The following is a 121,896-nucleotide window of genomic DNA, read 5'->3' as shown; positions in this document are numbered from 1 at the left end:
ATGATTTACAAAGAACTGGAAAAGTTAGCACCTGCTGTTGTGTATATAGCAAAATTCTTTAGACCTTAGCACGCGTTTTTACCTATTATTGAACCACTCTGGCTTTTTTGGGGAAGGAAAGTAATAGTACAGTTTTTTTTGATAATGTGTGTAAAACATTCATTTGAAATATTTTAGTAAAAATGAAGTAAGAGATTGATTGTGATAGTGTATACTTCTAGCTGAATAAAATAAAATACATTCTTTTTAAATAAACTGATGAGTAAGATTTGGGAGACCACTGCTGAAATACCTTGGAGTAAGTATCTTGGAGTAACCATATTTATGACCTCTGAACTAATATGAAAAACCTGGAAATCCACTAAATTCAGAACCAATTTTATTTGGGTAGAGTGAACAAAGTAGTCCCATTTATAACTATGATGTACATCACAGTAGGTTGTTACATTCAGACTTTCACACTTAGAAAATATATATATTATGTACAGGAATTTGCAAATAGGTGTAAACATACAATATTTTAAGATACCAGTACATTCCAAACCAAAACTATCAGCAAGGCAAACACCTCAAAATTATTCCAGTCAGCTAGCATTCAGAATCTCTCTTAAATAAAGCAGCTTTTATGCTTGACATCGTGTTGTTTTACTTACTATTAAAAATGAAGTTTTTTACTATAGATCAAATATCATAGTATCTGGCTATTTTGATACTTAAAAATAGGCACTGATTTCTAGAAGGAAATTTTCTTCTTACTGATATAATTGAGCCAATATGGCTGGTTTTGCTAGTACAAAGTAATCCAGTGCTGGAATAAGTCAAGACAATTTAAACTTAAGTCAAATGTATAAAGTTAGAATAGATACTGCAAAGCTGATTAAAATCTAGAAGCCTATATAACTCACCATAAACCATACTGCAAACAGATCAGCTAAATTTTCATTTAATCTCATTTCTTCATCTAAATTATACAGATTACCCTCCTCTTCATCTTTACAATGTAGGTTTTGGCTATCTACTCCTGCCTAATCAACAGAAAGGTCTATCGTGCAAATTACCTCATGCTATCTCATCCATGTAGCACGTCCAAGTCCTGCTACAGGTGGCATACCAGGTGGTGGAATTGGAGGTGGTACAGGTGGCTGTCCACCCGGAGGAACAGTAGGAGGGGGGTAACTAGCTGGTGGCATTCCCAGCCCGGGAGGTGGATGAGGTGGTACTGCATGAGTTGGAGGCAGTCTTGGAGGTGGGAAATTAGGGTTGTATGTAGGCGGAGGAGGATATCCAGGAGTAGGAGGTGGAATATTGGGTGGGGGGAAAGAGGCAGGGGGTGGAGGTGGAACTGGTGGTGGAGGGTTGGGAGGGTAGACATGAGGATGATATGGTAGATGAGCTGGTGGTCCATAGGCTGGTGGTAAAGCTCCGTATGTTGGTCCTTCTGTTTTCATCATTGACTGGAGACTTTGATAACCCTCCCCTGACATGTAAGAATTTGTAGTAGACATCCCTGTAATATAACTGGTGGGGGGTGGGGGTGGGGGACGATGTGGCAGAGGAGGAGGTTGATGTACTGGGGCAGGATGAGCAGGTGGAGGAATCTGGACCTTTGGCATATCTACTGAGTCCACAGTAGTAGATTGCTCTGGTTCTCCCATTGAAACTGCTGTTGTCAAAGGAGGCTTGCGCTCTGCAAAAGAAAATTTGATTTATTTTTTTGAAGGATAGTGGCAAGAACAGCTTCTGAATACTTCATATTTTTTCCTCCAGTTAAATTAGCAAAATGATACCAAAAATCTTTAGTTCACCCTTCCATTTTCTTTAGTCTAGGCCTCCTTTCTACCTCTTTGGTAGCCCAGGAGGTGGCCTGGGATTAGCCTCTGCACTTCACCTGCCTCCCGTATTGGGAAACATTATTTGAGAACACAGGCCAAAGTCTCAAGCTTTTAACAGTCAGTTCTAAACTTGTTTCCAAAGAAAGAGAAAAAGAAAACCGAAGGGTAACTAAGAAGGACATGATATCTGATCAGCTTTGTCCCACTGATTAATTTCAGTGAACTCCATACCTGACACTCTGGAAAAGTTCATAAAAAGGTCAGCATTTTACAGAATTATACTTAGCAGCTTCTGCAAAGAACATGCTTTAAGCTGTCTTCTCTTTAAATAAGAATTGCTTGTTTTCCCCTCTTAATGAAGATATTATAAAGTAAGTAATACCACTAGGATGACTAAGCTAATAGCAACCTCTCTGTATGGTCAGAGAGATTATTAAAATGACCAACAAAAGAGTTTGGGACATCTTGACGTTCATCTTGCTTGTATATATAAGCATCTCCAACACTGTTCAGTGAGAAAAGCTATCTAGAAACACATATAGGGCAGTCATGTCTAGTGGCATACTACACTGTCACTGTTAAACAGAATTTGAGATAAATCCTCCTCCTAGTTCACTTGGTCAAGATGCATTCTTGGTTTCCACCTGACTTTTCCACAGTGCTGTCCTTTATTTTGATAACGTTTCAGTGCTTGTACAATTATATCCTTGTACAAATAAAGAGGAAAATTTCAGGTAACAAGGGAAATAAAACCATTACCTGCCTAAGCAGGATTTCAACAGCAAAATTTCCCCCTAGAAGAGCCACATCATTTAATCAAAAAAGGTGGGTATGCTAGCTGTGGTACTCAAGATGTCAGTAACTTCTAGCTCCTAAACTGTAGCAGGCAATAATTTCCTCATCTGCTCATTTTCAGAACCGTTCTGGATACAAGATGTGTATTAAAGATTTAACAACTGAAGGAATAATGAGCATGGTATTTAGAAAAACTTCATTCTTAATTAGATTTTACCAAATGAGAAAAATTGTCCTACAATATTTCAGGACACTGCTTTTCTCTCTTCTAGTTCCTTTTAGATACTGTCATCTTACAGTTACATTACAGACCATGGTCTGTGAAATATTTATGTCATATTTAAGGGTCACTGGAAGACAGCTAATGCATCAAGGCGCTGGAAACACATTTTTACAACTGTACAGTTTATTTTGCAAACAAAAATGTTCTCTGGCAGAAAAGAAGTCCTCTTTTGAGGTACAGCAAAGAAAGCATCCCCCTTATTGTTTGGAAGTTGCAGTATTCCTGTACGACAGATATAACATGGAAAACTTCTATAGGACAGCTGAAAGCTGCTTTAATAATCTAATATGGCATTTACCATCCTTTTGAGGTTAAGAAGTCCCTTTCAGCCTGTTATTAACAATTAGTTTAAGTGTGCTAGGTCTTTAACTGTTGCAGCTTTGTTCTGCCTTTATCCACCTATTACAGTCTTGTTTCCATTTTAAGTTTTTTACTTCTGTCTGGAAAAGCCTGTGCTACTACGATTTAATTCCCTCTAGAGCTTATCAACCTTGTATTTTTACTTGCCAAGCTTAATCAAGGCAACAAACCCCTGCTCCCACACCATTACCTACCACCACCCAAATGAAAAGTAAAGAAGTTAACAACAAGGATAAATGTGTTTAATAAAATGAAAGCTTACCTGGAGGTGGATGTGCAGGAGGTATTGGTGGATGTGGAGTTTCAATTTTAGGAATTTTAGATGGTGGCGGTGGTTCTAAAAAACATTTGACAGTTTGTGATTGGTTGTTGCTCTACCATATTTTCCAAATTCCAACTCTGGTCTCATGCTAATGATTATCACATCACATTACACAATGCAAAAGTACAATTTACTAGGTATGTTTAATAAAGAAACCTAAAATTAACACCTTTGTACAAATAAAGTGGCATCAAGTATCACATACAAGTCTTCCAAAAGAACATATGCCTACAAGTTCAAGTGACTTTGTAACTAGAGACAAACTGTCCCAACAACAGTATGCAAATGAAGATGAGCAAGTATATGTTTTATAGCCCAAAACTTTAACTCGTAAATAGTTGGAACAGCTCTCAGAAGTTGACCTATGCTCTGCTAGGGAAACTTGTGTCAGAAACCAAACAAAATAGCAATTGGACAGGAGAGAGGAGGGAGAAGAGACAGCTGTCTGGAATCTATCTGCAGACAGGGGAATAAGTGCCAGACTTCCTAAGGAAGTACACCCTAGCTATTCTGAACTGCTTTGTTCCAAACCAGCAAAATGAAGAAAAATTCCTAAACAAACAAAAGAACCAGGTAGGATCACTACAGTGAGCCTACATTTCTTTTGCTACACTATTGACACAAAATGCTGTTTAGTGGCAGCCATGCCAACAGCTAATTACAAACATTGCTGATTACCAGCCACTTACTGGTAGTGCAGCTATTTAATGACATGGTACCTTCAGTCACTTTAAGGCCTCACAGCTTGCTGAGGAACTACTCCCAAATGATGCATGGAGTTAGCCACCGAAAGCTGACTACTTTAGCAAGACTTCTACTGAACAGACTCTATTAAGGGACTCTTTGAGCACAGTTATACTCAATTTATTTCAAGTTCTGTAGTTAGGAACATTTTAAAAACAGTTATAGTATATATTTAAGGTACATTATCAAGATCAAAAGAGTTTAGAACTGCCAAGCCTGTAAGCAAACAAACTAAGTGTGTGTCAGCAAATTACTTATTCTGGTTTAAGCAGTAAAATGGAAGCAACATGAACAGAATATTAATATTTACCTACTGCCTTTGTTTCTTCTTTTGGAGATACAGCCTGTTTGAAAAAAAGAGATAAAAATAAAACCATTGCAGTCAGTCTCTTCTCCCAGGTAACAAGTGACAGGACAAGAGGAATCGGCCTCAAGTTGTGCCAAGGAAGGTTTAGATTGGATATGAGATAATATTTCTTCATGGAAAGAGTGGTCAGGCACTGGAACAGGCTGCCCACAGAAGTGGCTCAATCACCATCCCTGTAGGTATTCAAAAGATTTGTAGATGTGGCACTTGGGGACATGGTTTAGTGGTGGACTTGACAGTGCTGCATTAATGATTGGAGTTGATGATCTTAAAGATCTTTTCCAACCTAAATGCGTCTATAGCTTCTTACAACAAACGCAAGACAAACACTGAACCAAAGTCAAATCACACTGGGGAAGCCCAGCTTAACTAGCAGAACGAAAAGACTGGAAAAATAGCAGGTATTTTATATGTAGCATTTCCTGCTGTTCCCACTATTGAGTATTATCTCATTTAATGTATTTATCATCCACTGCACGTATGTCATGGGCCAGTTCACTGCTCACTGAGCTGAAAACAAGAGGCTTGGTCTCTGTTCCCGATTCTGCTTTGACCTGTCACTCAACCTTTGCCAAAATCACTTCAGGCTCTTTTGCTTTATTTACCAGGACAGGAGGGCAGTGAAAGTGTTGCACAGTGTAAAACATTTCAGAAGCCTTCAGATGGAAAGCATTGTATAAAATCCAAATGGTATGCCAGGAAAAAAATGTATGCACACTGAACCCACAAACCCTCATACCATCCTTCCAATCACAAGTATTTGGTTGGTTTTTTTCTTGTTTCTCTGTTGGTTCTTGTTTTGTTGCCGTTTTTCTAAACAACCACAGATAAGGGAATAAAAAAATCTTCCCAGATTACACAGTCCCACTGAGATGACTACCTGATGGTTTCTGAGAAAAGCAGAGAACTTCAATGAAATTTTAAGTACAACTATATTTAGAATGAATGATGAAGGTCAGAGGGGTACAATACATAGCTTCTCTGTCTTTTCAGTGAAAACATTTTTAAAGGGACTGTTTATCTCTAGTAGCTTTACCTGCATAAACTGTTCCTCTGTTTCCTTCATTTCACTTTCCACAGCAAGAATGGACACACGCTTCGATCCAACTTGAATAGTACTTTTTCTTAATTCTGATGGGTATTCTCAAAATTTTTCCTGTCTAATTTTTGCCTGCTTGAGGTAACCTCATTCTTATATTCCTTTGATAGTCATTTCAAATTTCCAGACACCTTCCAGCTGCTTTCCTGCTTTTTAAGGACAATCTTTATCTTACCATTTCAAACAAACATACTTTTTTTCTTAGTGACTCCCATGGACTCATCTGCTGCCTTCATTTAACTTGGATGGTCTTTTCTTGACTTTCTAGCAGTAAATTCCATGCCTGTAAAACTGTATCAGTTCTTCCTGCACTTTCAAATAGAAGCAAATCACTACTTGTTGGATCTTTTCCAAAAACCACTAATTTTGTGAAATCAGTTGATCACTTCAGGTGACAAGCAATTCAATTACTGTGCATTGGTTAATACGGAGCAATATTCAAAGAACAACATCAAGGTACACCATTACAGTAGGACAAGAAATTGGAGCAAAATAACTCATGACAGAAAAAACAAACATCAATTTCAACTGCATTTAGGATAAAGAAAAAAAAAGAATCAAAGAGCAACAATTCTCTAATAATGGCAGCTGCTAAAATAGAGATGAGCATTTATTTGGTCATTCCACTGCACTGCAGTTTGTCCAGCAAGTACACCTGAGGGTCATAATAAATAATAATAAATTATCAACATTGTCTACTGTCACAGTGATGGCTATTTAATACCTTCAGCTGATTCTATACAATGGAACTATTCCTTTACTGTTATTTCTATGAGCAATAAAATTGTTCTCCCTAACAATTTCTAGTTTAATCCAAATGAAAATACTATTTCCATCTAATGATTCACCAGTATATTTTTAGTGAAATCAACTGCAAATTTGAGTGCTCTTCACCACTAGAGATATAGAGGATGTGCAGATGCTTTAGACATCCGATATGGGTCTGTAAGTCATGGGCCAATGCCTCAGCTGCTTGAAAGCATCTTGGCTCAGTAGAAAGTAATGGGAGTTATAAGAGTTCATGTAAATTGAAAATTTAGCCTCCAGGAACAAAGTGTATTTCTGTTCTGCAGAAGCCAAAGGAGAAGTCATGCAAAGCCCTATTTATAGAAGCAGACAAAGATTTTAAGTAAGGTTTATGGTACACCTAACTCAAAAACATTTTAGAAGCACCAAGTAAATCTTTCAAACATCACACATCTTGTTCTAAGACTGCCTTCTGGATAAAGAACAATTTTGGATCACCACATTTACTTTTCTCGAATTCATGCTGCTTGTGCTGTATTCCTACAAAACTCCTTTGAGTCACCCTTTGCTTTTTATTTGCTGTGGCTGCTTATAATCTATCCACTATTCTTTTTCCTTAATTATTAGGTGCTGGACCCCAAACTAATTTCAGGAAAAGGTAAGTTTCACTGACGGCTTGGCCAGAGGCAACTGCTCAAGAACAACAGATATTATTCATGCAAAAGCATCACTTTTTTCCACAAGATACTTCATTAACATATGGCATGGGACAAAATCAGTAGTACTGTAATGGTAGATCCTTTACAGGAATGAACAAGCATTCCTAACAACTTCCATGGTGCACACAGGAAAAACAAAAATTGTTATTAACAGTTTCTGATGTGCCAAACTGTCCCAGGCATTTTTGCTGAAGAAAAATAGTAAGAGATCCTACAGGTCTGATAACTCGATGAAAACTTGTGCTGATGGCATAAAAAGTATGAGAAGAAATACATAATACCTGTGAAGAACTCTCACACTTTTCAAGCTAATTATTATCACCTTCCTGTCCTGAACAATGCTAAAGTTCAGTGCAACAACAAAAAATTCCAGTGTAGTTCTTTTCCTCTAGTAAGCTCAATCTTGCATTTATAAGACCAAGGTTTTACAGAGTTACATTTTTGTCTTTTTTGGGAGTCTGCCATCAGGAAGATGGTGCACTCTTCCAATTCCATTTCATTCCAATATCTGCTGCTTACCCCTAGTTTTTGGTTTGTTGTTTTTAGTTTGTTTTGGTTTTTTTCCCCCCGATGTCTGTTCTCTAGTTGGGGTATGTATTAATTACAAGTTAGAACAAAAGTTAGAACAAAATTTACATCCTAAATGGACTTGTTCCAAAGACTGTACTTCTGAAAACACTCCTCTTGCTAAGTACACATGAAAGAAGACTTGAGTAACATTTTTTTTTTAACTTACACATGAAAAAAAACCCCAAAAGTATAGATTAAAATCTGAAAGCTTCATTGGAACTTGATGGTTGTTGAAAAGTGGTCACAGTATTTGTGACACTATCCAACTGCTAATGTAGCTTTTTGTTTTCAATTATGATTTGATATTTATTATGGGCAAAGTGAGGCTATAAAGTATGATGATTTATAGGCTGCTACTATTAAAGGATTATTTTAAAAGACTTTTTTCCAAGAATTTTGACGTAACTTTAGAAGTCACTATTCTGTTAATATTAGTAATCAAAGAGTCAAATAATGTCCTCATCAGCATTGTGCACATCTCTACATTCAGCACAAGAAACCCTCCCTAAATTAAACCTGCTTAATAGAGAAAATAACGAAGTTTGATAGCCCAGAACCACAAACACTGAGAACTTGAATAGCTCATGTTAACTTAAAAGTCTCTCCATAGCTTTTGGCTCAAATGGAGTAAGAATGTCATAGGCCAGAAGTGTAAAGGCTGTTCTGCATTAACAAAGTTGCCACATAACCAAGGAAAATCAACTACACAGAATTAATTACAGGGCCCATTCTTAAAGCAAACACAAGTCTGTTGCACATTGTGGCCTTTAAATCAAATGGGCATAAGATCAGCCTGAAAACAAATTCCAAGTTAAAGTTCAACTTACTGCTGGTCTTTTAATCTGTCTAGGAGGACTTGACTGGGGAGAGGGCTTTTTAGGTTGCTGTGCTTGTGTTTGCTGCTGCTGCTGTTGTTGCTGTGCTGACTGCTGCGACTCTTTCTGCTGCTGTGTCTGGGATTGCTCTGAACTTTGGGATTGCTGGGACTGCTGTACTGTAGGTGCCTGGGGTGTAGACTGAAGAGATGGTGGCTGCTGCAACTGATGAGGAGTATGATGAGGCATTTGCTGTTTTCCCTGTGAGTATAGATCCAGGATCTGATGACAGATATCTTAATAATAAAGAAAGAAAATTCCAAAGTATTACAACCTTATAATGTACAAGTGTATATTTAACACAATCATCAACTCTGATTTTTACTTTTTACATCAACTTTGGAAAAATCCATTGCAAATATTATTCATCATTATAATGAATAAAATAACTGTTTAAAAGCTGATCAATTTTCAATTTATACTTGCATTTCTGAGTTTCTTCCGCCTATCCTAAGCAATATGGATATGCACACCTTTCAGAAGAAGAATACAGTTTCTTGGTAATAATTCACTGTATGTGATTACTGTGTGCTGGAAGAGCCAGGTAACCACACTCGAAGGACAGTAACACAGCAAGAAAGCAAGTGGAAGATGATTATATGTTAAAATATACATGCCCAGTTAGGCCAGTCAGAAAGGTTTCAGGAAACTAAGCAAAGGACTAGTACTAAATTCTTCTTCCAACACTGTACAAGCTAAAGGTCCCCCATAATCTGTTCATTATTCATGGTATATAACAAAAACCCTCTATCCTAGTATAATTTGGTCAAATAGATCAATTATCAATGGGAAAACCACTGGAAATCAGGCTCCATTAGTTCCAAAGTTTGTAGAATCACTTATTTAAAATGGGGAGTAGATAATCATTAAAAGAATAGAAAACACATCATGATAATTCAGGCTAATTAGATGTGCAATAAACTATACAAATTGTAAAGCCAATATTGAACAAAAGACTAATCATGATGATTAAATATGCTTCTAAGCTAAGCCAGTTCAATTTAAAACCTGATTAAGGCATAGCACATTCGACCTGAGTTACATACTCGACTCAAGATTATTTTGACTGAAATATAGATAAAAAGCTATTTGCATTTATTTGACCTAGACCACATAGTTACAAAAAATGCTGTGGGAAACAGTTTTCATACCTTCCAAAACATCAACAGGAACATCTTGGACAAACTGCTCCCACCATCGTCTGTACATTGGTTTTGATGTCCATTCCTGTATTTCAAACTTACACAAACGGCCTGCTAAGTACATAACTGCAACAGCTATGATCTCAGGCTCCCACTGCAGGGACAGCGTAGTGCAGAGACTGCAACAGAAAATAAACCAAAACAAAATACAACCCTGGAGATTACCTGATTGTCCAAATGCACTTTAATGTACAGCAGCTATAATTAACAGAGTATAAAATCCAATCACAATTCTAACTTCTCAGGCAATTTTAATTAAGAGCCTTGTTGAACAATAGAGTTTACAAAACTAAAATATTTCTGGACTACTACTGTTATGAAATAAGGTCCCAAATCAGATTTTACAGCTTCCAAATGTTTGTCAATAAAATGTAAACAAATAAAAAAAACCCCAAATCCCACAGAACAGCCAACATGAATGTTGTATCATATGTATTTATGTATGAACGAAGTAAAGGAACTTATCAAGAATAACACAAGCTTTAGAACAACATATAAAAGGTTATTTCTTGAATAGCCTTTGTTAAAGCTAATGCTAAAATAATCGATGTCATTGGTATTATTGATACTGAGTTTCTGTCATAATCAGTTACTATTTCCTGATATCAATTTTAAATTATGAAATTTTTTTCTCTTTTGTCCATAAATTCTGTAACGTATAACCTGCTTACAGAATTTAAATCCAGCCAGCCAAATGAATTAACTGTGGCTGTATAAGAACAGAACCCCCTGTCCTAAAGGCCTGTAGTGCAAAGTACAGAATTATTTTCCCAGGATCCTACAGAGTAAACTTCTAATATGGTAATATAGTGCTTATTAAGTAAGCACAATATAGTCTCTTCACAACAGAGATAATTATTACACATGATTTGAAACAACCTCTCCAACTTCATGCAAGTGTTTTCCTGAAGTGCATTTTAATTGTTAGTTTTTTTTTAATATTAAACACTATCTATTTCCAAGTATAATGGTGTCCAAACTTTGATAGATAAATTACAGTAGTTTGATGTATTTAAGAGTGGCAGTCATGCAAAAATTTTGTTCTACCTGTAAGATCATCATCTGCAAGACTGACAGCAGCTGAAGTAAACGTCTCTTGAGATCCACATTAATTTTGGTCAAATTCATTTGGAGAGTTTAGGTGGTATCTACAGAATCTGAACTCACACAGGGCTAATTCAAATGAGGCATACGATTAAAAATGCACCTCTTTTTTTATGATGTTCTACTGCTGTAGGCATGACTGAATGCCATGTAGTCACAACTTCTGGACAGTCAGACCACTTACAAATTTTCTTAAGGGTTTGCTATGGAAAGAAAAAGTAATATTTAAGTCCTTAAGTTAATGAATTAACTTGCCCAGCTGTGTAGAATCCTCCTGAACAGGACTAAAGTGTGTCAAGTTGTTTGATTTTTTTCAATACCATGAGAAGTGGTTTTACACGTGCTCCCATTAATTGATGTGATTCTTACAAGTTCATTATTCAAGAAATTGTAAATGCAGTGCTAAAAGTTATATTCCTCAGTGAATTTGATGGCTACTTCACTATTACCAAAATATCACATTAAAAATAAATTGATGAACGTGATGGAATTAAGATATTACTTCTTTTTCTCAGAATGTACCATATATCATAGATTTGGCAAAAAGCCAATTTGTATCCAGGAGGTTTTAATGCAGCACGAAATTAGTACCACAACACTGCAGAGGTCTTACTGGCCTACTTCATACTCATTCCAGATTCTGTGCTCAATGGAACTATCATGGTAATGATGGAAAGAAAAACTGAGGAACATGACCAAGAACACATGTAACAAGCAGAAAAAAAATCAAATATTTGTCAAAAAATATCCAATACCAGAACAAAGTAAGCAACAGTAACTATTTCACTTTTAGAATGTTTCCTAGGTGTATCTTACCTGTCATTGACAAATGTCCATGCCATTTGAACCAGTTTTTGAATTTTATTTTTGTCTCCTGAAAAATGATCGGAAAAATATTAGGACATAAAATTAGGAGGGACAAACAGCTGGAAGTAGAATATTCTTGTAGCGTTAATATATTAAGTTTTGGAAATCAGTAACAGGCATTAATTGCTCACCCTGCAATATTTTACCTTTGAGTTGTTTAGCATACTTGAGAAGAAATTGGTATGGATGTTCCACTTGCAAATCAAACTTTATTGTTTGTAGTAAGATTCTTTCAAGTACCATCACTTCTTCCTATAGAGTTACAAAGTAACCACAGTATTATTCCTTCTTTCACTCAAAAATACTTCATGCTAGTAAAGAGCATGACTACACAGCACCTCCAGGCAGCCATGTTTGTCCCCAAGGAGAGTAGAAAGCTCTCCAACTTATAATATTATATTTTAAACTCATAAGATACCTTTTCTTCACATTTATTTGAGTGAGGACAGGGGATGTGGTGCTTAAAATCCCTGTTCCTCTGCAGAGGAATGAACTGAACAAGACACAGCATGAAATTACCAGATACAAAATCACAACAAAAATATAAGCTCTTCACACACACACATTTCCCTCAAAAGTTTCAAGTCCTTCTGCTATTTAAAATAAGCAAATTTTAAGAAAAGCATAGTTTTGCTAAGTCAATACTGTAAACAAGAAACTTCTCAGTACTTTTGAGATCCAGTTCGCTTATTTAAGATTCACAATTAATTACTTCCTAAAATCCCATTCAGATCATTTATGATTTACGTCCTGGTAACATTTCTTGCTCTGACTGAAATGACTCAAATTTACTTTAATTTGCAAAACAGTATCAGAATTTACATGAAATAAAATGCAAACTTTTAATGAAAACAATTATTCCAGTAAGCTCCCAAAGCTACTTGTATTATGAAGAATTACTTTCATAGTTACCAATCACATTACCCAGAAGAGCCATAAATGCATGCTGAATATCTAATTCAATTTAGAACAACTGAAAATCACTCAATGCTCTATTGAATGTGTGCACCTTACTACAGTACAACAGGATGAAATCAATTTCAACATGAGTATTTTTACCTTTGGGTCATCTCCAAACTGCCCAAACTGTACGTCATTTAGCAAGCTACGAGCTGTTTTAATTATGTCTTTACATTTCTTGGGTGTTTCTTCAACCTTTCCTGCTAGGAAGAGACAGCAGGCTCCTGTCACCTAAAAAAAGGAAAGTACTTTCAAAAAGTGGCCTGCATGTAGATATGCAATACAGTGTAGCATTAGAAAGGCACTGTCAGTTTCCATTAACGGTTTTGTAGAAGTCTCCAAGACTTAATCAGCATAATAATTTCTAATTGCAATATAGTGTTAAACTTCTATTTTCTCAGAAGAAAAATATAGAATTTGGAGGACTGTCTATTTTATACAACTTCATTTCAAGGTCAGAAACCCAAAGCACAATTTGTCCTGGTTCAATGTTGTTTGTAAAGCAGTATTACACTTCTTTTTTTCTTTCAGCTAATATAGAAGTGCCAGCACTACAGGTGCCACTCCTAAAGAACAATATCAGCAAGTCATAACTGCAGTGTCAATGCATTTCTGAGCATAAACAGAAATGTGTAAACAGGGAAGAACAACAAATTTTAAGCTGTAATAATTAAAAGACAAAATGCTAATTTTCCATCTTTCTGTAGTGAACAGCAGTAGTAGTATCCAAGTGACTACTCACAATTTCACATAGTCCCTGCCTGGTGCAATCACTAAATTAAGTCATCAATATTCTAAATACTTACATATCTTGGGAACTGTTTGAAGGAATGAAACATATAAAACCGATGGAAATAAATTATTCCGGTTGCTAGAGTGTCATAATGTCTGTGGTGCAGATTAAGGACCTTCAAACAGCACATAAAACAAGTTCAATACCAAACATGCACTAGGGATTTTGCTTTATCAAGTATTTAAAGTAACTGGCTGTTCAGTGACCAGTTAGAAAACACTGCAAGTAAAACAAGAGCTCTAGGAAAAAAAAAAAGGCACAAAAGTCGTTAAAGCTGTGTAAATACTATGATCAGGCCCAGATGCAGCTGATATCTAAAGCATTTGTTGTAAGTGTGCAAAGTCCTGATTGTACTTACAAGAGGATACACATAAGGTCATCCCTGTGTTGCACCATACCTGCTTCAGAGAAGGTCAAATCTAGCAGTAGGCACACAAAGGAACAGAACAATTATCACTTCACATTCAAGTGCTGGTGTGGAGGAAAGTTACTATTCATACCTACAAATGCAAATAAAATCTGACTGTGCTCCCTATTCTTCACTTTCAGAAAAGAAAACATTTTGTCTTCACCATGCTTTATTAAAGAAAGAACTAAGGAGATTAAAGAAACCATAGAAATATAGGAAGCAGAAAATTTAAGTGGCCATCTATGAGAGAGTGGGACAGTTGTGAGACCTTACACATAAACCTGTAAATCCCAAACCAATGACACAAAAAGCAGCCACCAAAGACTAAGACTGGGGAGACAGAGGTTAGAAGCCTCAAAGGCACACTCTAGAAACTGAGGGGAAAAAAAAATTGAGATGTCATGTAGATTCATATAGTGAAACACTGAGTTTCACAACTCACAGAAGTTACTCTTAATTGGAAAGTTTGTATCATCTTACTTCCCTATGGCCAAATTGAAACCTTGTCTATCCAATGAATAGACAGAAATTGTGTAGGAACACATTACATCAAAAGGCAGATAAACACAAATATATTTTTAATTAACAATTAAACACCTGAACACTGAGCATGCCACATTTCCTGTACATTTTATTGTGAAAACTCACTATTCCTAAAGACATTTCATACCAACATGAGTTTAAAGGATACAGCCCTAAACGTGTTCCCACATCAAATATGAATCTGGCCCCTTCCCTGCGGTATCGTGCTTCTGTAGCTGGATCAAGCCCTTCAAGCTGTGATGGTGTGTGTGCCAAATCTTTCTTATCCCAGTACCAGCATGGCTTTGTATGGTCCAGGTTTGCCAAGTTTACAGAAGGGCTGGAATTTTCTTTATTCTCCTTCATTTATTAAAACAGAATTGTTTTTGCTTTTTAAATATTCAAAAATGAAGTCTTCAGAGATTCACTTCAGGACCTTGAAGAAAATAAAAAGGGAATTCTTTAAAAATTGAGAGAACTGACCCCTCCGGTTCCTGCTCAAAGGGGAATAAAAAGGAATAGTGCTTAGCCTTGCTGGTTGGAAAGAACTTTTTCCTATGCTCAAAAACAAGTAATAAAGAACTTTGCCTTTATCCTCACCATATATTGCAAATACAATCAAAGAAAAAGCCATAGGTTATCCTTGCTATTACCTGTTTAATAAGGAAACTTCAAGAATACATCTCTAACAATATCTGCTATTTCTTAGTAGAACAACTTCCATCTACTTTGTCCATAAAAGTAGGGGGGAAAAAATCATTGATGGCTGCAGAAAGAATTGAAAAGTTAGGGGGATTAGCTGACTATCGGTAAGTAGGAAAGGCACGGTGAGGTGAGCCTGAACAGCCATTTAAATACCTGCCTGCTCCCAGGGACACCCTGAGCAGCAACCACTTGGCAGAAGTTTTGTAAAGTGATCTGTACTTGTATTACTTAAAGAAAAAAAGGTATCAGTGTTCTTTCACATATCAAGATTAAGACAACCCAAACAAGGCAATGGAATACACTCTAAAAGTCTCCTACTTGCCTGTGTTTACCAGCACTGCTCTGCAGAAACCTTTTTAGTGTTTGAATTATGACAGATGTTCAGCCATGCCTCAGTTTACAGAATGAATACCTGCTGCCTTATTTCTTTCAGGCACAAAACTGCTCTTACTAAAATTCAACTAACCACAGATACTATGCACAGATTACTGCAGTCACCTGCAGAGGTTTGCATAACAGACAGTGATTAACATATGATGCAATATATTCGCTCTAAGCAATAGTCACAGAAAGACCCAAACTTAAAACTCTTAAAATCAGCTACTATTTTTCGAGACGTTTCCCTGCGGAAAACGGAAGGAGGATCACATGAACGGCCACAGAACGATGCCTACAATCAGCACCTCGCTCACCTTCAAAAAGTTTCTCTTTTTCAGAATAAAGGAAACTGTCTTTGTCTCACGGTGGTTTTGGAATCACCTTCACAATTCGCGGTATCAGTCACAGACAGATCTAAATTCTGTCACAAGAAAAAGTAAATGGCTACTAAAAACTATTTCCAGAGACAACAAAAGCGCGCCAGGCCACAACCACGCACTCCCATAATATTTAACAGAAAGATACTATTTTTTGTAACTGTAATGATTCTTCCTCCTTACAAAATACTCCTAACTCCTAAAGCTCTTAAAACCCAATTAACACTAAAAGCGCCTGAAGCGACAAGCTCTGCTTCTATAAAGGAGCAAAAGCATTTCCGAATACAGAACCAGGAACGAAAATTATCACCCGCAAACATCTTAAATGAACCATCTCAAACGTCCCAATTCAGACCGCAACGCCCGGAAATAAGAACTTTTCTCTGCCTTTTCACGCACCCCATTAAACTGGAGGAGAGTTTCAGAGCTCGATCGCGGCTTTTTTATACCTTACCTGAGACGAACCCGCCGACCACGGCTCCGCCCCTGCAGCCCCAAACCCGGCCGAGGATGCTCAACTCTTCTAAGACCCGCCCGCCTATCCGCCCGCCCGCCCGCCCGCCCGCCGTAGACGGGGCTGCCGGTGCCCGAGGAGGCGCTCGCTCCCCACCCCGGCCTCTCCGCTCCCTTCCCCCCTTCCCCATTCGGCGGCTGTCGCCGGTGAGCAGCCCGTGCGGGTCCCGCGCACTCACAGGGCTCGCGGGGAGCGGGAGCCGCACCGGAGCGCGGGGCCTCTCAGCGACAGCGCAGCCTCCGCGCCCTGCGCGCCGCCATCTTGGGAGCCAGGCCAGGCCGCGCGCTGCGTCATCACGTTGCAAAGGCGTAGCGCGCGAGGACGGAGGCCTCGCCAATGGGAAGCGGCGGCGCCCCCCCCGCCTCCCACCCAATCCCGCTGCGTCAGCGGCTGCCGACCGCGGCAGGAGGCCGACGTGCTGCCGTGTCCTAGGAGCGGACCAATCGGAACGCTAAAGGGCAAGATCGCGAGCCTCAGAAACCAATAGAGACCTGAAGGCGGGCCAACAGGGACTGAATGGCAGCCAATGGGAGCTCTGCCGTGCCCCTTCTGAGGCTGGCCGCGAAGGATTGGCCGCCCCGGGCGCGGGTGGGGCGGGGCCTTCCGGCGGGCTGCAGCTCGGCCAATGGCGGCGGGGGGCGCAGAATGGGCGGGGCCGGGTGGAGCCACCGCCTCCCCACCGCGGGCAGCGGCGTCCGGCGCGGGCTCGGGTACGCCGCTCCCTTGGGCCAGGCAGTGAGCGGCCGCTGGCGGGAGGTAAGGCGGGGCCTGCCTGGGCTTCCTCCCCTGGCTCCCTCCCCTGCCTCAGCCCCTCGCCCCGGCGAGCACGGGCCCTTCTTCTCAACCCTCCGGGCGGCGTGGGCTCGCCCCGCTCCGCCGCCTCCTTCCCCGCAGGAGGGGCCGCTCTTTCCGGACACCCCCTCCCGCCGCCCTGGGGCGCGCTCCGCGGGCCTTACCGCCCCTGCCTTCCCCCGCATGCCCGGTGCGGGGCTGGTCCGGGCCTCCTTCCCCTGGGAGCCGCCGCCTCCGTCGCGGCTCGCCCCGGCCTTTCCCTCTCCCGCTTCCCGGCCGGAGGGGCCGGCGCTGCCCCGGATCCGCCGTGGACGGGCCGAGTTCTAACCCGGCCTGCGCGGGTTTCTAATGAGCGAGGCGGCGGCACTGGCGTTTTCACTTGCCCCATTCCCCATCGAGAGGCTGATAGAAACGAAAGTAAAGTGAATGGCTTAAAACTGCTTTCCCCGTGATGTAATTCCTTTTTTTTTTTTCCTTCTTTTTTTATATGTGGTACGGTTTGAATACTCTCTGCTCCTACTTCAGCTTCCCTTAGAGCCCCCCATACCCCCGGCTCTCGGGGTCTGGCTCAGGGGCGGTTCTGCGGGTGTGTGGCTCCTCAGAGCCCTCCTCTGGCTGGAGAAGAGTGCTCTGGTTTCTTTCTCACCCGTCTGCAGATTGCTTTAGTAAAGGCATTAAATTTTTTGAGCAAAAAAGAGGAGGGTGGTTAAAATTAGAATAAATCCTAAACTAACTATTGACAGAGGTGCTACTCCTGAAACAGCCTCGGTGTTTCAGCCTTCCCCTATTGCTGCAACAGCTGCCCGTCCCATGAACCCTTCCTCCTCTTCCTTAACCCGCAACACTTGATTAGAGTTGCTTGAGCTGAGGCTGTGCTTTGCCTTCAGTTCTTAGCAAATTTCTAAATTTTGAATTTGGCATGCAGTTTTTTTACCCCTACATTCAGCTATTAGAACAAGCTCAGTTCTTCCGTTTAGAAGTTGTCCCTCACAGTTCAAAGCTACTCTTGCCCCAGATTTGATATCTGCTCTTCTGGATGGACTTGTCCTTGGAACCTAAGCTTGCTCCTGAGATCAAGCTGAAAGTGGATTGTCTTTGTCCGTTTTAAGAGCATGTAACGTAGGCGCCTGTCTAGTCAAGTGACAGCTTTGTTCTCTGAAAATTGCTACAATGTTAGCTTAATGTCTCGCAAGTGTTTCTGTTTTCAGTTGTAATCTCAAAACGGTCAAGTGAAACATAAGTATTTTGTCGGTGAGTAAACAACTGTGGCATTCTGGATGTCCACTATCAAGTTCCCGGTATAAAATAGTAAGCCAGTGTACAAGTTGTTGGAGGGAAAGGCATGATGGGCTCAAAGCCTTCCTGACGTTTTTGCTCAATTAAGTAACTTAATATGGTAGAGATTCAAGCATGCTGGCTTGTGCCTTAATAAAGTTTTTCGTTATGTTTAGCAGAGATTGAAGTATATATTTACACTACAGTTGAAAACACATTCTTGATGTGTGCTGAGAAATAGATTTAGGCTGTTGGCGGAAGAAATGCCACAAACCCCCAAATCATTTGTAATCTGTATATCACTATTTCCAGAGATGGCCTGATCTATTGCTGAAGTCAGATGTGCCTTGAAATAGAATTCTCATTTCAGTATGGTACAGAAATTTAGAATAGACCGTATTATGCCTCTGTATGGAAAAGTGTACATCTTGATGATGTTTTCATTGTAATAAATCTATTTAGATGTGTCTACTGTATCTATGTAATACTTCATCATAGTGGTACTGGTTATGTAGTTAATTTGATAAATTGTGTATTTTTCAGAAAGTATTTCAGTGATTGCTCTTTGGAAAAGGATAAAAAAGGCACTTTAAGGGTACTGGAGGTCTTAATGGATCTGTACCTTTTCTAGTAGGCTGCATGAGACCTCATGATGCCTGTGGCTTAAGCTTTTGGAAGCCTGGATAGTTCTGTTAAGTCTGCCCATACTGATGGCTGAATTCAGGGTGGTTTGCTTTATTCTCATTTAGGAGTTATATTGTGTAAAGTGAAGTTAATATTTTCTAAATTAAGAACATTATTTAGGAACATGCAGATAAAGACAGTACATAAGGGTTTTTAATTAATTCTGCTCTGAAGGAATTAGGAAAAGAAGGTTTGTGGGAGTCTTCAGGAGAAGAAAAATTCCAGCAAAGAAATAAAATTACAAAAGTGAGTTGGCAAATTGGTAGAGTTTATCAGCAGCTTTTCTTCAAAGAGTAAGTACTTCTTCTTTTCTGGTCAAATAGCTGTCTGAGGATCTGATTCAAGAGAGAGGCAAGGGAGTTAAGAGCTCATTTCCTGTGGATAGTTAGTAAACTATCTTCCCTAGAAAGATCAGTCAGGTGTTGATAGTAAGAAGCACTCCATCTGCTTAAGAAAGCTTTAATGGGAGGTCAAGGGGTATAGGGACAAACCTATAGTAAATAATAGTTCCAAATTAGCAAGATGATAAAAGTGAATTAAGAAATATATACTTTCTTTTGAGCTGTTCTATTGGATATGTACTTTTTTTTTGCCCTTCAGCATTTTGTACTATCTTCAAATTAATAATTTCTTACCAGAAGTTTATGTTTAATGCATGAGGCAGTCTTGTGCTTAGTATCTAGCTAGGTTCAACTGAGTGGGGAGGGAGATAATGTCAAAATGACAGGACTTCCTTTTTTTAGTAGATTAGTAGTAACTCAAGCATCTGAAATCAGAATACTGTCAAGACTTGTTTTCTTTGATTCCAATTATAAGAATAAATGTCTTTTGGAATTTGATTCCCAACAATTAGCTAAATTTTTTGTAGTTGGTGTTTTTTGTAAGTGTATCAAACAAATATTTAGCTAATTTTAGTAGCTTATTTTGATATTATTCTGCAGACTGGCTTCTTCCCAATATCACAGCAATATTTTATATATCATCATTCTTTCCTTAACCTTAAACTGTAATAGGATTAGCAGTTCTTTGCAGAGTAGATGTATGCAGTGCATAAAGCAGTGATTCAGTCTTTCCTCTTTTCCAGATGCTTTAGGCTTGTGCTCATGGTTGACAAACCTGTGGTGGTGCAGCTTTTTATAGTAAAGGGAATTATTTGCTTCTGACCATCCTTTGCCAGATAACTTTTTAAAGGCACTTCAGCTTCCTAGGTTTGGCTTTAGTTGACTAATAAAGTTTTTAACTTTGACTGTTATGTAAAATATGAGAAAGAAACTCTCAAAACTAAAAGTACAGCAGGAGTTCTTCATTGTTCCATAAAAATGGCCCATTAGTGTTGTCTGGCCTTAGTCTTGTGTATTTGGAGCTAGACTTGCCTTTGTAGCAATTAAGAGGTGACTTCATGCCCAAGTGCATTTTAACATTGCTTTGCATTTTTGGTCTTGCCCTTCTTCTGCTTTAACCTTCTTTGCTCCCTTTTTCTGTTTTTAGCTGCTCTGCCCTACATAGCCTCTTGCTTGCATCTCTTCTAACAAATGACTATTCAGTTGCTCCTTCTATCCCTGCCCTTCCTTTACCACTTCTCATGCTGTTCAGGTAGTCTGTTAATCCTTTTTCGTTCTGTGAAATAAGGAAGAATTAGAGTAATATTCTTTCATTTCAGTTTTGGGTTCTGTGACCAGGCCAGAGCAGCAGACCTGCAGGAGGATTCCACCTGTATGTCTGACCTGGGCTGAATCATGTAGAGATGTGAATGACTGTGCTTGAGATCAGTTTTACCTCCATTACTTGTTTTTACAGGCTCTGAAGTTGGCCAGATGTAGGTAATAGATAAAGCAGTAATAAAGGAAAAGACATTTTTCTGAGAATGTAGCTGCTAATGTCCTATTAGGGATCAAAATACAATATAACTTCTAACTTGAGAGGTATTGTTTTACTTTTCAGAAGGATTTTCTGAGACTGATGTTAAAGTCTGTTATGTACTGGAGGATGACAGATTAGTTGGCTTATTTTATTCTTGGGTATATTCCCAATATCTCTGAAGGAATTGGCTAACCTGTCCTGGAAGTGCCTACAGCAGTGTTTGAACACATGGTTTTCAACTAGTGTTTTAATGTAGACCAAAATAGTTTCTGTAATTGAAGATGGACTGTAAAGTCTGTCAGTTCTATTCAGTTGCTTTTTTATTGATTCTGTTAAGATACTGATAACCTGCACTGAAAGGAGAGGAGTCAGTCTCTGGGGCTCTTATGTTAGCTGTCTGAGTCTAGCCTCTTGCGTGCAGATCAGTCTGTAGGTTGTCCTTTTCATATGTTTGTATGTATTTTAGAATATGATAAATAGTGATGGCATAATCTCAATAAAACAAAGTCTCTTACATTACAAATCCCACCTGTATTTCTTAGTTAATCTTGCTTTGTCTTTAATGCTTTATAGCACTACTGCCCAAAGTTTTCAAGTAGTGTTTCAGAAGAGTAGGAAGAGGATGTGGTGTGTGGATTTCTGCTTCCATGTATTGCAAGGGAAGTCCAGAACTTCCCTTGGGTCTTGCCTGGTGTGCCCATTCTCATGCTAAGCTAAGGAAAGATGAGTTACTTTGTGGGAAGGGGTTGGTGTCAACCTACCAGCAGCCTGCCAGGCAGACTGTTTCCTGCTCTTGACAGGTCCTGTGAGGGTTGTCATTGTGGCTACTGTTAGAGGTGCTTGGTTGTCTTTATTTGACGACAGTTTATAGATGTAGCCCATAATAACTTCAAGAACTGAGAGAAGGAGATTTTGCATTTAAGAACTTTTGTATTGAAATATTTCTGACAAGGCCTTCTAAAAGATCTCTCTTTACAGGTTTGCCTCTGGGTAATTCAAATAAACAGTATCTTGACGTCTACAATTATATAATTTGTGGAACTGTATGTCTACTTTGTCCCACTGCTCAAGTCATCAGTGAGGATGATTATCAGTGATACAGATTATCCCAGTATTAATCCCTGGGGTATGCTCATGGGACTGGCCTCCATTCACTACAACCTCTTCAATCCAGCAGTGCAGCCACTTTTCAGTCCACCTCACTGTCCACTACTTTAGTTGACAGCTCATCAGCTTGTCTGTGTCTGCAATGGTAGATGTTGTTAACAGCCTTACCAATGTAGACATGAACAGCATCCACTGTTGCTTTCTTCAACAGCTTCCCTCCACCCAGCACTGGTGAAGCCACATCTGGAGTGTAGTGTCCAGTTCTGAGCCCTCCAGTGTGAGAGGTGGAGTTACAGGAGAGAGGCCAGTGGAGGGGCCACTAAGATGATTAAGGGACTTTCCTCATATGAAGAAGGGCTGGGAGAGCTGACACTGTTTGGCCTAGAGAAAACAAGGCTCAGCAGGATCTTCTCAGTGTGTATAAATACCTGAAGGGAAAGTGTAAAGAAGGCAGAGCCAGGTTTTTCGGGGGTGCCCAGTGACAAGAAGTAATTGGCACAAACTGCAACAGAGGATGTTCTCTCTGAGCATCAGGGAATACTTCTTTATTGTGAAGGTGACTGAACACTGTTTGGAGACGGTCTCTATTCTTTGAGATTTTTAAAAGTTGTCTGGACATCGTCCTGGGCAGCTGGCTCTAGGTGGCACTGCCTGAGCAGGGGGGGTTGAAGAAGTCAGTCTCCAGTGGTCCCTTTCAGCGTGAGGGTTTTTTTTTTTTTTTAACCTTGTTTAAATATCTGTATTCCTGATCCTATTTCACCAAAGATAAGTTCTTCCTTGCATCAGATCTCAGGGCCTGGGATCCCTGAAGGAAATTCTTGTCACTGAAGAAGACATGCAGTACCAGTTGTCTTTTCTGTGTCCTTTGTCATCAGGTTCCCTGGCCCCATTCATCACCAGGCTCACACCTTGCCTTCTCTCCTCTTCCTTTAGCTCCTGATGCACCTGTAGAAGCCATTCTTACTGTCCTTCTTGTACTTTGTCCCTTGCCGTATTCAACTCAAATGGGGTTTAGCTTTCCTGTCCCCACCCTTGCATGCTCAAACAGTACCTTGATTTCTCCTGAGTAGACTGGCTGTGCTTCCACCTCTTCTGTTTCTTTGAGTTTTGTCAGGAGTGTCTTGTCCATTGATGCAGACCTGCCACCTTCACTTAACATCCTGCACATAGGAATGGAGCATTCCTAAGCTTGGAAGAAGTGATCATTAAAAGTCTCACCTCTTAAGATCTTAAAAATGGTAGAGTAGTAGCAAAACAGCTTTTTTTCCATCCTTCAGTTTTCAATTGTATACTCTTAGAAGAAGTGAAGTAGTAGGCCGCTAGAGCTTATTTTGTGAAACCATGAACAGATGCCTGAGTTAACAAACACCAGATTACCCTTGTACATCAAATCTCTAGTTCCAGGCAGCTATGTAAAAAAAAAAAATAGTACTTTTACTTCCCCCCTAAATACAGCAGTATATAATTTATCATTTTCAAAAGGAGAAAGTGTTAGGCATATAGATGCTTTTGTTATGCTTTTGATACCTGTAGAGACAGCATTTCAGGGTTTGTTAAAATGGTTCTGTTTTACTGCATTGCTAATCACTACTCCTTATTCTGGTTTTAACATTTGTTTTTTCAGACTTTCACTGGGATACAACGAGTTGTCACCAATATGCTCTTCCATTCTTTTGATAGAATGGGACAGAGGTTGATATCAATGTTCATATAGTTGGTTTTCTTACTTCTTCAAAGCCAGTGATAAAATGCTCAGATCTTCCAATCTTCGCTGGTTCTCTGCACGTATCTACAGGTTTAATCAGTTTTGTCAGTAGAACTCTTAATACAAAAGCATTTCTTTAATGTATCTGCATAGTTTCTTTCTTGTTGAATATGCTGCTCAGAAATAGCTGCTGGCCTGTATCTAAACGTCTGTGACTCATTTGTCCAGGGTTTAGTTTTTTACGTAAACAAAACTGACTTTTCAAAATAGGACTTACAACCTTCTGGGTCAGTCTCCACTGCCTTGTACAGTCTGTGGCATCTGGATGGTCTGTGAGCTTCCAGGTAGCATGGTTAGAGGTGCTGGGAATTCAGGAAACTGGTGATTGACACATTTCAACAGTCTTGTTGTGGAATTCTAACCTCTGTAAGCCAGCAGCCATTCTACAACTGCTACTGCTCACTTTGGAGGGTAACTGCCTGTGTTTGGATATTCCTGGTATGTCTTGATGTTTGGAGGCTGTCATTGATGTGTGTATATATATATAGATATAGATATAGATATATATGTGTGTGTATGGATCTATGATCTTGCAACTGGATAATCTTTTCTTTGGAAACTGCTTTTTTCAAATGAAGTGGATCTTAGATGGAAGCTGAGCTGTGTATGGATGAATTTCTTTGCTTAACAAACATTGCATGGGATAGTATTTTTGGACTTGTAGAAAGTAATAAGGGTTGGCTGGTGAAGAAAGAAATGCCTGGTTACTTTGGATGACCACCTACAATGTGTAATCTTCCCCTTTGCTAAGCAGAGTTGTATTGATAGCATATTAATATATTAACTCTACTTGAAATAGAGAAGCATCCATTTCCTCTGGAGTATGCTGCACCTGATTCTGTCAGTCAAGAGCAAGTAAAATGGATATTGTCAGACCAATTTGAGAAGCTCTGTGTGCTGATACAGTGAGTACACTGATAGAACTGTAAAATTTAGAGTTGCAGAAAATGATTGTTTGGTTTTCATGTGGTTATCAGATTAAGATTGTATCTGTTCTCTGCCCCATTTCCAAAAGTCAGCATTCAAGCAGTCATTTGTTCCCAGCTGATGGTTGGGAACAGTGAGCTCTGTTAAGGGCTCATGCAATTACAATTTTTGCATTTGTCAATGCCCTATTTGAAAATAGAATTCCTGTTTTCAAGACAATGACAGATAATATTATGATTTCCTTCTGTCACTATAGGATGCCTGGCTTCTACAACCTGTTTCTCTGGCTTACTAAGTTTTTGAATCCATGCCTGAATATAAAAAAACTGGCCTATTGCACTTTGAATTTGGGCAATTAAAGGAAAAAAATGAATAGACTAATAGAAAAGTTGCTTGCTCGGTTCTGTGATGTCTGAGAGTTGGTCTCTGTGTGGTTTGGAGGTATAGTGTAGAGTTTCATATAATGATATAAACAGCCAAAAGCTTTGCAAACTCTAGTAAGCAGTGATTGTAGTCTTAAAGGCATGGTGTATGCCTAGTTTGGGAAGTTAGTGTAATGATACCCGTTTTATTTGTCATACTGGGGTTTTGCTGTAGCACTCCAAGACAGCAAAATTCTGTGCAACTTTGAGGAATGTTTCACCTTCTGTAAGGATAAAGTTGTATCTTTTCCAGAAAACTCTCAAATGGCAGTTCAGGTTAATAACAATAAGCTGGTTTGAGCACATTTCTGCAGCCTTCTGTCCTGACCGTATATGACATGTTGGCCTAAGGCCTAGGACAAGAGTGGTCTAGTTTTGGAAAGTACTGCTGCTCCCAGAATGCATTTTTCTCTGGTGGATAGAGATTCACCAGTGTCACCTGCAGCAGATATCAGGTGCAGCTTTGCTACAATAGCCACGGTGTTGGCATTCAGTTCTGTCCTTTGTGTCTCTCAGGAAGAATTACTCGGTCTGAGTTGCAGACATCTCTATCTATTTACAAATTTGCCAGACTTGTAGATAATGGTTCTATTTGTGGTAGCAGGAAACTCAGCTACAAGAATTGGGAGTCATAATACCAACAGCCAGTCTTGCCTGGCATCATGCTGTTGTTTTTTCCCTTGTTTGAGATTATATTCAGTAGGAACAAATTCTCTTTTTGGGCTGGTGGATGTAAATATCATCTTGCAAGTGTTGTGGGTGTGACTTGTTGGTTAATGCAATGTGTGTTCGTGGTCCTTTATGGCCGAAGGAGACCTGGCTGTGTTGCTGGTGAGGGACACAGGCTGTGGCTGTGGCAGCAGGCCTTGAGGCTGCTGCTTGAGCTGGATTCTTGCTGCAGCACAGGAAGCCATGCAGGTCTCAGATGAGATGGAAGGTGCAGGGTCTACAGGGGCCTGGGACTATTGAAAGTCCAAGCTGGATTATCTTTGCTGTGCAGGAATGAAATAGGCCCAGGAAACTAGGAAGGACAGTATTTAGAAATAAAAACATTGAATTCTCAGTTTGGAGGGGTCAGAGGTAAGATAAGCTCAGGCTTCCTAGAGGTTTGTAGGAAGACTATGGAAATCTTTTCAGCTCTTTGTCTGAACATTTTGAAATACTGCTTGTAGGGTCTGGTCAGCCCCACTCTGTAATTCAGTGCATAGCTGGGGGTCAAAGGGATTGGTTGGTGAAATGATTAGGGGTGCGCACCAAATTAAGACAGGGCAGGAAAACAGATCCTCAGCAGACATGTTAACAGTTTATTAGTATACTAGAGGCAGTTACCTTGTGAAAACATGCTGGTCAATCTTTCTGCCTTAATACAGAGAGGAGGGTGTTGTTCAGAAAGTTATATGGCCTTCTTAGATATTTTAGAACTGGAGTGGGCAATGTGCTTACTCTGTAATGTGTTAGCTAAAATGAATGTTTAAAATATTTCTGCTTTGGCTTGTGTTGTCACCTGTGAGCATACAAAAAAAAGTGCTGCCTAGCAGTTCTCCTATCATTCTTCTAAATTGTGAGGATTAACATTCTGAGAAGATGATGACAGTTTACAGTACCTTATAATCTGTATACATTTTGTTTGTTACTTCATGAAACATCTGAAAGCTCAGGGATGAAGCTAAGTAACAGTTAATGCTGCTGTGTCTTTCTTGTTCCTTAGAGCCCAGTAAATGTGTATGTAAAAAGCTTTATTTCAAACCGCTGCAGAGTTTGAGTAAACATGGAGGAGACTGTAAGGTCTCAAGTTGCCAACTATGAATTCCAGAAGGTATGAAGGGGCTTGAAAGAATATGCTGCTTCATTATCAAGGTCTAGAATAAAAAGATCAGAAAACTGAGAGTCTTTCACTGACACTTCTAGACACCTTCTGGAATAATCACCATTTTTACCACTAGCCGGGGAGTGGGCTTAAGGCAAATAGGTTTGGAAGACTTTTTGACAGTCGTTAAGCCCTCTATTACATCACTTATCAGGCATTCATAGCAGAAACTTACTACATTTTTTTTCAACGTGCATAGCTCTTAAATGTTGTCAGAAGTTCCTCACCCAACTGTCAAATAGAACTCTTTTGGGATTTAGAAATGTGGAGTGCTTGGTCTGCCCCGGGTGGTTTGAGGACACTAAAATTGCAGTGAATTGAAGTAATTGTAACTGGGCTTGAGGGCTGTGATCTCTTCTGTAAGGGTTTGCCAGCAAAAGAAGCAGCTCTGTAATAAATGTATTGATAAAAATGTTTCTTTCAAGCTATTAAGGAGAGTCCCCAGAGTATTTCTTATCAATTGCATTGCAGTAAATCTGTGCACTGATACAACTTATACATTGGCAACCATTGTACAACCTTGCTATATAACACTCAACTTTCCTTGAACTTCACATGGAATGAATGACAGTAATGCTCATTAATTATTTCCACAAAGGAGCAGTGATAGATTTTTGTATATATGTGTACAATGAGCTGATGTTGCTCTGCACCCAGAGCAGGAAGGCAGGCCAAGTGTACTGTCTGTGTGGGTAAAAGAGCAGTGCATTCTCATGGAGGTGGAGTGCCACTCTGAAGTTTTTGCCTCTATGCAACCATGATCCTATATCAACATGATCTGTCAGGTGTCTTTCAGAAGTGTACAAGACACGCAGTATAATTTAACAGCAAACCCATTAACTGGCATAGCTATTCCCACATCTTGGAAAGGTTAAGAATAGGTACACAAATACACAATGGAATTCTCCAAACTTGTCTTTTCATTGTTCACACTAGTTTATGCTGTGGTTCCTGGCTTCAGCCTGGAAGCCCTGAGAATTCAAAACACTTCTGGACCATGTTTTGTTTGTTGTGGTCTTACAGTGATCCTAAACTCTTCTGGTCAGGATGAAGTGCCACCAGTACCACCTCTGACTACATGTTTAAGGAGTTCAAATGCTGTAGAAGATTGATTGAACAGCTGTGCTTCATACTGTTAGCTAGGAAAAAATACAGCAGTTACTTTAAAACTGCTTAGAATCCCTTCTTTAAGTACAGGGTATTCCAGGAAGCAACATGAAACTGTAGCTGAATCAGATATTTATAATTTCAAGCACAGTTTAATTGTGCACTCTGGGTAGTGTCAATTCAGTGTCCAAATATAGATACTTAAGTGGTTTTTTGTTTCCAGCAGTGGTATTGAAACATTCAGCCAATTTAAGTCTGTACAAGACATGAATGTGTAATGAAACTCATTTTGAGGGCAAGAATTGCATATGTTGCCACATTGCCTAGAACAAGTCTTAAAGCTTGTGAAACTTATTTTCTGCTCTAGATATCATCTTTCCTTTCCTGCCTTTCATTAGAGTTATTTGCAAGAGGTTTTTCGTAACTTTGTGTACATGTGGCAAGGACTCTGTGGGTAGTAAGTTCTTTTAAGTACAATGTAGGTGATGTATCTGATGTATGGTTACATCTGCAACTCCTGGCTGCTTGGAGGAGTGACTTCAAGATGAGAGCTGGTAACATGAGAAGGGCACAGGAACAGTGGCCGTCCCTTTATAGGATGTGCTGCCTATGCTGACTGGAGACGTGGTTTGTCAGTATGATGGCCCTACGTAATTATCTAATTAGAAGGGAGCAGTGTAGGAGGCAATAGTAAATCATATTGGAGTTGCAGTATGTGAAGAAAGCAGAGGGTAGGCAAAGGTGTTAAAGCGAAAACTAAGCTGAACTGAGAGGAGAATTTTTCAGTGCATAGCAATAATTGTGGGCCCAATTGCTACTAGGTTGCTTGAGGGCATTCCACTTACGTGGAATTATTGTTGCAATTTAACAGTAGTCCTTGGCATTAAGTGTCTTCAGCTTTAAATCTCTTCCTTTGAGACAATCCAGTTAATTGGAATATATGTTATCGCCTAGTTATGTGTTATTTATGCTATTCACTATAATGCAATTAAAAAAGGACTTTAAAAAAATTTACACAGTGCTACCCAGATTTTTTTTTTTGCTATCCAGCCAAGCTCTGTTCCTTCTGCTCTAGCTGTTACGTGAAGCAGGTCACAGTAAATATGTAGTGATATGTATCAATATGCATCAATCTTTTCTATTCGTTCTAGAGAATCTGAAAAAAGTGGATGGTATGCACGCACACTACTTTTTTTTTTTTCTCAGTAATACAGATGAGGGAATGGGTTACATGTTTTTAGTAGTTCTTTCCCCATTTAAAGAGGTGCTGCCTGTTGGGTTTTTTTTTGGTTTTTTTTTTGGTGGTTGAAATTGCTATGATTCTTAGTGACCATGACAGAGCTATGTGAAATGTTATTTTGGGTTAAAAAACAATTGCCATGGAGATATATGCTTGGATAGTATCATCCTAAAGTCCTAATTGCATGCAAGGCCTTGCTGAAATTTCAAAGTGCATTAGCCATCTTGAGCAGGGACAGAACATCTGTTCACTCTGGAGCAATGTAGAATGTTACAGTGTTTTTGTTGCACCTCTATTAACATAATATTGCTTAATTTTAACTCGTGTCTTCATAGTCATGAGTGTGACTAATTTTTTTACTTTTAAAGTAGTCTGACTAAGCAAAATACAGGAAATGTTGGCAGTTCCTAGCTTTTGATCTCATTAGTCATCATTAATATTGAGATTTCCATGAAGACACTTGGTAAAAGTACCAGCATGGCCAAGGAGTTGCTATCTGAAATGACATGATGAAGTGATTTGGAGCCTTGTTGGCACATTGCAATGGCAAGTAGAACATGTTGTGTTAAGCCATCACAGGACCTATTTTTTAAAGTTGTGGAATATTTAGATCTTTATAAAGCCATTTAAGTACAGCACAGGTAGCACATAATTACTAGTTCATGTCTTAGCATATGAACACTTTTACTTAAGCATTGTGTAGTACATATGTGCACAGGATAACAGGTAAAATCAAAGTAACTTTATGAGTCTTGTGTAGCTATGACATACTGGCTAATATTTTGATCCATATTAACATTTCTGTATTTATGGCTTTAGCCTTTGGGAGGTTTTCTTACATGAGCTAGAGGGGGCTACAAGTGGGAGTAGATCTAAACAATTATGGAGAGGCTAGATCTAGACAACAGCTAATCTTGTTTTGTAGACTAAACTTTTTCAAAGTTTCTTTTAAATGCTGAGGGTGTTTCTTCTGGGATTATACCACCTTAGCAAACAGCTCTTCCAGGACAAAACATCTAAGTAGTCTTCTAATAAACAATCAATATGTATTTTACATATGGGTTTATTGAAGCATATGTCAATCATGTGACTGTCTTATGCCTTGGTAAACAGCCTATATGAAGAATTAAGAAAAAAGATGGTCTAGCTGAAAAACAGATGCTTTGCAAGAACTGGATTTTTCTGAATAAGTACAAAAGCAAAAATATTATCTAACAATATGTTTTTATTTTCTTAGTTGATGTTAACTGTTTTTAAAGCAATGGCATACATATGCTCTAATTGTACTCAAACCCATCCTGTAGGAAGAGAAAGCATTCACTTGGAAGCATTAAGAACATGGGCATACATTTCTAATGATTTTTTTGCCAGTAAGTTCTTTTCATTAGTGAAGGCTAGAGAGACATTTTCTGTGTCACTCTTTATTTTTTCCCCATTGGGGGGAAAAATTATTCTTAATCAGTTACATTTATTTAGATGATCGTACTTTTCATATGGTAGTGTGTCTACTTTAGAGAACAGAAAAGAAGATGCTTGTGAGAAAGAAAGAAAGAAAAGAGATGCTTGTGAGAAGCAAGTATCCCAGAGAGGGGAGACAGAAGTAAATGGTACCTACCTCCTGAAGGGAATAAAATCCATCTGCTAAGTCAGAAAGATGAGAAAAGGTATGGGAAGGAAATAACTGAATCAAAAGACATGAGGCTTTCAAAGACTTTTTCTCAGGAAGACTGTTCTTGTTAGGAAGTGATGGTGACAACCTATTTAATTTGCTTTACCTGAGCGACAAAATGTTCAGAGTCCTATTGCAAATACTACAAATAGATCATGTGCTTAAATCCGGTCTTTGATAAGAAAATAAAAGTGAGTTTATGTATGTAGTACAGGAAGCTGCCCTGGATAATTTCACGGGCCTCCTGAAGAAGAGAATCTTACTACATTGCAGCTTGGGCTGCAAGAAGTAGCGTGAACATATTGGAGAAAATCCCTCTGTCTTGTTTTTCCTATAGTTCTCTAAGTAGTCTGCTCTTGGTTGCTGTCATTTACTTTTCTTTCCTGTGGTAAAAGACAGGGTGAAGGAAGAAGAAAAATGAAGGGGACTATGGTAAGGATGAAAACTGTATACTTTACAAAGAAACAGAGCACAGCAACTTCTCACTATTCCTCCAGGAGATGGTGAATGCTGTTCAGTGCAGTTCTTTAAATGGGAAAATATGAGGGAATGTAGTAAGAATTTTTTAATCAAGAAGACTGTGGAGGAAGACCTGTGACTTTGGGGGGGTCTTGAATCCAGGAAGCAGACATCAGAAAGGGAGGGTGCAAGGGTAAGCAGAACTTCCTAAGATGAATTGGAAAAAAAGTGCAGCATGTAACCATATGTGTGTTCCAGGATCTCTCTCTTCCTGCAGAAAATGCATATCTGGAGCTGTGGGTTGCTGCTGGAGGTGGCTTTCTCGACCTGATGTTCAAATGAAAAGCCTAAGCAGCTAGCCTATATTTTATATTAAATAAGATGTTCAGATTAACTGGCAAGAAGGGACTGCGTTTGAGAGGTGCAAGTTGTTTTGGGAGAGCAGAAGATCCTAGGGCACTCTGTGTTAGTTATGTTGTGCATTGGACTGATTCTAAGTACAGTATCTTGCCACGAGGAGCACGTGTATCAAAGATAGCTCTTCAAGGAAATTGTGTGGGTTATGGCTAAGGGAAACATAAATTCACATTGTATTTAAAGTGGAGTGTAGTCATAAGTGAAAAAATATGGGTTTTTCTATTATGAATCTTATTAATGCTTTCTTTAGGTCATTTTTGTCATCATTGTCATCAGTGTTACAGAAATACTTCAGATTGTGTTTTAAAAATAGGCTGCCTTGTTATTATTCCTCTATATAGTCACAGAAGGTCCGACTTCCAAAAGAGCTTGCAACTTAAACAGAAGAACAGGAATGCTGGAGAAAGAAAATACACAGACAGTGAACTACGATTATATTTGTGTTTTGGGACAAGCTTGTAGAGGAATTGGAAGAAAATGGAAAAGGCAGTCATAGGAGAGGAGAATTAATAGCGAGAAGGGGTGGAGTACATCAGAGGTGAAAGAGCTGGGGGGAAAGGAATTGAATCAGTAACTAATTAGTCATTTATTTAGTAGGAACATTTAGATTAATACCTTAGGAGTGATGAGAATGTTAATGTGGTTTCCAAGTGACATGATGTAGGTGGTTTTCAGAAGAAAATATAGCGTTCATTGTAAATGTATAAGCTGAATTTTTCTTAAAGATCACAGATCCCTTCCTCCACCCACACTGTACTTACACTTCTTGATTTCATCTATTTGCTATGAAATGTATTTACCTTTTTAGCCACAGTCATAAGATTCAAGTTTAGGAGAAAAAACCAAACTTGATCAGTGGAAGCAAAAGATCACATTCTGCGTAAAACTGGTTATATCAAGTGTAAAATTGTGTTCTCCTACCTACAGATTGGATAACTCCTGTCAGTTGCCTATAAGCATTAAGCTTGTCCTTTAAGACCCTGACTTCTTAACATATGTTGATATAAGAGATGATACACTTCCCTCTATGAAGTAGAGGTGAAAAGGACTTTGGCTAGGCAGTCAAACTAGAAAAAGAAATTGCAGACCTCATTTGTGTGCATCCCACTCATCTGTCCTCCCTTTTGATGCAGCCAAAGAACATATCCCACAGCCACCTACAATACTCACCTCTCCTTGCTCTTTGCATGGCTTGAGAATTCCCTTGTCTTCTCCTTGTCTGCCCTTGTTTACCCATATGTATCCTTCTAATACAGATTCTAGATCTGCACCCTTCTGCCATCTGTGCCCATATGTGCCAAGTAGATGCATGGAGTGGTAACTATTATGTAATAATGAGAACATAATGTAATTAGCATCTACAAGAATCTGAATTAAAGAAAATGCAATGTTAAGATGCTGATCTGAAATGTTCTGAGTCCTTGAAGCAAAGTTTAACTTGGAGAGGTAATTCTTGCTGTGGGAATTCCTAACTTGGTTGGTATTGTAAAAGTCTGGCAAATTTTTGGGTAGTTGATTTACAGCTCTGCAAAGTAAAAAGTTATAGCTGAAGCAAATAAGGCTTGTCAGCTCTCTCTGGTGCTCAGTTTGTCCTGCTTCACCCGTCAATTTGGTGGATGTTTTCAATCAACTTTGGTTGAAGTGGTAAAAGACAGGGTACTTGACTTGACCTGCTTGCTAGAGGAAAAGCTGTGTTGAGAAAAGTTCACCTGCTTGGCCTGTTTGTCAGTTAGTGACCATGTGCACAGTTATATTGAAACCTGCAGAAGGAGATGCTGCCTGGCTCGTGTGGTCATGGGGGGAGGGAACAGAAAGCACAGTGCTTTCCATGGCATGTTTGCTGTGTGTTTTTTGAACATCAGTAGTAGCTGAGGCATATCTTCTATTAGGCTTGAATTTCTTACTTGTGTAGATCATATTTCAGCTAGATTTTTGGTTTTGGCCTCTGAAACAATATTTAACGAGTGCATAGAGAGCACTGCAGGGATTCTGACACCGCTTGAAAAGAAAGCGAGATAGAAGTCCAGAAGAAATCAGACTCCAGGCATCATGTAGGATAAATGTTTTAAAAATAGCACAGTTAAAAATTAACGTAGTGTTTACTTAGCACAGTGATCATATTCACAGTTTTGTAACAACAGTTGCAAACTTGTATTTTGTACCCAGTTAGAGAGAGGGAGAGGTAGGTGTCTTTACAGTGCTTAATGATCTTTCAATTTTTTTCCTATCAAACCTGCCTGCAGCTCGATGTAGTGCTGCAGTGAACTTCTTGGTTGTCATGTGTATGTGAAGAGCTAGGGGACTTGCTAATGATTAAATGGAATTTTTTTTCTGACCTATTATTTGGAAAGATCTGTATTTTATCATGCAAGCTTGGCATTACTTCCATAAGGAAATGTGGTCCTGTGATGAAGTCAAATTCTCTAATGCCATAAGTATTAGGTTTCCTAAATAAAATGCTAAAGTAATAATTTAATTTTTTTTAATAAAGCAACAAAAAATACATTCACTTGTTGGCAGTTCTTTAGTACTTCTGGGATTTTGTGTGGACTTCTCATGGTTACCTTCTAAAGCTGTTAGGTGAACATGCTCATTTTTTAAAGCTGTAAGTCAAGAGGAGGCATATTTTACAGCTCATTAAAATATTATTTTTGTGTGTGATATGGAAAACAGTTCAAAGTCTGAACCCAACAGAACTACTCTTTGGTAGCAGTATTAGAGAGAGAGAGATGGATCATTTACACCCCTTGCTGCCAGTTTTGGCAAGATTCTTCTTGTCAGGCCAGCTGATACACTATATTTGGAAATGTGGCTGTGTTCTGTATTACTAAGCTTATTCATCATTGCTGTCAGTGCACTTGCTCTTTGGAGAATGCTTTCAGGAATTTTCAACAATGTTCATTTGAAAGAAAGCATGGCATAGTACTTAAAGCTATATACCAGAATACAACCAGAATGCTAAACTCAAAAAGAAAAAAAACAAACCCGAATCGCTTTTCCACGGAAATGTGTGCTGCTTCTTCAGGCATTCATAAAGTTTGTGGTTCATCTGAAGGATTTTTTGTTTTGTTTCTCCCCACGTAGTGCAGCTGTATTATATATATATATATAATATTTATTTATTGCTTCTTCTGTATTTATTGCTTCATGCAGGTACTGGCAAACACTCCTTTTCATGGCTGTGTAAAAAAGAGGGTTCATTTTTTTTTTTTTCTAAACAATAGTTTTAGTATTGCAAAGAAAGATACTTTTTGTCTGGAATTTTATTTGAAATGAAAAATATATTGTTTTTTTTCCTGAAGTTACAAATATTTCTTAGATTTCTGTTTTTTTTTTTTTTTAAATTGAAATTTAACTCTAAAATCAGTTTCATGAACTGAATTACAAAAAGTAGCTTCACAAAGGAAGCACACTTACCTTCTCCATATTGAGTCTCCTGCTATCATTATAACCCATCATTTGCTGGTTAAATACAGCAGAGCACTCCTTAACTAAACTTTTTTCCCAAAAAAAGAAAATTTCCATGAAATTGGATGAAGTATTCTGTTAGATTTCAGAAGTTTTGAAAAAACTTTCATAATCTTATTTTAGATTATATATTTTATAAGATATAATGTGTGACTTTTTAATGGTTCATAGACTTCACTGTGCTGGTATTTGGAATACATTTTCTAGACAGCTATGTATAGCAGCAAATCCTTTCAAATTATGGCTCTTACTAAACAATACAGCTGTCAAATGCATTAGGTTTAAATAGTTATTTCTGTTTCATGTAACTGAACAGTGAATGAAGATAAGTATGTAGGAAGTAGAAACCTGTTTCTTGATTGGGAATTGGATCAAAAAGTACAGTTTTGATCAAGGTAGATGATTCCTTAAAAGGAAATACTTCCTTAACCCGATATCTCAGTATATCAGTCTGATGGTTTTGCTTCTTTTTTTGTGTGAGAGAGACTTGCTGATTTAATCATGCATGCAGAATAGTTTCTCTGTAGAAATTCTGATGACTAAGAAGCAATAGTTAGACAGGATGCATGTATCAAAGGAGAGAGCAGAGAAACTTACAGAGCTTATTTCATATTCATATACTGGTAGCAGTGTACTGAAAAAATGCATTTCTGATTATGGTGCCATCAATCTTGTGAGCTGTGTTCAATGAACTTGTTTTTTTCCATGGCATGTTTGCTGTGAACATCAGTAGTAGCTCAGACAAATCTTGCATGAGGCTTGAATTTCTTGCTTGTGTAGACTATATTTCAGCTAGGTGTTTAGTTTTGGGCTCTGAAAAAATATTCAGCTAGGATGGTAATACGAATACAAATACAAAGCATTCTTCAAATTTTCCTTTTCATCATGTTTGGGAAGCTGAAGTTCACATCCTCTGAAATCAGCTTTATCTTTAGACATAATTCTTGGCAATACTTTCATTGGAATAATGGATTCTTGCTACTAACGTGTTTCATACAAGGAAAAATTCAAAAATTAATGCTGTGTACCATATTTGAACAGCTTCAAGAATGTTCTGAATGTTGTTCTGAACCCATGGTGTCACTTTTCATATCTCCATGTAAAATATGTGCACAGTTTTATTTTCTTTTTCTCCTCATAATTTTACTGATGGATGTTTATATTTCAAGCAGATTATTCTTCTCAATACAACTTTTGAAAAAGTAATGGGAAGCAAAACGCCTGCAGTATATTGGTAGTTGTGTATACAGAACATTTGCTAAGATTGTTTTTCCCCAATTTACTGATCAATTAACTTGCTTTATTCTTGGAAACGAGAAAACAAAATCCTTCAAATGAATTTCATTTTTTAAACCTACATATCTTAATACTTATGAATATGTTGATATAAACTATAATTTATCATTTTTGTCATGAAATAAAGTATGTGAATGCTTTAATTTTCTGATTATTCTAAAAATGCGAGGAGTTGTGCTTAGAGGGAATGTAGAAAACATTTGTATGAATTAACACAGAACTGCATTGTTCTTGCTCTTAAGATTTTGGACTCCATCTCCAATCCTGCTGTTGGATCCATTACAGACCCATCTGACTTGATTTTTCTTAAGAGCGGAAGAGTCTAAAATAAATATATCAGGATGGTATATAGGAGAGGTGAACACTCAAGTGAATAGATGATGTACAAATAAAGTCTTTGTGAAGGATGTACCATGAGAAAACTGCTGGGAGGGTGAGGAAAAAAAAAAACAAACCAGAAAGAAAGTCTGTATAATGGGAAGACCATGAAAATAAACTCTTAAGTTCATTTTTTGTTGATATTGTTATTCTTTATCTTTGTCTCACACTGCAGTATGGCTGGTGGACCTTTTATATCGATCCTATTTCCAATGAGTACTGTTATAAATTCAACATGGATTGCATAATGAGTGTTATTGCCCCCTTCATCTGAGCTGAAAAATGTTAAGGAATCTCATATCAAATGTAACTAACTGTTTGTGGTAGAGCAACACCTTTCAAGAGGATGTCCAGTGTTCATTCACAAACATCAAGAGATGTGATCACTGTGGTTCTCACATTGAATCTGTGGGATCTCTCCTTACCAGCTACATATGTGGGCTTTTCATGGTAGAAACTGTATTGGGAAAGTAAGTTATGCAACTCAAGGTGGACTGATAAAATTAAACAGCACAGGTGGGTTGTTTGAGCCCCTGACCTCTATCTGTCAGAGAGTGCTAAAATCAGGGGACCTGGATATGCCTCAGGACTTCACAGTTTCTGTTACTCAGAGCTAGTCTTGTTCTTGTTATATGTTTAATGTCAGAAAATGAAAGATGCAGTTTCTTTGCCTTCACTTTGGAAAACACCTTATAGTTTTGCCTGACTTTTTTTCTCCGTTTTTTCAGGTGTTGCTTTTCAGTCAGTTTTGAGCTCCTTTAATTTTGGGTTAATAAGTTAACAATGTTAACTTAGCTTGCTTCCTGATCATTTAAAGTTACTATTTAAAATAAACCTTGGGCTTGGTAGTTTCTTGTTCTCTCTATTTTAATGAAAAGGGAAAGCAGCCAGATTATATACTTCTCCTAGTAGAATTTTCAGCTGCTGGTCAATATATTGCATTGCTAATATCAGTTGCCAAAGAGCAAAACTTTTTGGTAGCATATGAGAGGAAATATGTAATTTTGGGTCAGCTAACTACACTGACCAAGGATAAAATTATTCTTTTTATATATAACGAATTCTCAGAACACCTGGAACCCAAAGTACTGCTTCTGTACAGTGATTTTTGGATTTTATGAATTTTACTGTACAATGTGTTGTAACTTAAAGCTGCTGTGGCTGTGGTGATCTTGATGAGTTAGGGAGATGTTTGACATCTTTGAGATGTTTAAAGTTGTGGACATGACTGTCTCTCTCCCATCTCACTGCAAAGTAACTGGACATAGACTCTTCTATGCTGTATAGGAAGATATTTACTGTATAGACTAATTATAGACGTGAGGATTTCAGTTGCATATAACATGTGAAATTGTAGGGAAAAAAGTAGATCTGGAGATTGAGAGGCTCCATTTTCTACTTTAGTTTCAAAGTTAAATCAGGTTGCTTAGGGCCTTGCCAAGTCAAATTTTAAAATTCTCCAAAGTTGCTTGGAGATGCTATTAAATCTCCATCCTGTTCAGTGCTCAAGTATCCTCAGGGTGAAGATATTTCCTTATGTCTATGTGGAATTTCCTTTGAGGCATTGTGTGTCTGTTGCCTGTTGAGTTTTTTCTGTGGAAGAATCTGCCTTCACCTGTTGTATAATTCCCTGTCATAGGTGAAGGCAGTAGTGGACTCCTTTTTATCTCCAGAGTGAACAAATGACATCTTTCATCTTATGTGGTAGTCCTTTTAGTGGCCTTTCTCTGCATGTGCTCCAGTTTACCAATACGTCCTGCTCTGTGTGGCCCAAAGCTGCAGTGCTGGACATGTGGCCTCACCAGTGCAAGCAGAGGGCAATGATTGCTTCCCTTGACCTGCTGTTTATGCTCTTGCTTATACTGCTCAAAATGCAGTTAGTTTTCACTGGTTTATGGGTGCTGGCTTTTGTTGAACTTGCTGTCTCCTAGAGTCTCCAAATCTTTTTCTGCAGAGCTGCAGCTGGTCCAGTCTGCAGCTATGATGCTGTATATGATCGTTTCCTTCCCAAATGCAGGATACTTTATTTTTGTATAAATTAACAAAGTCGCTTCTGGCTTCTTCCTCCAGTTAGCTGAGATCTTTCTGAATCCTGGTCCTGCCCTTCAATGTCTTGGCTGCTTTTCCCATTTTATATTGTCTGTAAATGTGCTGAGGATCCTTTCTGTCCTAGCATCCAAGCCTGGTGATGCTGGCCAGTATTGTCTACTGCACCTCATCAGTTGACATAAAGGATTATTGAGCAAAACTCTTTGAACTTCATGATTCAAGGAATTTTTTGCCTGCCTATTCAGTACGTGTCTCCTCAATTTGACAACTGGGGTGCTGTGGAAGGTAGTGTTAAAAGCCTTGCAATAAGTCAAAGCACTAGCAACCATCAGTTCTCTCTGGTCTGTGAAGCCACTTATTCTTCTGCTTAAGGCAGTGCAGGGTTTGCCTTTAGAAGTTTGTTTTCTGATCCCAGTCACATTTATGTCCGTCATGCCTGGAAATTACTTCATTTTAGAACTCATTCTACATTTTGTACAGTAAATGAGGTGAGACTCACTACTTTCTAGTTCTCTGGATCCTTTACTCTCTCCTGCCTCTACCTTGCTTTTCAGCTGGATTTTGTTTGTTTGATTTTAAGTTACAAGTTTCCTGTCATGAGCAAGTACCATGACTTTTCAAAGATGGTAGCCAGCAGCCTTCCAGAGACATCAACTAGCTTTTTCAATACTTTGGATGTTTCCCATCTGATCCTGCATAGATTCAGGTTACCTAGATAGTTTTTTGACTCAGTAGCTCCTTTTCCTCAAACTTTGCTACTAGATACAAAAATATGGTAAACCTGATAGCAGTCCTTGCTGGTAAAGACCATGCCCAAAGTGCTGGGTGTCTCAACTTTTTCTGTACCTTTCATCGCTAGGTAGCTTCCTGATTTAGAAGCTGCATTACACCTTTCCCAGTGTGTCTTCTGCTCATGGTAAAAGTTTTTCTTCTTGCCCTTCCCATTCATCTTCAATATCAGCTCCAAACAAGCTTTGGCCTCCCTCCTTCATTGTCTGCTTGCCTGGACAGTGCATCTATATTCTCCTCCAGTTGCCTGTCCCCAGTCCCACTTTACCTATGTTTCTGTTTCATTTGAGCTCTCTCAGTGAGGAGTCCTGTGTACAGTCAGCTGGTCTCCTGCTGTGCCTCTTGATTTTCTTTCATATTAGAAAGGCTTGTTTTGTGCTCAGAGAAAAGAGTCTGGGAAGATGACTGGCTGTCGTGGACTTATTTGTAGCCTCCCAGGTCATTCTGCTTACCATTTCCTGAGTGTGTCCCAGCTCTGTCTATTGCAGTGAGTCCAGAGTCTTCTTTTTCCTTTCCTTTCTTTTCTCAAGACTTACACTACAATTTCACAATTACTGCATCCAAAGCAGTTGGCTGTCTTATGCGTGAGCAGTTCTTCCTTATTCATGAGTACCAGATCCTGCACAACCCCTCCCCTAGAAGCTTGTTCAGTGCCAGCATCAGAAATTGCTCCCAGTGCATGTGAGAAATTCCCTGGATATTTCACACCTTACTGCACTGCTGTTCCAGGAGGTGTTGTGTGATCTAAGTTCTGCATGAGAACAAGGGGCACTTAATATTGGAATACCAGCCTAAGATGGTGTTCCGTTTACTTTGGGAACTGAAAATAAGTTTTCTTTAACTAGTTGCCTTGAATCACAAGAAGCTGCAGCAAAGATATACAGATGGTATTTTGATTTTATGTTGAAATGGACTTCTTAATTTTCAATTCATTTTGTCAAAATACTAATTCAGCTGCTGTTGGCCATGCAGCTGATGAGATAAAATAACCTGGTTTTCTATAGCCTCAATACTTTAGAATCCATAATATTTGTTCACAACTAATGAATTTGCATGTGATTAGATTAATTTTTCTTTTTGTCTCTAAGATTTCTAGTTTCTAATTACCCTGAAGTAATTAATATGCAACTACATGAAATATTGCTTCAGATTGCACTGTATGGCTCTTGCAGTCAGGCCATGCAAATAATACTTGCACATATACATGTGCGAGAAATTATTTCTCATTCTTTTCTTTTTTACATGACTAGTGAAAGATGATGTTGTTCATTCATACTTATATTTTGTTTCATTGTAATTAGTGACAGTGTGCTTCTTAATCTGTTTTAGTTGGAAGATGGGGAAGAAGAGCCGAGTAAAAACTCAGAAGTCAGGTACAGGAGCCACAGCGACAGTATCTCCAAAGGAAATGTTGAATCTAATTAATGAGTTATTGCAAAGTAAGTTTTGTTTTTATGCCTCTCTGGGAAAAGGGATGGTGTGCAAACCACTCACAGACATTTTCTTGCTGAAGCCAGTGAGTTGTATTTTTTCCGTAAGTGGCCAAGCTTGCTATGTCAGTGTGTTTAAGATAGTTTAGTATGCATCTCAGAATATCTATCTCTGTTAATATATGCCACCCTTGGCTTATTTAAATGGGTATTTATTGGACAGACCGTATTTGTGGCAGCATTTGGCTTTTCACTGGAATGCAAGCATAAATGCTGGGTGAGATTAGACTTTTAAACAACTAGATAACTTGGCATTGAAGCTTTGTCAAAAATGTTTTTCTCTTGTAAACTTGAAGAATTGCACTGTTTTCATTTATCACTTGAGCAGTAAGTAATTCAAACTGATACTACGGTAGGGAAGTTAACTGTGGGAAGCAGTAATACAACTCAGGTCAACTGCACAGATATTTTTGTTGCTTAGATAAATTTTCTGCTGTTGTTGCTGTTTGGAAGCTTTTCATGGTGCGTAGATCTCCTGTATAGACCAAAGATTGTTTCACTTGTTGTGGAACTTGGAACTCGTCCATTATTTCTAGTAAATATGAAAAGAAGAGCATAATTTCATACAATGATGCTAAAATACTATTGACTCTACTGTCATTAATAACTGTGCTGTGATACAGTTCTTTTTGAAACACAAGTCCAGATTTTCATATTCTGGATGCATCTAAATGTTGCCCTAGAAAAATTAAAATTTTTGTTAGCATTGCTCTTGAAGAGGAGACAAGGAGTTGGCAAAGCAGTTTGATGCTTATGCTACAATTGGCCTCTGCTTTGCTACTAAAAATAAAATGTAGATCTAATTTGCTAAGCAAAGGCAAGTATCAGCTGTTCTTTTTGTCAAGCTTCCATATTTTTTTCAATGCTAAGATTTTTCAAATCAGTTGAGCAAGGTAATCTTCAGCTGTCCACTTGGATTTACGTGGCTTAAGTCAAGAAATCCACACACTGACATTTAGAATATTGACAGAGACACTGTGGATGTAATCTAAAGCTAAGGCATGGCTTTGTGGTTTTTTGCTCATCCCTCCTGTACTTGTGCATCTATGAAAACAGTATTGACTAGGCAGGTGAAATGTATATACCAGCAAATTTCTCAATTAATTAAGGTATGCTCTGTACTATTATCATCTGCTTTCATTACAGCAAGAGTGATGGCAAGCAGGCTAATGTAAACAGAGTGCTCTGCTTGAATTATTGTAAACAGACACTTTTATTGTTGTTTGTCTTATATGGGATATTATTTACTTAATGGCCTTGTTGTTTACCTTTTTTCTTCCAAGCTTTTTTGACATTTGCCGTTTCTTACATCTGAAAGAATATTAAAGATAAGTTATACTGTGAAGATTTCAAAAGTAAATTAATTACCTGTCATATAATGGGATGTTTATAACAGTGGAGATTTTAATTTGCCATGTAAACATATTTGAAGGACAAATAGTACTGGAGTTCTGATAAGTTACTGTGAAATCATAATTCTGAAGTTAAAATATATATGTGTGTGTGCATATATATGTATATTATGTACTTCATTAAAGAAAACATTTTTATTTCCAGAGTGCAGCAGTCCTCCCCCAGGTCCTGGTAAGGAATGGGAAGAATATGTACAGATCCGTTCGCTCGTGGAGAAAATCCGCAAAAAGCAAAAAGGTAAATGTGAAACACTTGCAAGTGTTTCTGAAATGTTCAGGTAGGCTTCAGCACTGGCATTAACCATTTTAATACTCAGAATTCTGAATGATTATCACAGACAGAGGATCCTGTGAGAATTGTCTGATGAGTAAAAAAAGAAACTTGAAATTGTTTTCTCATCACAATTGGAAGGACTAGAAATAAAAATCCTCAGAGAATAATAGGCCGGGTTGGTTCCTGATTGCATGGTCTGCTGCTCTGCCTCTATAAATATGAGCATTCTGAATTCAAATTTGTAACTGTTTTCATCAAGACTTTATTGAATGTTGAAACAGTTTCAGCAATGCAACATCAGAACATCAAGTAATGACAAAAATATGTAAATGCACAAGATAAATACATCAGCTAATAAGTCTATCTGCTCTAAATGAAGCACATAATCAAAATAAAGAAATTATTATTATGTCATAGTAAATGAGAAATTTTATTGCCAGTTTTCCAAAGTGTAAGGTTTATTTTTCATACTAGACCAGTTTTCTTCTATTATGGTCTGTCACATCTTGCTGTTGATGGCACTTTTTTAATATTAATTTTATATTTGGAGGCATGCTCTAAAAGTGCTTTTCATATAATTTTTAGTAAAATTAACCTCTTTTATGACTGATATATTTTAATGCTTGAAAAATAACTTTTTGAACTTAAAATGAGTAGATTTGGGCTGGACATACCTGGAAAAGTCCTAAACAATTCTTTCTTTGGTATTTATACAGTAACAGCAAAAAAGCCAGATTACATATAAATGGAGCTCGACTAGTTCATGGTGTTCCTTAATAACACAAATACTTCAGAGACTTGACATTTCCCTTTCATACCTGTTTTTAATATATTTTGACTGATGCATAAAAGTCTTACTCCATGAAAAGACTTAACAAACCTCTGAACATCAGTTTTTGGCAGAGGGTGTACAGAAGAGTAAATGATGCTGTTTGAATGACTGCATTCTGTACTGATGCAAACATGAACGTGGTTTATTTTTAACTGTGCCATAACTTCTATAAACTTATCATACATGTCCATGTTTTTATGATGTGATATATGTGTAAAAGTAAGTCATAATTCAGGTTAATAAGAGCAGAGTTAGAATAGGGGTTGGCCTCTTTGCTGTATCTTTCTTTGCACCAGAAAGATTAAACTATCCATGGGAAAGATGCAGCTGGCAGAGATGGTAGAATTAGTGTAAGAGTATCATGTTAACAGAGCATATTTTTTTCTTTGGGAGTTAAAACCCTGCTAACCACACTGCTGTTGACATGCAATTGTCTTTCCATGTAACATTTTTTCATACATAATGAGTAGCAGTGGTATGGCATCTTTCAAGACTATTTTTAGCAGAACACATTAGTTAATACTGCACAGTTTGCTAACTTAATAAAGGCTTTAGCCAGTTAGCAGAAGAAGTTCTTATTGGGAGCTCTGAGATGTACAACTTAATATATATTGCCAAGACTATTATACTTTGTGCTTTTCTAGACTAGAACATGGGGTTGTAGAATGTGAACAATAATCTTTGGTATAGAAAACTCCTAATTTGAAAACTGAGTATTTTTAATTTCTAAAATTTTCCTTCTTTGTTTCATTAGCAAAATCTTAAGTAAAACTACTTTTCAATTTAGATTTTCATCAGTACAGCTGTATTTTGTTCCATATAGAAACAATTTATGGTGCTTATAATTTAAAGGAGCTGGTCTTCTCTTTAATTTGGAAAAATTTGGGAAGTATTGGTCACATTGTATATAAGGAAGAGAAGTACAATTTCAGAGATGCTTAAAGAATGGTCCCAAGTACAAGCTGGATATTAAAAGTTTCCAGTAGTCTTATATAGTAGCAAAAGTTGGAAATCAAAAGAGCAAAGTCTTGGACAGTATAAACACCTACCAAGTGTGTAGAAACTGTGCAGCTAGTTTTACCAGGTTTGTGAGGTCATTATATTCCAAAAAGTATTTTGTAAATACTTAATAAATTTTTATACTGCATCATCAAAGATGAAAGTTTGAAATTATACTTGCACTTTTAAGTTAACTACAGATTTGATTGGTTATGGGCCTTGAAATGTAAAATTTGGAGGCAGGAAGGGGGTGTTTTAAATACACTAATGCTACTTTCCTAAAATAATTTTAATCTCAAAATGTATTTTGTTCCCTGTGCTTAGCCAAAATATCTTTGGATGTAAAGTATCTTGCTGATGACATTTTGTCACTCATAAAATGGCCTAAGCATTTTGGGGGCCATTGGACACTTTTAATGTCATCTGACTCTAGAGTTTGGGTTGAAGAGAACACACAGAGGCAAAGAGGTACAAAAGGAGATGGCTGAGTATAGCCAGGAGCTATTAAAGAGAGATTCAAATGAATTCACAGTCAAGAGGAAAGCTGAGGAAATGAATTAAGCTTGTGATTTCACTGGTGGACCACATGCAGTTGGAGAAGGAAAGTGTAAAAATTTGGATGAAGTCTGTGATGTCAGGAGGATGATCCCTAGATATTTTAGTAGATCCATATGCTACAGGAAAAGGTTAACTGCCTTGTATATGAAAGAAGGATCTAAAAATCTGCTTATCATCTGTTGCAGTGCTGAATTAATGAAATTACAACTTACCTCTCAAATTCTTCTTTGTCTGTATCAACATGTCGTGGTGATTGCGTTTATCATTGATATTAAGATTAGAAATATTTTGGCTTTTATTAAAGGGAAAGAAGAGGAGAGTTTCATATTTCTTTATTGCTCGGTTTGGGCAGTTGCATTTTTAAGATGACTGGTAAGCCAATTTGGCACAATATCGAATTTGATGAAAATTGGGTATGACATTTATATAGTATTGACTAACACTTAACAGAGACCAGTTCTGACTCAGCTACTTCAAAGTAGCACTGCTGTGCTATAGCAGATAGCTTTTTACATGGGCTTCTATATTGAGCTTTTTTTATCTTTCTGGATCCTCTTATTTCTGCATTTGTTTTTTAATAACTTGTGTGTATAGGTTTGTCTGTTGTCTTTGATGGAAAAAGAGATGACTATTTCCCTGAATTGCTAAAGTGGGCAACTGAAAATGGAGCATCCACAGAGGGTTTTGAAATAGCTAACTTTCAAGAGGAGGGATTTGGTTTGAAAGCAACAAGAGAGATAAAGGTGAGCCTGTGAACATTTGACTTAGATTAGAAAATCATGTTTGAAATATATCTGCAGAGATCTGAAATGCTCACCCTTTTCCCCCTTTTAACTGCTTATGCTATTCTGAAACATTACCAACTCTGTGTTCTTGAGAATAACATTATTGATAAAATTGAGTATTATTTTTGATGACTACTGATAGTACTGTGAATTTTTAATAAATCTTTTTTTTTCCTCTGTGTTGCCTATACTCCTTACTAATCACTAGAGTACTCTACCACACTGATATATCCCTTTATTCCATGTTTTCTAACTATTTGGTCTCTTCTCTTCTTTAATGCTCCTTTTTGAGAACTGATAAAGTTTTTGCCTGAAAAAGAGGTTTTTGCAATACCTATTTAGTCTCTTCTCTTCTTCATTCATGTCCCTTCTTTTAAAGAATTGGTCTTTTTGTCTCAGAAAAAGGTGTTTGCAATACCCATTTTCCAGTGAAAATGAAAAAAATCCCCTAATTATGATAATTGTAAAGGATTTTTTTAATCATCAGATAAGGACTATAGACACACACAGAGTTAGCTAACTGTTAAAAGGTAAGCATTTAAAAATGTGTCTTTCTATTCCCATTTTGTAGGTGGGAAAGCTTTGAAGACCAATCAGCCATTGTAAAAAGACTATTAGAAAACGAGCATAGTACAATTATTTAAGAGCTTCATTAGCACACAGTTAATACATTGATGGAAATCCTGAACAGTTCTTCTAGAATAAAAGGAGCCAATATGAAAAAACTCTACTGTGAGAAAATGCAATCATGCAATTATTAGCAATATAATGTATCTGGTAGCTTTAAGGTTGTGTTGTACATATTAGCAGTTCCAAAATGGAAGGGCTTTATTTTTTATTTGAGTGTCTGCATTTAAAACTTTGTGTAATGCAGATTGAAACATTTGGTTACCACAATATGAAACACAAGTTGTTTGTTGAATTTGCAGTGGAAGAGAAGGAAGAATTTTGATTCAGAATAATTTTGATTTAAAAAAATAATGCAAACAACTTGTAATTTAAAGCTGATGTATATTTGAGACACTTGGCATATCATGTAAGTGACCCTTTTTTGCATTTCTTTTCTTTCTGTAGGCTGAAGAATTGTTTCTGTGGGTTCCCAGAAAACTGTTGATGACGGTTGAGTCAGCTAAAAATTCAGTCTTGGGTAAGAGCTCAAGGAAGTTCTTAAGAAAGAAATTAATATTTATGGGATCTTTCAGTGGGAGACTTTCTTTTTTTAGCTGATCTTCTTTATTACAAGGCTTGCTTATCATGCCAGCCATCAGGTTTGGAATACTTAGAAACTTGAAGTGGCAGTGGAAAGAATTTAATTTCCCGGTTAGTTTCTGGCAGAGTGCACTGGATATCTTCCACAAGTGTGTGTTATTTTGAACACGTATCATGTAGCTTGTGTAATACTTGGAGATAAAATGTTCTGAGATATTGAGAATATTGTTCTAGTTTTGTCATGCAATTGCACACGAGACATTTGCTGTGTCAAAAAACTTGCAGTTTTAGTAGGCAGCTAAATATTTTAGAAACCTGAAAAGCTTTTGTTTTTTTTATTAAGTGCTTACCTCTTATTTAACCATGTTAATTTAAAATAAATCTAGGATGTTCTTTTCCATGGAGAATCAATTTAGTTCTTCACCTTTCTTGGTTAATTCAGGATCTCTGTATTCTCAAGATCGAATTCTTCAAGCCATGGGCAATATAACATTGGCATTCCATCTCCTTTGTGAGCGAGCCAACCCCAACTCTTTCTGGCTGCCCTACATCCAGACTCTCCCCAGTGAATATGATACTCCTCTCTATTTTGAAGAAGATGAAGTACAGTATCTGCAATCAACTCAGGCCATACATGATGTTTTTAGCCAATATAAAAATACAGCTCGACAGTATGCCTACTTCTACAAAATTATTCAGGTAAGAATCTTCAATATAGTATATACATGTTGTTCTCATGATCGTTATTGTGGATAGTGTGAAAACAATGATGCTGAATAGTAATACAAGTATATTGCCCTTAAAAGTCTGAATCATTAGAGCAATGTCCTGATGTTTTTTTGAATTGCTATTAAAATTTTGCAGTTCATAGGCTTATGGATATATGAAAATGTATGTATTTGGTTGAGAGAAATGATTACTGCCCTTTGTTTAGAAATGGGTGAGGCTTTGGCTAGAATACTGTACATTTTTGGGCTCACCAGTGCAAAAGACACGTTGACAAACTGGAAACTTGTTGACAAATTGGAATGAGACCATAGGAGGGCTATTAAGATGTAATTTGCTTCAGCCCTTTATCCATATGGGAGGCTAAGGGAGCTGGATTTGTTTGTTCTGGGGAAAAGGAGATAAGGATTGATCCAATCACTGCTTTAATCTTGCCAGTCTCTAGAAGTCTGTGGGTTGGAAGCTTTTATACGTGATCTGCAGAGATCTACAATCTATGCCTCTATGATTCCTTGAAAAATATGTAGTTTGCACTTAACGAAGTAAAATTATAATTGTTAATTGACAGAATAAAACCACTGCATATGTTGTATTTCCAATGAACATGGATTAACTGTTGTTTTCTCTTCTATTTAGCATAATTATTGTGATTGCTTTCAAATACAAAGATAAACCCATCTGGTAACGTTTAGGGTATGGAGAGGCTTGAGATGGGTGAACTTTTCATTGTATTCTGAAGTAATGATTTAAACCTAGTTTCTAATAGAACTCTGTTATTCTCACTGATATCTAGATATAATGTTGTAATGAATGTTGATGTGTTATTCTCAAGGTAGTGCTCAAGGTCCAAACATGCAAAGCTTTTTGTGGCACAATCTGTTTAAAAATGTATGGCTCTATGTACTGAGTATCCCCAAATGTGTGATCTAGAGAAATTTTGTTTGGCCATGGGAGAGGTCAGAAGACATAAGGCAATTCTACTCTCCTTTAGTGTTACCAGAACTCCAAAGCTTTTCTATCAACTGTTCTAATTCAACAAAAGTTAAATTATTTTGTGTAATTGTTAGGTGTTTCAAGAACTGAATATGTTTCAAACACAAATTCCATTTACGGAGTTTAAGGAGCAGAGGGATACATTTTGAAAATTGAAGTAATTGAAAATGATGGGTGGAAGCCAAATCAAATGCACAAAGAATAAGCTAGAAACAGTGGCTTTGATATCAGAAGGGAACTGAATTCTTCCTTCCAGGTGTCACAATTCAGGAAATGATAGTTCAGCCAACTCTTTTTTCTTTCTGTGTCATATCCTAGACTGCCAATCCACACGTGGCCTTGCAGCGTTCACTCAGTTTCTCAGAATATGCTGCCTGATCAAACAGAGCTTCTAAATGTTGTGCCTTAGAAATTTTGTTTCACCCTAAAAAAGTCTGTTGTTTTTAACAAGTTATTAGCAGAATATTGGGGAACATTATCCAATTCTTCTAGCTGCTATTCTTGCTCTTGCAGTTCTTTTCAGAACTGAATCATCTGAATTAGTGGAACTGTCACTATGACCAGTCCTATCATTTTCACTGACTAATCCTGCACTAGTACTATTATGTGAGAGGTTATGTGACTGCAATATTAATTAAAAAAAAAAACTCTTAAATGCAGAATGATCAGAAAACTAGATCAATTTTTTTCTTGTTCTCCTGATAAATGCTTTAATTGCTTGTCTTGTGTTCTTGTTATATATCTTGTTCTATAACAGTTGTTTCACGTTGTTGAACCATGAGCATGAAGGTAGATCAGGTAGGATTCATTTGCTTTATTTACTTTCCTCTGTAGAATGAGAGGTAATAAATATTAGTTAAATTTTAAGTGGGTTCTGGTTGTTTGGTGCCTTACTTCAGCACTGCCATGTAACCACAATTTCAGCTGAATGTTTCTTTACTACTATTCAGCAAATACTACTATTCACATTAGAAAGTCAAATTCAGTTGGCGCCAGGAATGTCAATTGTATGTATTGGGTAGCTATTATTAATGTTTTTGATGAAAACTTATGGAAAAGTTTAAAATTTTAATTTCTATTTCTGCTCTCAAAAATAAGAGGATGTAATTTATGAAATGGTGGAGGAAAAAAGTTCATAGAGAAAAAATAGAAGTCTCTTTCTTCCCTAAAACAAAGTACCATTTTTCCTTATTCATAAAAGCTGAAATTAATTTTAGTATCAGCTTGCATGTACTCATATGATTTTGTGAACAAAATTGACCCACAAAATACTAATACTAAGGGTAATTTATGAGCAGATGGAAAAGGGAAGAAGCAGCAAAAGAGATATTTGTCATAAAAATGAAAAAAACAAAGCAAACCCACTTATCTATGTAAGGCAGTGTACTCTACAAGCTTGATGAAATTAAATTTTTTTAGATTTTTGTATACCATCATTTCATTTGGTACTACTACTGCTTTAGTAAAAGTGTTTTAATGAAAGCTGTCTGGTGTGACCAGGATTTTCATATTGCTTTCAGTACACAGACTAATATTTTTTAAAGTATAAATACAGTTTTTGTAATACAAAAATCTTAAAATTGTGTTTACTTTATTGATAGTTGTTTTACTGCAGGAACTAATTCTAGTAGCATCTGGAAATAAAAGATGGGGGGGTTTTGCCATTTGAAGATACTAAAAAAGGGACTACTTTGTGCGGGCAAAATATTTTAATTGCAACATTTTTAGTCTAGAAAACATTTCTAATGGTGGGGGGAATAAACAGGTTAATGGGTCCTGTCTTCAAATGTTTCTTTTTCTTTCCAAGTAGGATTGCTAGACTGCTTTTAAAATAATTTGGCTTCTGATATGTGCAGTTTCAAACATGGTTTGAGAAGTGCTGCTTTGTTTTATTTTCTTAGCTTCTCCATAAGGGTGACTGCTGCAGTTCTGACTCTTTCTCCAAGTGCTTAGCCTGGCTACACATGAAGAATGGGCAGATTTATGAATTTCACAGCTGTTGCAAGCTAAACTGTAGTCTGGTTCGATAAGCAGAAACAGGTGGGATGTTGAGCAGACAAAAATAAACTCCTGAACATGTTAGCCGGGCTCTGTAAACCACACTGACACCTCTCTAAACATATGTAATTTGATAACTAAAAAATAGTTAAAAGTTGTTGCAGATGTACTTTAACCGTACATTTGGCCTCTGCATGGTATCAAAATACAGGGAGGGAATGGTGAAAAGACTACTTTCATTGCTGCAGACTTGTAGTTTGCAAGATTTTTTATATACTTTGTTCCAAAGAGAAATTCTGTAAGCTGCAGGGTTTTCTCAGGGGAAGAGAAAAGAAGGTATGTCTGTGACTTCCTTAACATTTATAAGCACTGCTTGCCTGCAGAAGGGTGAACAAAGCCCAAATATGGCTTAATGTTAAAAATTTTTTGTCCACTGAAATGTGGTATAATAGACACAAGAGGGAGCCATGTAGTTTACAGACCATCACAATGAGATAATATTCCTAAAGAAAATACAGCCAAGTTTGAAGCTTGTAAAAAGAATATGCAGTGGACTTTGTGTTTGATTTTCAGGTGCATCTCTATCCCTGTTTGTAGTCAGCTGCAGAGAAGTTTTTGTAAATCAAAACAAGTTATGAAGACAAGGAATGCACTTAGAGAAGGTGGAAGTGTCCAAGCAATTTACATTTTGAACATGACAGGTTTGAAGCAGTGTTGTATCTTTTCCCCAGCTTTTAGTAAAGGCTGTTACTACCTGCCTAAATAAAAGACAATTTTAGAACTTTAGTTGACTTTTGAAAACTTTGAAGTGGTAAGTCCAAAACTAACAGAGCCCATTAGCTAACCATAGCTTTTGCAATGCATTCAGTGGCACTCTGAGTAAGTAGTACCTGTATGTAGCTGCCTCTCATTTGCTGGAAAAAACACCAGTTTTGTGAGACTGTCCAGGATGGCAGTTTGGCATTGATTTACACAGTGTTTTCAGCGTGTAGTCTTTGGACCACTGAGGGACCACACTTTTTTCTGAAGAGCACTAGCAAGTTATTTGTCTGGAAAAAAAAACCAAACAAATAAAAAAACTGAACCTCAACCAATATGGTTTGACATTGTAGTGGGCCTCTGCTGTAAGGTTGCCTGATCAGGAGGAAGGAAGAAGTGAATAAGGCCTTCTACAGATAGCTAAAAATAGCCTCACATTTGCAAGGTCTGGTCCTCATGGGAGACTTCACTCCAGTGTCTGTTAAAGTAACAACACAGAAAGGCATAAGCAGTGAAGGAGGTTTGTGGAGAGCATCCTCACTCAAGCAATGGAGGGGCCAATGAGGAGAGGTGCTACTTGCATTCATGGACCTCATACTTACAAACAAGGAAGGGTTTATTGGAGTTGCAAAGGTTGAAGACAGCCTTAGCTGTAGGGACCTTGAGGTGGTGGATTTCAGGATCCTGAGAGGAGGAAGCAGAGCAAACAGCAAGGTCACAGTATTGGACTTCAGGAGAGCAATATTGGCTACTTCATGAATCTGCTTGGAAAAGTCCTATGGGATAAGGCTTTGGAGCGAAGAAGGATCCAAGAAAGAAAACATGGTTGATATTGATAGATCACCTCCTCTTAAGTTCGGGAACAGTTCATCCCAAAAGCAGGAATTCAGGCAAAAGTGCCAGTAGGCCTTCATGGATCAACAAGGAACTCCTGGCAAAAACTCAGACGTTAAAAGGAAGCGTAGAGAAGGTGAAAGCAGAGACAGATAACCTGGAAGGAATATGGAGACCATATGTCCAATCATCCAGGGATGTGGTTAGGAAAGCTAAAGCCCAGTAGTAATTGCATCTTTCAAGGGATATCAAAGGTGATCAAAAGGGTTCTTTGTGTACATAGATGACCAAAGGAGGACCAGGGGAATTGTGGACCTGCTGCTGGATGGAGTGGGGGAACATGTAAAAATCTGGGGCACCAAATGCCTTCCTTTACTGGTAAGACTGACCTTTAGGAGTCCCAAGTACCAAGGTGCCATCCAGAGGTGCCTGGACAAGTTTGAGAAGTGGGCTCTTGGGAACCTCATGAGGTTCAACAGGGAAAAGTGCAAGGTGCTGCACCTGTGTTGGGGCAACCCCTGCTATCAATACAGCTGTGGGTTGAAGGGATTGAGAACAGCCCTGCAGAGATGGACTTGGGGAGTGCTAGGAGCCAGCAATGTGTGCTTGCAGCTCAGAAAGCCAGTTTTACCCTGGGCTGCATCAAAAGCAGTGTGGCCAGCAGGTTGAGAGAGGGGATTCAATCCCTCTGCTCTGGTGAGACCCCACCTGGAGTACTACACCCAGCTCTGGGGTCCCCAGCACAGGAAGGACATGGAGAGATTCCAGAGGATGACCACAGAAATAATCAGAGGGCTGAAGCACCTCTCCTGTGAGGAAATGCTGAGAGAGCTGGCCTTGTTCATCCTGGGGAAGACTCCAGGGAGATGTTAAAGCAGCCTTTCCCTAGTTAAAAGGGGGTGAGAAAGACAGGAACCAGCTTTTTAACAGGGCTTGTTGCCAGAGGAGCAGGGGTAATGGTTTTAAACTAAGAGAGGGTTGATTTCGACTAGATCTAAGGAAGGCATTTTTTTACAATAAGAGTGGTGAAACACTGGCAAGTTTACCGGAGAGGTTGTAGGTGCCCTATTCCTGGAAATATTCCGGGTCAGGTTGGATGGGGCTCTGAGCAACCATGATCTAGTTGAAGATGTTCCTGTTCATCACAGTGAGGGGTTGGACTCGATGATCCTTAAAGGTCCTTTCCAATGCAAACTTGATGACTCTCAGTGATCTTTGAGTGATCATGATTACTGGGAGACGTTCCTGAGGCCTGGAAGAAGGCAAATGTCACTCCTATCCTCAGGATAGAAAGATGATCCAGGAACTATACAAGCCTGTCAGCCTCACTTCGGTTTCTGGTAAGGTGCCATCCAGTGGGACTTTTGACAGGCTGGAGAAATGGACTGCCAATTGATGTTTAGCAAGAAGTGCAAAGTCCTGCACTTGGAGTGAAATAGTCCCATTATTATTTTGGGGGACAAGCCGAGCATGAGCCAGCAGTGTGTCCTTTCAGGAAAAAAAGGCTAATGGCATCCTGGCTGCATTAAGATTGTTGGCAGCATGTTGAGAGAGGTGATCCTTCTTTTCTACTCAGCCACATCCAGAGTACTGCATCCAGTGCTAAGCTCCCCAGTGCAAGAGGGATCAGTTTAATTGTATAACTCTAACTGAATGGAGAAAGTCACCTATTTAAGTAACATTTTAGCAAGTAAACTTATTTTCTTTGACTCAGTTTTATGTTTCTTTGCAAAGTTAATGAGCAAATACTTGCTAGTGCTTTATTTTCCTTCTGTCAAGCTACTCTTACTCAAGAAGGCAGAAGCTGCCCCATGAGTCTCACTCTTTTTAATATATTTTTTTAAATAGAATCTCTTTGGTAGAAGTTATTAATAATTTTTAGGTATTATCTGTATTGCTTCCAGCATTTCACAGGAACACTGTCAAACAGTTTTCTGACTAGGGTATATTGACATCTGGATACTGTTTGTGAAAGTGTTGTTCTAGTCCCATTGTGAATACAAGCTTTGCAGTAGTCTATCCAAAGATGTTTTGATCTGTTTGTGTACAGTACTGGACAGAGAAATTAATTTCCTGGAGGCTGTAATCCCTTTTGATCAGATACTAAATTTCATATATTATTCATATAAAGTTTGACTAATTGATTTAATGTGAATGAAATTCTAAAATCCAGTCATTAGCTGTTGGGAACTGGAATATCATTTTAGTTAGGATGTTTAATACATCAAGTTCTAGATTTCAAAATAATGTTATAGCATCTTTAAAATCTGATATCTGTGACTCTGGTATGTGTGACTCTTCAATATTGTGTATATTAGGTGAGATTTCACATCTCTAGCATAATTTTTACACCAATTTTTGAAGCTGTGGTGATGATTTCAGTATGACTTACGCAGCTCTTACATTATTTTTCTGTGTTGTTTTTAATCTATCCTATTCCAATAAGCATATGATTTTCCAGGTCAGTGCGAAGTAGAACATCTGGTGTCTTTCTGTACTTGGCTTGAAGACACCACCATTTAACTTTTGTGTGCTAAATGATATTTGAGTTGAATGCAGACAAGTATACTGTCTTTTAAAACACCCTATCGAAGTAATCAGAAGGTATTTATTATTTTTAAGTTGATGTAATAGAGAGTATTTTAATGCTTCCAAAGAGTTCAACCAATATACAGTCAAAGCAAATGTATTTGAAACAGAATTCAGTTTTGTTTCTTTACCAGGTAGGTCTTTAGGATTCTCAGTTTTCCTCCCTGCTTGATTTATGCTCATTGGCATACCAGTCAAATATCTTTTTTTCAGAAATTATGTCAGCAACACTGTGAAAAATGGGTGGAAGAAAGATGGCACAGTTGTAAACCCTGTAAAATCTTTTCCTTTTGTTTACTTGTCTACTATGAATGTCACCTTAAGGAGAGATTTAAAATTACATTGAGTGGGCAGTTGCAAAGGTAAAAATAGTGTTGCTATCTAATTTGCTTTGTCTGGATTTCAATGCCCAAGTTGTTCTTCTTGATCAATAATAAATAATAGGCAGTTAATAATGAAATATATTTATGATTTTCTGTGTTTTTCTTCTCTGTGAAGGCCACAATATTGTATTAATCTGTTTTGCTGGCAGCAGATTGAAGATTGACAGTATGCGTGTACTGTACTACTTAATGTATCTTCTGTAAGGTGGTTTAGACTTGGCAAAGATGTGTCAAATTCCTGATTTTTGTGTGACTTCTGGTATATCCCACCCTTGCCTATGATGGCAGTAACAGCAGATCCTGGGGCTTCATTGGGCCGTTCCTGTGGCTGCCCCTCTCCACGGCAGAAGCAGCTGCAGGCTTTGCTGGGTTCTGTCTGTCCGAGTCAGGCAGATGAAGAGCTCGAGTCCTTGCGTGGGTGGAAGGTTCTGCTGCCTTCTTCCCCCCGTTCCTTCCTTGCCTTCCACAGGAACACGGCGACAGCTCTGGGCTTTGAGCCAGCCGGACACAGGAGGAGGTGTTTGGCTGTTCAGGCAGCGTTTGCTCCTTAAACAGCTGTTCCCTATCTCCTCCAAGGAAAAGGTGGCAGGCCATATGGAGGCATCCTGTGGTCCAGATTCAGATGATGGGCACCAGTTGGACCATCCTGGCCTAGATGGAAATAGAGGCATGTCCTGCTTGGTGTCTGCTATTTCTTACAGTCAAAATAATTCAAAGTTGGAGGGACAGACATGATAAAACATGTCTTCCATTTTGAATATAGATGTTATATTTCATCATACAGACATTGTTAAGATCTCCTAATCAGCAGGTTTTAATTTATTTTATATTCTGAATGGGTTCTGCTATAGTGGCCTAAAAGCCTGCTTTCCTCTAGAGAAGCAGAGACGTACTTCAAAGCGTATGTGGCAGCGCTAAACAAAATTTGTTTCTGCATAGTTTAAACCACATTTGGGAGGAATAATACATTCTCTTGTTAGTAGTATGGGCTTTTAAGGCATTTTTTTGAAGATGGGGTTGTCAACCACTCTCCTGGTTGAGAATGCAGATAAGCATCTCTTTTTACAGCCAATAGAGTGGAGACAGTTTTTTGTTTGCTTTTCTGTTAGTAGCCTTTTTTTTAACTGAGTTGCACTTTGTGGGACATTTGAGGCTATCCCCAAGGATACTGTCTGTGTCTTTTGTGGAAGTGAGTGCCTCAGCAGACATCAGGAGATCATGATGCACTTACAAGTATACTTTCTCATATAAAGTTTGTACTTATTGTGCAGATTTAATATTTTTTCCTGATATAACAGCAGTTACAAATGTTCCATAAATTTAAAATATTATAATAAGCTGATGTTTCTTAGAGTGGAATACTCAAAGGATGTATTCTTTAAGCACTGCAAAATTATGCAGGGTACTTATCTTTGTTAAAATTAGTAATTTAACTAAATTACAAAGTGGATTATCCTCTTCAGTCAGACTCAATGCTAATACTCTACACAGTAGGACATTGATATGTTGCTAAGTAAACCAAAGTTTATTTTCTTGTACTATTATTTGAATGCAGGTTGAAGAGGGAATGGTATGTTTGGATGTGTGTGCCATTGTAGCCCCAGTACTTCTAGTTCCAGGACTTAGCATGGCCTGTGGAAACTTGGTTATGAGGTGATTGTGATCCAATCTTCCACCTAAGTGACTCCTGGTAGGATTTATTGGGGAAACTTGAGTACTGGATTCACAGGTAGCAAAACTTTGGCTATATTGCATAATGTTAATGCTTGTTAGCAAACTCTTTAGTTGAGTGATTGTGGATTGGAAATACCATTTCTGTCCTTTCAAAGCAGTTCACTTCAGGGTTTCCATTACAGCATTTTATTTGTGGCTTGTGATTCACCTAATAGTGGAGTTCACTAATAGTAGAGTTGTGGGATGAATTTGTGTGTGAATATAGTGGCTGTGTGTTGCACTAAACAGAATTATAAAGTATTCAGAACTGGAAGGGACCCACAAGGGTGATCAAAGCCCAGCTCCTGAAATTAACAAGGTAAAATGTTTCCTGAGATGAAAAATGCTCAAGGTAAACTTTGTACCTGAGGAAGAGCCTATAGAGTAAATGATGTGTCATGGTATGCAAACATAAACTCTTGCAAGGAAGCTGGGTTTTGTAGCTTACTGTACTGTGTGAATGAAACACTGCAGAATGAACCTATAAATCTAAGGCTCAACATGAACAGTAAACTCATATTTTGCAAGGAGATTTACCACAAGAGATAATGGAGTTCATGTGTCCTTCTGCTGTATGAACTGCTTCGGGAAGGACTCAGGAGGCTGTCTCATTGCAAAACACATCTGATCTCAGCCCAACTTCTCCCACTTCAACCCTTGAGGGGGTTGCACTCAGCTCTAAGTGATTTGTGAAAGGACAAAAAAAGGTATAGAAAACTTGGTCACTTATTTAAATGCTGTATATGAGCATCTTCTGTTTTGGGAAAGATTACTATTTCAGGATTGTGTATGTATACATACATACAGAATAAGTAGTGTTCTGAAATGGAGTAATCAAAAAGTGAATGTTAAGGAATCCATGGCTGTCTATGCCTCTATTTAGAAAAGGTGATGGCACAGGATTGGAGGTGGGGTACTTGGTTGCAGTCCGTTCAGAGTTGTTTCTGTGTACTCTGTCTACCAAACAGTAATGTCCACGTTGCATATGAAGTGGTTTGTCGGTCCTTCAGACCCTTGAGTTAATAGTTAATGGTTTGAGTTATCTGTTGTGCCACTGCTGTCTCATTAACAAAGAACAATTTTTGCAGGTAGAAGGTACAGAAAAAGGGACTGCGCAGTTAAATTCCATTGCACCAGAAGGAGTCATTCCACTTTGCTTCCGCTGCATGAATCCCCTAATAGTCTGGAACAGTGCTTTCTTGTGAATATTGGCAGAAAGTAAATAAAAATTACTGACATAAAGAATTAAGCGAGAATATTATTTAGATTTTATAAGTTTCAATCCTATGACACCTTTTTTTTTTTAATTTTTAATTTTTTTAAATATTAAGATTCATGCTATTAGGTTTTCCAAAGTAGAATTATCTTTTTTGTATAACGGCTCAAGCTTGTGAACATTATTCCTAGTACTTCATGAATTGGGCTGTTTGAAAATTCCAGAGCATGCCTCTGAAGTTATAAACTGTTGTTACAAAGTAAAATAATCTTTGGCTTTTTCTCCTGTCCTGTACAGTGAACTGGCTTCCCTCATTAGGTTAGGCAGCATATGTCCAATGGAAAAAGTGAATTCTTGGTTCCCTGTAGATCACTAGGATCCTCCATTCTGAATTCTTTATTTTACTTAGCTTTAGGGCAGTTAAAGCCTCAGCAGCTCCACAGAGAGGAGTTTCTCTTCAAGGCTGCTGCTTCAAAGGATTTCCAGAGCTGGGAAAGGGACAGTAACCAGCAAATGCTGACAGATCTTCCTGCTTCTGGCCCTGAATGTGTGTGTGTTTGTGTTTTTGTACACCTACACATTGGCCTGAAACCATCAAGTAGCATCCACTAAGGCTCATAACGAAGTCTCCCCATGTTAATGAGTACAGTGGAAAGAGGGAAGAATCTGCAAAGAAGAGGAAAAAATTGTTTGGTCAAAAGCAACTAACCCTTGGGGTTTATGTTCAAAGGAATGAAAGTTAACAAGGTGGAAGCTTAAAGTGGTTTTGGCTTTAACTGTTTCAAGCACCCTTAGTGTTTTGGGGGCTGTGAAGGGAGTGCAGTGGTGGCCTCAGTCTACTCTTTAACACTAGCTACGATCATTTCCTGAGGTAGAAGTGGAGCTGTCTCCACTTGAATGGGGATACAAGAGGTTTCTGAGATATTGAAGTCAGATTTAGTGATATCAATGCAATGATTTTCCACAACTTTGTCTTGGACTTGTGAGTACTTGAAATTATTGTCACAGGAGTCCAACCATCTCTTTGTCTACAAACTCAGGAAACCAACAAAACCAAAGATTTTTAAAAACCTTTTTTTGGCTATGTATTATAGTGGAGTAATAGATGGGTCCGATGGTCAGTTTATCTCAGCTTAGAGGTGGTGTCTTTTTTAAAAAACCTAACTTTGATCACATCTCGTGATTAAAATAATTTTTTCTTGCTTGGATTATACAAGGGTTAATAGCACAAACGAATACACTGGGCAATATGACTTTGCATAAAAATACATCAGCTCTTTTCAAGGCATCTAGTAGTGTAGATGTGAACACAAATTTAACACTAAGTAAACTTTAATTTTTCCTTCTACTCAGACATTATATTATGTGTTACAGTAATTGGACTTTTTCTTTGCATCACTTGGTAAACAAGCAAATGTTAAGCCAATTTTAATGGAAATTCCCCATTAAGATTAGGAGCTCTGATAAATGAGCTTTAGCATTTTGTGATTGAATAGGGAAAAGGGTTACTGTCTTCAGAGGTCTGGCCACTGTGACAGGAAGCGAATGCCCTAGGCTGCAAAACAGAGTGAAGGTTGTGATGGCTTCGTAGCTGGGCACCCACCTATTCTACACTGCAGCCTTCATGCCATTCAAATGAAACAGACCCTCAGAGTGGGAGTCCTTTAGCATCTACTTTCTGGAACTTGAGAATCATTACCTTGTGATGTCCATCTAAAAGTGTGATGGGGAAATTATTAACTCAGAGCCCCTATGGCATATCAGGAGTGTTGCTTGTTTGTGAGGCATTAAACATGAGATGTGAACCCCTGGATATTACTGCTTCACAGAAAGAGAAAAGATGTTTGGAAATGTCCTTTTTTTCTCTTTTTTTTCCCCCCCTTCTCTCCCCCACCCCCCCCTTCCTCTGATTGCCATACTGAGTAACTGGCTTCTAGTCTGATAGTGTTTTAGGTGACTAGAATAACAGTCTGTCTCTTTCCACAGTGGCTGCAGACAATCTGGCAGCAATCACTGTTACTTTTTAATATTTCTGGTTATTTTGAGATATCCTCCAAATGTCTCAAAGAAGGCTTGAAACACTGAAGGGGAAAAAGTTTTTTTTATTCATTTTTTTTTTTTAGGAATAGCAGCATCAGGAGGAAAATGAAATTCAGCATGCCACTATTTGTTTTTGCAGTGGTCATCACCCTGATTGCCAGCTCTGACAATATTTTCACAGAAAGGGTAACGAAATAAATGGTATTTGTTCTTTATAATAACTCTTTCAGTAGAATGTCAGGACCTGCATCTAAATGAATATATTCACATTTTCATGTTCCCATTTTTTATTTAAAGCTTCCCCTCCCAACTTTCTGAAACTACTTCATACAGACTTAGTAACTTAAAATTAGGGTTCACGTAGTGGATAATGTCACATTTGAAAGCTAATCTTTAGAGACCTAGCTGCATGAACCTGTGAAAGCTAGATCTGACTTTTTTTTTTACGTATTAAGTGTTTGTTTAGTTTAAATATGTCTATATCTTTTTTGAGCAGTCTGAGCAATTTGCATGCTATGCAGCAGTCATCTTCTATACTTTATTAAATATCTGTCAATTATAAATATCAAGGTTTTACATTAATGTCAAGATAGTACATCAAAAATTCATGGAATATGTGACTTTTTTCAAGGGTATTTAATACTTAATGCATTTGTGTCATTTTTCTTTCTAGATATATTGACAGGTTTTATTAAGTGTTTGTTAGGGAGATTTCATTTTTACCAAGGGACTATAAAGAGAAGCTGCATACTAAATCAAATTCTTAATCAGAATATTGTTCTTTTTTTGTGTGTCTTTAAATTCTTGTAATCTATAGGGTTTTTAAGTTACATAGTAAAATAGACTAAATCAGAAATCTAACATGATCAAATATGCTGACGTAACTTAAAAAGAGCTACTAGACTATTGTGCCACGGAATGTTATAAATACGGTAATTACATATGCTGGGATTTTATTCTGCCATGTGTCTTTTAAGACCTTATATTTTGTCCTTTATTGTAATTTACTAGTGGTTTTATGTGAATTACATCTGGATGGTGTCCTCGTAGGGGCACTCCCGAAGTTTCACAGATTTACAAATGGGGAGGGTGACAGAGCATTTGGTGGCTTTGCCAAATCCAGGATCTTTGCCCCATGGGTTGGATGTTCAGGTTGGCTGTTGCAGGGGGATGCTTGTGTGAAATGGACAATTGATCTCCCTGCAAAATCCACTGATCTAATAGCCGTTTCCTACAGAGAGTACAATGACAACATATATAGATCTTGCATCTTATGGTTTTTTGCTCCAAGTGCAGGTTGAGGCTGTCGGCTGGTGCCCCCGGCATGGGGTGTGGGCTGGAACTGGACACAGGGGCTGGTAGCAGTCGCTTTTTGCTGTTGAGCCCCTGCAGTGTCTGCGATGCCTTTTCACTTCCAGTGCATTATGACCGTAGTCATTCTTATCCTGGGAAAAACAGCATGTTCCGCTAAATGCTGCTGTTTCAGGGGCAGCAGGAAAGCAGGAGAGAACAGAAGGGACAGACAGGGGTGCTTGCGTTCCCAGGATCTTTCTCCTGGGATGAGCAGTCGGACCCCGCTCCGCCGGGGGCGTTTGCTGAGGCTGCAGGTGCGCTGTGCGGTGCGGGGTTTGCGGGTGCCGGAGGCGCCCCGAGGGTTCGGTGCCCGTGCCCCGCGGGCCGGGCGGCATCAGCGGAGCGGAGCGGGGCGGCGCCGGCAGGGGGCACTGCCGGCCCGCGCGGCCAGCGGCGTGAGGGCCCGGCCCGGGCCGCGGGGGCGGCGGCGCTGGAGCTGGAGCTGGAGCGGGGCTGAGCGCCCGGGCCGGGCATGGGCCGCGGGGAGCGGCGCCCACGGGGCTCCGGGGCATAAATTACAGCGAAATGCCAGCTGTTAGCTTGAGGTGCACGGTGACACCCGACTCCTCACACCGATCGCCGCGGGCCGCAGGGAAACGCGGTCGTGCTGTAAAGGGAAACTGAGGGGCTGATACGCGCAATGTTGGTGCTGTCTTTCCCTGCTTAATTTATCAAGCTGCTGCAAAATACATTAATAACACTAGCAATACGAGTTGAAATTAGATGGTTATAAATGAAAACTATAGGGAGGTTTTTGATTGTAATAATTAATTCCAGCTGAAGGTTGAGTTTTGATTTCTGAGGTTGATTTCTGGACTCGGGTCTGGACTGGCCGGCAGCGAAGGTGCCTCCTGAAATGTCTCTGTTTGGGTCTCCGTCCTGCGTTTATACGGAATGTTTTTGTGAGAAGAAACAACTGTACAATGTGTTGCTACAATTAAATTTGAAGGGATTTGTTATACAATGACCGTGCCATCGATGTGAATGAAAATCATATGGAGTACTATAAAAAGAAAAAAAAAAAATCAAAAAGTGAGAGGAGGGACAGGAGCCATTGGAATTAACTTCAGTCGTATTCCGGAGAAAGCCCATCGGAAGGGTTAACGGAGGGGCTGAGGGAGAGCAGCCACCTGGGACCTCACACCCAATTGGCAGCCTTTTGTAATATATAATTTGCCTAAAATTGCGCGCTGAGCACAAGCTTTTGTTTTCTAATTGATTTACGGTTTGAGCCACTTTTACCTCATCCCCTACTGTCCTGCACACAGTGCCAGCAAGTACATTACAGTGAGAAATGATAAATTACCACGCACTTGTGATGCTAATGCATCAAGAGTAAAAAACTGCGTACTACATGGAGCTTCATGCATTAAAAGCGTAGCAAAGATAGAGCTATGCAAAAAATCATTTGTATCTTCTGAAATAACCGTTTGATCATTTGCTTCAATTCGTCTCAGAGACCTAATTGAACCTGAAGATTAAAATTTATGCTACTGTGGCTTTCCATTTGTGAATTGGAACAAAGTTCTAAAGAAAATGTGTGAATGCGGGCTTAAAGCTACCTGTATTTTCAAGACTGTAAATAAGTTAATTAGTCAGAAAAATAACGGGTATCAGAGCTTCTTAAAGCTTTTAGAAATTAAATGTTTGCTTAATGAGAACTGCGGTATGCATTCACAAATGACACGGCTCCACTTTGAGATAGGAGCGTGTGTAGATGGGTTAATGTAGATACTGCCTAATCAGTGTTTGTCACCAAAGCTATTTAAATATTTTAATCTGCTTTTGTTTCAGAGATGTAGTGCAACTTTTACTGAATAACACTCTTACAGGTATCAAGGAAGAATTGAAAATCTTGTGTAATATTTCTTGCATTTGTGAAATACCTCACTGATATCACAGAGGAGAGGAAAATGTGGAAGTTGATGAAAGCTAATGTACACTTATTGTCTGATTTCTTTCCCCCACTGTGCATCAAGGGCTGGATTGTGTTTTACCTTCATGTACTCAGTCCACCTTAAATTTTTTTTTTTTTATTTTTGTACAATGTCTGTGGGTTCCAGCCTTGAAATATGAAGAAACAGATTTATGGCGGCTGCTGGGCACAACAAATTAAGTTGACAGTGATGTATGAGAGCATAATAGCATGATGATCCCTCTGTAGCGCGGCTGGACGCCTCCTGCTTCATTTGGCTCTTGTTAGGATCTGTTAGGCAGCTAAATAATGAAATTCTGCTGACTGATTTCTGATTCCTCTTTTCTTCCTCTTTTCACCTTTTTATGCAACTTACATTTTGCAGACCCATCCTAATGCCAGCAAACTGCCCTTAAAGGATTCTTTCACTTATGATGACTACAGGTTGGTCTGTCTTTTAATTTTTTTTCTTTGTTTCTTTTCTGTTTTTACTATGGTAAACTATGGGGCCCTGGAATTCTTCATTGGTGGGAAAGCCCTATTGTTACTGAAATGTTTATGGTAGGACTTGATACTAATACACTTTCTTAATGAAGAAGAAAGTGAAATAAATATGCATATTTTAATTGTTACAAAGGAATAGTCATTCATCACAAGCAGTTAGTTTAGCCAACTGGCACACATAGTCAGATTACTAAGGTAATTCCATGTTTCTTAAGAAAATAATTCAGTTGACGTGGCAGGAGTTTTAGGGATTGGGAAAATTTTTTTAATTTCTTTTTTTTTCATAAAGGCTCTACCAGCACATACGAGCGAAAGTTAATATCTAGAGCTGCTGCTGTTGAACAGGAGAGCTGGAAAATGGAAGTTGTACACATGAAGCTTGAGTATCACTTGGAGGTGCTATAAGGGGTGACAGAACTAAGATAAAAAGAATAATAATTAAGATAATGAGAGCTCTAATTCTGTTAAATGATTAAAATAGCATGAGTAAAAGGCATTCATGAGGGATTTTCTAGCCTAGTTGTACTTGTGGGTAAGGCTATGAAAGTGGGATTTCCAAAGCATGCCTCCTTCACTTAGAGTCACTGAAGAACACACCAACTTACAAGTGAAGTGGTCTAAAATTTTACAGACAAATTACAACAATTAACAAGAAGCATATTTTTACTGTATTTCAAGTAATGTTTGTACATCACAATTGTCCACAATTTAACTTTAACTTTCTTTTAAGAATTAGGTAGATTTCAGTTTGCCACTCTCTTTCTTAGAGGTCTAGTTCTTCTGATGAAATCCTTCAGGAAGTCTAGTATATTAACTACATGTTTGTAGTGGAGTCTGTAGGAATTAAAATTATTTTGACCTTCTCCTGGTGACATCTTTTTTCTCCTCAAAAAACCGCACAGCACATACATGTATTAAGGCCAGAACGTGGTGAAACTAAGATTCTTTTTTCCACTGGTGTTTAATATTAATTTTTGTCAGGTATAAAATAAAAGATGAAATTCTAGAAAATACTGAAATTCTAAGCTTTTCTAAAGATTTTTATGTTTGAAAAGGTAGCTTGCATTTTGTTTATTTACCCTGACTTAGAAGGGTTTTGAATGATGTCCATATGCTAAAGAGCTATGTAATACTCTCTTCATGGTGTTTGCCTGGGTATCTGTTTGGAATGCTGTGGCTTTTTTTCCTCTCAATTCTATTAAGCAGAAAATTTAGCAACTGACCTAAGCCAAAACCTTGCAAATTGAAGAGAAACACTTACCAAAAGATCAAACATGTGTCAGGTGGTTGCACTAGTTTGCAGTTCATGCAGTACGTAGGCTTTTTAGAGAGTGAGAGGTAAAATATATCCTGGCTCTTACAAGAGTTTGCATGTAATGACAGTTCCTGCTGCCCAGCAGGAAAACCTACAGGAGCAGGTGACCCTGGGTTTGGGAAGGGTAGTGTGAGGTACAGATGTGGTGAAGGGCTGGGAAGCACAAGCTGACATAGGGATGGGATGCTGGTTGAGGGTTGCAGCCAATGCAAGATGTGAAGGTTCTCTTGCGAAGAGAAGAGCAGTCACGATCCTGGTTTGGTATTTGTTCTGTGTGCATGTCTTGGAAACATGGGAGCTGCTGCTTCTCTGGCAAGTGATATTGCCTTCTACTATTCCTGTAGTCAGTGTGATCTTTAAAGAAACTAAGTTTGGAAACTCCCAGTCTAAATGTTTGTTTCATGTGGGACTATGGCCAATTGTATTTTAATGCTTTGAACATTGACCATCTCATGTTTTTAACTTTTGCAGATGGGCAGTTTCCTCTGTTATGACACGGCAGAACCAGATTCCAACAGAAGATGGTTCCAGAGTTACACTAGCTCTAATACCTTTATGGGACATGTGTAATCATACTAATGGACTGGTAAGGATTTCTTCAGTGTTGCTGAAAGACTTTAGGGCTTAAGTATTAAGGCTTTCAACTGCTATACAACAGTTTAGTAACGCTTTCTGTTATGCTTCTTAATACAGGTATGTTGTCTTCCCAAGAGACCCTAAAAAACTAATATCTGAAGGAAAGGTTTGTCAGTTTCTCAAATATCTTATGGTAGCTTTTCAGGGAGAGCTTTCTTCATCTAGAGAAAACTTTGCAAGTGATTTGATATTCATGTGAAGTTATGTCTTATGTACATATAATGTACTTTTAAAAGTTTTCATTTGCATGATACAGTTTGTCCAGACAAGTCTGAATAGCCTCCTGACATGGAGTTTTGTTTCTGGTGGGCTGAAAAAGATGCACAGTACTGGACAGATTTGTTCTGAGAACGGAAAGCAGGCACTGATGGAGCTACCACTAGGGAAAGTGGTTAGAGATTTGCAACTAAGAAATACTGCCTGCTCTCCTAACCATGCCCAAAGAGCCTTGTTATAGAGACAGCAGCAACAAGAACAAAGCCTAGTTCAACAAAAACAGTACATCTGTTACTACATCAAAGAAACAAAATGCAAAAATACTACTTCAGGGCATATTAAACATTTAAAAGGTGACATATGTATATAGAAAGTCAGACCTGCTGACATTTTGGCTTACGTGCACTAGTTCAGGGGATGATTCCTGATTTCATTAACAGACTAGTTAATGCTGAGGTGAGGAAATGGAAACCCAGAGAGGCTGGTTTATCAATGTTATTTAGTCATGCTCATGTACACTTCAAAAGTCATACCCCCTGCTTGTGTTTCCAGTAGATATTATTTTTTCTAAGCACTGGATATGACCGTACTATTCAAGTGATCTAGTTCTTTTGTGGGAGGGTTGACCTGAGTGTTAGGACAGCAGTATGTGTTAGTGCTGTTGGTATAAAAAAAGTCTGTTTTAAATGAACAAACTGTAAAGCAAGTTGGTTTTCACTTGACATTTAGCTAATTTAGTGTTACTGTGACTGTATCAATTACAGCAGGGCAGGCTGGGCTACGAAGTTGCAAGTGTTTGGGGTTCATTATTTATTTATTTTTTCTTATTGCAAGGTGATTACATGTTGTTCTTTAACAGTGATTCTTGCCTTTGCCTATTTATTATGCAATCTCACAGCTTTGATTTAGCAATAAAGTTCATATGAGAGTCTTCAGTATAAAGAAAATTGCTTAAAATTCAGAAATGTGTATTTTTGTAATATAAGTTGTAGCTGCAAGCATCAGTACTTCCTGTACCCTTTTCCTGCTGGGCATCTCTTTCAGATGCTTTTGCAGAGACTTGTCTGTATTCATTAGACAACTCTTAATGAATGCCTTCAAAGTTGGGATTAGAGTAAAGAGGAAGAGAATCAAGGTTCTGTGAGGGAAAGTTTAAGTAGCATATATTAAAATAGCAGCTATTTATGTTGTTTTACTTATTCAAACTTCTATTTAAATTGATAAAGTAATTTTTATTTTTATTATGCTGTTTAACAATGGGTTTGATATGGAGCCAGCCTCTGGAGCCAAACCTCCTAATGCAGTAGTATATCAGGATTGGAAACCTTTTTTTATGCTGAAGTATATCCTAAAGGGCAAAGGGGGTTATGCTGAACTTATATATTTTGTATATATGTAAAGATTTCAGCATTTATTTCATATTTCTACAGAAAATAATTTAAATGGATATAAATTCAGGAAGGATAGAAAACTGTAATATTGTAATAGGTAAGAAAAGCTACTGAAGCCATTTCTGTTGTGTGCCAATTGCCTTGTACTATTAGAAATGGGGGGGGGTGTCCTGCGAAGATAACTGTAAGCTGCCTGTATTGTAATTTATATCATTGTAGAGTGAGGTGAAGGTGGGCTCTGCTGTAGTCATAGCACAGTCCCTTTTAAATACATGAAGGGAACTGTTATTCATTGCAGGAAAATAAGAAACAAAAGATGACATTGAATGCACCCCTGTCTAGTTTATTCCAAATAGTGCTGAAATACCTCCCAAGTCAATCAGCCACCATATGTATCCCTGTTCTTGCTTTATTCCGCAGGACCCCTTTCCATGAGCTAGATAATAAAATGCTTTTTTGGATTTTAACTGGAGCCTAGGTCCATCTAGCTTTTTCTTGCTTCTGACACTATTAATTAGATCAACCTGCCTCTAAGAACTATTTCAAAATGGTTGTCTTCATGCATTTCTCATTGTTATTCTTTAGTGGGATTGTATTTTGACAGTCAGAGGTTGATTACTAGTTCTGACAGAGCTTTGAATAAGCTACATTCTGGCTGTTGGGCTGGGTCCATCCTTAATCACTGACCAAGAGACTATTGCATGCTTTATACACAACTTGAAATTCATGTATCAGTCTGCTTCAGAAATAAAACTGAAGGGATGCAATTTGTCAGCTATCATGTGGGAAGAGAAGTAAACACCCTGTTAATTCTCTTACGTGATTGCTATTAAAAGAAAGAGGAAATAGGAGTCTAGCACTCCGTTATGCTTTATAGAAAAGTCTTTCAGAAGTGCTGCTGCGTTTTGTTTGTTGTTTTATTTTTTTAAAGCAAAAATAAAAATTTAAAAGAAGAATCAGTACTCCAGTGAGACATGCTTAAACTGACAGAATCCTCCTCTTAAAATATTGGAATTTCCCCAGTCTGTGAAAGCCTCTTGTTCCACCAGAATTTCAAGGGATTGGAGTGGACTTTTCACATTCAGAACGATTTCACTGAGTTTACACACTAAGAAAATTTCAGGACAGGTCCAGAATTTTTTTTTTTTTGGATGAAAGGTACAGTTTTTCAGAAGATGACTGCATTTGAACTGGGAAGGTTGATTTGTCATCCCCTAGCATTTGTAACCTGCAATTCAGGGTAGGATAACTTTCTAAACTGAAGATCTTAATTAAAATTGTGCGGTCCAAATTAAAGAATGCACAGGAATTTCTGTGTTCAAGAACTGCAGCCTGTGTTTCTCAGTAGGCTGTATTGCATGACTCTCTTTCACTGATCTCCACATGCCACAAACCCATTAAGTAGACCTGCAGTGAGGCATCTGCACAGGGAGGTTTCTGCAAGTGTCTGCAGGACCAGGCTGCCCGTGCTTGGGGCTGACATTTTGGATTTGCTCCATTTGAAAGCACTGTTTCGGCTGACAAATGCACATTTAATGATGCAAGCAGTGCAAAAATATTAATGTGTAAGCCATCAACCAAGCTTTTGAAATAATATGAAGAGTTCTGTCTTTGGACAAGCTGCATCCAATATGGGAATCAGGATATACCACAGCTCATGTCAGTCAGCTTACAAAAAAGTATGTTTTCATTTTCAAAGGCTGAGAGGGAATCTTTGGCTTCTTCTAGATTTTTCCCCAGGCTTAGAGCGTATTTTTCCATAAGTTACCTCTGTCAGTACAAAAGTTACTTTCTGATCTTCAGCAGCTTATGTTCCGTCCTGTGGCTGCACCTCTGGTCGTACTATTCAAGAACATGCTGTTTGTCACTTAATAAAAATATTACATTTTTAGGAAGCTTTACTTGTTAGTGTGACCCCTTTACAGTTTAGTAATTGTTTCTGGGGAAGCACAGGTTTGTCAAGAGAGTTTATGCGCTTCCATTGCCAGCTACCATCACAAAAATCCTTTTAGCATTTTAAGAGTATTACTTAACTTTCAGATAAAGGGATTATTTTCAAGTAAATTATAATTCTCTGAAGATTGTATCCCCCAAAGATCCACAGTTATCTAATCCTTTTTCATTGAGAGATCAAAAATGTGTTGGCAGTTGAAGGATAAAGCACAGCACATAGAGCTGTCAGTGCCTTGCTCCCTTGGGCCTCATGGGAGTGACTGAAAGCTCCAGAACTTTATAACAAGCTGCCGGCTTTAGCATGGTACTTTGTGTGGGCTCTATGGAGGGTACTTTCCTCAGAGCCTTCTGTTCACTTCAGGTAGGTTATTTCCTCCATTAGATTTCTTTAATGCAGAGATTTTTAAAAAAGGAGATTGCTTTATGATTCCTGAGCAATCACTATCAGCTATATTCTGTTGTGCTGAGAAGAAATGTGTGCAATTGCTATTGTTAATATTTATTTCCAATAGGAAAATTTGTCAGTGGTGAGAGAGAGAAATATAAAATGGTGAAGGTCATTAAAAAGGTCTTTTGTCACTCTTTTCTTGGATAGATCACTACAGGCTACAACTTGGAAGATGACCGGTGTGAATGTGTAGCGCTTCAAGATTTCAAGGCTGGAGAGCAGGTAGTGTGAAGAATTGTCTGCATTATTGTTGTTTCATTAAATTCTGTGGACACTTGGTGACTCCCTAGAAAATTTTAATAGTGTAGTGGTGTGGATTTTGGTGCTACATTTGAATTTTATTATGCTGAGCTAATTTTGAGTGAAAATGCTACCAAACAAAATACATGTACATTTTTCAGAATATTTTCTATCACTTGGTAGACTTTGACTGTGGGAGAGTTTGATTCCTCATATTTTATAGAACTAGTTGAAATCTTTAATCTTTGGTGAGTGAACATATGCAGCCACTAAGTTTGGTATTCTGGAAGAACTCAGTAAAAGGCCATATCCAAAGGACCAAAGAGCAATATTTTTTAGATTTTTCTGCAATAGTGGATTGTAGAGTCTTTTTTAACAATGATGTGTGTTGGCTTGTGTTTCTTGTTAGTCTTCATTCATTCAAAGAGGTGAAATGCAGTACAGTTGCCAGTCGTTTTATCCCATGCTGCTGTCATTGCAATGCTTAGTGGAAATGAGAAAGTACCTAAAAGCACACTGTGTCCCTTTAACACAGGCATGCATGTTTACCTCTTCATCCTGAGATAGCAGGAGAGTCTTGCAAAGATGCCTGGAACAGTTCAGAAATCAGTGGTTTGATCAGAACTGCTCAAAACCAAAACTGAGTGTCCAAACTAGTGAAGCATTGAAGACAGTGGTTCCAGGAGTGTAGGAATCCCCTGTGCTGTGTCAGCAGCTAGCCTAAACCCTCAAGTGGAGCAGCACTCCTTTTCTGACTACTGCCTTTGCAGTCAGCATGGCCAGACAAAGCCTTTGTCTATGAAACATCTTGAAATGTTTTGTAACTCAGCCTCTGAGTTATTACTTTTACTGTATTATTTTGCCAATCTTACAATTGATGATATTTTGAGTTTAATTTTTCTTATGTATTGGTATTTTTTTTTTAACAAAGAAGTGTCTGGAATGTTGTCTCTTTTAAATGCATCTTTCCAGAAGTGTATTTATCCTCATTGCTATGCTGGGGTTTACAGTGATTGTATATTTTTGCTCTCAGAATTTGTTATGGTAGTCAAATATTTTCTGTTTTTTCCAGTTGTGGTGTGATGAGTTAAAAGGGGTCCACAGTTTTTCCAGAAGGGATCCAATTTATAATTTTCCACAGCTGGCAATGGATGTGTCATATAGTTGTTCTGGTTGCTCTCTCCATTTCAATTATATAGGGTTCCTATATTTCGATTTTATTTTAGTAGTTTCACTTTGTCTGCTATTTATCAGAATTTCTGTGCAAACTTTAACTGTTAGTGACATCTTTAAAGTACTAATTATATAATGCTTCAGTCCTTTAATATACCATGCAGATGTTATTAATTAGAGTTTCAGCAAGAAAAGGGTATGATCCATGCTTTTACTACTAAAAAATGTTAGGCAGCAGAAGTCCACAGAATCTATCAAACACTGGCCTGAAATAAAGCAATTCTCACTGTTTTTAATTGGATTTTTTGTAAAGCAGTCTTGGAGTGTAAGAGCGTACTGTGTAATGTATGCATTATATGTGACTTCTGGTTTAATATGAGATGTACCAGAGTAGTTTTAAAACTTGAGAAGGTGAGCAACTCTCTCCTTACCCACTGCCTTGCTATACCTAGGCAGGTTATGTGCTCATCATATGAGTGTGTTACAGTATAATGTTTACTATAATTCAATATCAAGCTTAAGCATTTAGTGCTTAGGATAAATAGTTCTAATACAGAATTGAAAACAAATAAAGTAAATGGCGTCACTGCTGTTACTGAGCCCTTTAGAGAGCACTAGAGTGTCTTTCTCTGTCAGCTAGAGAGGAATGGAAGCTTGAAGGCATCCAGAGCACTGCTGTTCCCTGAGGCTCTGAAGGGAATTCTGTAACTGCTGGAACTTTTTCTTCTGATTGACAATTTTGTTATCAAACACAAATGGGAAAAATATCCTCTTCATGTGGGAGAATACAATTGCTACTCTGACCTCTAGTCCCATGAATTTCATACTGCCTAGCCCTGAGTTAAATACATTCTGCAGGTTATATTTAGAAATATCTTTTAAAATGTGAATTAAAGTAACTATATCCTTTATAGAAAAGCGTTCAGAGTAAAACAAAAATAAATACTGGCTGAACACAGCTCAGGTCTCTCTGTATGATGTACTGTGGTATATCCATATCTCAAGGTAACATTTAAATGAAAGCAAAGTTGATCTCTCAGCAGTATAATTCTGAATGGACATGGTTGTGGAAAATTACTCCAGATACACCATTTCTTTTAATGGGCTCTCCTTGTCTCTGATTTTTTTAGTCTTTAATAAGCCTTTGAAAGCTTATTTCCATATGCTGGTATTTTATGACAGTGTGAGAAACTAGAATATTTTTACTTTAAAATACAGAATAAGAATTTCTTCTTGCCTTTCAAAGTCTCTGTTACATAGATATGTTTACATCTACCTCTAAAGTGTAATTGCCACATTATATACAGCATTTGAGAAAACACCAGAAAACAAAGCATGTTCATATAACTAAATACACCTTGTATTCAGAATAGTAACTCTCAGAAAATAACTTTCAAATTGTCAGTTTTGTGAGCTGATCTTAAGCTTTTTTCCTGTCCCTTCACTTCTTTTTTCATCCTTCTAGATTTACATTTTTTATGGCACTCGGTCAAACGCTGAATTTGTGATCCACAGTGGTTTTTTCTTTGATAATAATTCACATGACAGAGTGAAAATAAAGCTTGGCGTGAGTAAAAGTGACAGGCTGTATGCTATGAAGGCAGAGGTCTTAGCTCGTGCTGGTATCCCAACGTAAGTAAAACACAATGCCATGGGTTTTTAAAAACATTTCCAATGTGTATAGTGTCCAGTAGAGCATATATGAAGCTCTGTTGTGATAATTTTCTTAGGTGTAATATTTCTTATGTTTGTATAGCAAATTAAAGTTATTGTAATAATATTTACAGGAGTTCTCTGAGCCATATTATCATCTAATTTGAACCATATATAAGGAAAAAAGCCTTTGCTTTAATAACCATTTGAACAAAAGCAGAGTAAGGATTAATTTGAAGCTGTGGTTTTACTTTCTTTCCTATTGCTTGCAGCTGTACTACGATGCTCAATGTGTGAATCACAGCATTTTCCTCGTCATTTCAGTCCAGAGGGACTATTAGGAGCAGCAGACATGAAACATTGTATTTCATTAATTTATTATGAAAGGTGTATCAAATAATTTTAAGTGTAAAACTGTAGAGATAATAATTCTTTTCAGATACAGGTTAGGGACGCTTTTCAGTTTGAGCTAATATTACCTAATTTTTTTAAAGTTATTTTTGTAGCAGTAAATTTGTTGTATACTTTATGGTCTTTTATGTTGAAATAAGTTCAAAGATATGACAATTGAACTTGTATTTACTGTTGTTTGATTGTTTCTTTTATTAGTTCAAGTGTTTTTGCCTTGCACTCCACTGAGCCTGCAATCTCTGCCCAGCTTTTGGCTTTCCTTCGAGTGTTTTGTATGAATGAAGGTAGGATATTTTATGAAGGTAACCTAATTTATATTTATCTTTTTGTGGGGGTTTTTGATTGGATTTTTTGTTAATGTAGGAATGTGATGGACATTTATATAAAACACTAAGATAGTAGATCAGAAAAGTAGAGGAGTTTATGTTAAAAAGGAATCTGTAAGCTACTAAGAACCCTGATCTTTGACCATGTCATCTGAGGGAATATTTCAGTAATTCTGAAAGCATGAGATGATACTATTTTTTGTTTCTTTTAATCTCCCAGACTCTTGTGAATGAGTGAGCTTTGGAGTTTGATCTCTAGTTCTTAGGTTTCAAAATAGTTTGCAGAACCAGATCATGCAAGACCTAGGGGTTTACATGCTTAAAATCACAGCATTTTAGCCATCATCACTGGAATCATTTAAGTATGAAATTGGAATATTCTGTACAGTAGAGGAAATATGGAAGAGACATTTCAAAGTTGAGTATTTTCAATATTTTAGTAATTTGTAATCTATGTATTCAATATTTTGGTAATTGGTAATCTAAAACAAATTTCTGTATTTGCAGACTGTCTTTCTAGTGTTTCTCTTCTGTTGCTTTTATTTGTGGGGCAAATTTGTGTGTGTACATTTAATAAATATTCGCCTTATCTGTGCATTCTCATTGTGAAACTTTTCATTAAATGCTCATAATAGCTCCTTGCTGGCTAGATGCAGTTTTGAAGGTTATGGATGTGACAGTTTGTCATGACAGTGAGAGAACTCTCTTGCAGTTAGGAATACTGTGCAGGTTATGTGGAAGCAGTTGAGTTTTTGCATGTGGTCTATTTGCTTTCTTTCATAAAAACAATGTAACTCAGTGTCATGCCTTCACTTCCTTCTGTCATCCATCTTTTACAATTTACTAAGAAATTAGAATATACCAGAACAATTCATTTGGAAGGGATCTACAACATCCATCTATTTCAATTGCCTGATACTTCTGGGAAGTAAATTCAAGGGAAGAAAATTTTAGGATGCTGATGAGGTAGTGAATTTTGGCTTGGAGAGGAAAATATAGCTAGTGAAAGCTTTAATTGCATTTCTCTGGTATATGATTGTGCTCAGTTTATTTATATGTCTTAAATACTATTTTAAAAAACTTTATTGAGAGACTATATGCAAGCTCTTGGTGAAGTTTGTGATAACTGCTTTGCAGTAGGAAAATTTATTAATTAAAAGTTGAATGAAATTTGTGTAATGTCAAGGAACTGATTAAATGTTTTCTGCTCTTGAGTTTTGATGGATGTGTTTTCTGACCTGTAGGTAGTTTCTGCTACTGAAAAAGATTGCTAAGACAATAGTAAAAATAATTCCATTGCTATTTGCACACTCTCTGGCCTGTTCCTTTTATTCTCAAAAAGTTCATTGAACTCTTTACAAATTTACTCCCATTTTTGAATGATTTTACAAAACATTCTGTTTCACTGACACAGATTTACACTGTGTATGAGAGGCTGTGATATCTAAAGTATCTTTATTTCCTACTGGGGAGAAGGCCTATTTTCTGCTGACCTCAAGACTTCCAGTTGTCTCCTTGAGGCAAATCCTAGAAAAAAGCAACATATCTGATAATTCCTATTTGAGGAGAGGGTTATTTTTTGTTAGCTACTCAAAGATGCGTGATTGAAAATAAATCTTTATGCAGTTTGTCGACTGACAAAGTGAATGATGAGATTGTTTTTTAACAGATTGGTTTTATACTTATTGCAGAAGAGCTGAAGGAGCACTTGATAGGTGAGCACGCGATTGGCAAAATCTTCACTCTGGGGAACTCTGACTTTCCTGTTAGCTGGGACAATGAAGTTAAGCTTTGGACATTCCTGGAAGCCAGAGCATCCCTTCTTTTGAAAACCTATAAAACAACTGTGGAGGTAAAATTATCATTATGTGTAATTTAAATGTCTGAATTCTTCTGCATGTTGTGATTGTAGGAAAAGATATATTTTCCTCCATCTTGTCTTTGCAAACTTCAATCTGAATGTTAGTAACATAATTTATTCTGTACTTTTTAAGTGCAGAGACAGTTTTGCATTATCTAAGGAAAATCAAATAAGATTGCAAAACAGAAAATTTTGTTAATGTAATTTTGTTAATGTATTTTTCCTTTGATTTTCCAAGTAGAGACTATCTGCTTTTTTCTCTGCGAATAAGATGGGGAATCAGTTTCAACTTGTTGTCTATTAGTTGCGTTCTCCAGACTGCAAAGAAATGTGCTCCTATTGCAAATATATAAGTGAACCTACGTGCTGCATGTATTTGTGAAGTAACCTGACTTTCCTTGTCATGTAGACTGATTTATATGGAGAAATTTTTGGCTTTTTTATGATTTCATAACAAATGTCACTGGGACTCCTTGCAGACCCTCCTCATGTCCATTTGGCTCTGCCTGGGGAGCCTGGTGTCACTCAGAGGGAGATGAAGTGGGGGCTGTTTTATTGTGGTGGGGTGTTAGTAACAGACTTGCTCTTTAATTTCTGACAGGTCGATAAGTCCTTCCTGGAGACTCACGAGCTCACTCCCCATGCGATAATGGCCATCAAATTGCGCCTGGGTGAAAAAGAGATCCTGGAGAAGGCAGTGAAGAGCGCGGCTGCCAACAGAGAGTATTATAGCAAACAAATGGCAGATGGAGCTCCGCTTCCCAAGTATGACAAGGGCCATATTGCCTTGTTGGAGAACACTGTGGCAGACTCTAGACTCCCTATTGTCTTGAGAAACCTAGAAGATGTGGAAGAGCAAGGGGATTTAAAGATTGATGAAGCCATTGATGCAGAAGTCACAGAGAATGGGTTTGTAAATGGTGAAAACTCTTTATTTAATGGGACCAAATCAGAAAGCAAAAATCTTAGTAAAGAGAAAAGCAACAGAGGGACTGAAGATGCCAAAGAATCTTCTTCAGAAAGTACTGATGAGGTTAAAGAAAAGTCCTAAAATTTTACTTTCTTGTGAAATTAAACTAGCTGAAGTTTATCAACAGTGCATTTATGTTGGTGTGTTTCTTTGTTAAGATTTCTCTTTCTGCAGAGAAAAATGGTTTTGCTGCTTTATATAAAAATGAATTTTTAAGTTATTTAAAAGATTTAGCATCCCTTTTCAATTAAGATTGCCATCTTGCTTTCAGGCAAAAACTGCGGAAAGAGGTGCCTTTGGAAGATTTTGCAGCCCTTTGTTGAACCAAATGTATTTTCTTCCTGGGGAAGAATTAAGCTCTTCTATCTGCTGTGTGTTTGTTGTTCTGTCACTCTGACTACCGAAATTAAAAGCTTGCTCTGCCTCCTGCCAAGAAAAGCAGAAGGCAGGACTGACTCGGTATTCAGCATGAAGGTAGGGGAGCAGTACAGCAGAAAACTGAATGAGAGGATCAGAAACTTGGGAGACTGGAGGAAAACCTGTTTAAAATCAGGTGTGCCAGTCCAGAAAAAGGTAAGGTGGCAACCTTATGATTGGTAGTTTTAAATGTCAATGAGAATCCAAATTGTATACACTTAAAGTGATCTCTTGATTTCAGTTTACTTTGTCTTTTGTTTACTGTATAAAATATCTTCTTCAGTCAGAGTTAGGCTGCTACAACACAACATTCACAAACTTTTAAAGGCTGACTACTTTTTATTTCCAGGCAGTAGTTTTTATTTACAAGGTTGGAAGAGCTACTGGAGATTTTGAAAGCAGATAGGCCAAGCCACAGCTTTAAACTGATCAAAGTGAGGTTGCTTCCCAGCTTCTTCAGGTCTTCACAATGAGCTAGAGATTTCAAAGCTACAGTTTTGACTAAACCATTATTAAAAGAAAAATAATGTTCTTGTCTGCTACTCCTTCATTTCTGTGTTGTTGAATGTAACATTGAATGTCACATGATTACCTGATCTGACTCAACTTTGTCTTTTGGTTAAGATAGTAATTGATCCTGCTTCCTCAAAGGAAATGGCAAGCAGGTTTATGTATTTTTGGCACAAGTCCAAACCACAACCAAGTCCACAGTGGTTTTTGCCATTTAGATTGTGTCTTCATCTGATGCACGCTTCTTGGGATACTTCCACAACTTAAGCAGGTCTACTGTCATCAGCAGTTTTGGTCACCGTCATAGTGCGTGTTTGAACTTCTAGGTTTAAAACAATACAATCCTAGCACTGTGCAATATCAGAACAAGGGTAATTCCATGGCTTGACTTTGAAATTGCCAGGGTATTAGGAGGAGAGGAGGGCAGAATATTTTTATTTTGTGGATCAATTCAGAGGAGTATAAAGTGGTTTAATTCTGTTCTCAATGTTAAGGACTTTGTCTTTTACTTTTGTATCCTTAAGTTCATGATAATGGATGGAATGGAAAGCTTGGACAGTTGTTTAAAGCTCAATAGAGGTTGCAAACTGCTCATCTAAGATCAGTTGCAGTAAAATGTCTTTTGGCACATTCATAGTTTTATTAGATTTTGCTTCTTTTATACTGCAATCTGGAAAATGTGTTTTTGCATCAATCTTTGGTGCAATACACATTTAAGTAGTGACTTTCTTTCAGGTTGTCATAGAAGTTCTGGTGTTCAGCTAATATCAGTGTGGGGAAAATAGAAAAAATAGTTTTTTAAAAAATATTTCACTAAGAATGGCATGTTGCCATTGCACCTTGGATATTGCTTCATCACTAACAAGATGCTGGACCAGTATTTTTGTAACTATATGCTGCCTTTGGTAGAATGTTATGGAATTGTTGTCTTGACAATTTAAATGTCATACAAGAGTCATTACATTTTGGTTTTTATTAGGACCAATACTCCATTTCTGTTTCTGCCACCTACATTGCACAACATTGTACTAGATACTATGATGCAATTCTGAAACTAGCCATCCCTGAAAATTATAACTGTAATTCAGAATTTAAATGCTGTGATTCAATCTGATACACTGTATTTTGTTCCAGTATTTGCTAATATCTATGGCTTAGCAAAGCCTGTGGTCACCACAGGACAGAATGTGTGGGTTTTCTTGAATAAAATATAGTTCTACCATGTCTTCACTAGTGAGTGTATTATACAAACAAAACCTCTACCTGCTTCTGACTGCTGTATCTTTTGGGGTCTGTGGGGAGAGGAGTATCTGTCCAGGTGTACAGATAAAGATTAGAGGACAAATAGCTGGGGAAAAAACAAAAAAGGATTCTAGTAAAAAAAAAAAAAAAAAAAAGAGAAAGTGTTCTACTGAGTGCATGGTCAAATTCTTACTCTTCATCTGTTAGTGTTATTTAGAAAAATATGTTACACACAATAAAAATAGTGAGTAATCTAATTTTGTAATTTGCATTTTTCATCTATATATGTAATGGTTCCTTCAGAAGCACTAACCTAAAACTTAAGCTTTTGGAAACTGAGGTGAAAACAAAAAAAATTGGCACTGATGAGCCCTTATTACCATCTGTCATGAAAACAGACCTTTCAAAGCATTTTAAAGTTAACTTTCTTCATAATGTTTGGTTAAGAGGCTGTTCACACTAATCCCAGGCTAAATGCCAAATCTTGCTTCTGTTTAGCTATCTAAAGTATTCCTGTAAGAAAGACATCACTTGCATTTCTCGGACTGTTCTCCAAAAGCAAAACAGGGGGAAAAAAAAGCCTTTTGAATTTTACATGAACCTACCTACTGATGAATCATTTCCCTAACAACCTGTAACTAGTTTGGGTCTGTGCCATGAGGTGATGTCCATATTTTCTCTCTTGATAAAGTCAAATATACAAAATTGAGCAACAACTACCAGCCTTAAAAATGTTTTTAAAGTGTAAATGCTACTTTAGCTTAAGTGCTGTCATGAGTGAAGGAGAAATGAGAGCCTTCTGGCTGGGGAGGTGGGATGGTTTTTGTTCTTGGCTAGAATAAATATTCTTTGCCTCAGACGTCGTTATAAGGTGGTATGTACAGAAAATCTGTGCAACCCAACAGTAGCTGCCTTCTTGAGGCTGATTTGCCTTTAGGGAGGAATGATCATCATGGAGTCATGAATCTCGCATAATTCAAAGGTGTCCTGGAAGATTTAGGTTACAAAATCTCTAGTTCACGTGTTTAAAACCATTATGTAGTATCTACTGCTGCCCCTTCTCTCTCCCTCATTTTATAGAAAGGATGTGAAGTAATTATGAAACATCATTTGAAGTATTTCAATCAGACAAAAGAAAGGTGCTCCCAAAATCCGGTCTTCTTTCCTATTTTTATAGACTGAAACTCAGTCCAGCTATTTCTTATATTCTGTTCCAAACAGCAGTTTTCTTTAAAAGCATTGCCCTGCCAAATTTATCTGATGAAGCAATACCCATCCCTTTTCCTCTAGAAGATTTTTAACTGATCCTTGTTGAAGTCAGATATGACCACATGATTTTCATGTAATTACCATCTATATTTAATAGTTTCTATTGAGTTTCCTTCTTTGCATGCACTGCATGCTGTGCAAAGTACAGCACATAAATTGGTGACTCACGGTTAGAAGAGCTTTCTTAGCATTTCGCAGGTTCTACATCTATTTCCTAACAAATGCCACAAGTTTGGAAACCATGTGGAGGATTTTTTCAGTTAAAATTTAAAAAAAACAACTCTTAGTTCATAATTAAGAAAAAAGAAAATCACAAGTAGTCTTGGTTTCTGGACCTGGTGTGATTTTTAATTATGGAAGATTAAGCTAGACAGGGAACAAAACTGAGGAGATGTCCTTTCCTAAGTGGAAAACAGGAGCTGGACGAGTGAGTGACAGACAGCTAGTTCGTCTGGGAGGCAGGGATTGCTGTTCTGAAGAACAGGAAGTTCAGGAATTATTTCAGTGAGTGTTCAAATTCATCTAAAATTAATTCTGTAATTACTGTGAAATTTCATAGTTAGGCAAGGGCTTCACTATCCCTAGGAGAAGATGAGCACATATGGATCACAAATTTGCATTGAACTGGCAGTGAAGAGCAGATAGTGGCAGTAAGTGGCTGCTGCCTTGTTGTCAGTGCAGTGCTGGGGTAACCTCAGGAGTCTGGGTTGGAGTTACTGTTGTCCATTAACTGCTCCTCTATCACTTTGGGACAAAGGCTCAGTACTAGAGGCTAAGGAAAGACTTTGCAAATCCAGCATGGAAGGACAAAGCCACAGAGAGCAGTATGGAAATAGAAAATAGTGTTGTATTCGGGTCGGTCACCTGAAACAATGTGTCTAGAATTAGGGACCTGAATCTATGTGGTTTTTTGTGTATAGCACTATTCTATTATTTAAAGTTGATCAAGCACGGAAGAAGCTTCTGAACCTGAGTCTTCTGTCTTCCCAATCTGGAGAAATCAGACAGTCATTCAGTTAAATCCAGTTCAGACATGGCAAAATAGTTTTTGCTGACCGCCACATCTTGTGTCTTTGAGCACCTTGATGTGAATTGGAAACAGATCTGTAGTCCTTTAAGACTTGACTTTGTTTCTTCAGAAAGGTGCTTAAAATCTGCATGAGTGTAGGGAATAGAATCTTGCATGTGACTAATGTTGGTTTCACAACTGAGTCACCGTTACTTAAGCACAGATTCAAACACCATTGGAACTAGATAATTGAACTTAAACAGTGGTATTTTATTTAAGTTTACTGTTTTAAAAAATGGGCTAATTTACCAGCCCTGAATGCATAAATCAATTGTCCTTTGAACAGGATTAACAGGGGCAAAAAGCAAGTTTCCTTGTAACATCCCATGCAAGGCAAACACCAAGAGTAGCTTCATTCCAGCTTGCAGCCTTGTTTCACTTACACGCGTTACTGACCAGGTACCCTCTTGCTTTGTGTTCAGCCGGAGCAACCTGCCTGTTCCCTCAATGCATTTCTTCTATCCATGGAGAAGTGTGGGCTGTTCTCTTGGCCAATTCATCACTGTTTGACATGGTGCTGTGGAAGTCAGTAGATTTCACATTGCACTGCTACCTTGGACCATGCAAATGGAGTATTTATTGCTTTCTTTTAGCTTTCTTTTTGCAAGTGCTGTTGGGTTTAAATATGCTGTGGTTTGTTGTCCTATTCACAGAAGTTGCCTGTTCCTCCTATGTAAGGCTGAAATTTGGAACTGTGTAGGTGTCCTGCATCCAGCAACTGCTTTATGATATGGGTTTAAGGGAAATTCCATTCCCCTAGCTTTATTCCACACTGGTTCACTGCTTTCAGTAATGTTAATACCCCAGCCAAGGCTCCTAATTTCAGCACTAGTAAGTGGGCTTGTATACAGTTTTGTGGTCCAAAGGTAATGAATAACGTGCTTTAAAACTGAATATCCATACTGAAACAGGCATGCACAAACAGCCTCCTATGAACTGCAAAGGAATTTTTAGATTGCCTTGAATATCTGTAAGTCCCACTGCCTTGCAGCAATTAATTCAAGTGATTGGATGCTAGGAATGGTTTATTATAATTGCACACAGGTAGTAATTTATTAGGGTGGCTGTTTCTTTTGGCATATGTCAAGAAGGTCAGAGTTTAGGCTTTTTTGGACATTAACCTAGTCTTCTGAAACTCTGAAGTTCCACTTTTTGGTCATTAATTTTGTACATGCTGAGATTGTGACAATTAACCCACTTAATAAAGGTCAAGTTTCAATTTTTTCCAATTTCTGGAACACTTAACTTTATTCCTTCTTGAAAATGGGCAGATACAGAATGATAAATAGTTATTAAATGAGAACGAAGATGTAGTTCTGCTGTCAAGATACTATTGAATGGTTAGTAACAAAAGGACCAGAACTGCTATGGATTTGAAATAAAAAGAGTAGCACAGATCAAACTACAGGTAAATGAAATAGAAAAGCGTACATCACAGTGAGCTGCTTAAAGTAATTTCTACACACATCCCTGTTAACTTACTCTGCCTGAGCTTCTAAATTATGCAAATCCATAATTTGTCTCTTTAATTTATTTTCACGTACACGTGATTTTTCCCACAGCTGTAAAGCAGCATCAAACCACAGCTAAAAAGCATAAACAAGCAAAGTGAGTAAGGAAATGGTGGTGGTGGTGTTTTCAGGTGACCAAAACCTAGTTATACTGCATTTCTCAGTAGTACCTAGATTTAAGGAGCCACAAGATTAAGTAAAAATAAACCCTTGATTCTGTATAGTGGCATCAATTCCTAACGGCTACATTGGCATGCTGTGTTTCTTAAGCTATCGCTTAAAAATTACATCTGAAAAGTATGTATCAAAAAGCATATTTATTAATTTTAAATTGTATCATCCATTGAAGAAATGAATGCAAACAAATTGGTAGTCATTTGCTGTGTTAATAAAATCTTCGTACCTTTAGTAATATGTCAGCACTGAGTGATGTATGAAAACCTATTTTTTACATTAATTTTTGAAGTTTTTAGGTATTGACTAAGTGAGTCCTCCTGGGATATTACAGGGGCAGTTGATAGGTTGGTGCTGAACACGTCAATGAAGGAATGACACACAAATCTTTCAAATGATAAGAAGCTGTGGAATGAAAATAATAGTGTTTCCTGTATATTTTTTTCATAAAGTAGTGTAAGTACTACTACCCAAACCTAAGAAATGGTGGGATCATTTTCACGAATTCTCAGTACTGTGCTGCTGAACAGGCTCACTTCAAGTACAGGGATACAAACTGTCCAGCACTATTAACACGTGCACCAATGTAATTGCACAACATTCATATTCAAATATCATTGCTCAGGATTAGATGAAATTATTTCCCCCTGGAAAAAGAGTGTGGCTTTTGTGTTTAAAATGCAACACAGTTTGGCACGATGTAGCTTATTTTTCACAGGAGAGGTCTAGCCTTAAAAACTCTTGCCTTGTCCCCAGAGGTTTTTATGCTCGCACACACACTCTTGAGGTACTCCCTGTCCTTTCTCCTTTTGAGAGGAGTTATTAACCTGTGCTAATGCTGTCTAAATGCTCCCTAGCTGGTAGCAAATACGTGTGGGACAGATGATTTAGAGAGCCACTTGATTCAAAACATTCTCAGCTAAACCTAAGTAATCATTTCAAGTGATCAAATATTGTCTGCTGTGAGAAGCAAATACACAGAACAATGATAGTTATCGAGCTTACTCTCCTCAAAGCATATTAATCTTTTCTTTGGATTTTACTTTTGGGACTAGTAATATCCTCTGACAGGACAATTCAGTTATCTTCAGCTGAGTTTCCAGAAGCAGCAGCATTTTTCCTCAGCAAAATTAGGTTCAACAAGTAGAATTTCAGCCTAAAATGATGTGCAGTCTTGAGGTGGACCTCATGCTTTTGCAGCAGGAGAAATTAGCTAGTATTTTCTTTCTCTTTATTAAGAAAGCTATTTTTGTCATCCATATTGGGCAAGTGTATAAAAATAGGCAAGTTTTGTATCTTGGCAGGATTAGATGAGAAGTACGTATGTCTTTTTTTTTCATATCCTTGAATATCAAAGCAAGACAAGCCTATTTAGGAAGTAGAATTTTATTGCTTAACATATATTTGCATCCCGCAGTGAAGATATTCACTTTCATGGCACGTTTTCTCCCAATGGTTTCTAAATGCCTTGCAGCACTCACAAAGCCGAATTTTTGCAGTATTTTTCTGAGATGAAGAAGCACTATTATGTTTTCTGTCATGAAGAAGGGGCTGCAATAGGGTGGCAGAGCCTGAATCTGTAGTTCAGGTCACAAGAGTGGGTTACATTTTGAAGTTCATCTGAAATAGTTTTGTGAGGAAACTACAAGATTGTTTCTAGAAAGAGGAAAAGAGATGTGCCTGGTACTTGTTTAGAACAAACGTTTACTAAAATAAGCAGTTTGTCTTTAGGAATAGAAGATCATTACGTGTTGGAATTTTTTTCTCCCCAGCTATGGATTGAGGGAAGAAAGTATTGCTGTGACAGCAGTGCTAAGCCTTCCCCAAGGACAGACTGGGATCCACAGGTGTAATTTTACCTGTTCTGATCTGGCACCTTCCCTGAGCTCGGTCAGTGGTGGCAAATGCCAATAAAGTGTTAACTTGGAAAACACTGAGAAACATTCAATTTCCAAGAAGATACAGACAAAATACAGACAATGAAGTCAAGGTGAAGTCTCTAAAAGAGAGAGCCTCTAAAGACTCTTTAAAGTAATGGGTAGTTGTGATACAGATACATGAAGTAAGAAAAGGTATTTAGGGAAAGGCATAGCCGGTTAATTTACTGACAAAAATTTTCTCTTAGGGACATGTTAGTCTAAACTGCACAAATCTGCATGAAAGGGTGAGATTTAGCATATCTTCCTTATGTAAAAAAACTGAAAACATTTGATCTATCAAAACATCCTATTTTCATGTTTCAAGACTGATTTGTTAAAGAAAAAATCCCTGGGCAGTGACATGATCTCTGCATTTCCCTACATGTTGTTCAAGCATTTCATATGTTACTTATATGTCAAGTGTTAAGAATTTGTTGGTCATCTTCAAATTTAGCAAAATTATGGAAAGCTCAGAGATTTCTGAGTCCCATGAAAATCATCAGGCAGGTAGTGCCCTGCTTTAGGGACAGACCTGCTTCATCAGCTCATATGTTGCTAGCAGAAAATTCATGTGGAGACAGCCCTAAACACAGTTCATGGTCAGCCATGAGAGTCAGAAGAAATCTATTCCTTGTTCATAAAAGCAGCTTAAAATTTAAGCCCTGCTTTGGGTTTGAAATCACCTTTTAAATGTATAAGCTTGTATGATTCTATGACTTCAACCCTTTCCTTTGAAATCTTGAAGTCAACGATTTGAAGAGCTCAATACCTTGATTGCTTTTTGTCCTCTGGTGCAAGTGGTCAAGAATGAGTTTTGCTGCAAATTGAAGAACAAACTTGAAGCTGCATTGTAAAGTTGCTGTTTGGTCCAGCTGCAATCCCATTCATGCTCCTTTACATAGGAGAACCAAAGGGAGTCTGAAAGACAGAGAGCCTTAGACTGACCCAATGAAACATAGTTGGCCACTGACACTTCATGCTATAGCAAACAAAATAATAAACCCTCCACTCAGGAGGAGCCTGAAAAGGGTAAGCATTGTCTCAATGCTTCAGATTTCTGTTAAAGGAAATAGGCAAAATTAAGATGACAATTAGCCCTCAGTCCTAAGATTATAAGAAGATTTGGATTGAGGGGGGGAAAGTAGAAACTTATTCCATATAATTAAATTATGTGGTTGTCTAAGGAGCAAGGTTTTTGCATTACTTTTGATGCTTTTTCTATGCATGACAGAATGAAAGTTCAGTGGTCTGGGCTGGATTTCCTACATTCCTCAAAAGACCAGTAAAACCAAGTCTTTTGATAATAGATTCATCAGTTTGGCAATATGGAGCTTGAGGAAATGTGCATAAGTTTTCCTCCTATTTTATTTTATTTGACAACCTTTTTTGAAGATCAGAGCATACTTACAATTTTTATGGAACTCCTAAATCATTAAGCTTACCACATATACTTATAAATGGGTTTTGTAGTCTGCTCAGCTTTTTCAGATGCTGGGTTTATGTCAGGTAAACTGGAATAAATGCAGGCTCCTGACTCCCACCTGATTGTTAATATCCCCATGAACACTTGCTGGCAAACTGAGTTAGCTCTCTACAGCTTGAAGTAGCCACTAAATAAGATTCACTTGCTTTTCAGCTTTTAGACCTTTCTGGTGTAGTTTCAAGTCAAATGCAGCTTGTAAGTGATATATCAGCCTTGGTAAAGGTTGATATGGCTGTCCATTATTTTCAGTCTTCTTGGTCTCCTAGGGAGTACAGCTGCTTTGGTCAGCTGGAATTTGGCCATAGGATCTCACCAGTTAAAAAAAGTTAAGGAGGATGTGCCCAGAGCAGGTGCCACCAAGATGTTTGAAAGGTTGCTATGAAATAATACAGACAGAACAATAATAATGAGTCAGTTAAAACCTCAAACATAGAAATGTTAAACCTAATAAGCCTAAAAGTCTGAAGTGTGTCAATTTTCCTGGTTTATATGTTTGTTGGTTTTTTTAGACATCTTTTGTATTTGCAAGATCTCTAAAGACACCCGTGCCCTTTCTGGTAACAGGATAAATACGGTACTTACTGCAATGAGATCTCATTTTGTTCCATTTCAAACCAAATAAGTGTGCTTTAGAGATCATGGAAGTCTGTAAAGGGATTTGCCTCCAAAGCTAACAAGCCAGCAATGGAACAAAGGGAGAATAGCCCTAGTTTGAAGTCAGCAGTTACCAAAATGCTGTGTGTTGGCACTCTTGAGTGTCAGTTTTCTCTTTTTTAAGCATTCTGCAGTATTCTGGAGGAAGTGCCTCATGCTGTGGTGCAGATCTCTAGCTTTGCTCATCCCTTTTCTCCTCTAATTGACATTCAGAGGAAATGGACAGCACAGACAGTCTTTGCTGCATCGTTATCCATAGCTGCATACAAGCATTTTCAAATGTACTGTGTGTGACTGGTCACAGGAGAACATTATTTCATTAGTAAATGCAAGAACTGCAGAAGAACTTGGTGTTAGTGAGATATCAGGCCAGAACCTTGGATTTGGACTCCAGATTATCCACGGAGCCCACAGCAGGGACCAGCTGACCAACTGTGCCTCCAGAAGTGCACAACTTCAGGCATGACTGAGCCAAGCTCACAGGGTATGTGCATCCCCAATTTCAGCACAAATACAGAGTCACCCTTTTTTAAAAACAAAAAAAGGACCTGGCCATTTCCTGTGCTCTCTGAGGGATCTGGAAAAAAAACCCAAACAAAATAAAAACCTCAAGAAGACATAACACCCTAATTCACAAACTGTTTTGTTGTGTTTCTGCCTGAATCTCATCAGGCACTAGCTGGTGCCACTTTCAGAGCACTATTTCTTAATTCTCTCTTCTTCACTTCATACTTATCTCACTTTAGAGAGTGTGAAATTTTTCAGTTCATTATGTTCTGAACTGTTATTTAATTGAAGCCCCTAATGTTCAGTCAGTACACACTGCACACAGTCATTTAAAATATTCCAGCAGTGCACATTTTTTATAAGTGCTTCAATTGGAAGTGATCAAGGTTTGAGACTTCCAGCCTATAAAGGCTTCTGCTGTGGAAATGTGAAGTGCTACTCTCAATAATTTCAAACTGCTTCCTAAGCAGGCCTTCTGTTCTGACTCTCTTAAACTGCAGCATAATTTCTCAGCATGGTTTATGCCCAGAACCTTCATTTAATGGCTTACACAGAAAGGAGCAAGTTGCAGGATTTGATGGAGCCCACTATCTGTGGAGCATGGTGAGAAGCTCTGCTCTCTGAACAGAGAGGCTGGGTGGGAGATTTTTGTTCCGCTCACCCCATCTTGTCCAGAACTTCTGCAACAGAGTGACTGCCCCCACTGCCCTTTTTTCTGCATGCTGTGTGCCATGCTTGCAGCTTTGTCCTCAGCTCCATGGGGCCTGGTGTGACTGAAGTATGAACACAAAGACGTTTCTAAATGGATTTTTCCCAGTGACATGCTCTGAAAGTCCAGTGTTGTAAGTGGAGAGCACCTAGAAGAAACTAAAATGAACCATAGCATCACGGAAGGTAGATCACAGGGGGCTGCAGTGCCACTGCCCTGGAGTGAAGCTGTGGTGCAGGGAAGGTACTGCCCAAGGATGAGGTACAGCCATGTAGCTCCTTAAAGTTTTCTCTGCCTGTATTTTGGATATGGCTGCTACCTGTGACAACACAGACTGCAAGCTCGCTTTTCTTCCCTTTTCCACAACCTTTATGTGGATGACAAAAGGAACTATGCTTGGGATGGTTGTCTTCCATCTTCCTGAGCCTGATCTGTGCAGCAAAGGGAAGGCTCTGCTTGTAAGGGAGGGAATGAAGCTCACCACTTTCCTTCTCCTGCTGCTCAGAGCAAAGGATGCACAGGAATCACCAGCTGTCTGTTGTTGTGGGACAGGATAGTAGCAGTGGGAGATGAAAAGTCTCCACTACTTTTCATTGTTCAAATTTAAAGCTGAAGAGGAGCCAGATATTGCAATTTTATTGAAAATGCTTGGTAATCTCTAGTAATGACCTAGTCTAACTAAAGAACAAGCACTTGTTAAAGGTCATTTTCCAAGTGCTGTCATCCTCTACTCTAATTAATATCAGCCATGTATGATGTTGGCAGTGGCTTCAAATATTTTAGCAGGGGAAGACTGGACTTCCAGTGACATTTTTAATGAAAAAATGTAAATCATCTCTCATGAATGCTGTAATCAAGGTATTCATTAGCTAACCCTGAACTGCAGAGGAACACCTACAGAAATGAGCCATGAATCTTGGATAATACTGTAGGGGTGAGAAGGCTCCCAGACATAACCCAGTAAGCTGCTATCAGCTAGAGACATGTCTAAAGAGGCATGCTTCAGGTAGCCAAAAAGACCATGAAAAAGATAAATGAAGCACAGGAAGGCAGGGTCTACCCTACTGATGCTTACTGAAAATGTAGAACAAGTGGCTCAGGAACTTGCAGATTTGGGAGACTGTTACCTTGAAGATTCTCATCCTGATCCTTTAAAAAGATTGATTGAAGCCCTGAAGCATGAGCAGATACTATTATATCCTTTCCACAGTGTACTAGGAGTAACCATACCAACTCTAGATGTACACCTTGAGGCAGGAAGGGCTCACTAGAGCACTGACCCTGAATCCAGTTACCTTGCAAATGCCCATAATGTGCACTTGTCCAAGACAAAGGCATCCAGTGTTGATACAAAGACAGAGGAAAATGGTGATTCTGTTGCTATTCTTGGCAGCTGGTTTCAATATTTGATGACTCTCACTTTCAAAAACAAAATTTTCCTATTGCTTCAGGTCCTTGTGGTAGATTTTGTACTACTTTGTTTTGCTAGATGCAAAAACTCTAGTCCCTGGAAATTTCCCTTTGTGAATACACTTGTATGGAATAGTCAAGTTTACCTCCCAGGCTTCTTCTTTTGATGAGAGAGGCACAGAAGGCCTCTTGCTGTAAGTTTCCTCAAGCCTGAAAGTGTTTTTAAGATCTCCCCTCTGTGTTCCTCTAATTTTTCAGTCCTCCTCAAAGATTCCTCCACTGGAATATATATGGTTGGTCACAACACCAAAGCTGCTTATGATGGTATTTCTCTTATTGATTGCCATTTTGCCTGGACAAATATCAAAGTCCTTCAGCAGTCCTCTTTGTCTTAATGCTCCTTGGCCCTCCCATTGAGTTCCATGCTTATCATTGCAATCACTGCTATTGATGATACAGTTTCAACAGTTCACAGGTGGAGCCTGTATTCAGGTTTCTAGACATCTGGCTTTGAATTTAAGTGTATTGAAAAGTTCTCAGGTTTCATGATCCCATTTAACGAGTATGTTTGACAAGAATGTAAGAGCTTCATGATTATCTTAACTGATAGTACCTGCAATTGTTATGTCTTCTTCAATTCTTTCTTTTTTTTAGATGAATTTTCTTATTTTTATAAGTCCAGTGTTGGTGTTTTGTAAAATCTACTTAAGTTCGTGTGCTGCATGCCATGATTGTACAAGAAATTCTGTAGTCAAGTTTAATGTCTCCTGGAATATTTTTACTTACATAGATAAAAATAGGGACATGTTCTCCAGTACATTTTCTTGGAACAGAGATTGCTAAACTCCACACTTTTCACATTTAGTCATAATTTCAGAAAAACAACAGAACATAACTTCTTGTAAAGTTTGTGAAGTTCAGCTCCAAATTCAGTTTTCCCAACAGTGGGCTGAATCAAAAACTTGTCTCTCCAGGTACTTTCTCTTTTCATTGTGCAGGACAAGGACTGCACAGAATGAATGTTTTGGCTCTTGTTAAATGTCTTCATGCTCAGGAGGTAGCTTGTACAGCCATTCAGTAAGGAAAAACAGGAATCATCTGCACTAGGCAATTCTCGAGGTAGGCATCTGCTGGGAATGATCAGAAGAAATGCGTCTGCCTAGGCAGTGTCAGAGATGTTCACAAACTGTGTCAGAGCTGTAGAGTTTCTTACCAGGGTCTGTGCAAGCCTTCACAATCATAGAATCATTGAATGGCTTGGGTTGTAAGGGACTTTAAAGATCATCTTGTTCCAACCAGCTGCCATGGGCAGGAACACCTTCCACTAGAGCAGGCTGCTGAAAGCCCCATCCAATCTGACCTTGAACACTTCCAGAGATGGGGCACCCACAGCTTCTCTGGGCAACGTGTGCCAGTGCCTCACCACCCTCACAGTAACAAATTTCTTCCTCACATCTAATCTGAACATCCCTTTTTCAGTCTGAAGCCGTTCCCCTTTGTCCTTGTAAACAGTCCCTCTACAGGTGCCTTGTACCCCTTCAGGTACTGAGAGGCCTCAATAAGGTTTCCCTGGAGCTTTCTCTTCTCCGGGTTAAACATCCCAATTCTCTCATTCTTTCCTCATCAAGGAGGGACTCCATCCCTCTAATCATCTCTGTGTGCCTCCTCTGAATTCACTCCAACAGGTCCAGATCCTTCCTATATTGTGGCCCCAGAGCTGGATGTAACACTCTGGGTGGGATCTTCCAACAGCAGAGTCAAGGTGAGTCACCTCCCTCCACCTGCTGCTCATGCTGGTTTTGGGGCAGCCCCTGGTTTGGTTGTCTCTGTGGGCTCTGTATTGAAGTTCACTTGCAGAAAAGACCACGGCCATGAGGGACCTGAAGTCGTGCAAGACAGAGAAGGATCTGACCGGAGTGACACTGCCAAATGACACACATGAGGAGCAGAGGTGCAGCCCTGCCACCTCTCTCCATCCTGAGCCAAGATTTTCATGTCCTCTGTAGTTCAGACAATTTTTTCTCAATTCCTCCTGCATTTTCATCCAACCACCCCACTGTGTACCTGCCCTCACAGATGCCATAGTCTCTGTCATTCACATATGTCCTTCACACATATCCCACACAGAATCCAAACACAAACCCAAGAACTCAAGTGATTTAAAAGTGTGAAGTATTTCCCAGTTTTCATAGACACGTGATACACATTTTGGTGTGCACACATAGATGCCAGCTTGTAGCAGCTTCTTGTGATGTTGAAAACACATACTGTAAAGTTTTGCAAACAGGTGGGGAAAGAAAATGCAGCACTGGTTATTTGTATTGAACCGTTGCTGGAGGCATGGCAAGCTGGCAAGATGTCACACTAGAACCAAATTCCAAAGACCTCATAGCCTCATGGTCTGTCATTGTTTTGTGTGAACATTGCACTCCACTGTTCCAAATCCCAATGGCAAATTGGCTAGTGAGAGGTGTAAAAATTTGGAAGAGAAGATTTCTAAATGAAAGACCACAGCCATTTCCACTGCATTTGCCCTATTAATATCCAAAATCTCTGGTTCATGCTATAAACATAATGAGCTAATAATCTCCATTTCACCATGAGGATGTATTTGTATCAGAAACTTGCAGTGTTTCTCTCAATGACAGATCTATATAGCATTTCATAAAAATATCTTGGAAGCAGTTTGATCCTTATTTGGCTAGGATCTCACAGAATCAATATTGGCACTGCAAGATTAAAATTTCTCCCTACTTTCCTCCAAAGCATAAACCAAATCCTGGAGTCCATTGTAACGACCTTGTATCTGAATCATAGAAACCTTAGTATGGGGTTACTTTGGAACAGCTACCCTAATTCCCATGCTTACTGTACCAAGAATGCTCAGGAACCTCTGGATTAGTAAATATGATTCTGAAGATTCTGCTTTTCATCTTTATTTATAATACCATTCATAAACTCATAAAGTTGCAGTCTAAAGTCTGTTGTGTTTCTTGATCCTGTACTTAGGACTTGCTTCCCAAAATCCTGTTGATGTGGATGTAAGCAGTCAATTTCTGCTGTTGAAAATGGGGGCCTTCTCCAAAACACCAAGAATGTTTTGAGAGACATCTCTGTCTTACACCTCTGCTACATGTTAAGCCTGAGGCTGGTTTCATAGCAAGGAGGGAAAATACGGTCAAAATGCAGTGAATGAATGCATATATCAGCATACTGTACTTCCAGGTGGAATTAAAGGACAAATGTTTTGTGAACTGTACCATGCCCACACTGCATTCACTTAAACTCCTTCTGCTTTCACACTGCTTTGAGCATCAGCATTTGAGCTGATTTATGGGGAGAGAATTCCACTAAAATACACATTTTTACATAGAGTGACAAGCTTGTGTACTCTTACCTAGCAGAGACATGTAAAATCCTGTTCAAATCTATTTAGGTGGATATTCCTTGTTTGTTTTAATGTCCAGATTTCAGTAGACCTTTTAGTTCATACAGCCTTGGGAAGGTTTAACATCTGTAAATGCCTGAGCTGTCCAGGATCCAAAGTGCTTGGGATGTGCTGAGTGATGCCAAAACAGTACCTTGCAGTGGCTCAGCTGATGAAATTACCATGGTGTGTGGAGATGGTACTGGCCAAGGGCAGGACCCACAGCAGTAATTGAGTGTCTCAGCTCTTCCACTGCTCTACTCTGTGACCTCAAGAAAGGTGCTCTGTTTTTCTGTACCAGCTTCTCCACCTATAAAATGATATTTTGAGCTAAATGTTTTGAGAGTGACAGATATTGTCCAAACTTTTCCCTGGAAAAACTGACTTATTTTGATATCTAGGATTTAGTAGAGTCAACCCCTGTTTGGTAATAAGCACTGGTAATACTGGGAAAGAAACGCTCTAAACCTCTGCAGTTTCTTCTTGTGACTGGTGAGTTTTGGCTTAAGGCTACAGCGCCAGTTCATTAAATGAGTAAGAAATGCATCTGTTGAGATACAGCCTAAACTCCCTCCCACAGGAAAATGGGCAACAATGTTTGTAGCCGCTTGTGAGTCACAGGGCCACATACCACAACAAATCATAGAATCATTGACAGGCTGGCACAACAGCACTCTGTGCAGAGAAGGCACTGTGGACCTGCATTTCAGGAGTGTTGTCCACTTACACTGCCAGCCCAGTCATGAAGAGCTGTGAGTATTTGAAAACCTTGGTTAAAACCAGGGGCAGAAATGTTGGAACCAGTCACCGTGGGCAGAATGACTTCTGAGGAGCCATGGTAGTTCTCCAGCCCCAGCAACATCCCAATGCAAACAAAACTAGTGCTTCTAATCTCAACACTTGCTTTTATCTGAAAATAATTAGCTGAAGAAAAATAAAACTCCTTCTGTCCTTGCAAAACGGTGAGGGAAGGGAAGTGCATCTAAGATTGCTTCAAATGAAACAGTGAGGCTCAGAGGAACCAGAGACCTCTGCTTGTATGCTGCATTCCTTACTCCTGAGACAAGTTTATGAAGGAATGGAGTGTCTTTAATCATTTAATTTGGCTAATTTAAAACTACATATGCATAATTTATTTACAGAGAGGTAAAACCCTCTAATTCCTGCATTTATTATTGTAACACACAGTATTAGAGTGATTTTTTTTTACTATTGCAATCTGCACACTGCCTGAGAGTGTTAGTGTGCTACACATCATGCCTGAGTGAGTGTGTTTGAGGGGGTTTGAGACTCCAATTCACATATACCACCCTCCATAAATTATGTACTTAACTTCCATTTATATACAAAGGCATTGCAGAAATTATAATATAAATTAATTTACAGGGCTTTCATCCCCAGCCTCTGTTTTATGCCCTTTGTTTCAAAGGGGAAAAAAACCCAAAAAAGAGTCTTCCCCTTTCCCACTCCAGAGGGGGTTCAGCTTTGGTAATACTGCAATAGTGCCTTATGTTAAAGGCATATTTGGCTCATTTATCACAGCAAAACCCAGGGAACCAGCCTTGTTGAAACTACCTCCAAATACAATTTATGCAATCTATTCATGTAAGTGGGACACCTTTTCTAATTCCAGCTCATGGGAATTTAATTGCCAAGTTTGAACCTTTGTCAGGATATCTATCATTTTTCAAGGACTTCATGGATGGAAAAAGAATTCAGTGAGGTCCAGCTCTTTTACGAGGCTTGACAACTATTCTGACCTTCTCAGAGTGTAAGACGTGAGAGCCCCAAAAGACCTGGTTGAGGCAAAGTGAGAGAATTGATTCCAGAGCTGCCTCATTCACAGGTACCTTTAAATTATATTCCAGCCTGACCCAGAAGGTTTCTGCCATGTAAGTATCACCCCACTCACCTTTAGATAGCTGAATTTCCCCTCATTCCTTTGCTGGCCTGGGCTGTACTTTGTGCAGCCAGCTTCACTGAAGGCATTGTGTGTCCACCATAATGCCTCTCATCACTAATTCACAGTCCCTTGGCATGTATGAAAGCTTAAATTATTTCCTGCAGTGTGCATTAGCTTGCACATGTCTACACTGAATTTCATCTTCCATCATGCTGTCTGGTCAAGTCTTTCTGGAACATGTTGTAGGTCCCCATAGTCTTGAGTAACCTAAAAAATTCTGTGTCATCCAGACATTTTGCTAATTCACTATTTACATACCTACTCCCAGGTCACTAAGAAATATCTCTTACTACAAACTTTGGGCTGACAGGCATAAATTCTTAATGTGTATTGAAACCAGGAGCCAATCTAGGGTTATTTCTTAGTTTGATATATTCAAAGTAGCTTTTAATGGCTTATCAGTAGGTGTTGAAGGCAGTGAAATCTGTGACAGCATTGCAGGTTCTGCTTTCTTCAGCTGGGGCTGCTGTCAGAGACACTGGGGCTAGCATTCTGCTCCCCTGGACAAGAAACTAGCTCTTTTCTAAATCTGCGTGGGATTTGAGCCTCTTCCATTCACTGTACTTTTCCTCTGCAGGAAGGATGACAACTCCCATAGGCAGAAGCAGCAGCTACTCATGGTGCAGAAGGAGAAATATATGTCTCTGTTCTAGGAAATTGGGTTGACCTATTCCCCTGGAGGTGGTTGGCACAAAAGGAGGAAACAAGAGCTGACACAGAGCAAGACCATGCACAGGGGCAGGAGAAAAGATGTGGGCCAGTCCTGGCTGTTGTTGAGCCTCCCACCAGGATTATCTCCCCCAGCTCTGCTTGTACGGTTACTGATGTGCCCCTCAGGGTGGGTCTCTGTCTGCTCTCGCTCTCCTTAGAAATACTAAAGGCAATGTAGGGTGATGTGACTCTTTTTCCCAAAAATGAGTGATGGGCCATGTAGAACACAGTAGATACAATGTCTGACAGTGTGCCTTTGGAAGAAAGTGTGGCATGGCCTCATCCTTTTAATGTGAGATACACTCCAAGAGAGAAATTTAACCCACCTGGTTCCTTACATGCTGTTATAGAAACTCTCTTTTACTTTGTACATATTTTCTGTTTCTTCTTAAGCTATAGGAATAGATGTTAATACTTGTAGTGACAAAGAGGGAGATTTTGTAGGCTATAGGCTGCTTTGGAGGAGAGGACAGGATCTGAACAATGAAGGTGATGTAGGAGGAAGTGTTGGATTTTGAAATTTTAATAAGTAAATTTTACAGAGGAGGACGAATCTCCTTTTCTCTCTCCCTTCAGTCATCTCAAATGATGTAAATGATATAAATGATATCTGAGGGTTGTTAGCTCTCCTGGCAATGCCAGCACCACCCTGAAAAAATTACCACCAGTGTCTGAAGGTATGTCCAGCAGCAGCAAAGAGAGAACATGAGCTGAACACTCAAACAATGAATGGGTGTCACTAGCAATGATGCTTTATTGATAGCAGTAGAATGGTATCTATTTCTCAGAGGTACTTGTCATTCCAGGGTATATGCAGGCTCAAATACATGAAACTGATTTGGATTATGGTCGGCAACATTTAGGAGGTTATCTTCACAATCAGAAGAAAAAAGGCTTTTAATTAAAAGCACAGTAATAATATCAAACTGGGGTAAATCCTGCGCTTAATCCTGTACTAGTGCTCTGGAGTTCTACCTGGTTTGGATACTTGTCTCTGTTTCCTCATGAAATCACTTCCTGAACTGAATGTTTTTGGTAGAATCACTTTTGCAATAAAATGATGGAGGGCAGAGAAATATTTGTCTCTCAGGCTGAGCACACTTGGGAAAACACTGCTTTGCCCACAGCCCCTACCTGAACACAGGGAGAAGGCCACAGACCTGCACAGGTGCCTTTGTACTTTGTACCCTTGCTCATTCCTACCATGGTGAGGGACCAGGGACCCAGCTCAGACCTCTGGTGTGCTGGCAAAACCAGCAGCATAACCCCCTCCTGCTGTCAGGTATAGAGGATAAAATCTGTTTCCAGCCTGTCAGCACTCCTGTATGAAGCAATGCTTGTGTGATCTCCTTCCTGTGGTGCAGAGCTTTCCACACATGTGACACTGATCCTGAGTGCTTTGCAGGGAGCTGGTAGGTGCTGTTATCCCTGGGAGGGGGCTATGCTGCAGGTGCAGTGAAGGCACCTGCTTCCCCCAAAACCTCTTCAGTCACCTTGTTTGCAGCCTAGAGGCTTTGGGCAGCTCTGCCTTAGATTACATCTCCCACATAATCCCATACCTCATCACCCTCTCCACCCTCTGCCCCATCCTCCAGCCTTTCCTCTCTCCTCCTGCCCTCAGCCACCCTCCAGCTTCCTCCCTGCCCCTCTAGCCATCCATCCCTGTCTGCATTCCTCTTGTCTGCTCTTTTTTTCTCACACCACAGCATCCCAGAAACTGTGGTGGGACTGATCTTTTCTGCAGAGAGACTGGGCCACTTACTCACAGCTCTCCACTGGCACTGGCTCCCAGAGAGCTTCAAGGGTTCTTTTCTTCCTCCTCTCTTGAGGTGATTTGCAGCTCCTGGGGGTTTCATGAACACTGGAGCAGTCCTAGGGAGCTGGAGTTCAGCAGCACATCCCTCCAGAAAGATTTCTTTTGGGGGCCAGGCAGACAGGGTAGACAAAATGAGGATTGCCTTATGATAAAGGGTCTTTGGGGTGTGTGGCTGTGCACGAGACAATGGGGAGCAAGGGACAGGAACCCTGTATAACACCATGCACACGAGGATGCAGGCTCTTTTGGAGCTGTGGCTTCAGCTATGAGCTGTGCCATTAAGCAAAGCTGCCTCCAGCATTGCCCAGGCAGAGCATGGAAACGGGGCCAGCCCCTGCTCCGAGGCAGCATAAAGTCCCTTTTCTTCCCCAGGTGCCCTGGCCAGGCCTGCCCTGGCTGGCTTTGCAGAGGAATGCGAGCCCCGGAAGGAGCCCAGCCCTGCGCTGTGCCATCGCCCAGCACGGCCGGAGCTGTGCCCATCCCTGGGCTGTGCCATCCCTGGGCTGTGCCATCCCTGGGCTGTGTCCATCCCTGGGCTGTGCCAATCCCTGGGCTGTGCCCATCCCTGGGCTGTGCCATCCCTGGGCTGTGTCCATCCCTGGGCTGTGCCATCCCTGGGCTGTGTCCATCCCTGGGCTGTGCCATCCCTGGGCTGTGCCCATCCCTGGGCTGTGCCATCCCTGGGCTGTGTCCATCCCTGGGCTGTGCCATCTCCCAGCACGGCTGGAGCTGTCCCCGTCCCTCCGAACCCCGGCGGTTCCCCCGGCCCCGGGAGCCGCGCCCGCGCTTGGCTGGAGCTGGGGCTTGTCACAGGAGGAGGAGTTCCTCCCTTGACATTTTCACAGCTCGAGAAGGAACAGGAGGGATTGATGACTCTGAGCCCAGGAAAGACAAAGAGGTGATACTGCCCTACTGGGCTTTGATAAACCCAGGCAACCAGCCACCACTTGTTCTTACAATCCCTCACTCCCACATATGCATGAGAAACGCTATTGTGGGGCTCTTTCAACATTGCTGCATACTTATTAACTGACGTGCTTTTGTTTTCTATCAAAAATCTTGTTTCTAAACCTCTCCTTATAACTCACCACATAGACACATGCACATACTAATTTTTCTGTCAAAGAAATCAGTACTGTAACATTTGAAGGGGAAAGTAAAAGACCATTTTAAACTACTTTTTTTTTCTTCTTTTCACCATTTTCTTTCATCAAATTACTCTTCAGCTCTTAATTTCACAGACATTGTGCTCAGTTTCAGTAGCCTGCAGAGGTCTGTGGAGGTGTGATTGGGCAAGCTTTTGCTAACAAAACCCTCTTCATTTTTTTTCTCATAAGCACAGTCTTTGCACCTTGCAAACCTGACACTCATACTGAGGCGCAGATTTGTAAAGGTATTTTGGCATCTCCCTCCCAGCAAGTCAGACTTGGAGATTTGGCTTTTCCAGTATGATAGTTTGCTCTTTTATTAGTTGGATTTTCCTCCTGTTGGAGGAATGGTAAATCTGATTTGACTTCTCTAGGGGCAAAATCACAGGAGCACAAGGCAAAATCCTTAAAAAATATCACCTGATTAATTCTCTCAGCTATCCATCAGGAAAAACAGGCACTTTAACTCATTTTCTCCCCACAAAGCAACTGGCTCAGAGTATGAGAACCCACTTCTAGTTCAGGGTGATGGCTACCTGGCTGGATGCAGCAGCATGCAGATGTATTGAAGAAAATGTGCCACAGCAGCTTCCTAGCAGGACTTCACAGCTTCCAACCCCTGAGTGCTTTTTAAGCACTAACTCAGTAATTATGCATCATGGACAGGCCTACTTTTTCGCCATCACGTCTACATTTCATTGCAACTTTGCAAAATGATCAAATGACTGAGATCTGGAAAGTTCATGCTCTCTGTCCTGTATTCAGGCTATTGCATGACACTACTGTGCCATTGAGGCACCTAGTGAAACTAATTGTCTTTGCTGCTGTCCTGCCTAGAGTGCCACAGGGAACAGGACCCTGTTGTGCTCACTTCTGGATAAGCACATGATGTGAGTCCCTATACTGATGAATATATTACATAAATGTAAGAGACACAGAGAGAGCAGGGACACACAAAGGAGTGAAACGATAAAGGAGCACACAATGCCAGGTCTCATCAGTGGTCATATCAGCTACAGAATGTGCTGCTCCCACTTGAGGTCAATGATTGGAATACCCTTCACAGAGGTGGAATTCTGTTGGAGGCACAAACCACAGCTGAGACTGCAGCTCAGCATGGATGTGTATCCAAAGGGATTGTCAGGCTGGAGATGCTCTGCTTGCTGTGTCCTGTAGGATGCTGCCTCTGAATAGCATCTTTTATGCCAGGCATCTCCATGATGGAACCTGAGATGTTAAAATTCCAAAACACCCACTAGACCCCAGAAAACTGCTGAAATGCATTCAAAATAGCAGAATTCTGATGTGGTCAATTAACCCCCTGCTACGGAGAACCCTGATGTCTCTGTAGAAATAAAATAAAAGGCAATAGTGTTGGATTGATGGCATAGCTGGGGAAGAAAGCAGCCACACCATGAGATAGTTCCTTATGAATTATTTATTGGGCTCTGCTATCAGAGCTCTGTTTAGCCTCTGTCCTGCTCTAGGTCATCACAAGCACATACCCCATGCCCTAGCTCAGAGCATTAAGCAGCCATGCCAAAGACAGGATCTGTGCATGACTGCCTCCAGATCCCAGCACATACCCATGTAGCCCCTATAATGGACAAGCACATGTATTATTAAGCAGCAGAAAGCACTTGTACAAGGCTGACGGCACACATGACTTATTTACACTGACCTAAAATAGCAGCACTTTAAATGATACAAACACAGAAGACTTTAAAGTGCTCCATGGAGATTTGTGAATACAGGAGAACCCTTTGGCTAATCCTGAAATACTGTTTTCTTAAAAAGTCATCTGATTTTCTTTTATGCACCTGCCTTTACTTTCCCTACCTAGAACTGACTTCCTTTGGTTTTCCCTATATATTGGATTATTAGCAGCTCGGTTATTAACAATCCTCCCACTTTTGTTGGCAGATGCAGCCTTTCAGAGCTGGCAGTTCCTAAGGGCTTAGGAATACTTTCCTGCAGGCTTGCAGGGTAGAGGACTCATGGGGTTTTCCCTTTTTTAGCTGAGATTCCTGTAGGAAAGTGGCTTTAAATGACCCCACTTCAGCTATGCCCGCTGGCCAGGCTTGGCATCTTTTGTCCCCACTGTCAGTGTCTGTTCAGGGACAGGGGCTGTGTGCCCAGATGAGGAGAGAGGTCACTGCCAGGGTGGCTGGGAAAGGCTCGTGGGGGTGTGCCAGGTTCACAGGGTGAAGGCCAGAACCAGTGAAATATTAAAATGAATGTGTGTGTGTGCAGGGTGGGGGGGGACCTTAAAGATTATTTAACCAAAAAAAAACCCCTCAGAGTCTGACTTATATGAAATTTAATTTAATTTATTTTTACACCAGCAGCTGTCAGTTCAAAGAACAAAAACAAAGTAGCCATCTGTGCTTAATTTCATAAATCTACTGTAGATTGTCACATGATAGTGGAACTTGGACAAAAACATGTCATGTGATTGGGTCCAGTCCCTTTAAAGTCAGGCTTTCATATATAGTCAGATGTAGTTGCAGCTATAGGCACGAGGCCCAACTAAGCAGGCAACGATGTGTCATGAACTGAGAGGGGTCAATCTGACAGAAATCCTGATTTCTAGGACTTGTATCATCTCCCCTTCTTTTCATGGCAGAATTGTTTTGGTGCTTTTTCATTATGTTATGTTTTTAATTATTGGTATTGGAACAAAACTATGAGCTTATTAGGTAATAGCAATGTCTGCAACATGAAATACAACATGAAATAACTCCTCTCCTGTGAGAGCTGCAATGGCATGGAAAAAGCAGGGTGCCAGGAAGCTGTGAAGTACCAAGGGTCGTTGCAGTTCATGCATTCCATTGGAAGCTCTTCCCTGATTCTTCAGATGTGACAAAAAGCATTTTCTTTAAACCTGCACTGTACACAGGTAAATCAGAGAAACATAAAGAAACGAGATTTTCTTTATCCATTTGAGAGGCAGGGCTAATAGAGAAAGTCAGAATGTGTTTACTCTCCAAAATCGTATTACTAAGAAAGTGCAAGGGAGAGAGATCAGAGGGGGTGTAATTAAAATACAGATCAAAAAGTCACATTTTTCAATTTGCCATGTGAAAAAAAAATAACAATCAGCTTGTCATATTCTCATTAAATACCAGATGGTTGAGCATGAGTAATAGATCTCTGGCTGACAGAAATCTGCAAACTCTTTTCTTTGGAGAGTTTTTAACTTCAGCAATCCGACCATATCAAATAGTCAATAATGCTATCAAGGTGAATGTATTTGTTTAGTATTTATATGCATGTATTTGTCTGTGCGTGCCAGAGCACACGTGCATGTGGGGTGAAATCCAGAACTGGGCCCCAGAGAAAGTAAAATTGATTCTTAGCAGGTAAATTTAGCTGCCTAACGCACTTACACTCTCACACTCATAGACACGAGTGTTTCTGAGGTTTAATGCTTTCCACCTTCTCATGGGTAATTAACTGATGACCACAGCCAGGCTGAAAGGAAAATGCCACAGCTCCTTTATCTGATGCAGCACATAACTATAAATCAGATTGTTGCTCTTGCCCTGAGCCCTGCAGACCAATCTCCTTCTTTCACCACTGCTGTTCCCTTCAGTGGGGATCCAGCAGCTGCAGGCAGCCCTGACCTGCTGCCTTTTCCAGGGCCAGGTCACCCCCGGACTAACTCCAGCAAAAGTTTTACCATTATCAAATTATTTCTCAGGTTTGCTGTCACTGGTGCTGTGTTACAATGACATTGGCAGGATCTGGCCATAGACCACCATTGAGATGGCATGAAAAGATAATGAACAAGATGCTTCTTTTCTTCCCCACATGATTTACTCTCTCAGTGTGCAACAAGGTGCAGCACAAGGATGTGGTCAGGAGGGGAAGCTCAGACCTAACCATATCAGAGGGTGCTCATGGAGGCAGCACCATCAGCATTGCTGGTCTGCTGAAGCCAAACCAACCTTTCTGTAGCCGAATTCCTTGCTGGACTGCAGCCATTTGCAAGGCTTGATAACAGCACAGCCAAATGACTGGGAGCCCTGAAAGGCCAATGTAATAAAGGAAACATTTAAGCCTGCCAGCAACACATGGAATTTCAAAGAAATCCTGCATGTGTGCAGAGGGAGCAGCCATGCTCCTCTTGCCTGCTTCAGCCTGTTGTGGAAATGAACACACACTGGTCTCTCTTGGAGACCTTGTGTTTTATTTAAATCCCATTACCACCACCCCCTGCCCCCTTCTTCTTCCTGTTGCTGTTTTCCCTTAACCTAAAAGAGGTAATTTTGAATGAAAGTAGATTATCTGGTCCTTGTATATGGAAAAACATCAATTACCGTTAAGGAACAATAGTTTTTGTGGTAGGAGTGTGGTAGCTTTATTCACCTACAAGTTTGGGCTGGACTGATACTTACAGTAATAGAGACTACTGCCAGAAGAGAGCTTGTGAGGTTTCTTGGCCTACTCTTTTTGCCAGTAAGGGATATTTCCCTATGGGATATTGTGACCAAACTTTAATTTTAAAAATTAGAAGGCATTAAAGCAGCACAAAGTAATAGCCTCCATCAGTGTACCTCACATTTCCAGCCAACCTGTTAGTCTCAGAACTTCTTCATTCAACCTACTGACACATCTGCTCTTGGCAGATCTGGATCTCACAACACTGTGTTGTTCAGGGATACCTAGAAGTGGTATAGCTACATTAGCACAATAAATTGGCAGGGTAGAGCACCATGCTAATAAGTTTGGACTGCTTCTCATGCTCATTCCTTTAGACCTACCTCATTTAGCACAACAACGTGCAGTGCAGATGTATCCACACACTGTCCAAGTCTTTGGGAACGACACTGTTATGGGAAGCTCAGAAAATCCATGGGTGGTGGGAACAGCGGTGAACCTGAAAAGTTTGGGCTCTCCTCACCCAAGGCTTCTAGTTGGTTGATACAGTGGTGTTTTCTTTGTCTACAAGGTCTTGGTGCCACTGAGATCTGTAGAAGTTTTGACACCTCCTACAGCTGTTCTAAAACTTTAACCTCTGTTTATTTTTCTGGTCAGAGTAAAAATGTTTTTCCAGTGATAATATGCTAGTCTCTCAAAACTGTTGCTTTCTTCTTAAATTTTATTCAGTTTTGCCAGTTTCATAACATTTTCCTTATGCACTTTTCATGTTTTTAGTTAATACCAGCATATATTACTGCCTGAATCACCTTTTTTGTGAATTGCCATCTTATCACGCCAGGCTCAGTTTTCAGCTGTTACTTTTTCAGGAGTTCACCCCCCATCTCCTCTTTTTCTCTTGGATTGACAAGGCTGACAGAGGCACCTGTAAGCACTTGCTTTCTTGATCCTGGCTTTAATGATTAGCTTAAGGAGTCTCATATGCTCCTGTCATGCCTATTGCTACCTCTGTCAACATTCTTTTCAACACAGCAGACTTTGATTGCGCTTAGAGACAAGGTCTGCAGCACCTGCTTTCAAAGGAAATGGAAAGGCAGATATTCTGCTCATGAAGATTGACTTAGTAATGGAGCCAAGGTTAACAAATTCACCTGGAGATTTCCTATGGCTCTTGACTCTGTGCTTCTCTAATCTGGAAGGATGTACTGATGGTAAGGTAACAGTATCCTCACCTGCAGACACTGACAGTGGTTTTTGGCAATTTCCACATTGTTTGGCTTCTCTTTGAGATCTTTTCACTCTCTGTTTAGCAGACCATGCCTTGATTGCCTGCCTTCTATCTACAGGTAAGGTGGTTTTGGAGAGCTGTTGATAAGCCTCTTTCATTGGTTTGCCTATTCTGCTTTCATCAAGACAACACATCCAGCCACCGATACTCCAAGAGACGCTTGACATGGCACAAGCCGAGAGGAAGTTTCCATCTGCATTTAGCCCACCTGAGCTGCTTCATCTCTCAGGTCTTCACAAGCAAGGTCAGATCGCAGAGTTGCTATTCGCTCATCAGAACAAAGGAAGTCTTTAAGCTGGTTTTACCACCCTATCAAACTTCTGTGGGTGAGGCAGGAGAGAACAAACTCGTTTTCAGGACTGCAGAGGTATACAAATCTCGGGGTAAGCAGATATACATATAGGTGTCTGATGACTCGTCTGATATACCTGATTAGTGAGAAAGGGTGCTTTTGAGGTTAAGACACTGGAGAGGATTCAGGAAATCTTGATTTTGTTCCCAGCCCCACCACAGATTGCCTGTGGCATCCTGAGTAAGTGTGTTTTCTTGTAGCTCAGATCACTGCGTGTGTAAAGGGGGCACAGGGCTATTTACTTCCTGGCTTTTCTCTCAGAAAGACAGGACAAGCACATAGAAAAGTGTCCCTAACCCATATGGACTCGCATCTCACTGGGATCTCTTAATACCATCAGTCTGTGAATCACAGTGCTCAAGGGAAGAGAGAAACATACACTTAACACATATATGTACAAAGGATGAACGGTTCCAGAAGTATCAGTGAAGTATCAGAAGTTGGCCACTTCTGGGAACAGTAATCATCTTCCTGGCATCTGTCTCTGGCAATCTCAAACTGTTAATGAAAATTTGAATCAAACAAGGACTGAGCATTTTATTTCATGGTTTGCCAGGCAGTTAAGTATTTAAATGCCTCCGTTTACCTTCCTTCATGACAATGCATATTCAGGTCCTGTCTGCAAGAACAACAGAATTGAAACAAATGCAGAGCAAGACAAAGCTATCTGAACAACTTGGAAGTAGTGGGCAGAAACACTGTATTTCTCTCTGTTCATTGGTCATACCAATTGCATTTATTACATGGTCATATCAGTCATATGGGTCACATAACATTAATTGTTAGATGAGACTAAGGAGGTGGCACTGAACACCAGGAATGTTTGGTATAATATGTCCATCCTCCTGTTAGATTCAAATTCTGTTCTTGCTGGCTGAATTACAAATACAACCAATCCCAGTCATTCAGTCCTCTACACTCTCCTGCAACCAAAAGTAAACATTATCATTATTTGCAACAGCAGTAACATTAATGAGTGAGAATCTCCAAAGATGGCCTGTTATGTGGTTTTTTTGGTTGCTTCAGTGGTCTTTCTACCCTTTTAACCCATTCTAGGTTAATATTCAGAGATCATGCTTTGAGGCTCTGTCTTGCAATATCTTGCTTTAAGGCTGTTGTAAGGCATTCTCTTGAGAGTCTCTTTTCTTGGCAAACTCTTGTAGCAGCAGGCTTTGTAGGCAGACTTCTTTCATTACATAACCTTTTCCTCTTGATAGGGCATCTGTAGTACCGGAGGGAGGAGGATGCCTGATGCAGACAGGTTTTATCCTCCCACCTTATTTTCATGTCCATGCATTTTCTCCTCTTTAAGAGAACTCTAATACTTCCCCTTGCTACTGAAAGTAGGTGGAGGAACAGTCAGTTTTTCCTATCCTTGGCAAAATGTTTTCCTGGCACTGTTGCATATTGTGGAGCAAGGAGCACAAGCACTCTCACTGTTGCAGTGATGCAGGAGGAGGAGCTGTGCTCCAGCTAGATTTCCTGGGCAGGTATGTGACCCATCAGACATCCACTGACAGCACCAATGGAACACTGACATGAGCACCTGTATTGGATTCTCCGCGTACAGCTGATACTACAGTGGTGCAGGAAAACACGTGGGATCACCTCCTGGCACACTCTGAACATGCACAGTGGAGTGGGAAATGCCATAAGGTTTTCTGGGAAACAGGCCTTTCAAACCTCATAGCCATCTGAGCCCACCTCCTTGGGAGCAGAGATTTAAACTTGGGTCTTACATTCTGGGGCTATATCCTCATCCCTCAGCCTTACAGAGAAAGGTAACAGAGCCATGTTTGTTTTATAATTGAGTGCAGGTGTTTAATTAGCTATGACAAAGTAGATCAGATTCAGCAGAGTATATTAAGGAAGTCCCGTTCCCAAATATTTGAGAAGGTGGTGATGAGGACACTCTCCTCAATGGAAGACCAAGGCTCAAATCTGCTTTCTGATCAGATGTGGGGGTGAGGAGAGAGGAGGAAGACTTGAAAGCAATTTCCTACCTCTTATGTGGCTAAAGGAAAAATATGGGGGAGATAACTGTTCATTGTTTTTTAGTATTTTTTTTTATCTCTGAGAAAGGATTTACAGCCAGGCCTCCCAGAGGAGATAGGTGCCACCTTCTCTCCCAGTGGTAGCTATAACTGCCTCTGCTTAATTGCTTCACCACTTAGTACTGCACACCACATGGCCTCTTGTAGACATTTCTTATCCAGCAGCTTGGGCAGCTTCTTTTTCTACTCTACAGCTTCTCTAATCCCATCCTGAGGCATCAGATTTACTTTCTCCCCTACACCAGACCTGGCACCCTAACCTGGTCTCTAACCAGGGCTGAGGATTCCAGTATACTCTGGGGCAAATGGAAGTTAAATATTAAACCGGTGTGGTTTTCCTCTTTTGGTGTGAAATCTCCTTTTGCCTTTACTATGAACATGTTGGACAGTAAGGAAAGCAGTACTTCTGGCTGAAGCATGCATACAATTAATCAAGTCTTGTGATCCTCTTTGTCTGAGATCTTTGGTAATGAATTCCCTCCGGCTAAAATGACATGTTTAAGGTCCTTGTGCTGTTAAACTCAGCCTGCTTTATACTTTCTGCTGTGTGTATGGGACTTGCAGAGAACTGGTAAGAGGTAATGCTTGTATTCCCGCTGGTACATGACTCTGGCTTTATAGATCAAAAAGTTTTTCAGAAATCAGCCAGGAAAAAAAAAATATTTATTGAAAGCTTTTTTTTTCTAAGTGAACAAGTTGGGTTTGTATGGGATGTTTCCCAAATTCTTTGTTTTGCCATGGAAACTTATATTCTGCCGTCTTACACTTAAATTACATTTACTTAAGTGGAAAATATCAGAATTACCACACATTTTAACTTCCACAAAATTTCCTGTGAGAAAAAGTAGAAGCACGGAGGAATAAAGCAGTGAAAGAGGTAGCTTGTTTTTTAGATCTGTGATTCTGACACCAGAGCCTATCTGACAAATAGAATTAGTCACATTTTGTAACATTTTATTTCACCGCTTTCACTACTCTGGTCACTATTCCTCTAGCCTCAGCATTTCAGGAAGAAGAAAGAGGAGAAGAAAAGAGTTAGTTTTTGTTTCAGGACAGAGTCACCCTTTTGACTTAGCCAATGCAAAAGTTAAAGCAGCATGTTCCTGTCACAGATTACCCTGTAGATACCCTGGGCCTGTGCTTGTTGGCCCTACTGAAGTCCTAACTCCCTTCAGAAGGATGCTAATTTTCATCGATGGTTGAACAAGTCTTCAAAGTTCTCCCCACCTGCTGATGTGCCTGGACCTGGCACACATGGGCATTAAAAATGCGCATTTCCCTAGTTTGCTTCCATAGCCCGATTTTCCACCTCTTGCAAAAAGTGGAAAGTGATCCACAAGTCTTGTCACATTCTTGTTGGCATGGCAGTGTTTTCTAACACACTGAGCTGTGGCTCTATGACATCCACCAAGTAACCTTTTAAGTGACACTCTTCTACACTCCTTCCTGGATCCAGTAGCTGGTGTTAAGAAGCTCACCAGAGCTTTACTTCTTGGTTTCCTGTTCTGCAGGTCTTCAGGTTAATGTTTCTAGCTTTAATCAAAAAAGATGACATCAACAGGAATCAAACTGTAGGCTTTCCCGGTGCTGATTGTAACCTTTATTGTTGGTTAATTGATAAAAGTGCTAAAAGTCTGTTTCAGAATTTCTGTTTCATAAAAATGTCTCCTTTGTTGAAGTATCAATTAACCGTCTTGGTTCAAAGTTTATTTCTCTTGCGTGGAGCCATTTATTCTGTAATAATTGTCTAGATTCTGACATTAAATACTGTAATTTCTCCTGCTATGTTTAAAACCACTTCCAAAAGCTTCTATATTTTATTTCCTTGCCATTTTCTACATAAATAGATGGAGTTTTTTCATGCTTGGGGAGATTAATAAAACCATAGAGTAGATTGTGAAATTCATCCCAGACCAAAATACAATGAGCTCCATTCCAAGACCTCCTGCAGGCTCCATTTCTTTAATTAAATATATGCCAAGGTTCCTCTCCATGAAGTAAACATATAAAACTGCATATTTGAAGGCAATTATAAGCTACTGTATTTTGACATTTCTTCACTGCAAATCTTTTAACCTTTATTAAGGGAATTCTGGTTGAATGGAATTCTACTTGAGATATATATAGCAAGAAAGCTTAATGTCTGTATGAAATTATGGACAAACTAAAGAGAAATCACAGGAAATGTGAGTAAATGAAACCCTGATTTTGGTCCTGCCAAAGGCTGTGGCCAGGAAATGTTCATCATTAGCAGGAGCTACATGATTGTACTGAAAACTGTACCTTCTGGGTACTAACACCTTCTGGGTACTAACACCTTCTGGGTGTTAGTCGCGGGGAATCTTCACCTTTCTTCATTCAGTCTGGCTTTGCTGGTGCACAGAACACCGTGTTTCCAAGGCTTGCTGCAGTAGTGTCATAGGAAAGGCTGGTGTCAGACTGGGCAGTGTAGTGGGGTGATGCTGACTGGATGCCAGACACCCACCAAAGCCTTCTATAGCTGGACAGGGGAGACAAAATATAACAAAGGGTTCGTGAGCTGAGATAGGAACGGCGAAAGATCTCTCACCAAATACCATCACGGACAAAACAGACTCAAATTAGAGATATTAACTGAATTTATTATGAACAATATCAGAGGAAGATAATGGGACATAAAATAAAACCTTAAAAATATCTTCTCCCCACTCCTCTCTCCTTTCCTACTCTACCTCTTCCCCTCTGGGAGCCCAGGGAGATGGGGAATGGGGGTTGTGGTCAGTTCATCACACATTGTTTCTGTTGCTGCTCGGGGAGAGGAGTTCTTCCCCTGCTTTACTCTCCTCTGGTCACAATTACTACAGCACAATATCTTTAAATTTTTTTTCCTTCTTCCTAAATATGTTATCACAGAGGTGTTACCACCATTTCTAATTGGCCCAGCCTTCACCAGCAGCATGTCCATCTTTGGAGCTGCCAGAGATTGGCTCTGCAGGACATGGAGAAAACTTCTGGCAGCTTCACACAAAAGCCACCCGTGTAGCATCCCCATTACCAAAGCTTGGCCATGCAAAGCCAATACAGGCAGATGCTGTGTGTACAAACCCAGATAGCCAAGACAAAAGCCCTCTGCTCCTGCACTGTTTTGTTTTGAATGGAATAAGACATCAGTTGCCTCCTTCTCTTTGGTCAGTCTTTCTCTGTCACTAATTACTTCTGACAGTGAGTGGTGTGAGATATGGGTGTGAGAGTGACTCTGGACAAATAAACAGAGCAGGATGATCTGGAAAGAGGAGCACTGACTGGGGAAGCATTGCTCCAAGGGAGGGACATTTGCAGGTGTGTTGACACTGAAGTGGAGGACACAGGAAATTCCTGGTGTGTATGGAACTTCTGCCCTCAGGAATTGGGAGTTGATGTGCTGTCCATGGCCATGCTGTGAGTGGGATTGCTGAGTCAGAGGTGGGTAGTGGATGTGCAGGGGAGCTATCAAAGTCTTAGACTGTACCCAGGTTTCCACTCCCAGAGGAGGCCAGAGTTCTGCTGACCCTTGTATCTTTATCTCAGACTATCAGGCATGCCTGGTATTTTCCAAAAACTACTCTGGATGTCAGGGGAAAGGCAGAGAAAACTTTTCTGGAGAGGACACAAGAGAGGTGAAAGTAGAAGTCATAGGTAGGGTTCTGTTTCAGACGTGGCCTGGAGCAGCAGAAGCTTCTGCAGCTGCCATTGCAGACACTGGCGTGTAGGTTCAGTCATGTGGGAAACCCCTGTGATAAGGGAAACTTCCTGGCAAGGAAACCACAGCTCCTGCTCGAGCTGGGAGACAGCAGCATGCCCACAGTTTGGGCATCATTTTGAGCAAACCCAGCAGTGTTTGGGAGCTGCTGGAGGCTAGGGGTTTGCAAACTCTCCACATGGTCCTGCCTTGCCTATAACCTTGAACTTTGCTTAAACTGGGATTCTGTCCTGGGAGCACAGACCAACACATGCTGCACTTTATGTACTATTAGATCTGAGCCTGTTCAAACCTGCTGACTTGACAACAGACTACTAGATGAAAGCAGGCTTAGTTCACTTAAAATCCAGAAATAGAGAGTTCCAGATGAATTTTCTTACATAGCACGGTTTCCAGCTTTTTCTTTTTATTTTTTTTTACTGGTAATCATCCTACCATAGGAAAGAAGGACAGAAGAATAAAACTTGAACTTGCCATTCTTAGCTGGTCAAAAGAGATATTGTGTCTCCGTAACTCCAAATTTTCCTTCCAATACATGTGTTGAAAGTTTGCCATGGATATTTTTTTGCCCTTTAAGAAAAAAAATTAGATGATCCATCTATAAGAGAATCTCTGACATCAATTGGTAATGGATACTGCACATTAAAAAGATTCATTCTGAACAGCTCCTGCCCCACACAAACCATAAGCCTGTTTGGCCTGACCTTCTGTGGCTTTTCTTGCCTGCAGAATAACTCATGAAATTTTTAGCATTCCTGCAATCATAACATCTGGGCCTCATTTTTCTATACTTTGGGAAAAAGGGGGCAGCGACAAACATACTTTGAATTTACATCCTCTTTCCTCTGGTTTTCTATAAGTCTAGAATGAAGATGCTCAAGCACAAGTTTTTGCTGGTCATTTCTGGCTGCCCTCCTGAGAAGCCGCCAGCAGAGTGAAGGGGGGGAGAGGAGGCAGCAGAGTGATCCTGTGCATACAGCACGGGGTGCTTCAGAGGAGTCACTTATTCAAAATATTCTGTGTATTGGGTTTTGGTAGTGAGGATGGCTGTAGGGGTGGCTTCTGTGAGAGGGTACTGGAAGCTCCTCCTGCATCAAGCGAAGGCAATGCCAGTGGGCTCCAAGATGGATACAACACTGGCCAAGGATGAACCCATCAGTGACAGTGGTAATGCCTTGAGGGTAACGTTTTTACAAGAAAGGGGAAAAAATGCAGCACAGGAACAATTGCAGACAAAGAAAGGACTAAGAATGTGTGAGAGGAAACTCTCTGCAGACACCCAGGTCACTGCAGAAGGAGGAAGAGGAGGCATTCTGGGCATCAGAGGTGAGATCCTCTACAGCCCATGGTGCAGTCCATGGTGGAGCAGCTGTGTCCCTGCAGCACATGGAGGTCCACAGTGGAGCAGAGAATCACCTGCAGCTGCTGGAGGACCCAGTGTCAGAGCAGGAGGATGCCCAAAGGAGACTTTGACCCCATGGAAATCCTGCACTGGAGCAGCTCTTGGCAGAACTCATGGACCTGTGGAGAGAGGAGACGATGCTGGAGCACGTTTGCCAGGAATTGTGATGCTGTTGGTGACCTATGTAGGAGAATTCTGTTCATAATGGACTGCACTCTGAGGTAGTGATCCACACTGGAGCAGTTTGTGAAGAGAGGCCTTGGGAAGTACTCAGATTGGAGAATTGCATCTCCTCTGCAGGGACCCCATGTGGAACAAGAGAAGAGTGTGAGGAGTCCCTCTGCTGAGAAGGAAGAAACAGCAAAGCTAACTTGATCAACTTTTCCATTTCCTAGCAGCATTGGTAGGGAGGGAGGAGAGGATCTAGGAGTGAAGTTAAACCTGGGAAGAAGGGAGGTGTGGGGAGGAGGTGTTTTTTAAGATTTGTTTTTATTTCTCATTATCTTATTCTTATTTGATTGGTGACAAATTAAATTAATTTTTCCAAGTTGAATCTGTTATGCCCATTAGCTCTTCCTCTCCTTATCTTGACCCATGACCCTTTCCTTGTATTTTCTCTCCCCGTCAAGCTGAGAAGTGACAGAGGGGCTTTGGTCCGCACCTGACATCCAGCCAGGGTCAACCCACCACATGCTGGAAGATTTTTGGCAACCTACTAAAAATACAAAATTAATGCTGGTATGTGAATTATGCTTTCTCTTGTGCCTTCAACAGATCTACAAGAGTTTCTCTCTTGCACATCACTAAACTTTGAGCTATGCACATTAAAAGGAATTCAGTGATTTGAAGAAAATCATCTTCCTGTACTTGTTGCAAAGAGAAGTTAAATAGTTTAAAAAAAAATTATGATCCTTAGCATTTTACTCTTCTCTAATAATTTACTTTTGCATCAGCTGCACTTCGTTGTGCTACATCATAACCTGTATCTTTCAATGTCCATTCTGATGGACAAAAGCATTATAGGATCAATGCATGTGTTTGGGGCTGGAAAGGGTAAGATTTTGATACAGTCATAGGCTCATTAACTAAAGGAGTACAGTACTGCTTTGTTGTTATGATTTGATAGAATGCTTGGAAACAAGCAAAAGATCTGTTTGTGTTTGTGAAGGAATAATTCAGCTTCGTGTGGATGCCTTTTATTTTTAGAGAAATGTGTCTCCCTTAGACCCTTGTAAAAATAAATTGTGTGGAGCAGAGGGACATTGCCTGCATGCAGAATCAACTATTTGCCAAATGTTTTCTTTGTTTAAAATATGCACTTGCTAGACTGAAGCCCAAACTGCAAAGTTCAAACCAACACTCAAATTCTAAACAGCGCAGACTTTAAAGTCACTGAAGTCCAACGGGGAATCATGGCACTATAAGCAGTCCTGGAGTTAAATTTTTACAGCAGCCTTTGCTTACAAAATATCAGAAGAGGTGCAAGTGCTACCACCTGTTTCCTTCATCACCACTCCCAGTTTTTTCAACAGCTCTGCGGTTACTGTGCTCCGCCAGGATGGGAATGACCCAAGTTAGGTTTTTGGAGAGATGCTAAAGCATTTGAACCCATGGACTCTCACGGTGTGCTCAAGAGGGTCTCCTTCAGACAGTCCTGCAAAAGGACACTGTTTTTGTCAAATGCTAGATTAAAAAAAAAAAGTATTTGAGTATGAATATTTTTTATCCCAGGCAATATTACCTGGAAGAGAGAGACTAGGGTAGCAAGCCTTGCTCCAGCAAAAACTTCTTTAGGGTAGAATACTCTAGCAGGGGTTGGAGCTAAGAGCTGGAACCAATTTTAATTTTTTTTCCTAAGTGGACAGCTTCATCCTCACTAAGTTAGTGTCAAGGACATGCTTTGTGTCCCTGTCTGCCTCCTTTAGCACACAGGATTACTGTGGGCAGGGCAATAACTGAAAGCCTGGATTTGGGAGGGGGTGATGGGGAGCAGGGAAGGGATGTCTCCATCAGCACAGGAAGGGCCACTCTTTCACATCCCTAGGGAAACACATCAAGCCATTGGATAGAAGTACAGGGAATCAATGGCCTGATATTCCTTACCCACCCCAGTTAGGTATGCACATTACTATATAACATTGTTGATCAGGGACCATAATCAATGACAGCCTTTGGGGGAATTTTAGGTGACTGGTCACACGTATATGTTCATTTAGTTTAATAACCTATGAATAACTTTGCAGACAAGGAGTTAAAGGGTTTTTTTAAATCTAATTTTTATCTTTAGTGAAACATAACAAAAGACAACAACTAGTGGTAATAGCTCCAGCATATGAAAACAGGAGATTTATCATTCAATATATCACAGTGCATGGCTTGAACCTTCAGAGCTGCTTCTTAGCAATTTTAAGATGATACCTGTGGGTGTTGGGCAGTTGAATGCTTCTAGATTCTTGGCTCCAAGTGTTCCTTCACAAGGCTATTCTGTGAACCAGGTTCAAAGCTTTCAGTGGGGAAATCTCCTGTGAAAGACTCGTGCTTCCTCTGTGATCCCTGGTAATCTTTCCCTAAGAGGAAAATCTGCATTACTGTGGTTTGATTTAAATATGCAAGCAGAATTTGACTTCTTCTCTTACTCTGTAATTAATATATAAAGTACCCATCTCTCGGCAACATCTCTGGGTGGTGTGTAACACAGGAGCACTCAGCCCACCTGGGCTGCACAGCTGGGGTTTGCTCCTGTCCCCAAAGCGGACACTGCTGGGCAAGGAAAAGCAAACTGAAGGAAGGCTGCCGTGCTCAGTGACAAGTGACCTGAAGAGAAAGGCCTAATGTACCCAGCTGGGATGACAGCCACCGAGAGACCCCAGTGGACATCCTCGGGGAAGAAGCTCCATAGACGGGGTCCCCGCCGAGAAGGTTCAAACAGCAAACCCAAGCGCAGCTAAACTGTACAGTTAAAAAAAAAAGAAAGAAAAAAAGATAGTTTTCATGTTCCATAAGGCTATGATTATGTGATATACATATTTTTATTCAAGATCAAAGCCTTGTTTTTAATAGTTAAATATTCACATATGCAAATGAGCTTTGATTTGCATAAAGTGATAATTATGTTATTCATTAGGACTTGGTAAATGTTGTGTTCAAATTCCATGATCATTTTGCTTTAGGGTTACTGAGAAACAAGTTTATGATTTTGAGGGAAAATCTATTGTGAAAGTAAACGGCGGAGTTTATTTCCACCAAGCCGGGATGATTTCCCTACCTCCTACGTGCCCAGGATGGCACGTCCAGTCTAGCCCATTGTATCAGCTCATGTCTGCGGGGAGGCCCAGGGCTGCTGTCCCTGCAAGGTCATCTGTCAATGCCAGTCGGGGAGGGGGAGCTGTCATTCTCCCGGTGTCATTGTCCCTTCCTTCCCAGCTGCCCCGCCGCGCTCTGCCCGACCGGCTCGGGGCTGCGGGATCACTCCCGCTTCCCTCCCTGCTTTCCTCCCGCTTCCATCTCTTTTCCCTCTCCGCTTCCATATTTCTTTCTTCCCGCTTCCCTTCCCGCTTCCATTCTGCTTCTCTCCCTCTCCCCCCCCGCTTCCCCTCCCTCTTCCATCCCGCTTCTCTTCCTCTTCCCTTCCCGTTTCCATTCTGCTTCTCTCCCTCTCCCTCCCTCTTCCATCCCGCTTCCCTCCTGCTTCCCTCCCGCTTCCCCTCCCTCTTCCAGCCCGCTTCCCTTCCTTTTCCCTTCCCGCTTCCCTCCCTGCTTTCCTCCCTCTTCCATCCCGCTTCCCCCACTTCCATCCCTTTTCCCTTCCTCTTCCCACCCACTTCCCTCCCTGCTTCCCTCTCGCTTCCCTCCCTGCTTCCCTCTCGCTTCCCTCCCCGCTTCCCTCCTGCTTTCCTCCCTCTTTCCTCCCGCTTCCATCCCTCTTCCCTCCCCGCTTCCTTCCCGCTTCCCTCCCTTTTCCCTCCCTCTTTCCTCCCCGCTTCCCTCCCACTTCCATCCCTCTTCCCTCCCCGCTTCCCCGCCCCCGCCCAGGCGCGCCTTCCCCTGGGTCAGGAGGAACAATGGAGGAGCAGGACAGGGCAAGCCTGTGCCGAGCTGCAGACGCTTGATAAATGGATGGGCAGGCAGCAAGTGACAATATGCAGACAAGTGATATCATTTGCAAATGGATCCGGCAAGGGAAGCACGAATATAGAGAGGAGGGAAGACAAAGTCAGGGGCACGGAAAAGGTTTCTCGTTAACCCTTTCAGGAGAGTGGGCAATATGCTAGCTTGGATCTCTGGGAAAAAAAAAGGTTGGGAATACTGCTTTTTGGTCCCTCACTTGCCACCTCTGGGATAGTGAAACACCCCATGACATTCATTGCTTTCTTAAAAAATGCTTTTTTAATATCTTTGGCCTTGTCTCCTGATACATAGAGATGGGCATCTTGGGAATTACCTGGGATGTACCTTCCTTAACTCCTTCTTTGGAGAGATTCCCGCGTCCTTGTTCACAAGTGGAGGTCAGTGCATCAGAGTAAGGCCCAGTGCTCGGGCTGCACTGAGCTCACCCTTCAGACACCCCAATGCTGACATCACCCCATCAGCCTGGTGAGTCAGCATCCCAGGAACACCCCACATCCCACTGGCAGGCCAGTGGAAACAGGAAGGGATGGGGACTGCTGCGTGTGCAAATGGCTCTTCAGGAGGGGCTTATGGAGTGAGACAAATTGGCAAACAGGAGAAAGGAGAGATGCTGTGCATGTTTTAAATATTTGTGTATGTAAATACTTTGTAAAGGTCAGTCATGAGATTAAATCCCCTCCTTTCCCCAAACCCTTTCTAAACACTGGCATGAGAAGCAATCATCATCCAGAAGACTGAATGCAGAAAGAACTAGACAGTCTACTTAAGGTGTAGGACCAAATCTTTTTTCATTACAAAACTGTTATATGTCACTCCTTGTGACTAACAATCTCCGCCTTTCTTTCATGTGTGTATTTTTTCTGGCCTCAGTCACGCAAGAAGTTTTATATCCATGCTGTTTGCTTCCAATGAACATGGGCTGTGTTCACACATCACAAGATACGCCTTCCTGTCTCAAACCCAGTGGTGCCAGTGGAGTGGATCCTGCCCTGCTGTGCTTAGACTGTCATGGTGCATGCAAAGGAAGTCTTGGCATCTGCTTGGAGAACATGTTCAGGGATGGCTGGTGGGGCAGAGCACTTTGGGATCATGGAGTTACTCTCAATCTGCTTGTGGCAGCATCCACTCTGCAAATGAACCCCATGCAGAATTTCCAAGACCATGAGATGAGGAGTGTGTCTACAAAAGCTTGGTGACCTATAGTCACAGACTGTGTGTAGAGGCAATGCCATGACCAATTTTTGGGTTTATGCTTTGTTCTTTGTACAGAGCAGGTTTTTGACAAAAGCTGAACAGATCTGTAGAATGCTCTCAAGGTGTCACAATTTTTTCTCTGCTTATGACAGACCACTCTCTTAGAGGTTTGAGGATGTTTCCAGCACAGACCCCACAACTCATCTAAACTTAAGCAACCATCAGCCCCCTGTTTCATGACAGGTGGCTGCATTGGCTTGCACTGAACACTGGCAAAATGAACTAGATCAGGATATAATTCTTCCATGGTGAGGTTGGCTACCAGGGTTTTGTGGTGATAGAGGTTCTCAGAGTGCAGTCTTTCGAGTGATACCACCTCTCCCCCATCTCTCCTGCCACTCTTAAGCACAGTGTAAACTTTGAAGTAATGGTTCCAACCCTTTTCCCTGCAAAGTCATGTCATCTTCCTTTTTCTCTCTCTGTCTCTTGCTGGATATCAGCTGTAGTTAACATATTTTAGATATTCTATTTAAATGCACTAAAAATACAGGTCAAATAGCTGGATCATCCATTGACTGCCTCATTATCCTACTGAATGAGGACTCTTTTTGGCTTTTACTGTGGACATGGACAGGTACTTGTATTATACTAGAACTTGCCTGTCATTAATAACTTCACACACCCTCATCTAAATGGCCAATTAATGTTCATATCTTCCTTAATGTTATTTATTAACTTGTGTTACCTATAACGGCCATATATGCTTTTGGAACTTATTTCACTTCATTCCTGACTTTTCTTCTCTTCTTTGGCCCCATATTAATGCTATATTTCTTTCAGAACCTCTCTCATTGTAGGAGGATGGACAAGATGACCTGATAGCCTTTCCCATCTCTAATTTCTATATGCACACTTCCCTCATTAGGACACTCCTGCACAATAAAAGGCAGAATACCAGACTAAAATCTGAAAAAAGTGTTCTCCTTTTCCCCAGTCGTCTTGCTGTGCTGTCAGGCCTGATTTAGCCTTACCAGCTGTGCATCTGTTGCTCTTCAGGGCACTGAGAGCCCGAAGATGGGAGGAGGTCATTAAGGGTCGTACAGACTCCATCATTAGAAACAAAACTGCACATCTCCTTTCTTATCTTACCTTTTTTTTTTTTTTTTTTTTTTTTTTTAGGAAGCTTTCACATTGGTCAGAGAAACAGAATGTACAGGTTTTACTCATCTTAGGCCAAGCACTGTCAACTGGCCATCAACAGCAGAGCCTTTCTCTTAACTGCTGTTGTACCAGATCCTTCAATTGCCCTGGAAATCCTCACTTCTTATGCACATGGCTTCAGTGCTGAGCACATGCATTTAGAGTTGCTGCTTCTACATGCCAATGACTACAACAGTAAAAAAAAAAGGAAGTTGGTCTTGCAGTGAATTTTTTTGAATTGTATTTCAGACAATTGATTTCTTTTTGCTGTTTTGTGGTGGGGGAAAAATTTGATGATTTCCCTCTGCTTCATTTTCCTCATCTGACAATGTAGATGGCAAATTTTATGGAATTAAATACCTTTATCTTTGTGAGATATGTGAAAATCACACTTGGCTGCTCCCTGTTTCATATTATCTGCATTAGGGGATGAATTTGGGCTTACTCTGAACCACCCTGGAAATCCTTGTTATGACAGTTTTGCTTGATCTGGAATGTGACTGGCCCTTCATTTCACCTGAGGTGACTGAAAAGAAGCTGAACAGCAGCTGAACAAACAAAAACCTCTGTGTTAAGAAATCTGTAGTGAGAGTAAGACTAAAAAAGTGATATTTGGAAAAATAATTACTAACATTAAATTCCTGTTCTGGCTAGTAGTTTCTGCACTGATCCTTTGGAGAAACTCCCATGCCCAGAGGGGCAATAGACACCTTTTTTGGGTGTCTTTGAGGACCTCAACTACAAGTCACTAAGCAGTCTTGTACAGCTCTGCCAGTGAGATAGTTCTAGATGGTGGTCCAGGACCCTACTTTGAGGCTTGTCAAGTCCTTTCAATGCGATGACTTTCAGTTACTCTGAAGTCACTTTGAACACAAGGGAGATGTTAAGATAAATGCAAAGGATACTGGATTTATTGCAATCCAAATTTAACAGCATAGTTACTCAATTTCAAGACAGGTGGATAGAAATAGAAAAACATAATTATAACTATCTATATGTTAGATCACCCAAGAGGTGTCTCTCTCTGTTTCATCCAGCAAGCAAGCTGTCAGATGCTTATGCAATGTCTTGGCATATCCCTTCCTTACATAGAAGTGTAGTCTCAGGCTGAGCTTTCAGATTTAGGAACAGGTTTATCTTTCCAACCCCAACCTTCCCTGAGGATCCATTCTGAATCTGATATCTGTACAGGATAAATGCTCCCTTCTGCCTTGCAGAGCAGGGGATCAGCCCTCAGCATATGACTTCTTTATACACTGAAAGCGACGTTTCATGTAACCACCTATACTTTATTCAACCTTACTTCTACAAAGAGGGAAATGAGAATAGTGTGCATAGTGTTCTCCAATTTCTCATCAAGATCAGACATAATGATAAGTAACCACTTTGGAGTGATAGCAGGTGTTAGCTGGGGTGAATCAACCTTGGGCTGGGCTCTGAGGCATTCTGGGGCAAGGAATTCCAGTGCTATGGATATTACTGACTAGTGATAAAGAGACTTACATTCATGAATCATCCTTTTATTTTGTATCTGTTTAATTTTAATCTTAATTTATTATAAACGGGGAAAAAACATATTCAAACCTCTACAAAGGCAGAAGATTCTGGTTTTAATATTAAAATATGTCATTTGCAACAACCTTTATGGCTTTGTCATATACTTTCAATAAATGACTTCTAAGATTGATTAAAGACCTTAGCTTTGCTTCACATGTTAATCAATCTCACCAGCCAATTAGAGCTTTGGTGCTAGAGAGCAACAGAGATCATCTCTCTGGAAGCCTTTATTGTGCAAGCCAAACCTTTATGACCTAATACTGGTAGAGAAACTCATGGCAATTTATGGAAAAAGAACATCAAAGAATTGCAATGTTATTCGTGTTGATACTTCATGAATATATACTTAGAAGTTGTATTTCAGAAGAGGTAAAAATTAATGCAGAATTGGCTTTCCTGGACTGAAGCAGAATTGGTACTTTAGAATAGCAGACTCCTACTTCTAAGAGCAAGCTACTGAAGCTCTTCCTTCTTTTTATGACTCGGAATATGTCAATTAAATTTGCTTCAATTTCGCTACCTGTAAAAAGGGAATAAAACTACTTGGTTTTCCATCTGGATGAGCTGAGGATGAATTAGCTCATGCTGGAAGTAAATGAAAAGCAAGATATCTGTTCCAGAGATACTACAGTTTCCCACCTGAACAATTTAACTGAAAATGAATTTGAAGCAGCAAGAGCAGAACTACACCAAGCTTGCAGGTCACTGCTTCCTGGTCCTGACTGCACTGAGCATGGCAGGCTGTGAGAAACGAGCAGAGCAGGCTACAGTCCATTTTCTGCCTGTCTCCACAGCTGACCTGCTTAGTAGCTTTTATAACAGTGAGGCCACAAGCTAGACATGGAAAATCAACACTTGTTGTGTCAGTTCAACTCAGTGCTGAGGCACACTGATGCGCCTGAGTTATACATGAATAAACAGATGATTTCAACCACCAGGGCTACAAGCCCCTGCATTTTTCAGAGGATTTTTAACTCACTCTAAACATAAAGAGAAATTCTGCACTGTGTAGGATGTAGTGATTAAATGGTCAAGCAAGAACTTCTTTTTTAAGTGTGTGTGCCCTGGTCTTTTTACAACAGGTTGCTGTGTCCTGATTGGGATCTCTGAGTATAATGTAATTTAAATAAAAAACAATGATAATAAATAAAGAGGTACAGTAAAAATAAAAATTGAAAATAAGTGCATATGTCACAAAAAGTCTCTTATATTTTCCATGGTGAATATTCATTGCAAAATTCTTTGACATTGCAAGGTATTGCAAAATGCTTTATTTCACAGAATATACATTTGAGAGTGTTGAAAGATCAAATTCCTAGAATTCATCTATTCTTGAGGTGGATGCTAGAAACATGTTAGGACTAGACTGAGGGCATTATCTGAGTTCCATG

General features: G+C 39.5%; 2 protein-coding genes and 1 long non-coding RNA gene across 6 annotated transcripts; 1 reads left to right on the top strand and 2 right to left on the bottom strand.

Moving 5' to 3' along the window:
- Positions 1-362: 362 nt before the first annotated feature.
- On the bottom strand, positions 363-16,859 carry CCNK (cyclin K). 4 transcript variants are annotated; one of them, XM_014871996.2, is made up of 12 exons: positions 16,723-16,859; positions 15,968-16,074; positions 14,740-15,006; positions 13,653-13,734; positions 12,946-13,077; positions 12,033-12,138; positions 11,836-11,893; positions 9,865-10,034; positions 8,666-8,949; positions 4,647-4,680; positions 3,533-3,607; positions 363-1,687 (listed from the first exon to the last, which is right to left on the bottom strand). In XM_014871996.2, exons 3-12 carry the CDS (start codon positions 14,934-14,936, stop codon positions 1,065-1,067), a joined length of 1,761 nt encoding a protein of 586 aa, XP_014727482.1. In that variant the 5' UTR covers positions 14,937-15,006; positions 15,968-16,074; positions 16,723-16,859; the 3' UTR covers positions 363-1,064. The 4 variants fall into 4 exon arrangements, with proteins under 4 accessions (XP_014727482.1, XP_014727485.1, XP_088022342.1 ...); XM_014871999.2 differs by lacking the exon at positions 15,968-16,074 and having other exon boundaries at positions 16,723-16,854; XM_088166216.1 differs by lacking the exons at positions 15,968-16,074; positions 16,723-16,859 and adding an exon at positions 16,485-16,541.
- Positions 16,860-17,164: 305 nt separating this feature from the next.
- On the top strand, positions 17,165-79,443 carry SETD3 (SET domain containing 3, actin N3(tau)-histidine methyltransferase). The gene is made up of 13 exons (XM_014872002.2): positions 17,165-17,300; positions 41,445-41,554; positions 43,163-43,255; positions 46,275-46,423; positions 47,540-47,612; positions 48,117-48,373; positions 64,579-64,637; positions 66,484-66,598; positions 70,804-70,878; positions 73,535-73,701; positions 74,332-74,417; positions 76,151-76,311; positions 76,922-79,443. Exons 2-13 carry the CDS (start codon positions 41,452-41,454, stop codon positions 77,369-77,371), a joined length of 1,788 nt encoding a protein of 595 aa, XP_014727488.1. The 5' UTR covers positions 17,165-17,300; positions 41,445-41,451; the 3' UTR covers positions 77,372-79,443.
- Positions 79,444-114,755: 35,312 nt separating this feature from the next.
- Positions 114,756-115,929, bottom strand: LOC148223422 (uncharacterized). The gene is made up of 3 exons (XR_015804338.1): positions 115,692-115,929; positions 115,086-115,375; positions 114,756-114,993 (listed from the first exon to the last, which is right to left on the bottom strand). It is a non-coding gene; the product is annotated as an uncharacterized LOC148223422 (long non-coding RNA).
- Positions 115,930-121,896: the final 5,967 nt, after the last annotated feature.

Source organism: Sturnus vulgaris, chromosome 6, assembly GCF_052056855.1.
Source record: "Sturnus vulgaris isolate bStuVul1 chromosome 6, bStuVul1.hap1, whole genome shotgun sequence".
In the NCBI taxonomy this organism is placed as follows: domain Eukaryota; kingdom Metazoa; phylum Chordata; class Aves; order Passeriformes; family Sturnidae; genus Sturnus; species Sturnus vulgaris.
The sequence above is the reverse complement of the archived record's forward strand: the minus strand, read 5'-3'. Positions and strand labels throughout refer to the sequence as shown.

Bases quoted from the DNA above. Each gene is read 5' to 3' on its own strand.
- SETD3 (XM_014872002.2), top strand. From the start codon at position 41,452: ATGGGGAAGAAGAGCCGAGTAAAAACTCAGAAGTCAGGTACAGGAGCC. The intron at 43,256-46,274 runs GTAAATGTGAAA...TTGTGTGTATAG, and splicing joins AATCCGCAAAAAGCAAAAAG to GTTTGTCTGTTGTCTTTGAT. The intron at 66,599-70,803 runs GTAAGGATTTCT...TTTCTTGGATAG, and splicing joins GTAATCATACTAATGGACTG to ATCACTACAGGCTACAACTT.
- CCNK (XM_014871996.2), bottom strand. From the start codon at position 14,936: ATGAAGGAGAATAAAGAAAATTCCAGCCCTTCTGTAAACTTGGCAAAC. The intron at 12,139-12,945 runs GTAAAAATACTC...GTAACTCTATAG, and splicing joins AGTTTGGAGATGACCCAAAG to GAAGAAGTGATGGTACTTGA. The intron at 8,950-9,864 runs GTATGAAAACTG...TTTATTATTAAG, and splicing joins TCCTGTTGATGTTTTGGAAG to ATATCTGTCATCAGATCCTG.